The sequence below is a fragment of the Pipistrellus kuhlii genome, unplaced genomic scaffold (genome assembly GCF_014108245.1).
Source record: "Pipistrellus kuhlii isolate mPipKuh1 unplaced genomic scaffold, mPipKuh1.p scaffold_m20_p_115, whole genome shotgun sequence".
Taxonomy (NCBI): Eukaryota; Metazoa; Chordata; class Mammalia; order Chiroptera; family Vespertilionidae; genus Pipistrellus; species Pipistrellus kuhlii.
In genome coordinates, this window is record NW_023425422.1 from 44,704 (window position 1) to 166,599 (window position 121,896).

The 121,896-nt window shown below is 44.0% G+C and overlaps 5 protein-coding genes across 17 annotated transcripts; 2 read left to right on the plus strand and 3 right to left on the minus strand.

The window, feature by feature from the left end:
• Window positions 1-1,800: 1,800 nt before the first annotated feature.
• On the minus strand, window positions 1,801-8,874 carry LOC118716019 (beta-defensin 12-like). Its single transcript, XM_036432693.2, has 3 exons — window positions 8,043-8,874; window positions 5,346-5,387; window positions 1,801-1,985 (listed from the first exon to the last, which is right to left on the minus strand). The coding sequence occupies exons 1-3, from the start codon at window positions 8,110-8,112 to the stop codon at window positions 1,858-1,860; spliced, it is 240 nt and encodes a 79-aa protein (XP_036288586.1). The 5' UTR covers window positions 8,113-8,874; the 3' UTR covers window positions 1,801-1,857.
• Window positions 8,875-21,427: 12,553 nt separating this feature from the next.
• Window positions 21,428-31,024, plus strand: N6AMT1 (N-6 adenine-specific DNA methyltransferase 1). Of its 2 annotated transcripts, XM_036432689.2 has the most exons (7): window positions 21,431-21,623; window positions 23,905-23,991; window positions 25,086-25,176; window positions 26,055-26,138; window positions 28,382-28,523; window positions 29,674-29,806; window positions 30,371-31,024. In XM_036432689.2, exons 1-6 carry the CDS (start codon window positions 21,490-21,492, stop codon window positions 29,802-29,804), a joined length of 669 nt encoding a protein of 222 aa, XP_036288582.1. In that variant the 5' UTR covers window positions 21,431-21,489; the 3' UTR covers window positions 29,805-29,806; window positions 30,371-31,024. The 2 variants fall into 2 exon arrangements, with proteins under 2 accessions (XP_045435752.1, XP_036288582.1); XM_045579796.1 differs by lacking the exon at window positions 23,905-23,991 and having other exon boundaries at window positions 21,428-21,623.
• A 4,185-nt stretch (window positions 31,025-35,209) lies between these two features.
• LTN1 (listerin E3 ubiquitin protein ligase 1) lies at window positions 35,210-83,375 on the minus strand. Of its 2 annotated transcripts, XM_036432660.2 has the most exons (30): window positions 83,226-83,375; window positions 78,575-78,778; window positions 77,774-77,872; window positions 75,961-76,191; window positions 71,758-71,810; window positions 70,208-70,388; window positions 68,581-68,754; window positions 67,873-68,063; window positions 67,151-67,286; window positions 63,793-64,602; window positions 63,453-63,494; window positions 59,902-60,091; window positions 58,996-59,235; window positions 57,391-57,544; window positions 56,277-56,421; window positions 55,710-55,896; window positions 54,010-54,169; window positions 53,179-53,283; window positions 50,169-50,311; window positions 48,279-48,414; window positions 47,920-48,064; window positions 46,678-46,891; window positions 45,315-45,552; window positions 44,918-44,992; window positions 42,835-43,021; window positions 40,547-40,718; window positions 39,293-39,513; window positions 37,569-37,763; window positions 36,597-36,764; window positions 35,210-35,549 (listed from the first exon to the last, which is right to left on the minus strand). In XM_036432660.2, the coding sequence occupies exons 1-30, from the start codon at window positions 83,265-83,267 to the stop codon at window positions 35,487-35,489; spliced, it is 5,301 nt and encodes a 1,766-aa protein (XP_036288553.1). In that variant the 5' UTR covers window positions 83,268-83,375; the 3' UTR covers window positions 35,210-35,486. The 2 variants fall into 2 exon arrangements, 1 of the variants encoding a protein (XP_036288553.1); XR_004987033.1 differs by lacking the exons at window positions 35,210-35,549; window positions 36,597-36,764 and having other exon boundaries at window positions 37,625-37,763; window positions 40,547-40,647.
• Window positions 83,376-88,528: 5,153 nt separating this feature from the next.
• On the minus strand, window positions 88,529-96,445 carry RWDD2B (RWD domain containing 2B). 4 transcript variants are annotated; one of them, XM_036432688.2, is made up of 6 exons: window positions 96,103-96,445; window positions 93,049-93,184; window positions 90,761-90,987; window positions 90,615-90,682; window positions 90,130-90,492; window positions 88,529-89,593 (listed from the first exon to the last, which is right to left on the minus strand). In XM_036432688.2, exons 3-6 carry the CDS (start codon window positions 90,965-90,967, stop codon window positions 89,359-89,361), a joined length of 873 nt encoding a protein of 290 aa, XP_036288581.1. In that variant the 5' UTR covers window positions 90,968-90,987; window positions 93,049-93,184; window positions 96,103-96,445; the 3' UTR covers window positions 88,529-89,358. The 4 variants fall into 4 exon arrangements, with proteins under 4 accessions (XP_036288581.1, XP_036288578.1, XP_036288580.1 ...); XM_036432685.2 differs by lacking the exon at window positions 93,049-93,184 and having other exon boundaries at window positions 90,764-90,987; window positions 96,230-96,445; XM_036432687.2 differs by lacking the exon at window positions 93,049-93,184 and having other exon boundaries at window positions 96,230-96,445.
• On the plus strand, window positions 92,100-121,696 carry USP16 (ubiquitin specific peptidase 16). Of its 8 annotated transcripts, XM_036432665.2 has the most exons (21): window positions 96,547-96,685; window positions 97,274-97,469; window positions 98,209-98,211; window positions 98,700-98,704; window positions 100,590-100,691; window positions 102,320-102,498; window positions 105,482-105,585; window positions 106,459-106,562; window positions 107,688-107,872; window positions 108,341-108,436; window positions 108,979-109,109; window positions 109,416-109,503; window positions 110,646-110,724; window positions 111,988-112,079; window positions 112,356-112,412; window positions 113,242-113,418; window positions 116,035-116,701; window positions 117,595-117,689; window positions 118,289-118,375; window positions 121,055-121,211; window positions 121,313-121,696. In XM_036432665.2, the coding sequence occupies exons 5-21, from the start codon at window positions 100,631-100,633 to the stop codon at window positions 121,432-121,434; spliced, it is 2,481 nt and encodes an 826-aa protein (XP_036288558.1). In that variant the 5' UTR covers window positions 96,547-96,685; window positions 97,274-97,469; window positions 98,209-98,211; window positions 98,700-98,704; window positions 100,590-100,630; the 3' UTR covers window positions 121,435-121,696. The 8 variants fall into 8 exon arrangements, with proteins under 8 accessions (XP_045435747.1, XP_036288558.1, XP_045435746.1 ...); XM_045579790.1 differs by lacking the exons at window positions 98,209-98,211; window positions 98,700-98,704 and having other exon boundaries at window positions 97,274-97,506; XM_045579792.1 differs by lacking the exons at window positions 98,209-98,211; window positions 98,700-98,704 and having other exon boundaries at window positions 97,274-97,506; window positions 107,691-107,872.
• Window positions 121,697-121,896: the final 200 nt, after the last annotated feature.

Sequence of the window (121,896 nt, forward strand, 5' to 3'; positions counted from 1 at the left end):
ACGATTCTCTCTCATTGATGTTTTTAACTCTCTCTCTCTTCCTCTCTGTAAAAAAATCAATAAAAAATATGTTAAAAAATATATTATTTTTTTAAAAAAACTGTTAGTTTTCTCACCCTTGAGGAGCAGAGTGAAGTCACAACCACAGGCACCAGCACATTTTCCAAAGAAACCCTGTGCCCTGCCTTCTTTTGCTTTCTGTTGTGCCCTTAGGTGTGCACAAGATTACATGCTTCTAAGCACAGCTTCTCCACTATTCTTGCATTTGTGGTCTAGCACCTCAGTTGGGCATGTGGGAGTTAGTGATGCCTAATGTTTTATCTGCTGCCTCTTGAGGATTCAGCCCAACCTGCAATCCTGCATCAGAGGCATCTTCCTTCCCTTCCAGTTATGAGAGGGGCTCGGAAATGAAACCCAGAATTAAGAGGGGTTATAGGGATTAGCATAATAAGATCATTGACACAATTTTAACATTCAGGTACATTCTGTGCTGAATATTTTAAATTAATCTCTAATATTTAAATTGGATCACTGGATAGAGCATTGGCCTATCCAATAACATTGTCATTCACTGGCAAGAAGTGAAAAGGCCAAGTTGGGGCATTGTCATTAACTGAGATGGTGTGAGTTGTTTTATAGATACATCGTAAGCAATACAATCAAGAAAGAACAATATGTTGGCCGACCAGGAGCTAATGTGGGTAAAATGCATTTATTGGGTTCTGTAGAACTAGAAGTCCATGGATGTCTTCCTGTTCGTGAGTATCAGTGTGCGTAGGCAGATGAGCAGAACGTGCAGTGGTGTGCGTCCTCTCCTGGGCTGGCTACCACCTGAGAAAGAACCACCTCTCTGGCCCCCACTTCTTCCAGTGTAAATGGAGATGATGAAATACACCTCAGGCAGTGATCGGGAGTCATAGGAGGAAGAGCTTCACCCGTCATTAGACACTCTACTAACATATAGTGATGTTATCTGATTGAAATCTGGAGCCACTTTTGTCTTTAAGCTATTAGTTGAAGACACTTTTTTCAAGATTATCTTTAAAAATGAGTGAAGATGTGGTACATTCACACCATGGAATACTATGCAGCTACAAAAAGGGATCTCTTGCTCTTTGAGATAGCATGTAAGGACCTGGATGGAGAGTATTGTGCTAAGTGAAATAAGCCAGTCAGAGAAAGACAAGTATCACATGATCTCACTCATATGTGGAGTCTAAGGAACAAAATAAACTAATAAACAAGATAGATCCAGATGCCGAAACTGGTTTGGCTTAGTGGATAGAGTGTTGGCCTGCGAACTGAAGGGTTCCGGGTTCGATTCCGGTCAAGGGCATATACATTGATTGTGGGCACATCCCCAGTAGGGGGTGTGCAGGAGGCAGCTGATCAATGATTCTCTCTCATCAATGTTTCTAACTCTCTATCCCTCTCTCTTCCTCTCTGTAAAAAAATCAATAAAATATATATATATTTTTTTTTTTTAAAAAAAGATAGATTCAGAGACAGAAGCATGGAACAGACTGCAGAATCTCAGAGGGAAGGTGGGAGGTGGGGGTGAGATTAAACTAACCAAAGAACTTATATTCACCGATGCACAACCCATGGACACAGACCATGGTGTGGGGAAGGCCTGCGGTGGGATGGATGCAGGGTGGACAAGGGTCAGTGGGGGAAATAAGGACATCTGTAATACTTCCAACAACAAAGATCAATGTAAAACAAAAGCAAAGAAACAAAACAAGGAGGAAATACACGCAAAGGGCCCTGACACTGCATGACTGTTAAGCCATGTCACTTCCTGACCTTCTCTGAGGAGTCAGGGCTGTTACAGAGGCTGGTGAGTGCCGGTCTGACTTACTGGACCCTCCGTCGGCAGCAGAAGAAGTTCAGCTTGCAACTTCCGACCACCTTCTCATCCTCAGTGCACATCCGCCTGCACTTGCCCCGCCCCAGCTTGCATGGCTCACACGCAGAAAACTCACCTGCACAGAGAATGAGCTGCTCACGTCCCTCTCCTGGACCCTAGAGGGAGGAGCAGTCCAAGGCCACAGAAGGGGAGGATTTGTGTTTATAATGATAAAAGTGTTTTCAAGAACCAGTGGAGAGCTCTGCTTTTTTCAAAATGGAGTTTGAGAGAGTTCATTTCTAAGCCACAGGGAGATGCTATCCTGGTCCTCCTTGTATTTCTAACCTGCCTGGTCAAAAGGGAGCACCATTGATGCATGCGTGTTTTAGGACTACCCTCTGCATGCCTGGCACTGCTATGCAGGCTACATGATGATAATGGGAGGGACACCATGGAATTTAAAAGATTCTTGGTGGAGGAGTTAAAAACGTAGGTTCAGTTCTACTTTGAGTCTTGTAATGGTCTGTCCTCAGGAAACTGCTGAACCTCAGCCTTCTCAGTTGTCAAATGGATGCGCTACAAATACTGGTCTACATCTCCATTGTTTTAGTGGTGAAATGTAACAAGTTATGTGAGAATATTTTGCCAGCTCTACTCATTCGATTAGCTTTTTGTTGATACTTTAAACAGAAGGTTTCTTTTCTTTTCTTTTTTTTAATCTTCACCTGAGGATATTGATCTTTAGAGAGAGTTGGAGGGAGGGAGAGAGAAAGAGAGAGAGAGACATGGACTGGTTGCCCCCCCTATGTGCCCCAACCAGGGCTGAAGATTGAACCTGCAACCCAGGTATATGCCCTTGACCAGGAATCAAACCCGAGACCCTTTGGTCCACAGGCTGATGCCTAATCCATGAGCAAAGGGATCAGGGCTAAGCAGAAGATTCCTTACATAACTGTTCAGGTTGCCTTGCGTGTTCCAGGTAAGCAGTGTCTTTGTCACAAAAGGAATCTTCCTGTGCTCATCTGGCTCTCAGGGGGCAGCACTGATGTTGTAGCCCCTTGTTTTCCTTCCTAATCACCACCCTCCTTCCCAGTAACCTCAGAGCATTGAGCCTCACAGGTTGGCGTCACCACTGTGTGCCCCCTCACCCCCCAGCCCCATTCCTACACAGCTCAGTTTTCATCCTCAGGCTCTTCCACCTCCATGCCCCTCGTGACCCTGCCTCATTGCCTGCTCCTTGCTCTCTGATGACTGCTCAGCAGCACACCCAGCTAGAATGGCTCCACGCCTGGGGCTGCATCCTATCCTATTCCTTCCCCTCTGGATCTCCTGAACACTAAGCCAGTGGTGATATTCATGCTATGTGTCCCTTACATGCATTGCAACTCACTCTGCTCGTTGGTGACGACCTCATTTGTCCACTTGTGAGGGACACAGTCAAACCCCAGCCTTTGCTCTGGCAAGCACAGACTCAATCACTCACGCTTCCCCTGGAGGTGCACTCACCACACCAGTGACAAGAACTCCAATCGCCTCTAAAACAAAGTCCCTGTCACTTGGCTTCTAACCTCCTCTGACTGGAAGTGAGGGAAGACAAACACTAAAGTTCCACAGAAGAGGCCATCTGCCATGAACAGGTGCCACTGAAAGCCTCTTGAGAACAAGGATGAAGAAAGGACCAGTGTCTTCCTTCCCAAATGTACCTGCTCTCCAGCCACCTCTGGCTCCAAGGGCCTCTGCTCAACAGCTGGATCTCAGCTCCTCGATTCCTGGCTCACTTCTAGATCCTGATGGTGTTATTTCTCCTCCAAATCTCCTTCCTCACTGGGGTCTCCTGCATTAGCCTCTGGACTCCCCCCCTCTCTCCACCAGGATTAGCTGATGGCTGTGCTTTGGTGCCTCCCCTTGTTCTACTTCCAGAGGCAGGCAGGAAAGAAGCAGTACCTTCAGCCTTGGAATCAGACAAGACAGGAGACAAGGTGCTTTCCTCATCTGACCTGCTCTTTGCTGGGATTCTCTCCAGGAGCCCGTTCGCTGTAGAGGTAGAGGCCCCCTCTGCGCAATCACCCAGGAGCCCTCTCTGGGTGTTTACATGCGGAGTTTAGATGCCATCGGTACCCTAGGCACCAGCACATGATTCTAGACGACAGCATGTGCGCTTCTCAGGCAGCAGGTGGTCTGATTGCCAAATGCCCATGCTGCGGTGCCACCTGTGTACAGTAAGTTGGGTGCTTTCTACCTGGAGAATCACAGTTAAGACTCACTTTGGCGGAAGCTGGTTTGGCTCAGTGGTAGAGCGTCGGCCTGCGGACTGAAAGGTCCCAGGTTCGATTCCGGTTAAGGGCATGTACATTGGTTGCGGGCATATCCCCGGTAGGGGGTGTGCAAGAGGCAGCTGGTCAATGTTTCTCTCTCATCGACATTTCTAGCTCTCTCTCTCTCTCTCTTCCTCTCTGTAAAAAATCAATAAAATATATTTTTTTAAAAAAGACTCACTTTGATGTCCTCCTAGAAGCCTAACTTAACACTTGTGACACCCCCGCCTGCACCCTCCCATCCCTGAGCACAGATGCATAACATCCCATTGCTGCCTCTGCTTTGTTATCTGTAAAAATGATGCTTGTAATAGTACCTACCACCTAGGGATATTTCCATTTAATATATCTTTATTGATTTTTAGAGAGAGAGGAAGGGAGACGGAGAGAGAGAGAAACATTGTCAATCGCTGCCTCCTACACCCTCTCTGCCCCCCAGTGGGGATCATCCCCCTACTGAGCCTGCAACCCAAGCATGTGCCCTGATTGGAAATAGAACCAGTGACCTCTTGGTAGCTGAATTGAAGCTCAACTCCCGTTTTGAAGATGAAATTAGATAATCCACAGAAATTTCTTAATAGATTGCCCAGTGCACAGTAAGTACTCAATTACTAGAATCAACCTTAATTTCCTCACTCTGAAATTTTGTCTAAACACTTTTAAATTCTGTTTGCAATTACCCAAGAATGTTTCTTTCTGCCCTGTGTAATATGCTGTCTTCCTGTAAAGTGCAAACACACACACACACACACACACACACACAGGCTGTTCATTAAGAAGAGCTCTCTGTCATGGGTGTCCACTGAATAATTCTTGTTCCCTTTTGTGACATGCATTTGGGATACGCTTTACTGAATCAGGAAAGAGCCTTGAAGCAATGAATAAGCATGTCCCCAGAGCAATGCTAATTGGAGGATTCCAGCTTAACCCTGTGACCTTGGTTCAGGGTTCACCACGAGTGTAGCCACCAGGTCCAGACCACAAGTACAATCCAGGCACAGAGATTTCTCTGTGAAATAGAAAGTCCAAATGCGGTGCTGGAACCAAGAGAAGAAAGAAAAGCGTGAGTGGGAGTTCAGGCTTTTATTGCTCTCTCCTTCTCCTCCTGTGTCCAGGAGTCAGAGATAGCGGACAGGCCAGTGTTACTCCAAGTAAAACTACACACAAAGGGTTTAACTCACCTCCAGGGAAGGGCTGGGAATACTCGAGTCCTGCCCAGGAACCTAAATTTAAAGCAAAGCACATTTTGGACATTAAAATCAATGCAGGGAACAGGACTGTAGGAAGCAGTACACCAATCCCACAGATCTCCTGTCAGGGACTGAGGTCACAGGGATGCAGATTTATTCTATTTTTGAAGCCTAGCCCTCCTGGTAATCAGAAAGAAGTTAAAATAATAATAATAATAATAATAATAATAATAATAATAATAGAGGAGAATCCAAGATGGCTGCTCGGGTAGGCAACTAGCCGCAGCCGCACACAACAATTTCAATAAAATACAACTAAAATATAAAATGGACATTACCCAGAACTACAGGAAAGTTGACTGACTGGAAATTCTACAACAAGAAGCAAGGAGAAAACCAGAAGGAAGCGCGGAGGAGCTGTAAAAGCCCACGGTACAGAGACACGCGGCGCGCGCGCACGGAGAGGACATAGCCGGAGAGGAGGGAGGCCGAGTGCCTGGCTGGCGGTCCCAAGCGGGAAGGAGAGAAAAGCTCCGACTGTGCTGGGCCCAGCTCCAACTGCTCTGAACCCCAATTCTAGGCCAGACCCCGGGGACCCAGGCTAATCCATAGGGAGCCGGGCTGTAAGGCGGGACTCCGGGGAAGCAGCGAAAGGAGGTCCCGGAGGCGTGCACATTGAGCACAGAGAAGGGACGGCAGGCTGTGCCGCAGGATTGCCCTGGCGGGAAGGAGACAGGGGCTCCAGACTGCTCTGAACACCACCTCCAATCCCACTACCAACTGAACTGAACCCCAATACCGGACTCATTGGGGGAGAGCATAGACAGTTTGGCAGCAGGCGAAAATCGAGGGCACCTTTCTCTTAGAGGCGCTCGCAACAAGTACTGAAGGACCCTGAGTCTCAGGAGTCGCATAGGGCGGGGCTGACGGAAGCCAAGGCTGTAGGCTCCACCCTGAAACCCCGCCCCATCAGGAAAGCTGCCTGCGAAAATGCCTAAACCAAATAGATCACAAACGAAAGAAATGGAGGACAAAAAGTGACTGGATATAGAGTTCAAAACCACACTTATAAGGTTTTTCAAGAGTTTCCTAGAAAAGGCCGATAAAATAAATGAGACCTATGAGGATATGAAAAGGGATCAACAAGAAATAAAGCATACATTGTCTGAAATAAAAAATATTATACAGAGTCCTAAAAACAGAATGGAAGATCACAAGAATCAAGTCAAAGATTTGGAACATAAAGAGCCAGAAGACACTCCTCTGCAGAAGCTAGAAGGCAAAAGAATCCAGAAAATTGAAGATGATGTAAGAAACCTCTGGGACAACTTCAAACGATCCAACATCAGAATTATGGGGGTCCCAGAAGATGAGAGAGAGCAAGATATCGAAAACATACTGAAAGAAATAGTGACAGAAAACTTCCCCCACCTGGTGAAAGAATTGGACTTACAAGTCCAGGAAGCACACAGAACTCCAAATAAAAGGAATCCAAAGAGGACCACACCAAGACAAATCATAATTAAGATTCCAAGAGCAAAAGACAAAGAGAGAATATTAAAAGCAGCAAGAGCAAAGCAGGTAGTTACCTATAAAGGAGCACCTATACGATTGTCAGCTGATTTCTCAACAGAAACCATGCAGGCCAGATGGGAATGGTAAGAAATATTCAAGGTGATGAGTAGCAAGAACCTACAGCCAAAGATAATCTATCCAGCAAAGCTATCACTCAGATTCGAAGGTCAGATAAAGAGCTTCACTAATAAAAAAAAGCTAAAGGAGTTCATCACCACCAAACCAGAATTATATGAATTGCTGAAGGGGGTTCTTTCAGAAGAGAAAGTAAATAAAGATAAAAATTATGAACAACAAATACGTAACTATCAACAAGTGAATCTAAAAACCAAGGAAACTAAAAAAAAAAATCTGAGGAACAATATTAACTGTTGAATATAATAGAATCAGAGGTATGGAAGGGGAGTGAACTGTTTATTCTTGGGGAAAAGAGGAGAGGGGGATGTGGGAAGAGACTGAACATAAACTGTGCACCTATGGATGAGGACAATGGGGGGTGGGGAAAGGGCAGAGGGTGGGGTGAGAAGGGGGGGGGGAGGAACATTTGTAATAATATGAACAATAAAAATTTATTTAAAAAAAATAATAATAATAATAATAATAATAAAATTAAATTTAAAAAAGCCGAAGCGGTTTGGCTCAGCGGTAGAGCGTCAGTCTGCGGACTGAAAGGTCCCAGGTTCGATTCCAGTCGAGGGCATGTACATTGGTTGCGGGCACATCCCCGGTAGGGGGTGTGCAAGAGGCAGCTGGTCGATGTTTCTCTCTCATTGCACTTTCTAGCTCTCTCTCTCCCTCTCTGTAAAAAATCAATAAAATATATTTAAAAAAAAAAAAAAAAAAAAAAAAAAAAAACTAGCTGTTCCCTCTTACACAGTTCCACAGAAAGTTCAAGAAATTTGTAGGGAGCTGGCCATTACTCTCAATTTTAGGGTGGTGCAGAGAAGAATCATCCCCTTTTATGCTCTGCCTTGAAGCAACGAATAAGCAGGTCCCCAGGGCAATGCTAATTGGAGGATTCCAGCTTAACCCTGTGACCTTGGTTCAGGAATCAACACGAGTGTAGTCACCAGGTCCAAAATCACAAGTACAATCCCACCCATTCTCCTTTACCTGATGGACATTGAGCCAAAATGAAGAAAAAGACAAAAACAAAATACAGCATCTTCCTGCTCAAGGCCATTGTGGGCAGAAGACGTGTCTCTGCATCTCTGAGGGAACAGGAGGCTCACTTATATTTGAGAACCATGTGCCCTGCTCTTGGCCAGTGAAGTGAATCAACAAAGAGAGCACACGGACATGCTCCATTTCCCAGGTTCAAGAGCAGACAGGATGGGGACAGCCCTCAGCCTCCGTTAACCTTCCTGGGGTCATGGAAAGAACAGCAGGGGGCGTTGAAGCCCAGGGCCTCACACAGCTGTGCCCAGGAAGGGGGAGTCAGTTCCTCCTCCATCAAATGGAAGAGAGAACATGGGCCTCCCACCGGCCTCTCCAGGTGCTGCGAGGCTCTGTGTGGTGATGTCTGGACACCGGGGTCCTCACTGGAGGCCTGGCCCGAGCTCAGCAAGGTGGGCCAGCACAGCCCTGGCTCCCATGATATTGTCTGTAAATGACTCAGGAGGAAGGGGGGAAGCAGTCAGGCCAGCACACAATCCCTGAGCCAGTAACAATGTCACCCAGCAGGTCCGAGTCATGTGACCAAGTCCTGGGAATTCATGAAGGATGTAGGAGTTAGAAGTCGTCTTCATGTCACTGCAGCCAAGACTGCCTACCCTGTTGCTTCTGACCAAGCGATGCTCTGTCCTCTGTTTCTGGAACAGACAACAGGACCACCCACCAGTGAGTCTTCTGAGGACAGACGGACTGAGTTTTTAAGGAGATGACCTTAAACAGGTCGCTTAATTTTTTTGAACTTCACATTTCTTATTCTTAACATCAGGATGTAGTCGTGGCAGGGCCTCATAGGACATCGGAGGGAGTGGCCTGAAAGAAGGGGTGGAAAGTCTGACCTGAGTACCTAGCTCTGGAGACTGGTACGACCTCACTCTTGGCTCCATCCAGCTTGGAGCCAGCTTCTCCGGAAGTGCTTTTTCAGGGCCACCGTTCTCGAGGGACTGTCCTGGCCGGAGAACATGCCAGCACTGATGGTGGCATGCTTGTCCCCAGGCCTTGGAAGGTCACCTTCAGGAACACAATCTTGTGTGTGTGGGGATAGGGCTTAGTTTTTTAAGGTGATGTTTGGAAGAGAATAGGGAAATTTTGCATTTTTAATCTATCATTCTTAACTGGATTATTAATAATTTATAATGAACATGCACACAAAAAATACCTAAAAATGTCATAGTGACCAAGGCTGAGGATGGATAGGACATCCCCTAATAGTCTTTTTAAGTAAGAATATTCAGTTAATGAAAAATTTTAAAGATAGTACAGTACCCTTCCCACCCACCCCTATTATAATATCCACATTATTAATTACTAATGCTAATAACCATGGCATCTGTTCTTACATAAAATTTTGAAGGCTATTTAAATACATATTTAACACCTAAACTATTACTACTACTACTACTACTACTACACACACACACACACACACACACACGCACACACACATGAAATGTCAATCAAGTACCCCATAAGCTCACAACTATCCAGGGAGCTGTTTGAGAATTTACTCTGATGCATGTGGCACTTAAAGTGTGTGGCATACAGGAAGAGTTGCTTTTTTTAAAAAAATTGATTTCAGAGAGGAAGGAAGAGGGAGATAGAGACAGAATCATTATTAGCTTCCTCCTGCATGCTCCAAACTGAGGATTGGGCCCACAACCCGAGCATGTGTCCTGACAAGAAATCAAACCGTGACCTCCTAGTTCATAGGTTGATGTTCAACCACTGAGCCACCTGACCAGGCAGGAAGAGAGAGTCACATCCTATCTAATAAAAGAGTAATATGCAAATTGACCATCACTCCAACACACAGGTGGCTGCCCACATGTAGTCAAAGATGGCCACCCACAGGTGGACACAAGATGGCCAGCAAGGGAGAGCAGTTGTGGGCAATCAGGCCAGAAGGGGAGGGCAGTTGGGGGGATCAGACTGGCAGGGGAGGGCAGTTACAGGTGACCAGACTGGCAGGGAAGAGCAGTTAGGGGCAATCAGGCTGGCAGGGGATTAGTTAGGCATCAATCAGGCTGGCATGGAAGTGGTTAGAGGTGATCAGGTTGGAAGGCAGAAGCAGTTAGGGGCAATCAGCAGGCAGGCAGTTGAGTGGTTGGGAGCGAGCAGTCCTAGACTGTGAGAGAGATGTCTGACTGCTCATTTAGGTCTAGATCTAAACGGGCAGTCGGATGGAAAGTCCTCGAGGGGTCTCAGATTGAAGAGGGTGCAGGCTGGGTTGAGGAACACACACACCATACACGAATTTCATGCTCTGGGCCTCTAGTTTTAAAATAAATGGTGAGCCTAGGGGTTGAGCACCAACCTATGAATCATGAAGTCACAATTCAATGCCTGGGTTTCGGACTCAATCCCCAGTGTGGGGAGTGAAGGAGGCAGCCAATCAATGATTCGCATCATTGATGTTTCTCTCTCTCTCTCCCTCTCCTTTCCTCTCTGAAATCAATAAAAATGTATTTAAAAAGATAAATGGTGATGGGTATGCCCCATGAAGCAATGTGCCGAGTGTGTGCGGCTCATAGATACTGGCGCGGGAACCCAGTCGCCCCTGGGCTTGGCACCAGCTCTGCCCGACACATTGGGACATCACCCAGGTCCTGCCAGTGTGCGGGGAGCAGACTACGGCTGTCATGGCGCGTTGGTAGGGTTAGAAATCCCAGCTGCGTCTCAATCGCTGACACATACCCATAAGAAAACAATCCTAATGGGATTATTTAGAAACAAAAGTACAGATCCGTTCAGAAAGGTAAGAAGCGGAGAATCCAAGATGGCTGCACAGGTAAATACCTAGCCGCAGCCGCACACAACAATTTCAATAAAATACAACTAAAATATAAAATAGACATTACCCAGAACTACAGGAAAGTCGACTGACTGGAAATTCTACAATGAGAAGCAAGGAGAAAACTAGAAGGAAGAGCTGAGGAGCTGTAAAAGCCTAAGGTACAGAGACACACGGCGCGCGCGGAGAAGACGAAGCCGGAAAGGAGGGCGGCTGAGGCCTGGCTGGCATTCCCTACCAGGAAGGAGATAAAAGCTCCAACTGTGCTGGGCCCCAGACCCGACAGCGCTGAACCCCAGTTCTAGGCCAGACCCTGGGGACCCAGGCTTAAATAGAGGGAGCTGGGGCTGTGAGGTGGAATTTCAGGGGAGCAGCGAAAGGCAGAGCCCCCGGAGGTGTGCACATTGAGTGCAGAGGACGGACTGTTGACTCTGCTGCTGGATTGCCCTAGCGGGAAGAAGACAAAGGCTCCGGACTGTGCTGGGTCTCAGTTTCAACTGCTCTGAACCCCAGTTCTAGGCCAGACCCCAGGGACCCAGGCTCATACAGAGGGAGCTGGGCTGTAAGGCAGAACCCTGGGGGAGCGGCGAAAGGAGGTCCCGGAGGCGCGCACATTACACGCAGAGAAGGGACAGTTGGCTGTGCTGCGGGATTGCCCTGGCGGGAAGGAGACAAAAGCTCCAGACTGCTCTGAATGCCACCTCCAACTCCACTTCCAACTGAACCGAATCCCAGTTCCGGGCTCATTGGGGGAAAGCCTAGACTGTTTGTAGCAGGCAAAACTCGAGGGCACCTTTCTCTCAGAGGTGCTTGCAGGGAGTACTGAAGGACCCTGGGGAATACTGAGACTCAGGAGCCGCATAGGGCGGGGCTGACGGAAGCCAAGGCTGTAGGCTCCACCCTGAAACCCTGCCCCATCCAAGCAGAACACAGAGACTTTTAAGGCTACTAACTCAGGGAAGCTGCGAAAATGCCAAGACAAGAAAATAGATCACAAACGAAAGAAATGGAGGACAAAAAGCGACTGGATATAGAGTTCAAATCTACGCTTATAAGGTTTTTCAAGAATTTCCTAGAAAAGATGGATAAGACCTATGAGGATATGAAAAGGGATCAACTAGGGTTAATAAGAAATCAGCAAGAAATGATAAGGGATCAACAAGAAATGATAAGGGATCAACAAGAAATAAAGAATACATTGTCTGAAATAAAAAAATATTATACAGAGTCCTATAAAAAGAATAGAAGATTGCAAGAATCAAGTCAAAGATTTGGAACACAGAGAGCCAGAAGACACTCCTCCGCAGAAGCAAGAAGGCAAGAGAATCCAGAAAATTGAAGATAATGTAAGAAATCTCTGGGACAACTTCAAGCGAACCAACATCAGAATTATGGGGGTCCCAGAAGATGAGAGAGAGCAAGATATCAAGATATCAAAAACATACTGAAAGAAATAGTGACAGAAAACTTCCCCCACCTGGTGAAAGAATTGGACTTACAAGTCTAGGAAGCGCACAGAACTCCAAACAAAAGGAATCCAAAGAAGACCACACCAAGACAAATACTAATTAAAATTCCAAGAGCAAAAGACAAAGAGAGAATATTAAAAGCAGCAAGGGCAAAGCAGGTAGTTACCTATAAAGGAGCACCTATACGATTGTCAGCTGATTTCTCAACAGAAACCATGCAGGCCAGATGGGAATGGCAAGAAATATTCAAGGTGATGAATAGTAAGAACCTACAGCCAAAAATAATCTATCCAGCAAAGCTATCACTCAGAATGGAAGGCCAGATAAAGAGCTTCACTAATAAAAAAAAAAGCTAAAGGAGTTCATCACTGCCAAACCAGAATTATATGAATTGCTGAAGGGGGTTCTTTCAGAAGAGAAAGTAAATAAAGATAAAAATTATGAACAACAAATACATAACTATCAACAAGTGAATCTAAAAACCAAGGAAGCCGAGACCGGTTTGGCTCAATGGATAGAGCGTCAGCTTGGGGACTGAAGGGACCCGGCTTCGATTCTGGTCAAGGGCATGTACCTTGGTTGCGGGCATATCCCCAGTAGGGGGTGTGCAAGAGGCAGCTGATCGATGACTCTCTCTCATCGATGTTTCTAGCGCTCTCTCTCCCTTCCTCTCTGTACAAAAATCAATAAAATATATTTTTTAAAATAAAATAAAATAAATAAAAACCAAGGAAATTAAAAAAACAAAACGAAACATTGATGAACAATATTAACTGGTGAATGCAATCGAATCAGAGGTATGGAAGGGGAGTGAACTGTTTATTCTTGGGGAAAAGGGGAGAGGGGGATGTGGGAAGAAACTGAACATAAACTGTGCACCTATGGATGAGGAGAATGGGGGGTGGGGAAAGGGCAGAGGGTGGGGTGGGAACCTGGTGGAGGAGAGGAATGGAGGGGGCAGGGGGAGAAAGAGGAACATTTGTAATAATATGAACAATATTTATTTTTTAAAAAAATCCGCAGCTCCTTTGCCCCTGCTGACACGTATGTCTGTGCTGGGTCCTCAGTGCACACCTGCTCTGCCCTGCCCTCCCACGTTCTTTCTTGGGAACTGTCCAGAGTAAAAACACCACCCGGACAAGATGCAGGCTGACACCCACTGAGGTACGTGGGCTCAGTGCAGCGAGTACAGAGACAGTTCTACATGCCTCAGCGATCAAGATGGGATTGGGTCTGGGAAATCACATAAATGGGCTTACTTGCTTCATTTTTCATGGACATCAAGCCAGTCTCTCCAAACCCTGCAAGTCATGAAGACGATCCTCTTTCTCCTCGGTGTTTTCCTTTTGGACTCAGGTAACATGAGCCCCTTTGCAGGATGTCATCGGAGGTGGTGGACCGGAGACCGGGCCGGCCTCAGGGAGGACGTGGCCAAGGCCTGCTCCAGAATCCAAGGGTGCCCTGGGCCCCATGGCCCTCAGGGGACCACTGGCTCCAGGAGTGACACTCCCCTCGTGCCTCTTCTACAACGCTCTGCATTGTCTATTGCTCTGGGTCCAGTGGCAGGATTACAGAAACATAGATAAGCCAAGAGAGGTGACCCCATGCTCACCAGCCAATTTCCAGCATGGGGCGTGCAGGAGGCAGCTGATCTATGATTCTCTCTCATCACTGATATTTCTGTTTCGCTCTCTCCCTCTCCCTCCCTCTCTGAAATCAATAAAAATATATTCTTTAAAAAGTTAAAAAAATAAAAACCAAACCCACAGATTTGATAAGAGAACAATATTGTCTGTTTCCCAAAGCCCCCAGAACACTGGGAGCCACGTCTGTCCTTCCTGTTCTGAGACCCTATAGAAACCATTTCCCCTTCCCTCTCAGGGCGGGAGAGGCACCAGGCCACCTAGGACAGAATATTCCCCACCAGTGCCCTCCCTGGCTGTGCCTGGTAATCAGATGTGGCTGAGAACTAACCCTGATGGCCCTTCCCTTGTGTAGCCAGGAATGCGTTTTTTGATCAGAAATGCTTCAACCTGAAAGGGAGTTGTGTGAAATCTTGTCGGAAAAATGAAGAGCTCGTTGCTCTCTGCCAGCGGGCTCTGAAATGCTGCCTCGTCCTCCAGCCCTGTTCCGACAACGACAAGGAGTTATTCCAGAAGAAGCCTTCCAAAATCACCGGGGTGAACCTGACCAGACCACTTATCCCACCTTTCTCAAATCTCTCACCTGTCAGGTCTTCTCTCCCACCGCCAGGTGGGTCTCCTCTCCCACCTGTCATGTCCAAGCGCCCTTGAGATACTGCAATAAACATGAGTGGCTGGCTTCCAGCAACGTGTCACGTGCTTCGCCTGGATGGGGACTATAAGTTGCCAACCTTGACTGTCCCGGGATCCTTTTTCTGGGTTTTTGTTGCTGTTGCTATTGTTTTGTTTTGGTCAGGGAACTGTCCCAAAGACATCTGATATTTCTTTTAAAGGGGGATTCCTGGAGTCTATAAATCAACAGACCTCTAGATTCCTCTCATGAAGTCAGCCCCAAGCAACCTGCTGAGATAGATAGACTATGATGATAGAGAGACAAAGATGGTTATAGAGACAGAGAAAAATAGAGATAGAGATGTAGATGTAGACATAGTCATAGAGGTAGTTAAAGACAAAGACATAGACATAAATACAGATATAGACAGATGGATAAAGAAATAAATATACACCAGCATGGACAATCATATTAATAATAAATAATGACCTTGCCCGAACTGGTTTGGCCAAGTGGATAGAGCGTCAGTCTGCGGACTGAAGGGTCTCAGGTTCAATTCTGGTCAAGAGCATGTACCTTGGTTGCAGGCACATCCCCAGTGGGGAGTGTGCAGGAGTCAGCTGATCGATGTTTCTCTCTCATCGATGTTTCTAACTCTATCCTTCTCCCTTCCTCTCTGTAAAAAATCAATAAAATATGTATTTTTAAAAAAGCAGAAAGACCTTGGCTAAGATTACCAAAAATAAATATAGATAGAAAGATAGATGATAGATAGATATACCCTGTTTCCCCAAAAATAAGACAGTATCTTATATTAATTTTTGCTCCCAAAGATGCTCTAGGTCTTATTTTCAGGGGATGTCTTATTTTTTTCCATGAAGAAGAATACAGTACACATTTATTGTTAAATGAAAATAAAGGAAATTTATTACCTGTATATGGTACGGTAGTACGGTAGTTGTCAACACAAACCAGACAAACCAGTATCAAGAATTTACTCATTTATTCAATGACAATCATGTCATCATCTTCTGGAACATCATCATAACAATCCAATTCCTGAATTTCCTGGTGAATTTCTTGTGACTCCATTTCTTTCAGAATCAGTGGACCAAATCTCAAATGTTTAGCAATAGCACTGTCTTTAAATGAGTACTTCTTGTCAAGGTAGCCTGCTTGCAGTGCATTTGCAATGCAACTGTCAGTGATTTTCTCCCATGAATTATCCATCCAAGTCACAACTTCTTGCAGTTTAGGTTTCACAAAGTTTCCATGTTGATTTCTCACCATTCTATTTTCAATGTAGTCAGTAATTTCCATGCACAAATTGTCTTTGAATGGCTTGTTTATTGCAATATCAAGAGTCTGGAGATAGGCCGTCATTCCTGCGGGAATCATTATCTGATCTATTTTTCTTTCGTGAAGAAATGTCTTCATGTCTTTAGCGTGGTGAGTGCTGGCTGCATCCCAGACTAGCAGACCTCTTTGGCTTACTCGCATAACAAGTGGCAGCATTAAATCGACCCACTTCCTTATAACTGCTGTGTGGTCCAAGCTTTTTCGGTTTCAAGAATAAAAACGCCCAAAACACGTTCAATCTTTTCCTTCTTGCCCTTAGAAATGATTAAAGGTGGGATTTTAGTGCCATCCAGATGAATTGCCAAAATACAGGAAACACGTGCACTTTCGTAAGCAGTGGAGGAAATGTACACTAAGGAGGCACCCCACTGTTCAATTGTTGTTTGAGATGATTGGCCCATAAACACTACAGTTTCATCCATAGCAATCATGTTGGAAAGATTGTATTTAGAGAAGTCAGCATCATCAATAAAGGACTTGAATGCAAGTGCTTGCTTAATAACTTGAGTATCTTCCAACCTAAACAATGTTGTAGATCTTCTTAAAGACAGTTCATTTCGCTGAAGGAAATTATCCAGCCAGTGTTGTGATGCTTTGAAGTCTTCGGGGGTTATGTCAAACTGTGGTGCCATTGCAAGGGCAAATTCTTGAATCTGAGCCCTATTCACAACCAAAGCCTCTGCTCTCCTGTCAACAACCCATTCACAGATCAGGTCTTCCAGCTTGGAAAATAATGATTGCCGACCTGACTCATACTTGCACTTTTTAGCATTTCCCTTGTCCACTTGTTCAATGAGGTTACCATACTCTGCTCGCCATTTTCGGACCAATCGGATACTCAACATCTTCTCTTTGCAGAAAGCAGTAAGATTTTGGCCCCAAGAGTCTTCCACGATTCCTTTCTTGTACTTCATGGAGTAGCTTTTTCTTTTTGTGCTCATTTCTAGGGGTAAAAAAAAGAAATTGGGGTATCAAGGTGGGGGGAGGGGGATCACTTAAAATGACACAGGGGAGATCAGAGGGGGGAATCAAAATGGCACAGGAGAATCAGAGGGGGGATTACCATTTTAGTAACCCCTTTTGATCCTCCTGTGTCATTTTGATTGCCCCCTCTGATCCTCTTGTGTCATTTTAAGTGATCCCCCTCCTCCCACCCCTGTGCCATTGAACACCTTCACCAGACATCCCCCCTACCCCTTTATCAGACATTTAGCCCCTGGTGCCTGCCTGAGGACCGTCACTGGGCTTGCTGGGGCCTGGATCTGGGCTGGAGCAGGGTCTGCCACTGACTAAGAACCTTCAGTCATCATGAGGGCGGCCGCGAGCATCAGGTAGTGTCACCAGAGACAGACCAGCACTCACCACCTTCACTGCATCCCATCCGCTCTAATCCTCCTGTTCTTCTACATGCATCTGCGAAAGTCTCCTCCTCTCTCCCGCCCTGCGCTCACCGCTCACTCTGACCTCCGCTCCCCCTCCACACAGCAGTGACATCAGGACTCCACGTAACATCACTGGTTGCTAGACACCAGTCAGGGTGGCCCTAGTGACCAGTTTACGGTAAATTAATTTTCATTCTAAGCCTAGGGGGGCCTTATTTTCTGGGGGATGCCTTATATTTCACTCAGAAGGAAACCTGTAAGTAGGTCTTATTTTCGGAGGATGTTTTATTTTCGGGGAAACACGGTAGATAGATGGATTACCTACTTACCAAAAGCTCGCATGTGTCACTCACCCATGGAGGTTAATTTTTGATCCAGGCCTTTAATTGCAGGCATTGCTGCCTAGGCATTTGTCCTGCTTTCTACATCTGGATTCACATTTGTTGATGGGCAAATAGCTAGAACAAAACCCTTTTTTTTCTTCTCCCTGCCTGATGCTTCCAGAACTAGGAAACTATTTTTTATTCTTATTTCTACATAAACATAATTATTTCAGTAATATCAATTAAAATGTTATCCTTGTAACAAGACACAATTGGAAACACTGCTTCTATCATCTCAACTGTGACTGGAATGCCATCTTTGTTCCTAGAATTAGGTGTCTAGAATCCAGCTTAAGGAACAGAGTTGACTTTAGGGAGCCCAGTTCCTGGCTAATAGGCTCCCCAGCCTTATGAGTTCAGCACTTCCTGGCGGGCCAGGCTCCTGGGGGTATCATGGGACCTCAGACATTCTCTATGTCATTTCAGTCTTTCCCCACAAAAACCTGCTGCGAGTGTCTTGCCTCTTATCCTCGGGGGCAATTGATCACACTGACTGACTGTTGTTTCAGTGAGAGGTGACCTTGACACAGACAAGGTCTGTGGCTATGGAACTGCTCGCTGCCGGAGGAATTGTAAGAGACAGGAATTCAAAATTGGATTCTGCCCCAACACTAACCCATGCTGTCTGAAAGGACGGATGGCACCTCATTGAATCCTGTGAAATACCCAAACCCACTGGGGCCTGGTCCCTGGACGCGCCAACGGCCGAACCTCAGAGCCTCCCCTTTATGAGAGCTGACAGCCGGAAAGCCTAGGGGCAGCCCCTGAGCTGGGTGTGAAAGGAGGGTTTGCTGAGACGCAGAGTGGGGCTGGCAGAGTGGGGCAGCAGCACAGCAGACACCAGGGCCTCGGCCTCCGGGCCCCCGACGGCCCTTCTCTCTGTGACAGGAATTGCAGCAATGCAGGTAAGCTGAGTCTCAGCACTGTAAAGCCTAACTAACATCTATCTAATCAACCACAGCCTCAGTGAGCATCGAGTGTTTTTTTTGTGGCTTAGTTATAGCAAATGATCTTAAAACATTGTTGTTTTTCTGATCAGAAGTCCTGCTCTACAATCATGTATGACTTTTGTTCTTTAATTTAGAAAATAAATCAATATTAAAGTTGTTTGGTAAACACTGGAAACACATCAACATCCTGGGAGGAAAACAATGTATGATGAGAAGCGTGCAGACTAAGGGGTTGACCCACGTGGATGTCTGTGAGTGTCACACCCAGCAGGTGGCAGCAGAGAGCACATGCCCTGGGCAGTGTTAGGGGGTTGCTTCCACTCACTGTCCCTAAGGAAAGGGAGTAATAGAACCTTTCTCCTGACTTTCCTGTCTAAACTGTGTCATGGTAACCAACAGATTTAGGACGAAAAGCTTCTCTCTGCAAAAGTAGCACAACTGATGAATGAAGTAAGGATAGAATGAGAATGTCACTATTTTGCAAACACCTAGGGGACTAATGATCTAGCCTGTAATGAGAACGACTGGCTGCGTGCCTCCTAGTAGACGTCACGCTGTCACCTGTTAAGCCCACCTATGCTCTCCCTGGAGCCACCTCACCAACCCAACTCATCCCTAGACAAGCCTCCTCCTGGATTATTTCCAAGAACACTAAAGATGCCTTATCATTTCCTTGGAAAACACTTCGGAATATATAACCCAGAGAAAAATGTAATCACAGTGCTATTTCCACACTTGGAAAAAAACTAGCACTTGCTTCTTAATATAACTCAACAGTCAGCGAGTGTTCAAATGCTCTCAGGTTTCGTAAGCGCTCTCGTCAGTCAGTTTCTGAGAACTAAGTCCCTAAAGGCCCGCATAAAGCCATTGGCCGTGTCTGAAATAGCCCCTCCCCCTCAAGTGTGATTGACATAGCCATGTTCATAATGACCGCTCCCCTCAGCCCAGACAAAGTCACGCTATTTTACAAACTTGCACTCTTTTAATTGTCATGAATTAATAGCAAAAGAACAAAGGCAGATTGTTCTAGTTTATTGTTTCCATAATTAGCCAGACATAGTTGACACGATGCATACACATTTGGAAACTCGCCAGCATTGCTGTGTCTTCATTCTGTTGTGGCCGGCAAGGCCTAGCCGAGGCAGGGCTCCAGATGGCCAGCAAGACCCTGAAAGGGCAGGGCGGGGCGAGGATGAGCTCCCAACTCCGCCCCGTAGGGCGGAGTTATCCCTAGCCCAGTCTGGGCATAACAACCCTATGGAGGCAGGACTCCAGGTCAGGGAAGGAACGAGCAACCAGACCCACAACAAAGAATGTAGCATAACTTTTAGTCATAAAATAGTTCTGATGCAAGGCTCAACCCCCAGGCATGCACGTCCTGTTTTCAGTAGCCGCAAGGCAGGACAAACAGACCAAACCAGGTCAAACAGAGACTGCTTAAGCGGAAAATAAACCCCCACCCCAGGTGTTGTATAAACTTTAAATGTTACTGTACTAGTGGAATTTTTCTATAACTTATAACTGACGTTTCTTTGTTAAAACTTTTAGCCAATCATAATCTGCCAGGCATCTCTAAGACAGGGATAAAAGTAGTATGCTTAGAGTGGGTCAGGGCTCTCGTTGCAGGGAGGTGGGGGGAAGACTGCTGGAGGAATGCATATAGACAATTATAAGAAAAAGGCAAAGTGGAGAAGGAGAAATAAGAATGGGTCTATAGCAGTTGGGTCTATAGCTAAAACCTTAGGAATACCATTCAAGTCTGTGGACAAATTCTACTGCAATTATCACACTAAATATTAATCTTTGGGGATCTTGAGTCACTGAAGAAAAAAGGCTTAGTAAATTCATAATAGATCAGCTCAGGTAAACTAGTGAGGAAGTGTATAGTATATGTTAAAATAATCTTCATCAAGATAATTTTTGAAGTGTTATCATTTAAAGGGGGAAATCAGCTGCTATTGGAAAAATGCCTTTCATAGACAAACTCATTGCTTAACAGTGATGGATAAATTTAGTCTTCTCAAATGTATTGTTTCCTTTTTTAAATGTTATCGTCAGAGAGATCTGCTTGTTTATTACTTGCTTAGCTATTTTTAATTATATGATTTGCTCCTTGTTCAAGTTGTTTATGAAAGTGTCACGATAAAATATAGTGACCTACAGAAAAATGACTTATAGGTCTAATTCCATTCCAAGAATTCAAGGGACTTTCCAAATTAATTTATTTGAATTCTGCTTGGAATTTGCAGTTCAGAAAAGAGAGACACTAATGTTTTTATCATCTATAAAGTTAAGGTTTCTAAGCAGATGACTTACGTTTAACTTCCAGAAAAAAGTATCATCAAGTTTTGTTACAGGTCTCTGTCCACAAACAAATGGTATGTAGTATATGACCTTACCGATCAAGGATTTTATTTGACAACAATCTTGAAATGATTGATTTGTTTTTCAAAGAGTCAGATGCTTTTTCCAACCCTCTGTCATTTCTTAAATGGATCTGGATTAGCGAGGTGTAACCACGTAATTTTAAATTCTTTGCTAACTAGGAATAGGAAATTTGTAAATGTACAATAAACATTCCGCTTAGTCAGAACGATTGAGGATGACTGTCAGGTGCTCAGCTACAAAATGAAATAAATTTACATGTTCAAAAAATAAAGCAAATGTCAGAAACTGCAGAGGAAGCAACTGTTCACTTGGAAGTTCCAAGAGAATTTACTCCATCAGTTATCAGGCCGGCGTCACCGGCCCGCCCTACGCCCGGCGCTTTGCGCCTGCGCGGGGGACGCTCTGGAGCAAGATGGCGGCGCCCAGCCTCCCCACTCCCGAGCACGGGCACGTGGGCCGGGGCGCCTTCCGCGACGTGTACGCGCCCGCGGAGGACACCTTCCTGCTCCTGGACGCTCTGGAGGCGGCGGCGGCCGAGCTCACGCGGTGCGAGTAGGCGAGAGTCCCCGTGGGACCGCGGTCGGGCGTCCTGGAGGCGGCGGCACAGGGCCCAGGAAGTGACCGGAGGCGAGGTCCACCGGGCAGGTTAACACCGGAAGCCGTCACCAGGTTCCCCCCCAGAAACAGTAGCGAGGGCGCCGGGGTTCCCTCGGGTCGGGGTCGGGGTGGGTATCCGGGCTACGAGCGCTCCGGGCGGCCTTCCGCGCCTTCCCAGCCACACCGGCCCCCGCGGCTCATTAACGCGAACGAGGAAGACGGGCCCCCGCGTCGCTGAGTTTACCCGGAAGCCGCCGGCGCCGGGGCACAAACCGGAAGTGAGGTTGAGATCCCAGGATGGAAGTGATTGTGTTAATTCTCCCTGGAAGATATTTTTCTGGTTGATTTTTAGAAAGAGAGAGAGAGGGAGGGAGGGAGGGAGGGAGGACAGAGCGAGAGAGAGAAAGAGAGATTGTAAAAACTTAGTTACCCGCAGCCTCCATGGTAGCACCTTACAAATAATAACACTGACCTGTTTAAATGCTCACTGTAAACTTTAAATTTAATGAGTGAAAAGAACAATGCCTACATTGTCAATTTTTTTTATTTTATTTTTATTTTTATTTATTTTTTATTTTTTTTACAGAGAGGAAGGGACAGGGAGAGAGAGTTAGAAACATCGATGAGAGAGACACATCCATCAGCTGCCTCCTGCACACCTCCTACTGGGGTTGTGCCCGCAACCAAGGCACATGCCCTCGACGGGAATCGAACCTGGGACCTTTCAGTCCGCAGGCTGCATTGTCAATTTTTTAAATGAAAGGAATTTGGGTAGTTAGATGTATTTAAAAATTAAGCCTTGAAGTGGCCTTTCTCAAGATGAACCAGCTAGGTGTTCATCCCTCTTTTTTTAAAAAAAATATATATATTTTATTGATTTTTTACAGAGAGGAAGAGAGAGAGTCTGAAACATCGATGAGAGAGAATCATCGATCTGCTGCCTCTTGTGCACCCCCCACCGGGGATGTGCCCGCCACCAGAGTACATGCCCTTGACTGGAATCGAATCCAGGACCCCCCAGTTCGCAGGCCAACACTCCATCTACTGAGCCAAACCCGTTTTGGAACATTCCTCTTAAACTTGGTTGGATTTTTCCATGTATAAAATGGCCCGACTATTATTACAAACTAGTTTTCATTGTAAACTATGGAACTTTTGGATTTACTGAAATCTAGACTAAAACGTTTTCTAAATCATGGCATGTCAATGATTTACAAGCACAAATTGGGCTCCACAGTATGCTGTACAAGAACCTAATTTTGTTTTAGAGTTTTGGATTTTTCTGGTATTGGAATTTTATTTATGCGGTCATAACAGCTTATTTAAAATATAAACTGCCTGGTAAGAGTCAGTAGACCTTCCTATAGCATAATAAAGGTTTGTCAGCTATGGGACTGGTTCCTAAAGTTAGGAACCCCAAATTCTGTTAGTGGGTAATTGGGGAATTGGGTATTAGTGAGACCCCCTAAATCCCACCAAACCTATTTCTGTAGTAGGGATACTTGGTGCTTTTCACACCAGATATGTATGTAGTTATAGGTAAGGAATTAAATTTAATTGAAGGACAAAATACAGTAGAATGGAGATACTCACTGGCAGCCTTAAGATTATTACTAATACTTTAAGATCAAATACTTCAATGTTTTCCCAATTTAGTATATAGTACAAATATGGAATTTCTTTGCTGCTCTAAATCTGTTATCTGTAGAATGGGGTAACTTTCCTTCCCTAGAATATGCTGATGGGTTTATGAATGTTAAATATGTTTAAGTTATAAAGAAATGTCTTTCATAAATAAATATAATAATCTAACTATCATTTTTGGAAATACTAAACTAGGAACTTCTCCTGGAAAGAATTGTCTTTCATATTAAAATGTCTAACCCTAAATTAACAATATTTCATAGCTTTTATGTAATATGCTGTAGAAATGAATTGAAAGCCAACTATTACTACATAGTAATAGACTACTATATTACTACATACTACATAGACTTAAACTACATACCCAAAATTTTAACAATTTTGAGCTGTGCACTATTAAATGAGGATAAAGCAGTTGTCAGAAAATTAACTCATTTATAAACTTACTTTATATTTGTATATTTTTGTGACATCCTGTACCTCAGGTGGGTGGTAATAGGGGAGAAATGGGTTAAAAGGAGTGTGAGAGTTCTTTTCTGTGATGTGTGTTTGCTGCAGCTGCAGTAATGGACTTTGTTTTGTTTAGAGTGGAGCTATGCCTGGAAGTGGGATCGGGGTCTGGAGTGGTATCCACATTCTTGGCCTCCATGATAGGCCCTCAGGCTCTGTACCTGTAAGTGTATGGAGGTCAAAGGCACTCAGAGATTCATTGTACATACTATTAGGTATTGCATGAATGAAATCATTTCTGTAATTAGATAATATGTACCTGATGGCATCTGTTTTAGTAAGAACTCAGAATGCACATGAACTTCCCTAAAAATTGTAACTGCGTGTTTTATTCCATCAGAATGGATAATTATAGAAGCTGCATAACAATTTTAGGTCATCTCTAAATTTGAATTTTTTGAGGTAAATAGTTTATCACAAATTAATTGGAAGTTACCAGAATTTCTTTTGAAAGTTCAGAATATAGAAATTATAAAGTTAAAAATTACCTATAAATGTTATCACATGTTTGCTTCAGTTTTTTTTCCGGTTTCCTATTTTTCAGTTAATATGGTATCATAAGCATTTTCCTTCCAAAAATTCTTTAACACCTAGTCAGTCACTGGTAACTGACACTATAATTTGCATCGAAACAGGCATGGCGCTTAATGGTTTAAATTTTATTTTTCATGGCTGTATAGTATTCCTTCATTGGATTCATAATTTAATAACTTCCTTCAGATGTGCGTGTGGTTATGTGTATTCTACTTTTGCACATTATCCTAGATAATAAAAGGCTAATATGCAAACCAACCCAACAATGATGTGCACTGACCCCCCTGGGGGCAGACGCTCAATGCAGCAGCTGCCCCCTGGTGGTCAGTGCGCTGGCAGCTGGGGTCACAGCTGACCAGCACAGTGGCTGTGGCGGGAGCCTCTCTTGCCTCCACAGCAGTGCTAAAGCCAGTGGGGAGCGGGCCTAAGCTATCACTTGGACGCTTCCCAAGGGCTCCCAGACTACACTGCAAGAGGGCACAGGCTGGCCTGAGAGACCGCCCTCCCCCCTGTGCATGAATTTTGTGCACTAGGCCTCTAGTATCAATATAATCGCCTTCTTTTTTAATCAATGTAATAAATCTTTATTCTTTTCCTACCATTATGAAAGTATTCATTTTTTAAAAAAATCTGTTTCACGAAAAAGGAATGGAATTCCTTGAATTTTTCAGACACCAATCTGTCCCCTGGGCATAGGATATAGTTCTTCCTTTTCTGTTGTAGGTGCACTGACATCAACCCCAACGCAGCAGCTTGTACCCTGGAGACCGCACGCTGTAATCAAGTCCATGTGCAGCCCGTAATCACTGATCTGGTGAGATGTTACTCCTTGCCCAATAATAATTAATTTCCTTTTCAGACAAGTTAGGGTCAGCAGGATTTAAGTCAAAGATACTTGAGTGATTAATTTTTAATCCACTAAGCAGTATATCTCACAATTTATAAGTTCTTGACTGATATAATAAATACTTTGTCCACAGTTCACGGGGGATTTCTGTTGACTTGTGTACAGCAGGCTCTGTCTGTCACAATGACAGAATCCGCTTCAAACTGGCTTCACTCAAGTGAGTGGTTTCAGGCACAGCTGACTCTAGGAACTCAACTGCCGTTACAGGCGTCCTTTTCTTGGGTCTGAACTTCTCTCTGGTGGCCCTGTTCCTAGGAAGTCCTCCCTGATGGTAGCAGGATACTTTCCTGTCTGCGTCTTATTCTCCTGCAGCCCCCATAGAAAGAAACCCCGTCCTCCAGCAAAAGCCCCAGAAGGACTCCAGCGTGGATCGGTTGGGGTCATGCGTCTTTCTCTCAGTCTAAATCCTCATAAAACAGTTCTCCTGGTTGTAGACAGTAAATACTTAGCTCAGAGCCTATAGCTTTAAAGCTGTGCTGTCTGTACAGGACAAATGTACCAATTAGACCTTCCTCCTCACTTCTAAATGTGCAACCACATGTCACAACGTGGCCTGAAGGGCTGTGTCTCCTGAACACCATCTTCATTCTGATAAATACTCTTATTTCCTTATTTTTAGGGAAATTCATATAATCTTTATCTGAGTAAAAATGTAAAAATATTCCTCTCCACTTCTGTTAATTAGTGTAGCTTGACACATTTTTCTTTCTAAAAATAGACATTTTTTAATATGGTTGATTTAATTTATACTCTGGTTTAAAGTCTGACAGTTGTTGAACATTTAGGTCAAAGGCTTGCTACCAAGACTGAAGGAGAAGGTTGATCTTCTGGTGTTTAATCCCCCATATGTAGTGACTCCGCCTGAGGAGGTAAGACATAACAGAATTTAATCGTTAATGCTGTCTACTGCTTCCTTTCTAAAGGCAAGCGAATTTCATCATTCGATGTCATCTGTGGATTAACACAAACTGCTCTGATTAAACTGACCCATTGCCGCCCTTTAAATTGCATTCGAACCGGGCCATGGCATTTAAATTCATGTGTGTGTAACTGTGTGTGTGCATGCCCTTTAATTCCCCTTAAATTCTCATAGGAATTCTTTTTGAAAGTTTCAGGTTCCCTCCTCTCAAGGGAGTGTGTGTGGGAAAAGGAGGAAGTTATGAAGGTAAAAGATAAACTTAGAGGTTAGATCACAGAGAGAGAGAGAGAGAGAGAGAGAGAGATAATATACTGGTGGTAGAGGTGCATACAGAAAGTTGTGGCTGTACTTACTAGTGTATCTAGACACACACGGGAGCTGTTGGGTGTGTCACTGATCTGAACAGGTAGGTCAAGGTCTGGTCCCGCTCAGAGGTGAACCCAGGCTGCAGGCCTGGCTTGACTCTTCCCTCCTGAGGGACACCTCCCTCCTCTGGGTGTAAGAATGTGGTTGGTGCCAGCTGATCTTCCCAAGGGCCCGTCCAGTGCGAGCACCAACACTGGCTGAGCATTCCTGGGGGGTAGATCAGCAGGGCCAGCCCAGAGGGCCTCTGTCCACCCGGGAACAGAATGGAGAAGGGCCTGGCCAAAGCTGCCTTCCCAGGCACCTGTCCGCAGACGCCGCACTAGGTGCAACATCCGGAAAGGAGTCCCCCGACGGGGAGGAAGGCATGAACCTGGAAAAGGAAGGAGTCCTAGGAATGCCAAAAGGGAAGTCTCTAGGAGGAAAGTTGGGACAGAAACAGGAAGGTGTGGATTTTCTCAGGATTCACTTTGTGGAAAGTTGTACATTGAGGAAGATATGAGAATAACTTAAATACAAATGAAATTAAGCAAGTGGACACATTGAATGTTCATCAATAACTATATATGATTATTTTCCATCATAAAATGTTATCCAGTCATTAAAAGCAAGTTAGAACTCAACTAGATTACATGAAGAGATTTCATAAGGTATTGCATAAGAAAAGAAAAATATACATAAATATACATAAAATTGATGATTGGACTATTGCCTCATTTTTTCCCCCCAACAGTGGGAAAATTAATTTTTTATCATTTTCTAACTTTATAATTGGAAACTACTATTTTCCTAATTTTACAGATAAGGGAGGAAATGAATTCACAAAGACTACAAATTTATACAAGGTCACAAATGCCTTTTGTATGGCAGTAAAATACAAAATACGTACTTGTTTGATGACTGTTACTTGTCAAAAAGATTAAGTTTGAGCATGGCTGGTGTGCATCAGTGGTTGAGCGTCAACCTATGAACCAAGGAGTCATGGTTCGATTCCATGTCAGGGCACATGCATGGGTTTCAGTCTTGATCCCCAGAAGGAAGCATGTAGGTGGCAACCAATCCATGATTCTCTCTCATCATTAAGCTGTTAACCGAGCGGGACTTATAAATACGTCAAACGTAAACAATATCTGGAACAAGGAGGACATATGAATACGTCCTTGAAATATATGTTGCACCCTGAAACAGACAGTATATATTTTTTGTAATCTTTATAATTGTTTGTAAAATTTATAATTTTTTAATTCGATGTTTCCATTTTTTGTTGGTATTCTTTTCTATTCGTTTTTAATTTTATATTTTCCTTTGTGCTTTATATATAAATAAACTAAAAAATATATATTTCATTTATTTTAATTAAAAAATAATAATAATATGAAATTACATCCACCAGGCGTGATGTACTGACACGTCCTAGTGAAAGAATCTGCGCCCGTTATACGTTGCGTAATTAAAAAGGGAACTCCCTGGTTAACAGGTTAATGTTTCTCTCCCTCCCCCCTCTTCTCTGAAATGAAATATATATATATTAAAAAAAGATTAAGTTTGTGCCGAAATCAGTTTGGCTCAATGGATAGAGTGTCGGACTGCGGACTGAAAGATCCTGGGTTCGATTCCGGTCAAGGGCATGTACCTTGGTTGCAGGCACATCCCCAGTAGGGGGTGTGCAAGAGGCAGCTGATAGATGATTCTCTCTCATTGATGTTTCTAACTCTCTATCCCTCTCTCTTCCTTTCTGTAAAAAATCAATAAAATATATAAGAAAAAAAATGATTAAGTTTGTGATTCTGAACGTAAGTTGAGTCAAAACAATCTTTCCACTGGTCACAGGTAGGAAGTCATGGAATAGAAGCAGCGTGGGCTGGTGGCAGAAATGGTCGAGAGGTCATGGACAGGTTCTTCCCGCTGGTTCCAGATCTCCTTTCTCCAAGAGGGATGTTCTATTTAGTCACCATTAAGGAGAACAATCCAGGTATGCAGACCACTATCAGACTGTACTCTATAAAGTCACCTGGGATGGTAGTATAATCACTGACGACCGATAGTGCGGAACTCATGCTGGAAGAGGGATTGTAAGAGGCTGGTTTGGGTTTTTAAAAAGGACCGTCCTGCGGTGGGAATGGCAGTTTCCTCCTAATTCCTAAACTAATTCAAACACAAAACCTTTTTTCTTCAACACTTCACCCTCCATGTTGTGAATTATCTCTCCTCTGGTCTTCATGCCCTTAAAAATTCTGCTGTGCACATTTAGCTCATCTGAAGTTTTATCATGAAAGTGATCTCATGTTATGGATGTTTATGCCTTAGCTTTCAGATTGATTTGTAACTACATTGACCATGTACACCTCAGGGTTTGATTTTTTTATGTTTTACCTATATCCTCAGCCCTTCAAATCACATTATGATTACTAGGTTTTTGTTTTTTGTAACTCCATTTTCTTAGTTCAGTCTTCAGTGTTGTTTGTAAAAGGGAAGGTTTTTTGCTTTTTTTCAATGCACCTAAATGAAATGAGCTATTTTTTTTATTTTTATTTTTTTACAGAGAGGGAGGGAGAGGGATAGAGAGCTATTGATAGAAACATCGATGAGAGAACATCGACCAGCTGCCTCCTGCACACCCCTTTCTGGGGATGTGCCCACAAGCAATGTACATGCCCTTGACCGGAATCGAACCTGGGACCTCTCAGTCCGCAAGCCGACGCTCTTTCCACTGAGCCAAACCAGTTTCGGCGAAATGAGCTATTTTATTTACTATCATTGTCCCATGTTACTGTACACTTGGTCCAAATCTTCATTGTTATTTTTTATCCAAAGGGAAGGATTTGAGCAGAGAATGGAGCTAAACAACTAAAAATCTTATTGCTGTAATAACAAGGGGCTCCACTGCAACACAGGCCATTCAGTCTGGCTAGAATTCTCAGTATCACCTGGAGGGTACGAGTGCTCCCACCTTTGTCAAGTCCAAATTCACCGTAGTAGAGTCCTACTTGGGGTGCATTGTTTTCTCAGATGAATATAATTTATAAATAGTCTGTATATTATTTATTAAACTGTTTAGCTATCATATACACTTCACCAAATGATTTGGTTGAATTTTACCTTTGTTTTAATTTCCATTTTAGAAGACATTTTGGAAACAATGAAGGTGAAAGGTCTTCAGGGGACCACTGCACTTTCCAGGCGAGCAGGCCAAGAAATCCTTTCGGTCCTGAGGTTCACCAAGTCCTCGCACGCTGTCTGCTCCCCATTATAGTGAACTAACAGCCCATCGCCCGGTACCACGCACAGCAGGCTGCCCCCCACTTCCGCAGGAGCTGGGAAGGAGCCGTGCTGCTTCTGTGGGAGACAGGCCCGCCGTCTCCTCTCTGGGCTTGTGTTCGGCTGTGGGCTGGCCCCCCGTTCCTGTCCCTGTCCATGTTCATTCCGGCTCCAGGGGGCCATGAGCCAGGGCTCAGCACAGCCCCTTGTCTCCATCTCCGTTATGGGCCTCACCTGCGTGCACAACATCCTCCTCTCTGGTTGTGACCCATTGTGGTGTCCTTGGCCTAGTTTGCATATTCTCTCTCTCTCTCTCTTTTTTTCCAGCGTATGAGACGACTTTTGAAACGAAAGTCAACCGAAAGTCGGGGCTCGTCTTATACGCCGATTTATCCCGAAAATAGGCGAATATAGGCCTAAACCTATGTTTTATCTGTAAAATTAGGGGGTCGTCTTATACGCCCGGTTGTCTTTTTCGATTGACTTTTTTTCGTTTCAAGAGCCGTCTTATATGCCGGAAAATACGGGGGTGTGTGTGTGTGTGTGTGTGTGTGTGTGAATAAAAATATGTATTACATTGAATATACATATGGATATACTAGTATATACTGTGTGTGTGTGTGTGTATAGATTGGCTGAATGTATTCACCATATTTTGAAACTGAAGTAATTTTTGGTTAACAAGTAAAACTCAGAAATTCGTCAAATAGAGAAAGGTAAGAGGGCTGGGCATCATCTTTCACCTATGAATCAAGCCTGCAGACATACTTACAGGAAGTGCAAGGAAATATGTACACTGGGTATACTTGGTGTTTACATATAAAAGAGAGTTATATGTGAAAGGCCATCATTTCAGCATTGCCTAAAACAGCAAAACAAGGAAGTCAGCCAACGTGCCATCACCAAAGGGGTTGGTAAAGTAAGTTACAATATGCCCAGGATCCTGAATGAGTGACATCTGGCCATCAAACGACTCGGATGTGTATGGCCTGAACCAGAGGGGTTCATGACATACTATTCAGTGAAAGAAATGTTACAGGACAGTATTGTCCCGCATGTTTATTTTTAAAAGACCCACAGAGGGTAGATTGGTGCATATAGAAGTCTCAAAGACATCAGGTGGGAATGGAGGAACTTTTGCTTTTTTGTAGCAGCATTTGTACAAGGATAATGTATTATATAATTTTAAAAAAATTAATTAAAAAAATTTTTAAATATACTTTCACTTGTATTCATTCTATTTATAAATTATAATTTATAGTGGCCCAGTGCATGAAATTCATACACATTAAAAGAGAATTAGAGGAAATATATTGCTATTTGCCCTTTATAATAGAAGTGTTGAAATGAAAGAAAATTAGTAAAATGTATATGAAAATCATCCTCTTGTCAGAGTCTGGGGCCTGCCCCGGGACCCAGAGTCAAGTCCCCAACCACCAGTGCGCGCTTCAAAATCTCGAGACCGAGACCCAGACCCAGCTGGACCCATCCCTATTGGTCAAGATCCAGACCTGGCCAGCCCCACCCCATCAAGCCCCACCAGGGGGAAAGGGGGAGTGGGGGATGGGGGGAATGCAGCCTCAGGTCCCTTGACCTGGCACCAGGCAGGGGGCACAGCCTCAGGGCCTGTCAAGCCCCACCAGGTGGGAGGTGCAGCGGGTTGGGGCGGGAGCGTGTGTGTGTGTGTGTGTGTGTGTGTGTGTGTGTGTGTGTGTAGCCTCAGATCCCCTGGTGCATGTTGGGCAGGGGGCATGGCCTCAGGTGCCCCAGCACACCCTCAGGTCCCCTGGCTCAGCACTGGCGTAGGGGAAGCAGCCTTCAAGTCCTTTGTCAAGCCAAGCAGGGATAGGTGGTGCAGCCTGAGGTCCCTGCTGATCATTTGTTATGGGAACCCCACCTCCGCTGTCGGTGCAAGCCATCTTGTGATAGCATGAGGGTTAATTTGCATATTACAGCTTTATTCTCCTCCTCCTTGGTAATATTTTTTTCCCTATCTTTTATCCTTTACCATATATTTGTTTTCTTCTTGCATAGATATTGCAAATTGCTATACATTTTTTCTTAGACCAAGAATTATATGCAAACAGAGGCCTGATGCACGAAGATTCATACACTGGGCCTTCCTTCCCCTGGCTGCTGGCACCACCTTCGCTCCAGCCGGAGACACCTTTCCATCTTCCCCCGCTGCCAAGGTATGGAGTGATTGGGGTGATGCGGAATGCCTGCTGGGTTAATTAACCCTGTTGGGTTAATTTGCATACTCCTCCTGATTGGCTGGTGGGCTTTGCGAAGGTATGGTCAATTTACATCTTACTCTTTTATTAGTATAGATAAACTGACCACTCAAGTGCAGTGGAGGAGATGCCTATCCAAGAAAAGTCAGAAGAACAAGGGTTGAGGACTCTACTCTTCAAGATTAATTTAAAAAAAAAAAAAGTGTAGAATTAACACAGATAAATAGGTCAGTGGAACAGAACACACCCGGGAATTTGGCAGCACGAGAAGGTGCAGGAACCTGGGACGAGATCCCGCTTCCTGCACCTTGTGATGCTGTGAGAACTAGCTATCCATATGGCTCAGGAGTTCCATGGTCCAGCACTCCAACATTTAATTCCAGGTGAATTAGGCATAGAGTTTTTTTAAGCCCTGGGGAAAGAACAAAACTAAATCTAACTGGGAAATTATATACAATTAAAGAAAGCCACAGACCACATTGTAGCCGAGCCCCGACCAGTGTGGCTCAGTTGGTTGAGGCTTGTCCCATGCACCACCTGTTCAATTCCTAGTCAGAACACACACCCTGGTTGTGGGCTCAATCTCTGGTAGGGGGTGTGCAGGAGGCAGCTGATGGATGTCTCTCTCTCTCTCCCACTCTCCCTTCAATAAAAATATTTTAAAAGTCAAGCCCTGTACTTGAAGAAACCTTGTAATAGATGAACATTATAATCAATAAGATAATAAACTTACAAAATAATGACCAATAAAGAGATGAAATGAAGTCTCTTGGTGGACAGGTAAATAGAAATGAAGATGAAGACCTACCATCTCACAGCTGCCCAGGGGAGGAAGCGTCTTGTGAGACTGAGTGCTGGAGAGAGGAGGGAAAGCAGAGGTCCCTGGTGCACACCCCGGGGAGAGCAGCCTGAGCCCACCGGAAGCCACAGAGCAGGCAGCCCCCAGCTGCAGCCCCTTTGGGGCATTTACCCAGAACATCCAGCACATTTGCACAAGAAAACACATCAAGAATGCACACAGGCAGCTCTGTTAAAAATGGCCACCAATACCAATCGGGATGACCGGTAGTGGGGGAACTGGTGAGTGCACGGATGTAATCTGACCCTAAAAAGTAGTTATATTGAGTTAAAAAGCAAGTTATGAAATATAATATAAAAAAGGATATCACAAATATGAACTTTTAAAAAAAATAACTGTATATTGTTTATGAACACAACACGTGATAAAGTGTAAACTCTCAAATAGGAAGGAGTCCCACCAATTTCAGTTTAGCTCCAGGGAAGGAGAGGCGAGGCCTCAGAGAGGAGTACAAGAGAGTAACATTTTATTTCTTTAAAAATTAGAAGCAAATGTGGCAAAATAGTCTGTGAAGAGCACAAGGGCTTTATATTATTACTCTGTATATTTGACATATTTTGTAATTAAAAAGAATTTTAATGGGCACATATGGCATAACAAAATAATAAATTATTATTCACAGCACAAACTAATTTACTAATAACTTAATTATTTAAACTATGGAAACTTATGTACATACATTAGAGCATGTTCTACAGAGAGTTAAAAATAAATCCTAAAATTTGCAATTTACATTAGGGTTTTAAGTTAATAATTTTGCTAATGGACTTTGAATCTCATGCACGTTAAAATGTCCCTACGCTATAATATAAGGGGTGTTCTCTAGAGTTGCCAAAGCTACAGAAATAAAACTTTATTAGTGTGGTACTCTGAACGCCAGTCTTCTTTGGAAAGCGCTCTCCTCAGCAGGGACCAGGAACAAGCACTATGTACAGGTGCATGTGCAGCTCGCGGAGACGGCGCGTCTGTGTGAGGAGTGGTGCCCACTGGCTACAGGCTGCACAGCACAGGGCCGAGCCAGAAACACTGCTCCCTTCCTCCCTCCCTCCCTCCCTCCACTTCCTGCCTGGGGTTTGGGTCGGAGGCCGAGAAGTACCAATACTGGAAAAGTTTTATAAAACAACCTTTAAAGAAAAAGTGTTCCTTTGAAAGAGAAGTAGAGAGACCTGGGAAGATTGGCCGTTTGAAGAGGGTGAAGAGGTAGTAGGGTTTTGCTATCTGCACTTACTGAATCTCTGAGCCTCGACGTGGTAGGATAACAATACTAAGAAGAAATTCAGGAGACAGACAGAACTGGGTAGAACTCTGCACCTACAAACACAACTCCAGAGATTGAAACTCACGTAATGTCATCCTCGGCTACAATACTCTGATCACATTCATACTATTTCAACAATAACTATTTGGTGGAGAGCGGCTGTTTTATTAACATGAACTGCTTTTGCCAATTAAACATTTGCAAGAGATGATTAGTTGATCTTTCAAGTGACCTGGCTGCTAGATATGCTAAGATTCCCCAGGGATGAAAGACTGCAATGAAATTATTCCAAGTTCCAAACCTCACATGTTCTGTTTTGGGCACATTGTTATGGTGACACTGCTGTGACAAAGGCAGGTTTCACTCTGCTCCATGTCAGCCTGTCCTATTCCATGGTACTTTGTACTGAAATCCTTAACTTGACTGGAAAAGTTAGCTTCCTCAAATCTAATTTAACTTTGGCAGTATGAAAAGCAAAATTCCCTTACAAAATTGAAAGTCTTCTACAGCATTTAATTTTTTTTTAATTTCCTCCATCACCAATCTCAAGTTTCAGAACGACTCATTAATTTTCTTCCTCCCTCTCACAGAAGGCTAAATGCCACTCTGCTTCATGAATAAAGTAATCTGATTCCTGTTCTCTCAAATTCTCACGTAACTGAGTAATAATTCACGGACAAGTCTACAGTTCAAATGTCACTGGCGCACTAGACAAGTCTACAGTTCAAATGTCACTGTGGAACCTCTTCCACAGCAAAGCTCCGTGGCAGGAGTTCATCCTCTGGATTTCAGAGGCCCTAACAATGAAGGCCAGGAAGGCCTGCTGCCTTGCTGAGGGAGGACTGCAGAGCATGCTTCAAGCAGCTCAAGATAAACTATATTGATAGCTTAGTCATTTTTATCATTCATCTACAAATAGCAAAATGCTAATTTTGACATAACTAATAAATAAGTCTTAAAATATCGCTAGGTATAAATCATCCCTCTCAATTCATTTGTCTCACTGGACTGTTCTAGAACATAGATCAATGCAAATTCCAAATCTGTAATTTAGGGGTTTTCCATATTTACTCTTAAATATACAAAGAGATTAACTATTTTATAAATATTTTCTCTCAAAGACGTAATATTCATATATAATATCCGTAAGTAAGAGAAACTGTTACAAACCAACGTAAAGGTAAGTAGACCACAGTGCAGGGCCATTCCATTAACAAGGGCCCTGAGCAGGCTGTTGAAGTTCGCTCACGGCCTCCGCACAGCGCTTCCGGGCGGCCCGCCCACTGCCTGTGCTTTCCTTCAGGGTCGCTTCCAGGGGGAAAGGTCTCAGAAGAAGGTCTCACGACAGAGTGGACAAGTGGATTTGTTGCTCGACGTAAACCATTTGTACTGAAAAAGAAAAGGTTTTAAATGTTCAAAGAACTTCTCAGAGTTGTTACGTTACCTCTACATCTAAAGGTACCTTGAAACGATTCACTGAGAAAGGCGGGCCACTGACAGCTCCTCCCATTCGTCTCCAAACCACCACTCAGTGTCACTTACAAAGCTACAGTGTGGCTCTTCCCAAGGCTCATGCACACACGGCTGAGACCGGCCAGGAGCACCTCCAAGCAGCTAATGTCCATGTGCCCTTTAGGAAGAGCCAAGAGTGCCCTGGCTGGCATGGCTCAGTGGCTGAGCATCAACCTACGAACCAGAAGGTCAGGGTTCAACTCCCGGTCCTGGCCCTGCACATACTCCGGTTCTGGGCTCAATCCCTGGGTGGGGTATGCAGGAGGCAGCCAATGATTCTCTCTCATCATGGATGTCCTGTCTCTCTCTCCTTCTCCCTTCCCCTCTGAAATCAATAAAAATAATTTAAAAAATAAAATAAAAAGAGCCAAGTGCTCTGATGCCAGATGGCCCTCAGTTCCACATTTTTCCGTCCACTTCATGGTCTAGATCTTATAAGACCACCCGTTTGAGCACTGAGACCTGTATTAGAAACACCCAATGATCAAAATGCTTGCATACCATTTTCTTGCTACCATTTTCACTAACTTACTATTTACTTTGTACAGATTTTTAAAAACCAACTTAGTATGGCTCCCATTAACTACAATTAAGAGTTTATTTTTCATTGTTTTCTTTTCCAAAGTTAGATATCATATTTTATACAGAAAGTAATAAATAAGTTAATTTCTTTTCTTTCTTCTTCTTTTTTAATATATTTTATTGATTTTTTACAGAGAGGAAGGGAAAGAGATAGAGAGCTAGAAACGTCGATGAGAGAGAAACATCGACCAGTTGCCTCTTGCACACCCCCTACCGGGGACGTGCCCGCAACCAAGGTACATGCCCTTCACCGGAATCAAACCTGGGACCTTTCAGTGCGCAGACCGACGCTCTACCACTGAGCCAAACCGGTTTCGGCAGTTAATTTCTTTTTAGACTCACCAAACAGGCTGAGTGGAACTTCTTCTTGCATGTTCTACAGGCTTTTTTGGGAAGAGAATAGTTGAACCCATGGATGACTGAAAAGCAGATCATGCAATCTTCAACACCCTCAAAGCGTTTGTCTACATTATTTTTCCATAATGCTAAGCCTTCCATAATACTTCCATTCTGTTAACAAGAAGAAAACAGGAATATACAATGAAAACAATCAATCAGTTATTCAACTTCAAAAATTTTAAAGTTGACTTTTTAACTTGGAGAAAAGAAAGTCTGTGTTGCTGTATTCACTTCTTTTAAGTTTTATGAATATTGGTTTTCAAAATGACCACCGAAATTTTGGGACAGATAAATCTTTCCCCAGTGAAGACAGGATTTAAAAAAGGGTTTTGCATCAATACTTCAAGGTTCAGTCTCAGCTTGTTGCTTTATGAAACTCTTGCTAAGTCAATCATTTAGATTTTTTCCAAATTTTAAACTAAAACAATCATTTTATCTTCCCAGCTGCCGATTGGTTCCAGCTCTAAACATTGATGAATATATTTACTTTTTTAAAAGTTTTCTTTACTGTGCAATGTTCAGAATGTGTAAACAACGTTGGAAAGATTTATAGGTGTTTAAAAGTTAAAGGTCTTTAAAATACTGGGATTTCTATAATCTAGAAGTAGAGTTGAAATGTTAGACTAAGAGTAGCTTGGAGGACATTCATCTGTCTGGAATCTTACAAAAACAATTCCACTCCAGCCCTTTCCTTAATCACAATGTTTGTTCTGTGTCATTTATAACGTCAATGAAGTCAGATGGATTCCTCTCACACACCAGGGATTACCAAGTCACTCAGCACATTATCTGTGCCACCCAAGGGCCCAGGCAACCCATTTCCACCTCAAGCAGGAGACGTGTGTCGATCTCCTCCACGGGCAGGAGCCGCCGAGGGGCCCTCAGTGTGGAGGCCAAGTGTGTGCAGGGACAGACCTGATGGGTGAGGTAGGTGCTCAGCTGCAGCATCCAGTTCCGCCACTGCTGCACGGCCACGCCCACGCGCCGCCCGCTCTCCACGGAGATGGAGCCCAGCGGGTAATTGGAAGGCAGCTGTATTATCAGCTCAATGACGATGTCCTCGATGCTGTAAGTAGCCATCACTTCGCGAGTAGTGGCGCGAGCCTTCACCTGCACCACATGGACGGTGACATTGGTTTTGTCAAATTTCTCCTTTTTTCACTCAAAAAGCATTTCAAAAGGTTGACTATTAGCAGCCAAAGTTTTCATTCAAACAAAACGCAGGTAAACACTTTCACTTATTAGACATCTCTATTTCCTAAGCACCTGACAGTCGTCCCTCGGCACCCACAGGGGACGTAGCAGGACTCCCTGCCCGTGGGTCCACAGCCCTGGAAACCAACTCTGACTCTGACCCGAGGCTGCTGAGCCGTGGACGGAGAACCCACTGGTGAGGAGAGCTGAGTGTCTTTTGTGGTGGTTTAGGACATTCCAAGTGTATTTTACTGGGAATCCACTACCATAGAATGGTTTTTTTATTTTATTTTATTAGCTTTACCATATAACACTACTTTCTGCCTAAACAGACAGGTTAATCGTCACCGCTTGCCTTCCAGGGCATCCGATGCCACGCGTCTGCCAAGTCTCCCTCTGCAGCAGATTCTGAGTTTCACAGTACAACACGTACCCTGGTTCTGGTTTTCGTTCAGCATTGCAAATGCATGAGACACCAATGACCACCCTTCACAACTCTGCTCTTCTGACGCCCGAATTTCCAGCTAACACCTTGCACCGGCTCGAATGTCTCCTCCAGCTCCTCCCAGCTCTTCAAGCTTTAATAAATTTCCACAAAATTCCCCAACACCTGTTACATTCCCATGAGCACTGCCCAACCAGGCCTGCCCCTGCTCACAGCACTCCCCACACGCCTCAACCCCGGGGTCTCCAACAGCCCAGGTTTCTATCACGGTCAGAGCGGCTGCATAGAGGTAAGTCCACTGCCACCGCTTCCACAGGAATGGTCAGCGGCTGCACAGGACCACACACTGCAGATGATCGGGAGGCCTTTGCCAGCGTAACTGACCCTTCGTGGAGCTGCCTGCACTGACAGCCGCCTGCAGGAGCCTCCTCCCCACGAACTCAGTTCCTCGTCCTCCTCGGCAACTACAGAAATCCTCACCCCCAGCCTTGGGCTTCTGCCACTGTTCCCGGCAGCGAATGCCTTTCCACACGTCTCCCCAAACTCCTGCCCTCACAGCACCTTCCTCCATCGTCTCCCCTCCCTCAGCCAGTGGTCCTCCAGTGACCACACCTTCTCCTCCGTGTGCCACTTTCTAGTCTCCCACACAAACCGTGGTCAGTGTCTCCCCTCCCCTGACCAAAGGGCATGTCCCACAGGCCAGGCCCTAGTACTGACCACCTTGCTCGCACCCAAGCCTGGACCCGGATGCGTCCAATATATACTTTACCAGAAATTATGAATGTTCAGAAACTCCTTGGTGGGGCTAATGAGATTTTACCCGTTTCAATCTATGCTTTAGTATGAGAGTCGATGCACAAGAGTCAGAAAACACAGTAGGCAATTTCTGTGAATTCTAAATCAACGATCCCAATTGTGATACTTAACTCACTACAAATGTCAGCCACAATCATTTAAATCACCTTTAAATCACATTTAAAACACGCAAGACCACACTAACCGTCATGCCATTGAACAGCTGTGTGCTCGTCTGCACGGCGGTGATCTCTTGGGAAGACAGCACGCTGCTGACATACTTGCTGGTGAACCTGTCGACGATATTAAAGACGCGCTTCTCGCTGCTGTTCCACCACAGCCGGACCATGGCGGGCAGGTCCTTCAGCGTCATGTGGTAGACGGAGCAAGCCAAGTGCGGGATGTGGTACGGCAGGGTGGTCATTTCTGGGGGAGAAGCAAAGCCTGCTTAGCAACACGGATCTCACACACAGAATAACAGGCTAATTCGAGTACTTTCTCAGAAAACCCCAGTTCCTCACGGGAGGACTAGCGTTCCTACAACAAACAGTAAAGAAGCTGGGACTGTACCACATTAGCTTTTTCTACATATTTAAAATGACCCGTTACCACCGCAAACAGAATAAAAAGAAGATTCCAACTGACCCTGGAAAATCTGCCTGGAAACAGTGTTCTGTATTTCACACGAGGAGTCACAATGACAGGAAGCACAGCTTTAAAGGGGAAAGAGACGACGAAGGAGCCCCGCCTCCTGTGCTCCCAGTCTTCACGCGAGTCCTGGAACACCCACCTCAACCTCAGTCCCGCCGTGCTCTAAGGCAGCGGCCGCCACCCTCTCGGACCTCACGGACACCAGTGGTCCACGGAGGTCTGCTGAGTCTAAGGCATTTCCACATGATTCCAAGGAATCCATTAAGGTAGAACAGCCTGAGCCCCGGCTAAAACCTGAGCTCACAGTGAAGGAAGAACTTGTACTCATCTTTGTTTCCCCAACAGCAGACGCCTGATTACAGGCTACAAACCATCCTCACATGACACACACCTGTTTACAGAATAAAATGTAAGTCTCAACAATCTAGGCTTCAAAATGTGTTAAATTTTTAATGTTATCCATGTGAGCACGTGACAAGTACTGGACCTTGAGGGACAAGGAGTTGTCCAGATGGGTTCACAGGAAAGCCGGCCCAGAATTTAACACATTTTGAATGAATGTCCTACTCAGAGAAACATGGAAGGCTTTGCACTCAGGCCCCATCTGGGGCTCAGCTGTACCCTCAGGTCTGAACCTGTCTCCAGGAGAGTTCATTTGTGTGTGCGCACACATACCACGAACACACACACACACGTGCACGCACACCACTCACATACACATGCCAAGTACACACCACCATGCATGCACACACCCCCACCCATCTCCACACACACATACTGCACATACCACACACACACCACCACTGACCTCTGATGCTCAGCTGGACCTCCTCCGTGAAGAAGGTCTTGGGCTCCTTGCTCGAGAGCTCGGCGGCTGCCTCGGGGCAGGTGGGGTTTTCGGGCATGAGCCTGAACAGGTGATAGAGCAGTTTGTTTAAACTCTTGGTTTTCCGGAGGTACATTGAATACAGAGCCCGAAGCTGGTGGAAAGCAAAAATGTGTTAGTAAACCCCGTTTAGCCAAGATCAGTCGGTAAGAACAAATCGAAGTAAAACAAACTGCATGAGAACAGTAAGAAAATGTTTAGGGGACATATGTAATACTTTCAACAATACATTTTTTAAAAACCATTAAACTGAGTTCTCAGAGGAGTCCTGCAGAATAGATGCCACATCCCTCCTTCCCCGATGGGCCATGCGATCGATGGCCCTGCCTCCTTTCCGTGTCGACCTGCAGAAGGAGCTGTCGCTCCTTCACCACGTGACACGTGCTCTGAGGCCTCACCCCAGCAGGCTCCAGGAGGCACACCTGCGCTTGGAGCCCCGAGCGTGGGAATCCACTTGCCCTCCCCAGACGATTCACTCGCTCTCCCACGCCTTCCACCCCACAGGCCCTCGTCTCTGGAAACCTTGCTAGAACCAATTCCGTTTCCTGGCGGACCCGCCCCACCAAGACCCTGCAGCGTCCCTGCAGGACAGCACCGCCAGCAGCCCGCCTGTCGCTTTAGGATCGGGAGCTTCAGGGAAAACCAGGGACGGCCCAGGAGGGACGGCCCAGGAGAGCCTGCCCACGGGCACTGCGGGCACCTGTGAACCCATCTGGAGAACTCCTTGTCCCTCAAGGTCCAGTACCTGTCACGTGCTCACATGGCTTTAACGTGATTTCCTCCGTGCATCCGCAGAGCTCCTCCCAGTATAGATGCTGAGGGCTCAAATGCGGGGATCAAGCCATAGGGTTTCAAACCGATTCTTAAAATACGTTGATCCAAGTACCTTTACCATGAAGTATTCTGGGGGCACTACTCTGACCAAGTACCATGCTCAATGTTACCAACAGGAGGCCCGGCCATGCCGAGCCTCTCGGGACATGGTGAGGCACATTACCCTGGGCAGAAGCCCTCCTACTGAAAACCAACCAGCATCTCACCACCAGCGAAGTCAGAGCCGAAAAGTCTACAAAGTAACTGACCTGGTGAGCTCCCAGAGAGAGAGGAAAGGTGGGGCTCAGGTCACAAGGAGGCTCGGCCACGGGGAGGCACGGGCCACGGGGAGGCTCGGGCCATGGGGAGGCTCGGGCCACGAGGAGGCTCAGGTCACAAGGAGGCTCGGGCCACGGGGAGGCTCAGGCCACGGGGAGGCTCGGGCCACGGGGAGGCTCAGGTCACAAGGAGGCTCGGCCACGGGGAGGCTCGGGCCACGGGGAGGCTCGGGCCACGGGGAGGCTCAGGCCACGGGGAGGCTCAGGTCACAAGGAGGCTCGGGCCACGGGGAGGCTCAGGCCACGGGGAGGCACGGGCCACGGGGAGGCTCGGGCCACGGGGAGGCTCGGGCCACAGGGAGGCTCGGGCCACGGGGAGGCTCAGGCCACGGGGAGGCACGGGCCACGGGGAGGCTCAGGTCACAAGGAGGCTCGGCCACGGGGAGCGCAGGCCACGGGGAGGCTCAGGTCACAGGGAGGCTCAGGCCACGGGGAGGCTCGGGCCACGGGGAGGCATGGGCCACGGGGAGGCTCAGGCCACGGGGAGGCACGGGCCACGGGCTCAGGTCACAGAGAGGCTCGGGCCACGGGGAGGCACGGGCCACGGGGAGGCTCGGGCCACGGGGAGGCTCAGGCCACGGAGAGCGAGGCCTGAAGAGAAACCAAGTGATTCTGACACCAAAGTCAATGGTGCCCTGTAACCTGATTCCCAAGATACAAAGGTAAAGAGGCCACTCATGACCCACTGCACCAAGAGGTGGGTCCTGCCAACAGAAAACCCATAACTGAAAACGTGCATCGGCAAGGAGTGCCCACACGCTCTCTCTGAAGAGGACGTGCCCAGGAAGCCATCCTCCACCAGACTGACTCAGTCTACAGGAATTCTCCAAGTTGGTATCTGCCTTAAAGATGTTAAAACAAATAGATAAACTGGAGTGCATTTTCCAAGTGGACCTGAGGCTGCAGAATAACTTGGGCACAATTACTACTCTAGGACATTTCCCCACTTAGCGAGAACGGCAGGGTAACGTGGGTCGTATGCACACGCCTTCCTCTGAACGCGGCTTTAAATTGGCAGATTGGCCGAGGACAGTTGTCCAAGCTTCCCAGGGTGCTGACCTGAGAGGGAGAGGCTTTGAAGAAGGTGAGGATCAGCTTCCAGGTGAGGAGGTATCCCAGCACCGAGCAGAACTCCTCGCTCAGCGGCCGGATCGCCACAATCTGCCCCACGGGCACACTGCCAAGGATGCTCTCCAGCTGGTCCTCTTGCGTGTGGAGAAGGGACATCAGTGCTGCCGGCGGGGACCTGGGAAGCGGAGACACCCCACTTTCTGCACAATGCACCCTCAACGGCTGTCAGCATGCTTACTCTTCAGACGTTTCAGAAAAACCACTGAACAATCTCCTTTCATAGATTCACTTTGAACTCCGAATTTCACATAATGGCAATTATAGAAAATGAAAGACCCAAAATATATATCATTTATAGATGAAAACATATGTATTGTACATTATATATTTCATATTCATAAAAATGTAAATATAACATATATCACATGTAAAATATTTTTAAATATGTAAACTTTTAAAGTATATATCTAAAAGTTACTGGCTATAAAAATATGGACTCTAGAAGTTACCACTTAGTATTTAAACATCTGTTTCATCCTTCTGCTTTATAGATGGAAAAATCACACCCTTCACAAAGCTGAAATGCCTCAAGTCCCCTCAGCGACTGAAGAACAGGCTACCAGGTCCTGCCAGGTCGTGTCCGTCCTGTGTGTGTCCCCCCCCAGCAATGGGCGCCGAGACAGGCTCAGGAAGCTTAACAGTCACAGTCACGGCAACGCAGGCCCATGTGCTCCTCTCTGAACCTCCAGGTCACCTGGGAGGCTCTCTGCAGGAGAACCTGAGAGACCCTGGACCCTGCCCTTCACCTGTGTCCTCTGTGGCTCCCGCCCCTGCCCACCCCCACGGGTCTTCCAGCTTCTGCATGTTTTCCTCCACCACCACCACCTCCCACACTGGCCTTTCTCTACTTCAGGCTCAGTGGAGAGTGTTGGCCTGCAGACTGAAGGGTCCCGGGTTTGATTCCAGTCAAGGACACATGCCTGGGTTGCGGGCTCAATCCTCAGAAGGGGGTGTGCAGGAGGCAGCCACTCCATGACTCTCTCTTATCACTGATGTTTCTATCTCTTTCTCCCTCCCCCCTCCTCTCTGAGATCAATAAAAATATATTTAAAAAAAGAACATTTATTCAACACTGTATCCTCTCCTCAGCATTTTAAAAATATATATTTTATTGATTTTTCACAGAGAGGAAGAGAGGGATAGTGAGTTAGTATCATTGATGATAATTTTTTTAATATATATTTTATTGATTTTTCACAGAGAGGAAGAGAGGGATAGTGAGTTAGAATCATTGATGATAATTTTTTTTAATATATATTTTATTGATTTTTTACAGAGAGGAAGGGAGAGAGAGAGAGAGCTAGAAACATCAATGAGAGAGAAACATTGACCAGCTGCCTCTTGCACACCCCCTACTGGGAATGTGCCTGCAACCAAGGTACATGCCCTTGACCAGAATCGAACCCGGGACCTTTCAGTCCGCAGACCGATGCTCTACCACTGAGCCAAACCGGTTGCAGCATCCCCTCAGCATTTAATCAACACTTTGCACTAAATGAGTGTTCAAGTGATATTTGGCCACAAAAACTACCATGTGGCCTAGGAAATTTTACTAAACATTAGCAAACTAAAATATAATTAAGAAGCCGAAACCGGTTTGGCTCAGTGGTAGAGCGTCGGTCTGCGGGCTGAAAGGTCCCAGGTTCGATTCCGGTTAAGGGCATGTACATTGGTTCGGGCACAGCCCCAGGGGTGTGCAAGAGGCAGCTGGTCGATGTTTCTAGCTCTCTATCTCTCTCCCTTCCTCTCTGTAAAAAAATCAATAAAATATATTTTTTAAATTAAAAATAAAAAAATAAAGTAAAATAATAACAAATTAAAAATATATATATATATATAATTAAGGAGCAATTAAGATGAGAAACAATCCTTTTGGGTGAATTCCAGATTTCATGCACACCTTATAGACAGCTAAGAACTCCTGCTGAATGATCACACGCTCCACCGGGCAAGTCACTCAGGGCAGTTATGACACTACAACAAGCAATAAGCACATCATTAAAAACCTTACAAGGCTGGTTCTTCCTCTTCGTCTCCGTAGAACTTCAGATTATCCTGATCATACTGTGGCAATTCTGGCATCAACCTGCAAATCAGAACATTACTTTAAATTACTTTATTTTGAATTGTTTTAAAAATCATGTTTAAGAGCAGAAAGACCAATGTAATGAATGTATTTTTTAAATGTTCCCTGAAATAACTACCTACGGCCACGATTATCTAAATGTAAACTCCATGGAGAACACAGCGAAAGATCAAAAACCTGGCTTTCCTTAAAAAATGCATAGTCAAGTTTACTTCATTTTTCTGTTTTGTTTTGTTTTTTACTTTAAATGACTTTAAAAGTGTTAAAACTGAACATATATTCTATTATTTTAGAGCGCCATGACATCTATTCAGACTCTTACTTGTACAGCATGTGATAAACAGCAATTTGCACGGGCCGAGCTCTGAAGAGGAGTAACGGGGCCAGTGTGTTCAGTAAAGTCTGGAGATGTTCCGGCAAGTTTGTTTTCTGGCCGGCAATCAATCTTGCAGGGAGCTTGTGACCCAAAAGCTGATCCTTTGGGATGTATGTTAGTGTTTCACACATGGGCTTTAGCACAGCATTCTGAAAGGACGTTTCAGAGGTATCTCTGCTTTCTCCTGATGACAAAAAGAAACACACACATGCATAGCCCAACACAAAACGGGAAGCACAGCCTGACTGATTCACAGGTGATCAACTTCATTACAGAAAATGCACCTGGAAAACAAAAGAGCCCTGGCCAGTGTGGCTCAGTGGGCTGGGCATTCTCCCGGGCACCAAGAGGTCACTGGTTAGATTCCCAGGCAAGGCACATGCCCAGTTGTGGGTTCGATCCCCACGAGATTTGTGCAGGAGACAGCCGATCAGGATTTCTCTCTCATCAATGTTTCCCTCTCTCTCTTTAAAATCAATTAAGAAAACTATATTAAAACTTAACATTAGCCGAGACTGGTTTGGCTCAGTGGACAGAGCATCGGCCAGCGGACTGAAAGGTCCCAGGTTCGATTCCAGTCAAGGGCATGTACCGTGGTTGTGGGCACATCCCCAGTTGGAGATGTGCAGGAGGCAGCTGGTCGATGTCTCTCTCTCATCTATGTTTCTAACTCTCTATCCCTCTCCTTTCTTCACTGTAAAAAATCAATACAATATATTTTTTTAAAAACTTAACATTAAACCAACTATAACTCTAGAATCATGAACTGAATACATTAACATTAAATAATCTCAACTGTTCCATGACTTCTATTTTCCTCTTAAAAAAGGCAGGCTTGAGTTGTAAATCTATCTGTGCCATCTGGTTACTCCCACTTTATTTTTTATTATTATTATTTTTTAATATATATTTTATTGATTTTACACAGAGAGGAATTGAGAGGGACAGAGAGTTAGAAATGTCGATGAGAGAGAAACATCGACCAACTGCCTCTTGCACACCCCCCACTGGGGATGTGCCCGCAACCAAGGTACATGCCCTTGACCAGAATCGAACCCGGGACCTTTCAGTCCGCAGGCTGACGCTCTATCCACTGAGCCAAACCGGTCCCGGCTGGTTACTCCCACTTTAATCTGCAATGGCTTTCGATGCCATTTTCACCTTCCCATCGTGACTGAGCATAGGCTGATTCTCTGGCTCTGGTCTTCTCTTCTACTGGACTGTGTGACTTACAAACCCACAGATGCTGCTTGGAATTTTCTGACAAGTCGTTCTTACTGAATCTCACGATTACACCCTTTTTACTTGCCTGTAACCGTCACCAAGAGAGGTAAAAGCAAACTGTGGATGCCTAGGGAAAAAAACTCTCTCCATTCACTGACGAGGTTTGCAGGAAGCTGGCCGGCAGGGTCCGGTGTGGTGGAGGCGAAGAAAGCACTGAGCTCACAGGCCAGAGCACAGCTGACGCAGGCCAGCAGCTGCACCAGGGGCACCGAGCGCAGGGCGTAGTTCTCACGCGTCGTCTGGGAAACAGAACGAGCTGGTCAGCGGGCCTCTCCCAGAACAGCCACAGGGCCACACAGCAAAGTCCCTTCCCGTTCCCAGGGACCCTTGGAGAGTTTACATCCAAACAATGTTTAAATTAAAATACTAGAAACTGCAATCAACCCATTTATTCCGAAATGGTCTATTTTATTTTTAAAACTACAAAACAAAATAGCATCAATGACCACTTAGCAAGTGGGATGCATTAAAGACACATTTATAATCTTCCCGGGAGCCCTGCTGACTGGGCATTATTAAATTAAAATAAGGACACCGATGCTCAATGAGGTCACGTTTAAAGCCCCGGCCACAGCACACAGCCAACAGCGGGTGAGGTAGACACTCCAACCAGGGCCCCTGCCCCCTGCACGCTGGCACCCACGAGGATCTCAGGAAGACGCCGATCCCCTGGGTCGGAGACCTGAGGCCTCAGTTACTCTGGCAATACTGAGTGCGTTTGAAGAATAACGCAACTAGAACCCAAAGTCCAACCATCTTGTCGTGGACAGAGAGAACCAGGAAGGCTGGGCAGCAGATACTACATCAAAATGAGGAATGAGAAAAATAAAATAAAATAAAATAAATAAAATAAAATAAAATAAAATAATAAAATAAATAAAATAAAATAAATAAAAAATAAAAAATAAAATAAATAAATAAATAAATAAATAAAATAAAATAAAATAAATAAATAAAATAAATAAATAAATAAAATAAATAAAATAATAAAATAAATAAAATAAAATAAAAAAATAAAAAAATAAAAATAAAATAAAATAATAAAATAAAATAAATAAAATAAAATAAAATAAAATAAAAAAATGAGGGAACGAGGAGGCAGCTCAACAGCCTTGGGAGGTGGTCATGGAATGACAATGAACCTGTCCTTGAACCGTCGGCCCCTGAAACGGGAGGCGGCAGGAGTCCGTCCCCAAAGGCACTGGTCGCCATCATTACGTGAACGACACGACGGGCGGGGTTCGGTCTGCAGACCCCCGGCGCTCACCTCCAGCCAGGCCAGCATGGCGCACATGATGAAGTCCCACCCCCTCTCGGCCAGCGGAGGGGAGCAGCACCTCAGAAACAGGGAAAGGAACCGCACGATCTCTACGTTCAGTCCCAGGACCGCTGGGCTCGCTCCTGACAGGTCACTGTGACGAGGACAAAGCAGAGAGCAGAACAGAAAGCATTAAAGCATTCTACAGACCACATCCCTTTAACCTTACATCTTATGAACAAGCGACTGAAATGACCACCGTTCTACACTCTGCAGACTCATCCTGTTACTCTGCAGAGTTGACTATAAAATACACGCCCTGGTCCAGACTGTATACACGGAGGGAAATGGTATAAAGAATCACCCACCAACTGAAAAGAAAAATATCTTCATGGTCTTTCTTCCAGCACATTAGGATGTCCAGTATGCCATGCAATAGCTCTCCATCGTCTATGCTTCTGGTTTGCAGACAAGAATTTACAATGGCAAGATGTCCAAAACCTCCTAAAAAAAATTCAAAATGAATATTAACAAAATGTAAGTTATACTGCTACTATAATAAAGACTACTTTGAGCTAGATCAAAACTTTCTTGGAGCTGAAACTGGTTTGGCTCAGTGGATGGAGCGTCGGTCTGCGGACTGGACGGTGCCAGGTTTGATTCCAGACAAGGGCATGTGCATTGGTTGCGGGCACATCCCCCATGGGGTGTACAAGGGAGGCAGCTGGTGGATGTTTTTCTCTCATCGATGTTTCTGGCTCTCTGTCCCTCTCTCTTCCTCTCTGTGAAGGATCAATAATTTTTTTTTTTTTTTTTTAAGAGAAAGCTTCAAGAAAAAAACCTTTCTTGGACAGAGCGGGTGTTAGAGGCACCAACCTCTATGCAGTTGAAAATCTGCACATAACTTTCGACTCCCCCCACACTTCCTCCGCCCCATACCTGTAAAGAATTGGTTCCAGGACCAGCCCCCGCCTCACAGACCCTAAATCCTTGGGTGCTCAGATCCCCTGTATAAATCTGCCGGGAACACGCACTGCTGGCCTCTGCACCACAGGTAGCAAATACCCGGGCCACGCAGGGGAGCTGCACACTTATTGAGAAATGTGTGTATGAGTGGACCACCCACTTCACCCATGCATTTCCAGGGTCAACTGTGAATGCATCTCCTCTTCCTTCAAAGGCAGAGTTTTTGTTTTGTTTTTTTAAAATTTTCCTGGCAAAATAGAAGAGACTCAGGTACTGGGTTAACAAAAGTAGGTTTACAGTTGTTCATATAAAAAACAACAATGAATTAAAATAACACAAGAATAAACTCTGTTTAGCGTACACACAACTGAAAACCTACTTCTGTATAACCAGAAATAACTGATTTTCTAAGAACTAAATGTCTTTGTCTCATCAATTTGGCTGAAAGAACAAAACCGGTTGTCAAATACCAACACATCACTCTAACCGGTTTGGCTCAGTGGATGGAGTGTGGGCCTGCAAACTGAAGGGTCCCAGGTTTGATTCTGGCCAAAGGCACATGCCTGGGTTGCAGGCTCAATGGCCAGTGGGGGGCATGCAGGAGGCAGCCGATCCATAATTCTCTCTCATCATTGATGCTTCTCTCTCTCTCCTTCTCCCTTTCTCTCTGAAATCAATAAAGAAATATATTTTAAAAATATAGCAAAATAAAATAAAAAGTCTCCTTTTATAAATTCATTGGGACTTTCAAGAACAACCCAGCCAGTGTGGCTCAGTGGTTGAGCCTTCACCTATGAACCAGGAGATTGTGGTTCAATTCCCAGTTAGGTCACATGCCCAGGTTGCCGGCTCCAACCATGGTGCTGGAGGCAGCCAATCAATGATTCTCTCATCATTGATCTTTCTCTCTCCCTGTCTCCCTTCCTCTCTGAAAATCAATAAATGTGTATTAAAAAAAAAGAACTTTAAAAAAATACAACAAAAGCTGTTCCCTCTTTTGCCTTTCTGTGCTCACTCCCTGGCTGACAGTGATACAAGGCACTGCTCACAGAGCTAGAAGCAACCAGAGGGTCTTGTGGTTGTCGGTCTTCCCTGAAGTCCTAGCACTTCTGTCCCACACACGGTGACAGACACTCTCCACAGACACTACTCCCACTGCCCATCGCCTTGTCCTGTAGCAGAAACATAAACTAGGAGTCAATCAGCTAGACTTGGGTTCAGATATTAAGAGACACTTGTTTCAACTCAAGCAATAATTAAAATAACAGAATATTTACTATCAGGAAACTAACCATTCGTTTTGCAAAGGTCTTCCCTGGCCCAGGCCCGAAGGGCAGACACACACAGAGCAATGAATTCTTTCTTGTCGTCCTCGGGCAGAAACGGACAGAGGCTTTGGATGGTGTGCATCTTGCCTTCCGTTAGGGGGAAAAACCTGTGTTCAGAAAAGGTGTGAATTATATTTGCCCCAAGTATGAGTTATTTCAGAAATGCTTACTCAGACTCTTCTGGATGATGACAACACACACAAACGCAACGTGCTGCTGCTTTCTCCTTTAACGTGCTTCTAATTTTTAGAACGAGCACGTGTCCCCCCCCTCCCCCAATGTGGCTGCTCTGAACTGCACACACAGTGCGTGGGTAAGCTCTCTGTGGGAGCCCCCGAGGCCATTCACAAGGGAGCTGAGATTTGCGCATGTGTGCATAGCGGGGCTCACCTATATAACAAGGTCACCCTAAACATATGATTAGCTGCCACTTCCATTCTTGAATACAAAGTATATAAGTTGTTACCTGTCACTTACATACTTTGTAGATTTTTCTGTCAGTACACAGAGGTACAAACTGTTTTATTTTAAAACAACATGACTTTAACAATTAGAAACAAAAACATCCCATGCTATGCACGTCATAACCTAACTGTGTCTCTGTTAGTGGACACTGAGGTATTCTCCCCGCACTTTTGCTCTTATTTAAATAGTAGATGTTCTGAGCACACGTGCAAACACCTGTTCTGGCAAGATTCCTGGAATTAGAATGAGATCAAAGGACCGAAATGTATTGCACTCTAGTCATTTCAAATTGCTTTGCAGCGCGCGCATGCGTGCGCACACACGTGCACACACACACACACACACACACACACATTGTGCTTTCACCAGAATGTACACATGAGCATCTTGCTAGGCTCTCAATGAACCTTTTACATTCCTGGTAACATGGTAGATAACATAGGCTTCTCTAAATCTGACTTCCATCATTGCTAATAAGGCAAATCCTTTATACTTTACATTTCACCTGTGAATTACCTTCTCAAGTCCTTTACATATTTTTCAACTTGGATTGTTTGACTAATTAATTGAAACTATTATATATTATGGACATTAATTCTTTACTGATTGCAAATGTTTTCTCCCATTTTGTCACTTGGCCTTTAATTTTGCTGTATTTTTGTCATACAGAAGTTGTTTCTTTTAATATATTTTATTGATTTTTTTACAGAGAGGAAGGGAGAGGGAGAGAGAACCAGAAACATCGATGAGACAGAAACATCCATCAGCTGCCTCCTACACATCCTACTAGGGATGTGCCTGCAACCAAGGTACATGCTCTAGACCGGAATAGAACCTGGGACCCATGAGTCCGCAGGCCAATTCTCTATCCACTAAGCCAAACCGATTATGGCAGAAGTTTTGTTTTTTTAAAAAAATTTAATTCTGGAGTGTGAATACAGGGTATATGCAATGCAATCAAACTATACACTTAAGAATGCATGTCAGTACTAATTAGTTCTAATAGTTTACTAGTTAATTCCCTACACTTTTATAAGCAGAAAAAATATTAAATTATGCTGAATAAAACAGCCAGTATCAAAAGACCATAAAGTGCATTCCCTTACATCACAGTCCTGAGTGATGTAATTAGAGGGAGGACAATGGACTGGTGAGGGATGAGGAAATGGGACCAGGGGAGGTGGCTGTGGCTAGCAAAGGTAACACAGGATCCTTATGATCAAAACTGTCCTATATCTCATCCTGAGACTTTGGTGGTTGGTGGTCACACATGTGATCTACACAGAACACACATGAAGCAAACAACCATATGTAGCCTGGTCAACAGATCGCATCAATGCCATTTTCTTTATTGTGAAATTGCACTGAGGGGGAAGCTGAACTATGGAATCTCTTTGTAATATGTTTATTATTTGCATGTGAATCCTGAATTATCTCAAATAATAAATCTATAATTATCTCAAAGTACTAAGGTTTAACAATTTTTAAATAAGAATTACAACACTGACATTCAGTTCACAATCCTGTTTTGCCAGGACACATACACGTCAACCTCGAATACTTTTCGGAGGCCAGTCGATTCCAAGCCCTTGGGGAGCCTCAGCCAGGGCTGCCTCGGGTGCCCGGCCCCTCTCTAGCAGATCGGGCTACATCCCTCGCACGTCCGACCACAGTGTAGTTCTTTGTCTTGAGGACGTACTTACTGAATTTCTAGAATATGCCTCCACAGGATGACCCTACAGAGAAGAGTAAGGAACTTTCCATAGAGCAAATGATGTCATGGAAAAGGATGCAGGAGACAGAAAAAGGAAAGACATCAACAGAGATTTTGGGGGAAAGAGAACAAGTTTATGAAATGCTACTTGTGTAAAACAAGTATGAAATTCTACAACAAAGTGTTATAAAGCCGAAACGGTTTGGCTTAGTGGATAGAGCATCAGTCTGTGGACTGAAAGGTCCCCGGTTCGATTCCAGTCAAGGGCATGTACCTTGGCTGCGGGCACATCCCCGGTGGGGGGGGGGTGCAGGAGGCAGCTGGTTGATGTTTCTCTCTCATCGATGTTTCTAGCTCTCTATCCTTCTCCCTTCCTCTCTGTAAAAAATCAAAAAAATATTTTTTAAAAAGTGTTATAAAGTTAAAACTGCTTATTATAAAAGTGTGTTCCAAGCCTTAAACCAGGCATCTTCAAACTACGGCCACATGCGGCCCGCAGAGGAGTCTGATCCGGCCCGCCAGGTTTTTTGGACAGTGAGCGCAGCTGAGGTGTTACAGTAGGAATTAGTAGTTCATATAGTCCGGCCCTCCAGCTCTCTGAGGGACCGTGATCTGGCCCCCACTTTAAAAAGTTTGAGGACCCCTGCGAAACGATCGAAATTGCTTTGTCTTTCTCGTTTCCTTTAACTTAATTTCTGCATCTCCTACACCTTGTTTTCCTGATTCCTTAGCGACTAGTAGTTGGAGGGAGCCACGGTGGTCACATTACAAAGATTACTGAGTAAACAGGCATACCCTTCTTTCCTCCTGTAAAGCTGTTTTACGTCCTCAGGTGAAACACTTCTTGAAAGGATCAACTTAGCAATTATGAGAGACCACAGTGTGCCATGTTCCATGGATCTAAAAAAGGAAGGGAAAACCTATTTAGAAAGGGTACTTATACAGATTTTTAAACTGTTACAGAATTCAATCAATTCTGGATTTCTGTTACAGAAACTCCCCAGGACTCCTGCACCAAACAACTGCCATGACGGGAAGGGTGGGAGCAGCGCTCTCGTGACAGAACTTCCCAACACAGGGCAGCCCAGCCCCCGGTGTCCTCATGTGGGCGCCCTTACAGCAGGCCTGCGCGACGCCAGGCTGAACTGGGAAAGGACACATCCGGGGACACGGAGGCTGGCGTCCTGGCGGGCAGTGTGCAGGGGGACTGCGGAAAAGCCCTGTCCAGCGGTCAGCCAGCAATTTCAGCCACAAGACACCTGCCTGCTGCGACCTCTGCGACGACGTATTCCCACCCAGCTCCTCATCCCGGGGAGGACCCAGGTTCTAAGATCAGATGCAACCGCGAGCCCCCAGCAGCAGAAGGGGCACAGGAGGCAAGCTGAAGCCATGCCCACAGGCTGCTCCTTCATCGCCTGCCCCTTGAACACATTTTTACATTTAATAACCAGCCAAGTTCAAACATCTCCCCAGAAAAACAAAGAGTACCTAGTACCCATAAGTTTTTATAAAAAATGTGGATTAATTTAGATCATCCTCTGACTGAAAAACTGGTATGAAGAGGGCTTAAAGCCATAAAGTAGTAAAATGGTCGTTTAAAAAATGGAAATAGAAAGTGAGTTTTACCTGTTGAACAGCAGGTGCAAAAGGCCAGATGTATTGCCGAGCCCACACAAGTTATCGTAGGTAATGTCCATCTTCTCCAGCACTTCACGGAACCCGGCGAGGGACGCAGGGGGGCTGTCCAGCTCCGCACACCACTGCAGTGCGTAGAGCAGCTCTGCGGCTGAGAAGGGCACCCGTCAGCATCTGCGCTCGCCCACAACCTCCATCCTGTCACTCCGCCCCTTTCCCAACACTGGTTTCTGTCCACTGGTCTCAGATCTGCGAAATGACTCAAATCTGCTTTGGGATTTTCGAGATAATGAGCACTGAGAACATGTGTTTGATACAACATACCACTCCTCTCCCAAATCTTATTTCGTCCCTCCTGTAGTAGTTAGAAATGTGACAGGAGCCTTAGTTACCAGATAAACACTCAGGTCCAGGCCTGAGTGAGACGTTCCGACCAATGTGTTAAGAATGGGACAGCAGGATACAGCATGGGGCGGGGCCTCGGTGACTGGCACAGCTGCCTTCCAATGGGCTGTCCACAAAGTTATCAATTAGAAACTACAACCTCCCTCACGGGACTGTTGAGAGAATTAAATGACCAAGTATCTTTCACAAAACCTGCCATGTCAGAGATTTTTATTATAAATTTAGTCACAACTCTCCTTTATAAATCCATGTGTGATTTGGATTTTGAAGTCAGAAGGCTAGAGACCTGGCTAATATCTAATCCTCTCCTTTTCAAGCTAAGTAATTCTAAGCAAGTCAAGATAAGAAAAACAGCCCGGCCAGTGTGGCTCAGTGGTTGGGTATCAACCTATGAACCAGGAGGTCACAGTTCTATTTCAGGTCAGGGCACAGGCCCGGGTTGTGGGCTCCACCCCCAGTGGGGGAACATGCAGGAGGCAGCTAATCAATGATTCTCTCCCATCATTGATGTTTCTCTCTCTCTTCTCTTCTCAAATCCATAAAAGTATTTTTAAAAATGAGGAAAGGAAAGATCAGAAGAGCAGTAGCATCTAACTGGTAGGGTTGACAAGATTGAATACATGATGCTGTCCGTTTGGAATCAGGGATCCAGTGAACAAAAAACACGATGCTCTCCTTCCCTGTTCAGCTTTGGGACAGATTCCCTCTGAGCACCATCCTGTGTGCGCAGCTCCTACCCTTCACAGCACGTGGAGCTGGCCAGGCCGTGCTCCCTGCCTCCTCGGCACAGCCTCCGCCCAGCGAGGTCCCGGCTAAGGGCGTGCCCCTGAGCCGACACAGGAACTGGAAAGGCCCTCCACCCCTAGGGCCACCCTGTACGGTTACATGGACCGGGAGTGTGCACCATCTGAGCCCACTCGCGAGGAAGAAGGTTCAGCCGACGGAGACCAAGATACAGTGGTCCACACGTCACATTAGGTCGGGCCCTCGAGGAGCCACCAGACTCGCTAGATGCTCTCCTGGCTCAGGACACAGGGTCGCTGATGCTGATGTCCTGCTGGTCTGAAAAGTGTTCTGACACCAAATTCTGCTCAACACCTGACGAGAGCCAAGATTTCGCTGTTTCCACCCGACTTGCAACTGAACATTCATCACTTAACTGAGCTCAAATTTCCCATTCCTAAAAGAGTTAATTAGGAACTGAAGATTCTGGATTCTTTAAAGACTTAAATCGCAGTATAATCAAAAATATTTCAAAATTTGTATTTATGCTCATATATACTTACTTATTTTCTCGAGCTCATTATTTTCTAGGACTATTTCCTTTTTCAGTGCAACTAATATCATTTTGCTCAATAATGCCGAAGTACACAAATGGCTAGGGAGTTTCTTTGTATCTTGTTCTTTACAATCTGCTTTGAAACACTCATAATTCAAACTCAGTCGTCCTTCTAAAAGAGGTCTATGCAACCACTGCAAAAATATAAATTATATGCACAATCATTACATATTCTATTTACCATCTAGTGTACAAATATGACAGGAAAAATAGTTATCAGAACATTCACATCGTCACTAAAATGACTTCAGAAATGAAGCTGCATCTGCTCACTATTAGTCTGTTAGCACCTTAGTTTGTTAGAAGCCTAGGCTTTGGTTTCTGCTGCTGGAGCCTCCCACATGCATGTTCCTGCAGACCCACGGACATCACACACGATACAGAGCATTGAGGCATCAGAGCAAAGAGAGCTCTATTCTCACTCACTTGCTTTTCTTCACCAGAAATGAATACATCTACACTCACACAAAATCCAAACCTCAGAGTGAGAAATGCTCTCCGGCCTCAAACATACCTGCTTCGGCAGCAACCGTCTCATCTTCTCCCACTCCCGGTGGTCTGGCATCACACTCGCAATGTAGATGCCCAGAAGGGACGTGTCTTCACTCTCTAAGAGCTTCTTCAGCAAATCATCAGCAGCAGACAAGAGTCCCTGGAGACTGAAAATAATGCAGAGGACTCAGTCGCTGCTGTTAGGCTGAATGACCTCACGCCCTGGCACATGGTCAATGCCACGGCAGGCGACAGCTGACCTGAACAAAACGCCAGAGCAGCACAGGCAGCAGCCTTTCCATGCCACTCCTCCCACACACAGGCCCACTGGGGACGCAGTCCCATGATTGTGATTTTATTTTTTTTATTTATTTATTTTTTAAATATATTTTATTGATTTTTTACAGATAGGAAGAGAGGGATAGAGAGTTAGAAACATCGATGAGAGAGAATCATCGATCAGCTGCCTCTTGCACACCCCCTACTGGGGATGTGCCCGCAACCAAGGTACATGCCCTTGACCGGAATCGAACCTGGGACCTTTCAGTCCGCAGACCAATGCTCTACCACTGAGCCAAACCAGTTTCGGCTCCCATGATTGTGATTTTAAATTGAGTGATACTTCCACCTCAGCACGAAGGGGACCTGACCTATTTCAGACCCGATCTTTCTGAAACACAGCTCCCTTCTTCCATAAAAGAGCACGGTGACCAGAAAGTGTTTGTCTCAACCCCAAAGGCCTCTGGGTGCATCTGACTAGTTTTCAATGTAATACGTGGACTTAGTAAGAGCTGTGACGTACACTGCAATTCAAATGCCTTAAGACAGTGGCTGTCAGACGCCAGGGAACTGGGCGAGAACGGCCACATGACCCTCCAGGAGGCTGTGGTCACACCGCCCAGGGGAGACGGAGGACACCAGCGCCCGCCACGGCAGCCAGGAGTGGGCAGGCCTGTCACGCCGGGATTCTTCTTCCAGGAGCTTATGACCCACGTGGAGAAATCCTCTCGGGAGTCCTAGCACTTTCTTACCTAACAAGTCATTTTCCACAGGCACCCCACACTAGTATGAAGCCTGACTAAGGACAATGATCAAGTAATAAGAGATGGTGTGCAAATGAGCACAGAAATGGTCACCTCATAATGTCCAGAGACGGAGACTGAGCCTGGTTCTTCAGCCACAGCGCCGACGCCCGCAGGAAGGCACTCGGCTGAACTGGATGGCCAGGATGGTGGACCAACAAATTCACGCCAGAGAGCCATGTATTCTTCAGTTTACAGACAAGAAAGTCTAAAATCAAAATGTCAACAGTAATTTGTAAACCCGCTGAAGTAAATATAATCATTATAAAACATCTGAAAGAACTCACTGCAGATCTCAGATTTCTCTTTTTTTTTTTTTTTATATTTTATTTATCTTTCACAGAGAGGAAGAGAGAGGGATAGAGAGTTAGAAACATCGATGAGAGAGAATCATTGATCAGCTGCCTCCCGCACACCCCCCACCGGGGACGTGCCCGCAACCAAGGCACATGCCCTTGCCCGGAACTGAACCCGGGACCCTTCAGTCCGCTGGCCGACGCTCCATCCACTGAGCCAAACCGGTCCCGGCCAGATCTCAGATTTCTAAGGTGCCATTTAAAAAAGAAAACAGCCCTGGCTGGCTTGGATAGAGCGCTGGCCTGCGGACTAAAGGGTCCCAGGTTCGATTCTGGTCAAGGGCACGTGCCCGGGTTTCAGCCTTGATCCCCAGTGGGGGGGCATGTAGGAGGCAGCTGATCAATGATTCTCTCTTATCCTTGATGTTTCTATCTTTCTCTCCCTCTCCCTTCTACTCTGAAATCAATAAAAATAAAAATATTTTAAAATAATAATAAAGAAAACCAAATTGCTATTCAATGTCAAACAAAATGTGTTATAAATATGCAATAATAAAGCTAGCTCATGCCACGTCAGGTAAAAAATGGTAAGATTTTTAAAGTTAGATTTTTTTTCTGCCCTGAAATCCTTTAGGTGTGAAAAACAGTATTCCTTTTCCAAATATAGAAGTTAGCACTGAAGAAGGGTTGGACAGGAGGGCTTCCTATCAGTAGTATTTTTTAAATGTTCCTTTTATAAATAAGTCTAAATTAACACAAGGCAGAATATAATCCTTAAAAAAGGCAATCTAAATTTCATTTTGACATACATCAAGACTGAAAGTTTATTAACATTGCGGACGGATCACGAGAATTCTTGCTTCATATTACATAGTGTTTTACAAAGTATCATACTTTCAAAAGTTATTTGTTTGTAAGAACATGTAATAAATAACTTCAAAATGTAATGGGTATTTAATTTTAAAGCGTGCCTTTAACATTTACATAAAACATTTTTGGTTCTCATTCAATAGAAACTTATCTGGCCACTGGTAAAGCTAGCAATAAAACTACTGGTCTGCATATGTTAAGAGAAGGAAAGAGATATTAATAAATGTGGAAAATAAGGCATGAAGAAATTAAGCAAACTACCAGAGCTCCTGAGTAAAGGGGCTAACATTCTAACCATGGCCCCTTGCAAAATGCTATCACAGAAGAACTTGAAACATCACATCCATATACATCCTTAACCTGGTTTCAAAGCTGAAAGTGTTTATGATTTGTAGCCCTTTACTCAAAAGCATGACTCCGTTAACCAAGCCTCGCACTGACATGCGAAGGTCCGGGCCAGAGTCCAGCAGAACCGGTGAGCAGGGGCTGTTACCTGGCAGGCGGGCGTTGGCTCTGCTCTGAGCACACAACTGAAAGAGAGTGAGCAGCAAGTCTTCTGAGGACGGCACCAGTAGGTGCCCCGTCGCTGAGCTGAAATAGGCATAGGCCACATCGCAGGTGAAAGACACTGAAGAGTCAATACTGTCAGCTTCTGACCGTTTCTTTATGTTGGATAGGGTTTCATGAAGTTTAACAATAATTCTTTCAACATATACCTCTCCAATCAAGTAATCTAGAGAAAAATAATCACAAACAATAGAAAATATTAGCAGTATAATTTTGAATAACTTCCACTTGAGTCTATGTGTTAAAGAAGGAAAAAACAAACAAACAAAAAAAAGGTGCTAGTGTATTTGACAAAAGAAAATCCCATTAGCCAAACTGTTCTCACACAGAAAAGCCCTCACATGGAAAAGCAGTTCTAGCCCAGCCGGCGTGGCTCAGTGGTTGAGCATCAACCTATGAGCCAGGAGGTCACGATTCGATTCCTGGTCAGGGCACATGTCCTAGTTGTGGACTCGATCTCCAGTGTGGGGCGTGCAGGAGGCAGCCAATCAATAATTCTCACTCACAATGGATGTCTCTAACTCTCTCCCTCTCCCTTCCTCTCTGAAATCAATAAAAATAACACTTTAAAAAAAAAGCATTTTTACATTAGATTTAAAAACAATGCTCTACAAAATTAGAGCGAAGAACTTTGCTAAATTCAAAACCCTTTAGAAATAATACACTAAAGATATTAAATGTCATCCAAGTCATGCTACAAAGATTAGCAAACATTTAGGGTACTTATACAATTAAGATATTTCAATGAAGTAAGTCTTGTTATTCTCAACCAATAATATGCAAACTTAGGAGCATGAAACCCACGGAAAGAGGAAGCCGCAATGTTGCCTACCGTTGTTAACATGCTGGGATAACACCAAGCTTAAGAGCGCCCATCTTTCTGAGAAGTAAGGTTCAGACGTCACTGTGGATTCCAAGTCCTTGTTGCAAAGATGACTTGCCAAGGTTACCAACTTCTCTCCAAGGATATCTCCTTTCAGCCAAGAAATTACTAAAGCATGTTTATCTGAACGAGAACATGCCTAAAACCACAATTAGAGCCATGGTTAGGAATACAGTCAGCACTTTACCTGCCTGAGGGAGTCCTCGTCCCAGACCGCATGCCTCCCTTTGTCACGGGGCCCGGCACACGCCCCCTCCTCCTCACGTCTAAGGTTGGGCCACTAGGCCTTGCTCACTGCACTCTATGCTCTTCTCATCCATCTTCCCCACCATGAGTACCCCCTCTTACCCACTCATCACAATCCCGCCTGCTTTATGAACCCCATCTTCTCCAGCCCATGCTCATCGCTAACTGTCTCAGACTGTCTAAGGCACTTACTGGACTGTATTATTATTTACACTGTTTCATCTGCGTGTGTCTTGTTTCCAATGAGACTGTCAGTTCCTTGAAAGCAGAGACTGTCTTAAACTTCTTTGACACCTATCAACACTGCAGACATGCTCAACAACAGAGGGCTCGACTTTGAGGACACTTTTTTAAAATGCTCTATAGGTATGCAATTTTGTTCATTAATTTTTTAAAGAACAATTAATATGTAATAATGGAAAATTAGTTCAATAGGAGTAATGGGACTTATTGTTTCCACAAATTCTTTGAAATAATTACCAGGGCCTGATATCTGACAGCAACTGGTTTATTTTCATGGGGTGGGGAAGCAAGGGAAAAAGGTGTAAATCCACCCCAAGAGCATGCTGATCCATGTTCCCCGAGCTTCTTTTGCTTTAAGGGCTGAGAAGAAAGGAATTTGCAACTTGGTTCATTTCAAAGCAATCTATGGAGAAAAAAAAAATTCCAAGTGTGGATTGGGTAGTGCCTGAAAAACTGTTTATCCTTTTACTTAAAAAATTGTAGGTAAAGGGGGACATCTGTGATATTCTCAATAAAAATGAAAAAAAAAATGTAGATAACCAGTGCTTTTATTTTAGCCCAAGCTTTACCACTATCCTGGCTTTATGACTTTGGACAAATCTTTTAAAAAAATCCTCACCTGAATAAATGTTTTCATTAATTTTCAGAGAGAGGGAGGAAAGGGATAGTGGGAAAGAAGGGGGTAAGGGAGGGAAGGAGAGAGGGAAGGAGGGAGGGGAGGAGGGAGGGAAGGAGGGAGGGAGGGAAAAAGGCAGGGAGGGAGCCTCCCATATAGGCCTGGACCAGGGATCCAACTAGCACCTTATGTGCGCTGATGGGAAATCAAACCTGAAACCTTTTGATATGGAATGACATTCCAACCAACTGAACAACCTACTGGACTAGGGCATTGGATAAATCTCCTTCTCTTTTTTTAATATTTTTATTGGTTTCAGAGAGGAAGGGAGAGAAAGAGAAACAATGAGAATCATGGATTGGCTGCCTTCTGCAAGCCCCACACTGAGGATTGAGCCTGCAACCCAGCCAGATGCCCTTGACCAAAATCAAGCACAGGACCCTTCAGTCCACAGGCCAATGCTCTATCCCTGAAGCCAGGGCTGGCAAATCTCTTAAATCAACCTGCACCTATTTCCTAATGTGAAAAATGAAGATTAAACTAGAAAATCTCTAAGGTCCCCTTCTAGATACAAAATTCAGGTTGTTTTTAAAAAGGGTGACTATAGGACTCTTCTCAGAGTATGAGGTTGCATTAAAAAACAAGGGAAACTAGAGTTTAGACAGCTACAAAATAGGCTTTCTTACTACAGTTTACCAAATAAACCAATCTATTTTACAGAATCCAGAAAATAGCCTTCTGAATAAAATGTGTCTCAGGTTAGCAAGATGTGAAGTTCAACTTCTGTTTTAACCAAGCTACAGAAAGAATGAGACCAGCTCTAAGGAGAGGGAGTGCCTCCTACATGCACGTGAGGGAGGCAAACCCTGCCCAGGAGGATGACCTCCCAGCACGTGTCTGGACTGCGTGCAGGTCCTTTCCAAGCTGGCAGTGCGCACACTGCTCTCATCAGTCCCAGCTCCCTGGCTCTGACTCTAGACCCGCAGGCAGCGCTGTTATTGTTGCTCCACGCCGCCCGGCTATGGGGAGAGAAGGCACTGGATAAGCGAATGCAAAGATGTGCCTGGTAAGTCACATTTCTCGTTAAAAAACGGTAACGTTCTGTTTTTCTTTTGTAAAAACAAACTATTGGGGGAAATGGGAAGTGACTGTTAAACTGGCAGAGCTTCAGTTTTGCAAGATGAAAAAGCTCTGGAAACCAGCTGCACAGTAACTTGAGAGCACATAGCACTACTGCACTGCACACTGAGAAACGGTGAGGTGATAAATTTTACTTATGTTACACCATCACTTCACTTTATTTTTAGTTATTTTTTACTGATGGGAGAGGGAGAGGGAGGGAAGGAGGGAGAGAGGGAAGCGGAAAGAGAGGGAGAGAGACGGGGGGGGGGGGGGGGAGAAACATTGATTTGTTGCTCCACTTATTTATGCATTCATAGGTTGATTCTTGTATATGTCCTGAACAGGTAACAAAACCACAACCTTGGTCTATTAGGAAAACGCTCTAACTGAGCTATGTGGTCAGAGCTGTAACATAATTTTAAAAGAGAGAAAAGCCCTAATCGGTTTGGCTCAGTCGATAGTGCCTCAGCCTGAGAACTGAAGGGTCCCAGGTTCAATTCTGGTCAAGGGCACATGCCTGAGTTTCGGGCTCAATCCTCAGTGTGGGGCCTTCCCGAGGCAGCCAATCAATGATTCTCTCTCATCACTAATGCTTCTCTTTCTCTCTCTCTTCCTCTCTTAAAAACAAAAAACAAAATCTTCTTTAAACAGATAGAAAAACACTTGTAAATTAAAGAGTTATCTGTGTAAAACTTAAAAATAACCTAAAAATGCTTTAAAAATATAGGTACCTAGTCCTAAAATTTCTAGGGGTAGAAATGTGTTAAGTTACATCTGTACCTTCATTAGGAAATACTGAAACTATTTTAACTTTCAAAATTGTTTATGTTCCTTGATTTATTTTCATTATTCTCATCACCAATTTCTTATTTAGTCCAGAGGCCATCAAATGTTGGAAGCTGAGCCAACAATTGCCCTATGTGTTCTAGTCAAAGCTAGAGCCACTCAGTCCCTTTATGTAGAAGGAAAAGTAACGAGGGTAAGAGTAGAAATTTCAGCCTTTGTTTAAAAAATAGCTTTTAACCCTGCGTTTGTTTCCTGCTAAGAAGAAACCCTGGATATTCCAGAGCCTGTTTATCCGCCCCTGGTACGCCTAACCAGAAAAACACTACAGAAAGGCAAGCACCACATCTTCCCAGCTACAGGAAGTTACAAGGACGAGGAAGTCCTCCAACAGACACCTGACCACATTCCAGGGAGTGATTGTGACTGCGGCGTTAATGTTTCCACACTCATAAACACAAAAAGAAAAAGGAAATCATCCCTGTGATACCTTTTCAATGATCTGAAGAACCGAATTCCATTTCAGATCCACCTAAAAGAAGAAAGAGTCAGGAACAATCTCTGAACAAACAGTACACATATAGAAGTACATTAAGTAACCTTGTGATCACTGAAAAATAAAACCTTTCTAGCTCGTCCAACTGTAACGCATGGAGTGAAAGCACTAACCCTTTTACTTCCAAGCTCTTGTCTCACCGCTTCCCAAGTCACAGTCACCACACTGCTTGTCCTCAGAAACCACCCCCTCACCACCCGGCAGGACCCACTTTACTTGTCTGTGATCACAGGTGGGTACACCATTCCTCTGAAAAAATACCCAGCGGTAATACCTCAGTGAGATCATCCAGGATGTCTTTCCTCTCCTTCTCATCCTTGCAGCAACAAAGGGCACTGTACAGAATGTCCACCACGAAGTCGGCCTCCGTCCTCGTGTCTTCGTTTAGCCAACCCACCACTTTCTGGTATAAGAACTGCACTGCCGGGTTTCTCTGTATAAGTTTGGCTATTTCCAGAGGTTTGGATTTGGCGATACTCGGCTTTTCATCACCTAGTAGCATCTTGAATACTTGGGTTGAAGAGAAGGAACTGAGCAGAGTGGAAAGAAACCTCAGGTGTTGCTCTGACTTCTGTTCATTGACATAATTAATACTCATCTCTGCTAGTCTGCAGACTAAGTCTTCCAGCGGTTTCTTCCGCCGCGGAGACATCAAGTCTGAGTCGGGAGGCGGGGGGAGAGGCTTAGCCACTAATGCACAGATCTCACTGTGCTCCCCTTCGGAGGAGACACGCTTCTCATTCTGGTCGTCACCTTCAGGGACCTCATCAGCAAACCTAACCTTACCCGCTCTTTTGGCACTTGACTTCAGTGAGCTCTTCGGCTTCTGAAGGACCTGCAGAAGGCTCGATACACCTGAAACACACTTCACATCAGCTTCTGGCACGTTGATCTTTTTGTAACAGACCTCGGAGAGTCTTTCCCAGAAATTCAGCAGCACTTTCTCCAAGTTCTGAGCCGCTTTATCATTTTTCTCCATGTCTGCTTTGGCTTCCCAAGAACTTAAAGTTTCTGCTAAATAGTCAAAGAGTTGCCCATCATGCAATCTTGGGTCTTTAAGAACTGTGTCAATAACAGGAATCAGCTGAAAAGTAAGGTGAAACAGAAAAGTTCAGTTTTCAGGAGAAATATGTAACATTTAAACAAGGTATTTGCAAAATATTAGGTCTAGTAATAATTAATGTCGTTTTCTAATACTTTTTAAAATCGAATTTATTTAAACAATACAACAAAATTTAATCAACAATATAGTTGCCGTTGTTTTCTACTACTTGTGCCCAACGCTCAGGAAGCATTTTAATCCCTCTGTTGTAAAATTCTTGTGATTTTGATGCAAAAAATTCGGTCAATGCATTTTTGAGGCATTCTTCATTATTAAATTTTTTTCCAAGAAAGTTTTGCAAAGAACGAAACAAATGGTAATCGAAAGGGGCAATATCAGGAGAATATGTAGGTTGAGGGAGAACTTCCCATTCCAACTGGCGCAGTTTTTCAGCAGTGATTCTTGCAGTATGCGGTCGTGCGTTATCGTGGTGAAGAATTACGCCCTTCCGATTAATCAGCGCGGGTTCTTTTTCTCTTAAAGCTTGGGCTAACCTTTCCAATTGGGCACTATACACTGCACTTGTAATGGTTTGGTTAGATGGTAAAAGTTCATAATGAACAATTCCTTTAAAATTCCACCAAACACACATCACTTTTTTCGCATGCAAGTCAGGTTTTGGCGTGGGCTGCAGAGCCTCATTTTTGTCCAACCATTGAGGCCGCCTTTTCAAATTAACATATAGCACCCATTTTTCATCTCCGGTAACAATTTGCTCTAAAAACGGCAAATGGTTTTGACGAGAGAGGAGCGAACTGCAAATTGTGACTCTTTGATTACGGTTGATGTCGGTCAACTCATGAGGAACCCATTTTCCAAACTTTTGGACTTTGCCAAGTGCACGCAATTGATTGGAAATTTAAAGTTGTCGCAAGCTCTTGTTGGGTAATTTGAGGATTTTGCACCAAAAGAGCTTGAAGAGCTTCTTGATCAAAACTGGACACACAGCCTCGACCACTCTTGTCATCTAACGAAAAATTTCCCTCGCGTAATTTCTCATACCAACGCTGGCATTTTCTGACGCTAACTGCATCTTGACCAAGAGCACTACAGATGTTTTTTGCAGCCTCACTTGCTTTTCTTCCTAATTGGAACTCGTAAAGCATGCAGTGCCAAATATGCTCTTCATCCGCCATCTTCTTAGCCCTAGTTTTGCAACAAAAACCAAACCAAACACAAACTTTTTCAAGCAAAACTTGTTAATTGCACTTCACACGTTCTGTAGATACCACGTTTGAAGGTTATGTCAATACAAGTCAACACCAAGCAAGATTTTAAACGAATGTTTAAAAATGACATTAATTATTACTAGACCCGATATTATAAATGTTCATAATTAATGAACAAAAAACATGGATTCCCACCCCCGAACTCTGAAAAGAGTTAACCTGAAAATAATTTTCATATCATAGAAAGAGCATAATGATTTCACACTATTCCCCCTGCATTACTTTGTTTTTATATGATTAACCAAGATTAATGTCATTAACAGATAATATAGTTTTCTCTTCATCTTCTGAAGTTATTCAAGTTTTCTTATTTTCTAAGCCATTATGAAAGACACAGAAGACCTACAGAAATCAGAACCCTTTTTATTAAATTACAAAAATAAGAGAAGTTGACTATCTGTGAAAGCAAGGAGGATCTGGGCTTTTATTATATCAATATTCCACCGTAAGAGCCATTATTCCAAAACCTGCTTGTATCCCTGGTTCTAAAAGCCAAGCACAGCTGTTCACAAAAGGATACAAGGCCCCGCTGGGCGTGGTTCAGAGGCTGAGTGTCAATCCAGGAACCAAGAGGTCACAGTTCAATTCCCGGTCAGGGCACATGCCCAGGTTTCAGGCTCAATACCCAAGAGGGGCATGCAGGAGGCAGACAATAAATGATTGTCTCATCACTGATGTTTCTCTCTCTCTCCCCTCTCCCTTCCTCTCTGGAATCAGTAAAAATATGTACATATTAAAAAGCATACAGGTATGTAAATATCCTATATAATAAAAAGGTAATTGCAGGCAAGGGAGCAATTAGGCATCAATCAGGCTGGCAGGGGAGTGGTTAGGGGGTGATCAGACTGGCAGGCAGAAGCGATTAGGGGCAATCAGGCAGGCAGGCAGGCAGGCGAGCGATTGGGAACCAGCAGTACTGGGATCGGGCCTAAATGGCAGTTGGACATCCCTCGAGAGGTTCCAGATTGGAGAGGGTGCAGGCTGGGCTGAGGAACACCACCCCCATGCACAAATTTCATGCACCAGGCCTCTAGTTTTTAAATAACTGTTTGCATCATTTAAACTTAATACAAAAGGTCACAAATAGCAATTTCTAAATTCCATTTTGCATTTCAACTCTTAAAACAGGCAGGGCTTGTACATCCAGAGACTAGTCCCCAGACATAATAGCATGAGACTATTCTACTACCAGCTGTGACACCCTTAGGAGGAAGGCTAATCAACAGAAATGGCAACAAGACTCAAAGAGCTGTTCTCTTCATGGTCAGGGTGAGGTCCGGGTGGTTTCACACTATGCATACCTGGTCGTTGACGAGCATCTCCTCCATCTCCTCCTCACCTAAGCTTTGCTGCATTATAAAACGCAGGCATTCAAAAAAAGCAGACATCACTGCTGAGCACTCTGAGAAGCTGGCTTTGATTCTCTCTGTTGACAGCCTGAAATAACAAAAACTGTGGCTTACTCTTTCATAGAAAAGAATATAAGCAATGCAGAAACACCAAAACAAAGCCATGGAAAAGGCATCCACCAAAAGAAGATGAATTTTTACAAATAAAATTCTTAAACTGAAAACTGAGAATACAGTCTGATAAAATGTAAACTTGAAGAACTGTGAAAAAAGTCTCAAGTACCCAAGAACATTTTCAATTTAATTCTCTAAAAATTTGAAAAGTGTTAAATGAACAGTAAAGCAATTTTGGGAAAATTTAAATAAGACACTAATGTATATGTGTTCTACCCATCTGAGAAAATAACAGAAAACTCCTTCACGTTATAGAGCAAGACTAGCCTGGCCGGTGTGACTCAATGGCTGAGCTTCAATCTATGAACCAGGAGGTCAGTCTGATTCCGAATTAAGACACATGCATGGGTTGCAGGCTTGATCCTGAGAAGGGGGCATGCAGGAGGCAGCCGATCGATGAGTCTCTCTTATCATTCATGTTTCTCTCTCTTTCATCCTCTCTCTTCCTCTCTGATAACAATAACAAATATTTTTAAAGATCAAGACTTTAAATTCCTTACCCTGCAACTAGAGAGGTGAGGAAGTTTCTGAAGAAGTCCAGCCTTGGGTCTGTGATGGACTGAGGGAGTTTGCTGATGAACGGCAGAAGATAAGGATATATAACAGTGGCAAGACCCCGACCACCTTCACGAACCACAGCTGACAGTTTGGGGAAAACACTTTTTTTTGCATTTACATGAAGCCAACAGTCCTAACCAAAGAAAGATTATAATAATAAAGATTATAAACATAATTTTCCCAACTAACAGAGAAGACACATAGGTCTTAAAAATAAAAATCAAGTATTCTACCTAAAAAAGCTAGCATCTCCCACTGTCTTTATAAACTAAAACTCTGAAATTATAAGAAATTTATTACATATAGTATCATGTATCCTACATGCTTCCAAAAAATATTCACCAGAAATAACTACTTACAATTAAAATATTTCTATAAAAGCTGCATTCTCAAAATAACAGCAATAGTTAGTCTTAAATATAAGATTCAGATATGCTTGCTTCAATGAGCCACATAAGAATGAGTGATGGCTAAACGAAAGTAAATAAAACTCTTTGCCATTTTATAATCAGTTTATGATTTACACAAGATTTGGATTAAATATTTTATTTCCAAGAAGCTTTTTTCCAATAACTTTCAGATATTATAACCTAGAAGCTCTCTCCAAGACAAGTGTTCCTGGGTGTACTAAATGTGCTTCTCCTACGTACCTCGATAGTTGTAAGTGTATAAAGTACAGCTTCCCAGAGAGCACGGCAGACAATGGGGTCACTGTCATCAATGCTAAGTAGAACAGACGAGCTCACTTTTGATGCTTCCTTTTGCATCAACTGTGGAATACGCTGGCACAAAGCAGAAACTAACTCAAAGTAAGCTGAGCGGATCTAAAAGAAAACACAGAAGTTGAATTAAATTCAAGCAAAATAAAACTAGGATAGGCTTTTATTCATTGTTAAGGACAGATAGGTTACTCATAACCTTCCCATTAATAAAATGAAAACTAGAAAAATATGTCAAATAATATTTTTAAGAGTATGGAATGAATGAGAAGCCACTAGGAATAAGCAAGCCAAAAATGTAGGTAGAAAGAATTCAACTTCCTGTTTCTGTGGCTGAAGCAAATCAGAGCTAAGTGCAGAACCCTTCACTGGGGCCATGGATTATTCCTACAGACTTGCTAGCAGCACAATGTTACACAGAATCAGACAAAAACAAGATACCTAGAGCCACTATCACTAGAAACCAAAGTTAACACAGAGATCTGAGACTTTAAATCTTAAAATTATCAGTTACAAACTCCATACCAACAATCCTTATTACAGTTAACAAAAGTTTAAGAAATTTGAGAGGAAGGACTATTAGAAAAGGCACAGATCTGAAAAATAAGCAAATACAATTCCTAATCTAAAAATAAATACATAATTATTTAAAGCTCAGTTCAAAAAAAAATTATCCAAGTAGCTTGAAAAGACAAAAAGAAAAACACCAACAAGAGTGTAAGACACACAAAGAGGATGAAAACAGCACATCCTAAGCAAGAAAAGATGTCAACAAGCAGATTAGAACCACACACACAGCACCATCAACAGAGCGTCACATAGCGGAGTAACTCAAGTTAGAGTCACTGAACTGCTATTGCTCAGGTGACAACGAGGAAGCTGCGAGTCTAGACCAGAGATGAGCAGGACTCTGCATGCACTGATGGTCCAGTCCAGCATAACAGCCGTTCAAGTGAGCACTCCAGCCCGAGTCCATATGCATTTTCTCTCGACTCAGCAAATGAGGTTTTCGGAAAAATAAATGCTCACAGATCTGAGGATACAGGCATGAAGAGCTGTGAGGGGTGGGAAGATAAATGGAGTGGAGGCCCCTTCTGAAAACTACTCAGCCTTCAGAAGCCATGGCCACATACACATCTAGGAACATGATGAGTGTAAAGCATTTTAATACTTTTTAAAGTACTAAGTAAAAAGCAGTAAATGGAAAGGAATGTAACACGACGCCATGTGAGCACATTTAGAAGGTCAGCGGGCGGAGGCGGAGACAAAGGAAAGGGAAGAATGAACATGTGCCACCAGAAGAGCTTTGTGCCCCACAATGGTAAGGTGCCAGGAGTGAGGAGGACGACAGTTCACTTTGACGCTGACGCCCAAATAGGAAATAACAAAAAGAAAATATAGTGACATCTGGTAAGAGAGGTGACTCAGTGCCACCACAGAGACGCATTTGTAGAGTTTTAAACATAAACAATACACATAAAGCATAAACATAAACTAGCAAGTTCAGAGGGAAAAAATAAATCAGAGAAATGTCTTAAGATAAAAAAGATTAAGATACCTGAGGTATATTGTGTTTTCCATACTTCCAAAATTTATTTTGTGATAGAAGAGACTTAAATTTCTCCTCCAGGGAGTCAAGTTCATTATCAGGTAAGAGGCAAAGCAATTTCTTTAATGCCAATAAGGAACAGGTTATAACCCGATAGAATTTAGCTTCTCTCTCTTCCTCTGGAACAGTTCTTATTGTAAAAAGAAAATAAATATGATTAATGATTAAATATAAGCCAAACTACATACTTTAAATATCTTCTATTTTAAATGCCTACCACAGTTGCTTTATTTCTATATTCTATTCTTCCTATGCCAACCCCTCCTCAAAATACAAACATCCACGAATTCCAATCAGCTTTCACAGAACAGGTGGCAGTGATGAGAGCCACAGCTGGGGACGTGCACAAGTCCACTGCTCTCGGCAGCAGGCAATGGGATGAGCCTCGGGGGCGGGTGTCACTGCGTCTAAGATTCCCTTCCTGACAGACTCAAACAGTGTGATTAAAACGTAAGAAAAGTAAAGGGAACATTTTACTACTATTTCAGTAAAACTATTCACAGTCTCTAACGATTTTCAGCCAGACCACAGAATGGTTCCTGCTAGGACTGTCAGAAGGTGAATGTGGCCTGGCCAGTGTGGCTCAGTGGCTGAGCATTAGGCCATGAACCAGGGGGTCTTGGTTCGATTCCCAGCCAGGGCGCATGCCTGGGTTTTGGACTAGATCCCCAGGAGGGAGTGTGCAGGAGGCAGCCGATTGATCAATTGATGACTCTCTCTCATCCCTCTCCCTTCCTCTCTCTAAAATCAATAATATATATTTTTTCACCCTAGTCAGTTTGGCTCAGTGTATAGAGCATCGGCTTGCAGACTGAAGAGTCCCAGGTTCAATTCCGGTCAGGGGTACATGCCCACACTGCAGGCAAGATTATTAAGTGGGGATGTGCAGGAGACAGCCGATCAATGATTCTCTCTCACCATTGATGTTTCTCTCCCCCTCCCTCCCTCCCTCCCTCCCTCTCTCCCTCTCTCTCTCTCTCTCTCCCTTTCTCTCTGAAATAAAAGATATACTTAAAAAAAAAATCTATTTTTAAAAAGAAGTGAATGTGGGAAAAACCTAAAAGCATCTCTTTGTAAACAAACCAAATATGTGGCTCCCAGATCATGCACCTCACCCAGCAGGATGGACCACAGGGAGCAGCACCGAGGACAGTACCTGCCACAGCACTCCAATCCATTTTCTTTTTTTTAAGATATATTTTATTGATTTTTTACAGAGAGGAAGGGAGATAGAGAGCTAGAAACGTCAATGAGAGAGAAACATCGACCAGCTGCCTCTTGCACACCCCCTACTGGAGATGTGCCCGCAACCAATGTACATGCCCTTGACCGGAATCGAACCTGGAACCTTTCAGTCCGCAGACCAACGCTCTACCACTGAGCCAAACCGGTTTCGGCTCCAGTCCATTTTCATCTCTGCATGCAGCACCCCTTTACACATGTCACCTTATAACCCAGGAGTGAGACAGTCCTTAACGTGAGTTACACGTACAACTTACTGTGGGTCACTGAGGGAGTCGGGAGTTTCCTTTAGCAGGTGGTCCTGCAGCACCTGCAGGGGGACAAGCGGAGCCTTGAGATGCCACTGAATTGAAAGTAACAGGGAGAGCCTAACCTCACCCTACCTCAACAGGTCTCCCCGCCCCACAAAGAAGCTACATTAAGCAGCAAAGCTAAAGGTTTAAATTTACTTATTTTCTTTCCCCATCATCCCCAAGACTGGCTGCTGCTGGGGTTACTTTTCCAAACACCTGCCGATTCCATCAGGAGAAAGTGTCCCCGAGACACTCCTGCCCTGGCTTCTCGGTCCGGCGTGCCGAGTGGTGCAGGGCGTGGACTCCCTGTCAGTACTTAGGAGAATCAGGCCCTGCTCCCCTTCCCCTCTGAGCGCTTCCCTGCTCAGAGAAGAACACGGCTGTGCTCTGCCCCGTCACAGGCAAGTCTAGCTCCTGTCGGAAATGCTGGGTGCGTCTGCCTCCTTCTGGGCCCAGCACAAGCGAGGAACAGGCTTCCGTGTCAGTTTCACCAGCACCAACAGACGCGACACTAGCTGAGCATTCCCACATGCCAGGCAATGCTCGGAGCACACTTCCTGCCTCACCTCCCTCCGTCCTCACAACTTCTTAATGGAGGACAATCCCCATGGTGACAGACTGGGAAACGGAGGGATAGCAAGTCGCCTGGGGTCACACACCTTACTGATGGGAGAGGGGCCCTGAACAAATGGTGTCCCCAGGCCCTCCCTTTTACAGGCAGCACAACACACGATCTGCAGACAGAATCTCCGAGACCTGAACTGGGGAACTAGAATGCACATCATGTACCGTCTAAGTCTGGCATTTTGACTTTCATTTGTCTAACTCCCCTCTAATAAGTTGGCTTTGTCTTTGGAACAAAGTGCAAACCTGTACCTGCAATGAACTGTGACAGAAGCTGAGGGGAAAGTAACATGGAGGAAATCACTCACAGGTTCCACAAAAAGCCAGCACACACACACACACACACACACACACACACACACACACAAACACACACACCACCATGAACAGCCAATCAGTTATCTCAAAATCCATTTTCTAAAACTCTTATTCTTAAACTTTTTTTACATTTTTAAACTTATTTTTATTGTATATATTTTTAGTGAATTCAGAGAGAAGGGAAAGGAAAAGAGAGATAGAAACATCAATGATAAGAAAAAGTCCTCCCCATTTTGGCTCAGTGGATAGAGCATCGGCCTGAGGACTGAAGGGTCCAAGGTTCGATTCCCTGTCTGGGCATATGCCGGGGTTGCGGGCTCAATCCCCAGTGTGAGGTGTGCAGGAGGCAGCCAATTAGTAATTTTCTCTCATCATTGATGTTTCTATCTCTTTCTCCCTCTCTCTTCCTCTCTAAAATTGAAAAAACATATATATTTTAAAAATTATGAGAGAGGTCGAAACCGGTTTGGCTCAATGGATAGAGTGTCAGCCTGCAGACTGAAAGGTCCCGGGTTCGATTCCGGTCAAGGGCATACACTTGGTTGCAGCACATCACCGGTGGGAGGTATGCAGGAGGCAGCTGATCGATGATTCTCTCTCATCGATGTTTCTAACTCTCTATCCCTCTCTCTTCCTCTCTGTAAAAAATCAATAAAATATAAAATAAAATAAAAATAAATAAATCTTAAAAAAAAAAAATTATGAGAATCATTGATTGACTGCCTCCTGCACGCCTCTCACTGGGAATCAAGCCCAGTGGGGATGCATGTCCCCTTGACCGGAATCAAACCCGGGACCCTTCAGTCCACAGACCGATACTCTATCCACTGAGCAAACCAGCAAGGGTGCATTTTCTAAAACTCATAGTGTCCAGACTCATGACACTTCACTTTCATAACAGGCACCACTTGATATTTACATAAACAAGCGACTCTTGCCTTGTGGTTGGCTTAGAGAACTCCCTGAGATGATTGAAGGTACAAATCCTCTCCCCTAGAAAGACAAGCGTGGCACAAACTGAGAAATGGAGCCTGGCAGGATTGAGACCCTCCTGGGGAAGGAGGCTGCAGAAGTGTGCCTGTGGGAGAGGAGTTGGGAGAGGACCAGCCAGGAAGAGCCCTGGAGTCCATGTTGTAGCAAGGAGGGGAGACAACAGGAAGGCTGGCTGATTGATGGGAGCAGGGAGGGAAGGAGGACAGACATGGGCTCTGAAGACCCAGGAGCACTGCATAAGGGAATGAACAGAAGTACACATTTTTTAGATCCTCAACTCCCTCTCACTCACAGTCCATCTACTTCTATTTCATGTAATATTGAGAAGGCTGATCATCTGTTTTTCTAATCCGTATTTCAGGAATAGAAGGGGGGACAAAGGAAAACAGTACTAGATGCAGACTAACTGAAAGCCACAGAAATTATGGCTGATACCAGTTGGCAAAGTGTGGGCCGGGAGATGAAGAAACTTTCAGGAGTCTAGATGCGTATAGCAATTTGAAGGGTAATTTGCCAATACTTATAGAAATTTTACATGTTCAGCCGAAACCGGTTTGGCTCAGTGGTAGAGCGTCGGTCTGCGGACTGAAAGGTCCCAGGTTCGATTCCGGTCAAGGGCATGTACATTGGTTGCGGGCACATCCCCGGTAGGGGGTGTGCAAGAGGCAGCTGGTCGATGTTTCTAACTCTCTCTCCCTCTCCCTTCCTCTCTGTAAAAAATCAATAAAATATATTTAAAAAAAAAAAAAAGAAAGAAAGAAATTTTACATGTTCATATCTTTTGACCCAACAAATGATGACTCAAAGTCCTGACAGTTATCACCCCCACAAGTGGGAAGAGATCTACTCATGAATGTCCACTAAAGCAGTGTTTGTTATATTGAAAATATTGCAGTAAAACTACACATGTATATTTTAAAAGTTACCTGGACTGCCATATATCCATACAGAGGAATAGCAGAGAGCCAGAAAAAAGAATGAAGTAGATATGTAAACATGTGTTAACATGGAAATACGGGGGAAGGAAGTTTAGATTGAATTTTTAGATGCACTCTTTTTTTATATTAGAGTCACGAATACGTGCATGGGTGGGGTCCCTCAGCCTGGCCGGTGATTGGGCTGATCAGGGCCATCTCGCCCAGTCCCAACAGGGGTCGATTGGGCCAGTCAGCCAGGGTTTGGGACCGCAGGAGGTTGGTCGGCCGTGAAGGTTGGCTGTGGGAGTGTACTGACCACTGGGAGCAGCTCCTGCATTAAACATCTAACCCCTGGTAGTCAGTGTGCGTCATAGCAACCAGCCATTAGGTTGACCAGTTGTAATGGTTGCTTATAAAAGGCTAATATGCAAATTGTCCCCTCGGGAATTTGACCGTGCGACCTGGAGTTCGATCGCTTGCTGTGACGTGCACTGACCGTGTGAAGCAAAGGCAGGCCCCGGCTGGCAGCTGGGAGGCCCCAATGGGCCCTGAATGCCAGCCAGGCCTAAGGACCCTGTCTGTGCACAAATTTCATGTTCCGGGTCTCCAGTGTTAATCACATTTATTTTATTTTCTTTTTTAAAATATATTTTATTGATATTTTACAGAGAGGAAAGGAGAGGGATAGAGAGTTAGAAACATCGATGAGAGAGAATCATCAATCAGCTGCCTCTTGCACACCCCCCACCAGGGATGTGCCCACAACCCAGGTACATGCCCTTGACCGGAATCGAACCCGGGACCTTTCAGTCCACAGGCTGATGCTCTATCCACTGAGCCAAACTGGTTTTGACCAGTGTTAATCACATTTAAAATGCAACATGAATAGTTGTGTTAAACAATCTTCTGCCCAGCCGCTGTGGCCCAGTGGGTGAACCAAGAGGTTCCCAGTTTGATCCTGGGCAGGATACAAGCACGGGTATTTCAGGCTGGATTCCCAGCAGGGAGCATGCAGGAGGCAGCGATGGATGTTTCTCTCTCATCAATGTTTCTGTCTCCTATCCCTCTTCCTTCCTGTGTCTAAAAAAAAAAAATCAATAAGAACATATACCTATGTGTGTATACACACACACACACACACACACACAAATACATACACACACATATATATTTTTAATGATAATTTTCTGTTGGAAAGATTCCACACACATACTCCCTCATAAAGCTAGGTAAGAAAGCTGTCACTGGGGGGGAAAAAAAAAAGCTGTCACCTTAAATACTTTAATACATAAAAAACAGAGTGGCAAGAACTTACACTTGTGATCTCATCCTTACAGAATGCTATGGCTTCAGGCTGTTTGCTGGGAGGGAAGGCTGCTTCGAAGGCATCTTTTGCTGCGGACGCGGCTGGTGCATAAGTATCACACTGTGCTATGAGCCAATAGCCCATTAAACTTTTTAAATAAGGAGCCAAGTGTTTCTTAACTTTGAGGATAAGTTTTTCAAAAGCTTGCTGTGTGGCTTCTCGAACCCGTCGGTCATGGTCCTATTGAAAACATAAGATGGTTTAAAATAGATCTAACTCATTAAAATAAATATACATAATTCTGTACATGCTATGACGACCCCTTAATAAGAATTCAACTATTTACAGAACTAAACAATAGCAACTATGTGAAGTAATTAATTTATTTCCCTTCTCCCAAAGACATAAGAACTATATTCAAGACTGAGCCAAGGCTAGGCCTTAACCCAAGTGTGGGGAACTTTTTTCCTGACAAGGGCCATTTGGATATTTATGACATCATTGGAGGGTCATACAAAATTATCAACTTAAAAATTAGCCGGGCCGAAACCGGTTTGGCTCAATGCATAGAGCGTCGGCTTGGGGACTGAAAGGTCCCGGGTTCGATTCCGGTCAAGGGCATGTACCTTGGTTGCGAGCATATCCCCAGTAGGGGGTGTGCAGGAGGCAGCTGATCGATGACTCTCTCTCATCGATGTTTCTAATTCTCTATCTCTCTCCCTTCCTCTCTGTGTAAAATCAATAAAATATATTAAAAAAAAAAAAAAAAAAAGTAGCCGGGACCGGTTTGGCTCAGTGGATAAAGCGTCGGTCTGCGGACTGAAAGGTCCTGGGTTCAATTCCGGTCAAGGGCATGTACCTTGGTTGCGGGCACATCCTCAGTGGTGTGCAAGAGGCAGTTGGTCGATGTTTCTCTCTCATCGATGTTTCTAACTCTCTGTCCCTCTCAATTCCTCTCTGTGTAAAATCAATAAAATATATATTTTTAAAAATTAGCCTGCTATATTTGGTCAAACATTTAATTAACTCACCACTAATGCTTTGGCAGGGCCAGACCAAATGATTTTGTGGGCCTTACTGATTCTCATTCTTCTGCATCAAATATACACAGAAATTAAACTACCCAAATTTATTGTGACTGGAAAGCATTTGAGTAATTCTAACCTAACTTTTGAAAACACAGACTCCCTATACACGTCATACAACGTGTAATTAAGATCCAATTAGTGTAACATTTCATAATCCTTACCAAAAATGTACTATAAACATTACAGACTCTATAATTTAGATTTAAAAAATATGCAACTGCTCTGGCAGGATAGTTCAGTTGGTTAGAGTGTTGTCCTGAAAGACCGAAGTTGTGGGTTCAATCCCCAGTCAGGGCACATGTATGAGTCAAACAATCTATCTACATGTATAAAACCTAAGCAACTGTTATGACCAGTCGACCAAATGACCAGTCCTACGATGCACACTGACCAACAGGGGGCAGGCGCTCAATGCAGGAGCTGGCCCCTGGTGGTCAGTGCACTCCCACACCCAACCTTTTGTGGCCGACCAACCTCCTGCAGTCTTTCCCCCCAGCTGGCCAACCCTGATTGCCCCAATTGCCAGCCAGGCTGAGGGACCCCACCTGTGCATGAATTTGTGCACCAGTTCTCTAGTAAACACATAAATAAATGGAACAACAAACTGATCTATCTCTATTTCTTCCTCCTTCCCTCTGGACCTCCCTCCTTCCCTTCAAGGCCTTCCTCTCTCTAAAAGTCAATTAAAAAAAAAAAATACAACAGAAGTAAGCCAGTAAAGTCTGGATACTTACAAGTGAAATTTTGCAAAAAATTCTTGGCCAGTATGGAAGAACTCCTTTTACAATTTCTGTGTCTCTCTCTGTACACATAGTTCCAAATTCTTGCATAGCCTGAAGTAAATTATTAGCATTGTTAAGGATCAATAGCCATAATATTGGCTTTTTATTACATTCATTCTGTTCTAGAAGCTTCATCTGTTTTATTTAATGGGAGAATACATTGTTTCTATTTGTGCTGGTACATAGGACTAATATAAAGAGTTCCTTTACAAGCTAGTATGATAAAAAACTTTAAGTTGTTTTAAAAAAGATAAATACACAGGATTAAATTACATTCTCTAATGGGATAAAAAGAATACAGCAAGAAAGCCAAAGTGGCTCCAAAAAGTGCAGAGCAGCACACTGATTTATAACTAAAAGGCAAGTGCAAACTACGCTTAAGTCTGTGTGTCAGAAAAAAGTGCAACAGAGAAAAAAATTACTAGCGATGATTCATTTCTCTCTACATGAAACATGCCAATGATATCTTAATAAAAGGATTATTGCCAAAACCGGTTTGGCTCAGTGGATAGAGCGTCGGTCTGCGGACTGAAAGGTTCCAGGTTCGATTCCGGTCAAGGGCATATACATTGGTTGCGGACAAATCTCTGGTGTGGGATGTGCAAGAGGCAGCTGGTGGATGTCTCTCTCTCATTGATGTTTCCAGCTCTCTCTCCCTTCCTCTCTGTAAAAAATCAATAAAATGTATTTTAAAAAAATAATAAAAAATAAAAGGATTATCTTCATCATTTTCATGGAAACAAGAAATCTCACTTTTAATTTCGTGGTGACATCTTTCTTAGAAAGTTTCCGCAGCACCATTCGGAAATCAGAATCCACAAGGTTGTCTATTTCCTCAGCTCCTTGAACGGCAGGAACGTAGCCCAGGTCACTCTGAAATGTTCCAAAACCAATGAATCCAGGCACAGTTCCCTGTTCTTTAGCTAGAAGTTCTGCAGCTCGGCCACTGTTTGAAGGCTGATAAGAAAAGAGAGAAAAAATGTCAGAGTCCAGGAAGAGGTCAAATGTAACTTTGAGTTCTTGAGTCATCCTTGGTAATTGCCATGGAAAAACAAGCTTTTATTTGAGAACTACTACATTTTAGCAATGTCCCCAAGGGTGAATGTTTCCATCACCAAGAGGGTCTTAGTAATGATCTCAGCGCATTGCGGACGGATCATGAGATTTCTCATGTTTTCATATTATACAGTGCTTTACAAAGTATCATATTTTAAAAAGATATTAGCTTGGAAGAACATTTATGTAAAATGTCTTTTGTACTCATTCAATAGAAACTTATCTGGCCACTGTGTAGCTCTAGCGATAAAACTACTGGTCCACAATGTGTTAGGAGCTATTTCCTGGTTTCCTAAACATCAGAAAAACGTTCTTTAAACTGGGTACATAATATCAAAGTTAATGAGTCATGACATTATTTTAAAGACATAGATTAAAATATTTAAAATCGGCGGAAACCGGTTTGGCTCAATGGATAGAGCATCAGCCTGCGGACTGAAAGGTCCCAGGTTCGATTCCGGTCAAGGGCATGTACCTTGGTTGCGGGCACATCCCCAGTAGGGGGTGTGCAAGAGGCAGCTGATCGATGATTCTCTCATCGATGTTTCTAACTCTCTGTCCCTCTCTCTTCTTCTCTGTGAAAAATCAATAAAATATATATATAAAAAAAATTTAAAAAAAATCAGAGAATGCATCACGAATGGTAAGCCCAAGTATTGTTTTATCGAATGTTTTACTTCCAATGTTTTTATAAATAATATGTATATACACTTGTATACTGTGTAATGTAAAATTAACTCAAAATGGTTACAAATTACATTATTATGGACATAAAAATCAATACGATTATCATAAGATACATTATTTTGTTTTGAACCATAATCAGTGGTCTGCTTGACTGTCACACAAAGTGGTAGTCTCTCAGCACTAAATGTTAAGGGATTAGTTGTGACAGAAAGAAAATATCTGAACTGTTGAAAGAAATTCATATGGTGTCATCAAATAGGAAAATGCCTCAGTTCAAAGCCCAGGATGACATTACAATCCCTCTAAACTTATCTGCTTCTTATTTCTCTAAAAGAATGTTCAAACAGGGCTATCAAATGTGATTCAGTTTGCCCGTACTTAACAAAAGTGTGCAGGGAGAACTTATTTGTCAAGGAATAATCTGGATTACTTTCTAAACTAAAGTGAGTGACCAGAAATGGAAATGATGGCCTGAATTAAATTTTTTCAAAATAGCAGCATTTAAGACTAATTGCAACAAAGGTTCTCTACTTTAAAACCTTATTAAAATGAACGCTATTCAATTTGTCTTTCTCAATATTGACACATGAACAAAAAGCTACAAAGAAAGTTAGTGAACTAAAATACAATTCTGGGACATCAGAATTTTACAATATCTATAACCCCATTTGTAAACAGCTTTATTATAAAACAGAATGAAGTACTAGTATAAAAAACTAATTATTGCTAAAAGCTAAAGGAGTCAAGGCTGAATTCTGAACTGACCTCAATTATCGGAGCTGGACAGTGATAACTGGGCGTGGGAGAAAAGGTATCCCATTTCTAGTTTCCAATTTAAAAGTAACAAATTAGTTCAATGCTCTGATTGTATTTTTTACTCAATGTCTACTTTGAGTTTGAAATACAGTTACTGTATCTTTTTAATTATTCTATTGTATGTCAGATGTTTATACCCACAGCTCAAAAAACAAGAACCTGATTTTATTTCCAGCAGTTAACTTTCTCATATACCTACTTCACTCTTTTGTGCTTGTCTTCCAGTTTTTAGACCACCATAGCAGTAACTGATTCTAGCAATTATCATCAAAGAATGCTAAAACTAGGAGATGGAAGTTTGTGGGAGAGAACAAAGTATTTGAAGTGGTGAACTTGCGTCTACAGTTTAAACACCAAACTCAGAACATACCTTTCCCCGGCTGGTCTCACCAGTTCAGAAATGATCTGCCCTCTTTCCTCCCTTTGCCTCAACTGATCGCCACAATGTATGTTCCAGTCACAAAATGAAGGTAAGGGTCCCTGAATAAACTATGCCCTTTCACAAATTACACTTGCGTCTTTGCATGATCTTTTTTCTCCACCTGAAAACCTATACATTTTAATTGTCTGACAAACTCCCACTCCTCCTTCAAAACACACTCAGGTTTTCAACATTTGCCTCCCTCAAGTCAATCCCCATTCTTTTCTATTCCCCCACTTCCTCTCTACTCATATCTCTATCGTAATTCTCTAATATATTACCATTATTTATATACTTATTGGTGTCTATCACCAAGAAAATGGGCCCTAGACAGTTTCCCCAATGGGTAGAGCATTGGCCCACAGACTAAAGGATCTCAGATTCAATTCCAATGAATGACATGTACCTGGGTTGCAGGCTCGGTCCCCAGCCCTGGTTGGGGCGCATGCAGAAGGCAACCAATCACATCCATGTTTCTCTCTTGATCTCCCCCCTCTCCTTTCCACTCTCTAAAAATCAACGGGAAAAATATCCTCAGGTGAGGATTAACTAGAGCAAAGGGGGCATTTGTCTATCACTTTTGAATACCTGGCATTCAGGATTCAAGGTCTTCTGCTGCATCAATGACTGCCACTCAAATCCCAATTCCACAACTCCTGGTTACATGACCTTAGGTAAATTCATCTCTTAAGCCTCAGTGCCATCATTCTTAAAATGAGATAACTGTAGCTAACTTGTTATGTGGGTTTTTGTCAAGATTAAACCTAAGTTTTTAGATCAACAGAGCAGTAACTGATTCCAGCAATTACTAACAAAGAATGCTAAAACTATTAGATGGAAGTCTGTGGGAGAGAACAAGATATTCCCAGTCTCAAACTACCACTTAATATGTTTTTAACTAGAGGCCCAACGCATGAAATCTGTGCATGGGGAGGGGGGTGTCACTCAGCCTGGCTTGTGTCATCTTGCAATCTGGAACCCCTCGGGGGATGTCCAACTGCAGGTTTAGGCCCCATCAGATATCCCTCTCGCAATCCGGGACCCCTCACTCCTAACCGCCTGCCTGTTCGCTCTTTACTGCTTGGCTCGCCACTCCTTAGCATTACTGCGGAGGCAGGAGAAGCAACCGCCGCCACCACTGCACTCAGCAGCCATGAGCCCAGCTCCTGACTGAGCAGCATTCCCACTGTGGGAGTACACTGACCACCAGGGGGCAACTCCTGCATTGAAGGTCTGCCCGGTTGGTCAGAGCGGTCATAGCGATCAGTCGTTCTGGTTCCACCATTAACCGTCACTGGGCTTTGATAGATAGATAAGATAGATAGATAGATAGATAGATAGATAATCAATGGAAAAAACTCACTTCATCAAGTGAAGAAACAAATACCACCAGTGATGAGACAAACAGGCTATGACACAGGGAGAAAGTCAGAGCTTCATCTAGGAAGCATTCCTGTTAAAATAGTTTAACTTGAATCAAATCATAAGGAACGAGGAGACAACTCTAAGTTAAGCAAAACAATTGGCCTAGACTCTTCCAAACTGTCCATGCCATAAAAGAACACCCCTCCCACCATGGGGAAAAAGCCAGGAGACTGTCAAGATCTAAATAATAAATGGAAATGAGTGGTCTCCAGCTGGATCTTGACTTTTTAAATTTTTTATTTCTTAAATTCTTTAAAATATGTTTTTACTGATTTGAGAGAGAGAGAGAGAGAGAGAGAGAGAGAGAGAGAGAGAGGGAACACATTGAGATGACTAGAGAAATCTGAATACAATGCTGTATTCTATTAGCTAACAGTATTATACCGAAGTTACATTTTTCTGTGTTAGAATTGTTTGCCGTTATGTAGAATGGCATTATTCTTATAATTCACACTAAGTACTCAGGAGCTGAATTTCTGCAAGTATCGATACTTCTCATATGGTTCAACAAAACACACATATTTAGACCGAGGAAGCAAAGATGACCAATTATTGACACCTGTCTAGATGACCAATATATTGGTTGTCGTTATAATAATCTTGCACATTACTCCCTAGTACTCTTTTCTTTATATTTAGAGTATTTAAAAAACAAAACATTGAGGACATCTTCAAAATAAAAACAAAACGTTGAGGACATCTGGGCTCCGTGCGGCTGCAGAAGGGATGGGGAGGCGGGAGGGCGAGAGCCTGTCCTGGACCCCGGCCCTCAGGCTCCGTCCGGCAGCCTCCCACCCCCGGAGTCCGTGGCCCCAGCGCGCCCGCAGGTGCCTCCCGGTCGTCCGCCGCCGCATTCAGGAAGGCGCGCGGGAGGCAGCCGGCGTGGACCCCTCCGCCCTCCGCCCGGCTCACCGCGCGCCGTGGGGACGCCCGCCCGCGGGAGGTCACGCTCCCGCCCCCGCCGCGCCGCCGCCCGCTCGGCCGGCCGCCCGCTCTCACCCGCAGGTTCCCTTTGGTCCGCTGCTTGTTCTTCCCGCCCATGGTCGCGATCTCCGCCACCCTCAGCCGCAGCCCCCGGGTTGACACAGCCGGGCCACAACTTCCGGCCCTGCCTCCGGAAGCGGTCACACAACAACTTCCGGGCCCTCCCCTTCCGCCACCCACCCGGTCTTCCTGCCGCCCCTCTTCCGCTCCCGCCCTCCGCCCCCCGCCTCCCGCCGCGGCCCTGGCTGCCTCCCGCGTCACCTCACAATTAGAGCCACGTCTCTGAGTGACGTCACCGCTGCCCAATAGGAAGCCGCTCCTGGGACCGCCGCGCTGATTCCCCTTCCCGGGCTGCAGGAGGCGAGATTGGTTCCGGTGGAGGGGAGGCTGCAGGATGGTTGCAATGGGGCGGCTGGCCAGGGCAGTGTGAGACCTTTGGAAATGCAGTCGTCAACATCATCTGAGTGTTCGTTAGAAACGCAGGCTAATAAATCAGATTCTGCATTTTAAGCAAGATTCTCAGGCCATGTTAAATTTGAGAAGTAGTGCTATAGGCCAGTGGTCGGCAAACTGCGGCTCCCAAGCCACATACGGCTCTTTGGCCCCTTGAGTGTGGCTCTTCCACAAAGGGCCACGTGCGGGCGCCCACATACAGTGTGATTGAAACTAAGTGACCCAAGCACAGAAGTTGGTTTTCGGGTCTCTAAAGAAATTTCAATAGTTGCACTGTTGATATTTGGCTCTGTTGACTAATGAGTTTGCCGATCACTGCTCTCTGCTCTCAGCAATATTCCCTCTAAATTCCCACCTCTTCGTATAACTGTAACGTGCAGTTTTAGAAAAGGGGGTGACTGTAGAAGTATGTTATATTTGAAATGTACAGATCTTGTAGTTCGTGATTTTGCATCTGAAAATGAGAAAAAGCACCTGTTGCTGGTTATGGCCTCATGTCCACATTCCCCCTTTTGACACTGAGCTGGGCAAACTCTCCTTTATTTGACTGGCTCCTCAGCTGGCACTGGGAGACTGGACCAGAACACATCAGGGACAGCTCCACTGGGTTAGCCTCTTGGGTCAGACTCCTGCCCTGTAAACTATCAGACCAGCCTTATTGCACCCTTGGGAGCCAGATGCAGCCAGGCACCACCCTATCTTCAGGGTTTTAAACTAAGCCCTGTCAGGGCCTCCTCCAAACTACTCTGATCGCCAGCTTTCCTTCTTCCTTTCCTTCCTTCTTTCCTTTCTTTCCTTCCTCCCTCTCCCCTCCCCTTCCTCCCTCCCTCCCTCCTTTCTCCCCTCCCTTCTCTTGCTCTGATACAGTGTATGAGAGGGGTTCATTTCCCCCAGTTGCTCGTGGAAGTGGGGTTCTTGGGGTACTTCTAGAATAGGCATTTCCAGAGACCCCCATGAGAGGATGAGGTATAGTAGAAAACTTTATTTTCACAGAATTACACCTCTGGATTTCCAAAGTCCCATTTCCCTTAGTCCAGTCATGGAAAACGGGCAGGTTGGGCTTCACTAGGTCTAAATCAGAGCCAGCGTCCAGAGTTTCCTTTCCATGTTGGAGCAGACGAGGTGCAGTCCATGAGTTTATATGGCTATAGAGGAAACATGGGCCAGAGCCAAACCGATGGCGAGGAGCAAGTCTGAAGAGTGCCTGTTTAGGGGGTTATACATTTCCAAATGTCCACACGCTTGCAGTGGCCATGCTCTCTGGCCAACCATCTGTCTCCAGGTGTGAGTGGCAAATAAGTCCCTTCCCTGGGCCACCACAACCTTATCGGACTGTGTCCGTTTCCCTTCGTTGGATCCCTTCCCTGTGTCTTCCAGGAATGGGCAGGTGCTCCCTGGGCAGTGTGATTGCAGCGTCCTGGTGAAGCTGCCCAAACAACATGCCTGTAAGTCTGCCTTCCCTTTCTCCTCTCCTGTTATCAATAACTGGCTAATACCAATGGTATCACAGGGATTGTAGCTGCTGCTTCAGTGCTGACCTTTGTTACCTCTTTTGGCTTTTAAAATCCCTTTAACCAATCTCCCACATTAATTTTTTAACATATCCTTATTGCTTTCTGAGTGGGAGGGAGAGAATCACTGATTGCCCCCCTGCACGCCCCACACCAGGGACCAAGCCCAACCCAGGCATATTTATTTACTGTTAAATAGGTAGTGGTTTGTTTTCTGAACCAGATGGCATCTGGTTTGCTAGGTTGTGCTTCAGTGGGAGGCTCGTGGTGCCCCTGGACAGAGTTTCTACGGGCTCAGTTTATCCTAGGTTGTGTAATCAATGTGTGTGTGTGTGTGGGGGGGGGGGAGGTGTTAACTCCCAGCATCTGTCCTTAACTCTAAGCTGCCTTCCAGTTTTACAGAAACTGTTGGATTCTTCGATAACCTGAAACATGATTTCTTAAACAGATAAAGCTCTGTAACAGCCGTTTTTATACAAATACTGAAAGTAGTAAGTTTTTATCAAATTAATGTGCAGATGATAAGATTGGCTTCCACTTTTCAAGTTCAATGGATCTGGATTTGTGGGATTGTTATAATTTTTGAATTTTGTTTTGCTTAAAAATACTATTGCCCTAGCTGGTTTGGCTCAGTGGATAGAGCTTGGCCTGTGGACTGAAGGATTCCAGGTTGAATTTTAGTCGATGTCATATGTCAAGTTTCAGACTCGATCCCCAGTAGGGGGCTTGCAGGAAATAGCTGATCAATGATTCTCTCATTGATGTTTCTAACTCTCTCTCCCCCTCCCTCTTTCTCTCTGAAGTCAATTTAAAGATATGAGTAAAAAAATAAAATTAAAAACTAATAATATTGTTGCCCAGCCAGTGTGGCTCAGTGGTTGAATGTTGACCTCGGAACCAGTTCAATTCCTGGTCAGGGCACATGCCCATGTTTTGCCCTGGATCTCTGGTTGGGGAGTGTTAGAGGCAGCCAATCCAATCAATGATGTTTCTCTATCACTTTCCCTTCCTCTCTCTCTAAAAATCAATGAAGCATACTTAAAAAATAGTTCTATTGTTTGTATAGGAATTACTTTTATAAATAAAAGTGGACATGTAGCCAATGTTTTCTGCACGCACTGTTTTCTATAGATTTTAAAAAATATATATTTTATTGATTTTGTACAGAGAGTAAGAGAGAGGGATAGAGTTAGAAACATCGATGAGAGAGAGTCATCGATCAGCTGCCTCTTGCACACCACCTACTGGGGATATGCCCGCAACCAAGGTACATGCCTTTGACTGGAATCGAACCCGGGACCTTTCAGTCCCCTAGCCGATGTTCTATCCATTGAGGCAAACCGGTTTCGGCTGTTTTCTATACATTTTTAACTTTTAATCATAAGTTGATTTGGCATTAAAAGAAAGGATAACACTTTCTTCATGATGATTCCAGTTCAAGACATATTATCGGGATAATACATAGAAAAATTGTCATTATGGAATGAATATACATATTGAAGTTTTACATTTAAGGATCTTTATATTAAATATATATTCATTTTTAAAGTCTAAGGAAGCTATTGTATATTGCTCTAACATTTAACTAGTTTCTTACAGCTTTTATTGTGTCTCTTACCTTAATGTATGTAGGACCATCTAACTTGCTGTTTTTTTGCTGACTAGTACTCTCACCCATTTTCAAAGGAATTTACTAATCACGAGGTTGGAACATCTATATTCTCTTTGTCATTCTGTCAATAATCCAATGTCTAAATTTGACAGGTTTGTCTCAAGGAAGAAAACTAATAATACAATATTATATTCTATGTGGTTTTTGTTACACTTGAGATCTGTATATTTGTACATAGCAGTGTACTTTTTTTTTCATTTTGAAGGAGTCTTTATTAACACAAAGTTGAAGAAACAATATTAGCCTTAAAAATTAATGATTAGTATTTTGAACCCAAGTCATTACCCAACACAGACACCAAAACTGATGCAAGGCATGGTGAAATAAACAAAACAGACCAAAAAAAGTTTAGAGCATTAGAGATTATTTACAAACTTCAAAGTCAGTGAACTAATATGAAATGTCTAAGGAAGAACTTCAAAGAGAAGATAGAGTGTAGATCTTATAGAGTTTTATAATTGTAAAAGAATATGGCCCATATCTTCATTTCCTAGATTTGTTGGAATGTTCAAGGGGGAAAAAAGCACAGAGCTATGGTTCAAAGAATATTGTGCCTGGAAAAGTTAAACTGTGAGACAAATTATGAGGTCCTGGACAACCCGTTGACTCTTTGTGGCTGTCCAGGTCATCTTCCATGAAAAGGAATTTGTGCCCTGTGTATGATACAAAAATTAATAGTTAATGTGTTTTTATTAAATATTTATAACCCATTCTTTTTTTTCTTTTTTTAAAATATATTTTATTGATTTTTTTTTGCCCCCCTCTCCCTCCCAAAAATCCCCTCCCTCCCCAGAGTTTTGTGTCCATTGGTTGTACTTATATGCATGTATAAAAGTCCTTCAGTTGATCTATTATCTCCCCCAGATCTTCCTCCCCTCCCCGCTGTAATTTGACAGTCTGCTTGTTGATATACTGTCTCTATATCTATCTTTTGGTTCATCAGTTTATAATGCTCTTTATTATCCACAAATGAGTGAGGTCATGTGGTGTTTCTATTTCATTGATTGGCTTATTTCACTCAGCATGATGTTCTCCAATTCCATCCAGGTTGCATAGCAGTGTATTTTTAATTAAAATAATGTACAGCCTGGCTGGTGCGGCTCAGTGGTTAAGCATCAACCTATGATCCAGGAGGTCATGGTTCAATTCTGGTCAGGGCACATGCCTGGGTTTCTGGCTCGATCCCCAGTGTGTGGCATGCAGGAGGCAGTCAATAAAATATACTCTCTCATTACTAATGTTTCTATTTCTCTCTCCCAAATCAATAAAAACATTTTAAAAAAGAGATTGAGCTCAGTTCATGCCTTACATTTCTGTAAAGTGAATTCAGGAACAGAGCATTAAGTATACAAAAATATAGATGAAACCAGTTTGGCTCAGTGGATAGAGCGTTGGCCTGCAGACTGAAAGGTCCCAGGTTCGATTCCGGTCAAGGGCATGTACTTTGGTTGCAGGCACATCCCCAGTGGGGGGTGTGCAAGAGGCAGCTGATCGATGATTCTCTCTCATCGATGTTTCTAACTCTCTATCCCTCTCTCTTCCTCTCTGTGAAAAATCAGTAATATATATATATATATATATATATATATATATATATGAAGGAAAAAATATATATATGAGCTGCAAACTCTAAGAAATACTTCATGTATTGGTATATCAAATGGTTGGGACAGAATAGAAACTAAAGCTCTGGAAATATTTATTTGGCAAACAGCTTTCCACTGCTCATAAGTGGCCCAGAAATATAAATAAGTTGGTTTTTATTTCATAAGGAGAGGCCCGTGTAGGGTCTAGGTTCCCTAGGCCTGGCCGGTGATCAGGGCCATCCAGGGCCTGCCTTCATTCCATGCCTCCCCCTGGTGGTCAGCCACATCACAGTGAGTGATCCAACTCCTGGTGGAACTCCAAGGGGGCACTATGCATATTAGCCTTTTATATAGATAGATAAGCTGTCTACAGCAAGGCTGGTGCTGGGTCAGCAGCTCACCACAGGCGCTGGCATCTCTGTGGTCTCCTGGCCCCTGCCCTCGAGCTAGAGGGGCTATGCAGCTCCAACCATCGGCCTTGGTGTTGCAGCAAAAAGAGGGGGAAGTGCTCTTGCTGTGTCAATCATGTTTACTAGGAGAGCAAAAGTTTTACCAGGCAACCCATAGCCAAAGCCCTATCCACAGGCCACCTAAGCTTTAAGAGAGGCTTGGAGAGCTGATGGAGGCAGATTAAAGGGCAAGGGTTAGAGAATGGGTGGCAAGTTGAACGACCAATATTATCTAACTCAAGTCAAATTCATTTCTCTTTCAAAATGGGTAGATATGTCAAGGTATTTCTGTCAATAATTTTAAGATTATAAACTAAGACTCGGTTCTGTTTTCAATCAGGACATATTTTTAACAGATGCACTTTAGCTATGCTACTTTTTCTTTTTTTTTTAACCCCTAACATTCTAGAATGTACTAAAGGAAAATTACTTAATGGCCAACAGTGACAATATACTTTCAATGACTCCTCTACTCAGCTACTGTCCTTCCACGCCAAAGAACATCTGAAAAACATCCCCACATCCACTGGCATTTAAAAATTGATACAGTTGACCAAAGTCCATATGGTTTCCTCTGGCTCCACTAACAGTGAACACTTTTTCTTCAAAAACTGAAAATTTTCTCCATCTTTCCATTTCATCATTTGTACCATCCAAAGGAATGTCTTCTCGATGGCGAATCAAAATTCTCTTCCAGTTTAATTTTTTGAGTCTGAAAAAAATTTTTCGAAGTAGAAAATTTGAAACTGTACTGTGCATTCTAGAACACTGAAAACATTATTTTCCCCGGAAGGAAGAAACCTAGTTTATCTCAGGGATTTATTTTAATCAAATGTGATTCTGGTCATAATCCTGACCCCAAAGTTATTTGTTGCATTATCACTGACACAGAAAGTGCTGATTCTCAAACTCCCGAAAGGGACTCCTCAGAAACTCATTTAGGGTATCGTTAGAGAAGTAAGAGGATTAGAAATTCCCAAGCTTCACAGGGAATACACAGCTTACGATGAGGAAGTATCATATCCATGGGAATGGAGGGCCTTGACTCAACATCTCTTTACAGAATCCTCCCATGTGCACTGTCTGATGAGGGAAGTGATGTGATCACATGTAAGTTCTACTTTGTCCACTGACTTGAGACTGAATTCCCCTGACACCACCCAGGGGAATGCTTATTTTTACATCCCTAGGATCTAGCTGAGAACTGCGATTATTGGCACAGCACACAGTTTGTGAGAGTGCACCCACCTTGACCAGAATTCTTCGCAAGCACCATGGGGGCCTTCCACACAGACCACACCTGGCTTCCCAGGCATGCTAAACCCTGACAGGGCGAGCTCCTTCGCCCACTGCAGAATGTCCTTCCGTTTGCACTTGTTGTAGATGTGATGGCTATAGATCCAGAGTCTCGTGAGAATGACATGGACAGGCTGGACTGTACTTCCTGGAATCGGGGGAGGGATGGGGTCTCTGCTGACATAACCAGAGGCATGTTCTCTAACCCAGTCGGTGGCATTCAGTATACAGACATCTCCTAGGCAATTCCTCTGTAGGTATGTGGTCAGATCTGTGTTCAGCTGAGTCTGCTGGGATCTACTTAATAATACTGACCTGGTTTATATGGAATAAAACATTAAATCAATTTTCTTGTAACAGAAAATAAACTCAACAATTGCTATTAGTATTCTCCAATTAATTTTGACCTTAAAAGCTAGCCAGTTCCTGTAACACACCTGACAGTGATTTCAGGCAGAACTGCAGGGTATTCAAAAGGAAGAATACAGGCCAGAGAAAACACCACCTGATCAAAAGAGAAGAAAATGCCCTCAGCGTTATGTCTTGACTTGTTTCAATTCTCCCAAAAGCAAAGCTGAATTACCACTGTGTCCGCAGACATGTCCAGGTTCATGTTGATAGTAAAGTAAACTTTTGAAGATCGGCCCTCCATCGTCCTCTTTTCAATGCAGTCTTTCAGTTCTGCTACAGCAAGCTGGTCATTCACTATGAGCTCATTCTCACCAGGGAACATGCTGGCCAGCAGGTCTAACTCAGAAAGCTGGGCCTCAGCCTGCTCAATCTCAACCATTTTTGGATATCTGTAAGTTTCTAAGGAGGTAAGAATAACTGACAATTAACACGTACAATCTTAGGATGAAGGGCATTTATTAGATTAGTGTCCTTTACTTATTTAAAAAGTATTTGATTTCTTCAGAAAATGTGAAATTTAATCAGAGTATCATTCCCATTATTCTACTTTGTAATATGTGTGTAATAGATGTAATATGTTAATATGGGACAATCCAGTGCAAACAACAAACTCTAATAACTACACACCAATTCCCACGTTTTGAGGTAGTTGATCCGGCATCTTGATCTACTTCATAAAAGTAACTGAAAAATGTAATCAAAACCCACATCAATGACAGAGCCAGGAAAGAGGCTAAGACTTGTCACCTTGGAAACCTAGAATGAACAGAGTAAGTAGAGCTAATTGTATGATGTTTTTTTTCTTAATATTAAGTATATTAGTTTTAAAGGCAGGAGACTGGGAAAAGTAACCCCTGTCAACATTAAAAAAGTACAAGGTTGGAAAATTCAAGTAGTAGAGAAAAAAATTAAGATATAGAGTCCTGCTGCTAGTCTCTTCCCCTACCTACCTAAGTCCCCCATCCAAGACAAAGAGTTTTTGATGTTTCACATCCAAAAAATTTTAAGCATTATACATAAACATAAATGGAAGATATATGCTGATATAATCCTATCTAATAAAGAGGGAATATGCTAATTGATCCTCACACTGTAGCAATGATGGCGGCACCCACAGCTACAAAACGAGGGAATATGCTAATTGACTGCCCCACCATCAAAGATAGTGGCATCCACAGCCAATGAGGGAAAATGCTAATTGACTGCCCCACCCTAAATATGGCAGCGGCCAGGGCCAGCCTGAGTTGTGATGGGGCATTGCCTTCCCGATTGCCAGGTCGCCTCCCACCCCTGAGGGACTATGAAAGGGGGCAGGCCAGGCTGAGGGACTCCCCCTCCAGTGCATGAATTTTCATGCATCGGGCCTCTAGTATGTAAATATATGTAGAGTGAGATATCTAAACATAATTATACATCTCCCTGCACCCACTTCCTATCCCTTTTACCCCTCTTTGGAGATCTAGTCACTGTCATCACATGGCAATCTAGCTCATTCTCTCTAGGGGTTGTCATCCTGAATCAGGTAGGCATAATTTATTGCATTCTTTACCTTGGACATTTGGGTTGCTCCCACACTTTTGCTATTATGAACAATTCTGTAAAGAAGTTCATTTCATATATACAGTTTGATGAGTCATACACACACACACACACACACACACTAGTATATATAATTTGGTGACTACATATTCAAGGGTAAGTTTGCTGAGATGGCTTGTTGGAACAATAAGTTCAACATTTAAAAACTGGGTAAAAATTACCAAGTTGCCTTCCAGAAAACTGTTTGAATTTTTTACATAGTTCCCTCCTTTTAAAAAATAATTTTTAATACTTTGTGTTGTGTGTGTGTGTATGTGTGTGGCATTCAAACAGAGTTTGAGGGACATATAGGACTATAACAAAAAACCTAACAACATTCATGTCATCCAAGTTCCAGAAGGAGAGAAGAAGGCAGAGCTGAAAAAGTACTTGAAGACATAATGGCTGAAAATTTTCCAAATATGTCAAAAGGCATAAAGGATTTCAAGAAGCTGAACATATTTCAAGCAAGATGAACCCACAGAAATCCATATTAAGACACATCATAGTCAAACTAAAGACAAAGAAGAAAACCTTGAAAACAGCAAGAGATAAATGAGGAAAAATAATTCATGTAAGAAAGTATTTCTCATCAGAAACTATAAAGGCCAGAAGGAAGAGTCATAATATTTTCCAAGTGCTGAAAGTAAAGAAAAATTATCCCACAGTTTACATCCAGTGAAAACATCCTCAGGAATGAAAGGAAAATCAAGACATTCTAAGAGGAATGAAGCAACTATCAATAGTTGACTAAACATGGTACAAGGAAGGAGGAAAAGGCTTTTACTTTCCAATTCGGATGCTTCAATATAATTTGAAGTTTCGTGATTAGCCTGCAGCACTTTTAAATTTCACAGAAAAAAGGAGGCAAATATTGCTTACCTTCTCAAAGAGAATCTACTCAGTGAAGTCAAACACCATCATTTCTGTTAGCGGTATCCTGGGGGAATTCTTTCTCCTCTTTGGTGAAGTTTTATCGAGCAGCTACCATATGTAGAGCTTCTCCCATTCCTCCTTCCTGGAGCATTATTTATTTATTTACTTACTTATTTAATATATTTTTATTGATTTCAGAGAGGACGGGAGAGGTAGAGATAGGAACATCAATGATGAGAATCATTGATTGGCTGCTTCTTGCACGCCCCCTACTGGGGATGGAGCGGAAACCTGGGCTTGTGCTCTTGACTGGAATCAAACCCAGGACCCTTAAGTCCATAGGCCAAGGCTCTATCCACTGAGCGAAACCAGTGAGGGAGAGCCTTCTGTTTAGTTTGAGGATCAGGACATTAATAAGATCTAGAACAATGAAGATGAAAAGACTTAGTGTTAAATGATCAGTATAAATATTATTACAGGCATGGGAGTAAGATGGGGGCACCATCAATGAAATGGGCCACCAGAAACTTCGGCAAAGGCCACAGGAGCTGAGCTGAGCCTTGAAAGAAGGGCAAGACTTGGACAAGCTGAGTGGGAGGCATAATGGGGAGAGGAGAGGTCTGTGAGGCAGGAGAGCACAGAAAAATCACATAGCCCTAAACCTGCCCCTGCCTCACAACCCCAGCGCCCAAGGCCTACTCCAGAGGCTTATGATTTGGACTATTTTCCCTGGTGCTACTGACTTTGTGACCTAACCTATTTTGGCCTTCTTTCCTCTCTGGACAGCTGACTTCCACAGCCCACAGCACCCAACTCCTGAGCCTTTCTTGTGGCCAGGTTCAGCCAATGGGCTGGCAGGAAGTGGATGGGAGGAGAGAGTCCATGGTACTTTGCCACAGTTCTCTGCTTTGGTGGGATTCTGACAATGGCTGGGACGGGCTAAAGACCACCCTTCTGCAGGCAGCCCTTGTTCCTCATCTCTAGCAGACCTTTCAGGCCTAGTCAGTTCCTTTAAACTTGGCCACTCCTCTATGAATAATTGAGTGTGTGTTATTTCCTTCCAGACCCTTTGGTCCTCCTACCCAGAGTCTGGATCTAATGTCTCAGTCAACTTTCACTCAACACTGTCATCACATTGACTGTATGCAGTGTCTAATACATGTATATTGAGACAAGCAAGAGAGTACCAGCAGCCCTTTCATCCCAGCTTAGAAAAACCTATTGGAACTGGTGACTGGGCAACAGTTTTGCCACTGAGAGGAAGGAGATCCTAGAGTTCCACAGGGGAAGGCAATTGGCTGACCCCGGACAGCTCCCCATGGAGTGAACTGACCGGTTCACCATCTGGCTGTTGGTTTCAGACTCGGAAGCAGGAAACGCCCTCATATTGAGTGGACCCACTCCCCACAGGCTGCCTTGGATAATCCATTATTAAGTGCTTTAGGACATTAGCTGTGATGGATCCTGTCAAAAACAGACCACAGATTATGGGGATGTCTGAGCTATGAGGGGTGTTGAGTTCATTAGGATGAACTGGATGCAAATCTGGAAAACATGAAGAGCTCTCTGTCTGTACCCGTGTGAGCCGATGACAACACTACATCATTCCTGATGCCAGTGTGGTTCCAACCCAAGTCCAGGTGCCAGTGCCACGCTGGGGAAATTTTACACAAAAGCGTTTCTGCTTAAATAAGTTCTTGAGGTGCAGAATGACAGAGTTCAACCAGTTTCTTTAGGGTGCCCAGGGTCTAGACTGATCTAGTGTTTATCTTAGACAAATGTGATTGCATTTGGACAATACATTATATGGGCACTTTTTTTTTTTGTATGTGGCTTTTCAGCCTTTTTTGTTAGATCACAGTATGCACTATGAGTTTCTAAGAGGAAGGTTTAGTATGTGTTGTACCCCAAACCTATCTGACCCTGGAACACTTTTCTCCAGACCTAATGACATTAGCGTTTCTTGACACACGCGTTATTCCTGGCTGGTCATCTAGCGGCCCCAACTTAGTGAAATACCAAGGCTACAACCCATCTTCATCGAGTCCTTTTCAAATAATGTTTAAAATTCCAGGACTTAGCCGAAGCTGGTTTGGCTCAGTGGTAGAGTGTCGGTCTGCAGACTGAAAGGTCCCAGGTTTGATTCTGGTCAAGGGCATGTACATTGGTTGCGGGCACATCCCCGGTAGGGGGTGTGCAAGAGGCAGCTGGTCGATGTTTCTCTCTCATCGACGTTTCTAGCTCTCTATCTCTCTCCCTTCCTCCTCTCCGTGAAATATCAATAAAATATATCTAAATAAAATTCCAGGACTTAGAATTCCAAAAATACCCTTCCTAGTCTGCTTTGGAGCTGAGGACTCCAGGAAACAGCTTATTGGTGTTATTAGAGGAAAGGAGGTCACGACTGTCCTTGACTAGTGGTTTAAGTATGCACTCTTGCCAGTATGCCCAAGTGCTACCTGCAACCCATGACCTTGACCTTAGGCCAGTGGCTTGGTTTCTTGTGCCTCAGCCTCCCAATCTCCAAAGCGGGGAGGACAGGGCTGCTGTGAGGACCGAGTGAGGGTGTGGAAACTGCACAAAACAATGCTTGGCACTAGAGTAAGTGCCCTACAAGCGCCTGCTAGGACCGCGATGGGCTCCTCACTCAAGTGTTTCTTGAGCACCTACTGTGTCCAGTGCGGTCCTTGGCACTAAATGACAACAATGAACAACAGGACAAAGAAATCTCTGCCTCCACGGAGATGCCCTCTGGTGGGAGGAGCCAGGACGCGGCTAGCTGTTAGGATGAAAAGGCAGGAAGGGGTCAGGAGCCAGGGAGAGGTCTGGGCCGAGTTCCCGGCCAAGGGCACAGCACCCTCGGGCCCGAGGCAGGAGGATGAGGACCGGTGGCGGGAGCAGGGAGGGGCTTCAGTAGTCAGGGCTGGAGGGGAGACGCTGGCAGTGCTTGCGGGGCTCACACGGGCCAGAACTTTCCATCCTGACTACGGAGGCCCACGCGGGGTCAGGCTCGGTCACGCAGAGGCCTCACTGCTGGCCGCGCGGGTGAGGGGAACGCACCTGCTGGCAGGGCCTGCGGCTGGGAAGGATGCCCGTGGCTCGTTTAGTCCCCGGCCCGCATTTCTGTGGATACCAGCGACTTCCTCGCCTCGGCGTTTCTGGGTCAGACCAGGCCCGGGGCGCCCACCTGTTTAATCCCCCCACGGGGCTCGGCGCCCATATGGGTCCGGAACCAAAGGACGGAGCCGCAGGTTGTCCACACGGGCCGCGCTGGGGCTCAGAGGGTACGGAGCAGAACCAGAGGGCCCACCGAAGCTCAGGAGCGCTTCCGACGCCCCGCGTTGGCCCGAGGAGCCGCGAGGGCCCCGCGCCTCTGGCAGCAGCCGCTCCCGCCGACCAGCAGGTGAACAACCCGCAGCCACGCCCCGCGGGGGAACTCTCTCAGGACCGGACCTTCAGGACCGCGCGATTGAACTTCCGGCTCGAGGCGCGCGCACGCGCACAGCAGAGCAGCGCACCGGAAGTGGCTGCTGCCGGGCTGCTCTGGCTTCCGCTCCGTCGCCTCTCGTTCGCGGTGGTGAGGAGGACGGAGCCGGCCGTGCGGAGCCCGCGAGGAGCGCAGGGATGGGCGCCGTCGCCGCGGGTAAGTCGTGGATTGGCCGCGCGGCCGCCTGCGCCCGGGACCCGAGTCTCCTGCCGGCCTCGCTCCCTGCGCCGCGGCCTCGCTCGGAGCGCGGGTCCCGGCCTCGCCCGGCGCCTTGGCCTCGCCGGCCTGGACCTGTCACTTCCAGGAGCTGCCCAGTGAGCTGTGGGTGCTGGCGCCCCTCGCCCCGGGAGCCCGCGGTTCCCGAGGATGGCGGCCGTTGCGGGGAGAGGGCTGGGGCGCGGGGGAAGCGGGCCGTCACCTCGGCGACCCTGTGCTCCAGGGTCCGACCCCAAACTCGGCGCCGAGGACCAGACCTGCTGACAGCAGTCCAGACGCTTCCATGCTTTTCAAAGAAATATATTTTCCTTGATTTCAGAGAAGAAGGAAGTGGGAGAGAGAGAAGCATCCATGATGAGAGGGAGTCATGGATCGGCTGCCTCCTGCACACCCTACACTGGCGATCCAGCCCGCAACCTGGGCTTGTGCCCTCACCAGGAATTGAACCCTGACCTCCTGGTTCAAAGGTCGGCGCTCAACCACGGGCCACACCAGCCGGGCCTAATAAGAGTTCTTGATGTTTTACAGCTGACGGTGCCCACGGTACACCCTTCCCATGACTCACTAGATGCCCTGTACAGCTGTCAAAACTTTACTGCGGCTGTTTCCGCAGCACTGAAGTCACCGCCACTCCAGTCACAGCTCATCCTTCCGGTTTCCCTCAAAGCAGTTCTGAGAGCTCCGCCTGCACGCCAGACGCCAGCATTCTCCACGTGGTTGCTTCGTACCTCCGCACCCCGTGATCGTCCTTAGTCCATCAGGTATTTCCATGCGCGAAGTGTTTCTTGAGGACCTACTAACACCGTTTTAGTAATGCAGAGGCAATGCCTAAAACCGCTCCTTTTCTGGACCTTTAGATCCCAGTGGAGAAATTGCACATGTCCAGGTTGAAGATGCCCCGCTCGGGGTCAGAGGCAGGTGTTTGGAGGGCACCCAGGATTGACTGGGTGAGAGAGAACGGTCTGCCCTTGTTTCCATCTCTGACGCCCTGTGGTTCACCGTCTTGTTGAGTTTCCTCCTCTAGTGAAACACTCAGTGTACAGAGTTGTGGTGAAACACCAATGGGATGGTGATCATGAAAGGGCATGTGATTACTCTTCACTGGTTCTTTTTGATAAGTAATGAGGGTCAGGATTGCAGACCATTGGGACAACTTGTGAAGGACCCTGAGTGCAGGCTCGGGAATGTGGACTGGAGCCTGTTAATGCTTTCAGTCAGGAGTGATGTGATGGAAATGGCATCATGGAAAGATGTTTCTGGTGCCAGAATACAGCACAGGTTAGAGGGAGTTTGACTGTAGGCAAGAACTTGAGTGGTATTTTCCCCCCTAAAATCTACAATTCTAGATAAGTTATGTTAAATGTTACCTTTAGGGCAAGAAAACATAACATAAAATATACCTTGTATTATATATACCTGTATACTTTGTATTCTTTTGTTAGTTTATTTATTTACTTTGTAAGCTTGTTACATTTTAGATTATCTTTGTAAAGGTTAACCGTTACTTGATGTGGTACTAATTTTTCATACAGGCCTTTTGAATTACTTTAATTACACTAAACCAGCTGTCGGCAAAGTCATTAGTCCACAGAGCCAAATATCAACAGTACAATGATTGAAATTTATTTTGAGAGCCAATTTTTTTAAACATAAATTTCCTCTAATGCCACTTCTTTAAAATAGACTTTCCCAGGTCGTGATATTTTGTGGAAGAGCCACACTCAAGGAGCCAATGAGCCGCATGTGGCTCCCGAGCTGCAGTTGGCCGACCACTGCATTAACCCATTAAGAGCTAAAAGAGGTATACTTGTAAGACAAGACTTGGTGACAGCTAAGTAGCAGAATTAATTGGGAAGTGTTTTCAAAACATATGTTCCAAGTCTAACTTTACACTAATGTAACCAGAATTTTAGTAAGTATGCCAGGTCAGATATTCAGTGATTAAGACACTAAGCTATTGTAATGTATGTTAAGTACAACTTTTCAAAATCATTACTATTATTTAAAGTTATGTAAATACTTTCAGTACTTTTTCATATATACAAATTTTGCATTGTTGCGTAAGGAGGTGCTAGATTTGTCATAGTATTCCAAACCAACTTTATAATACAAATATTTGACAATGTGATTATAATAAACTAGTGGCCCATTGTAGGAAGATTCCTTCAATGGGGCTGCCTGCTGGGTCTCTGCCCTACCCGCTTTCCTCCCTTCTCCCCACCCCGCTTGCTTCTCTGCAGCTTCACCCCCTTCTGCAGGCTTGGCTTCTTTCTATGCTGCCTTGATATGCAAATTAACCACCATCTTGGTTGGGATAATTTGCATGATCTCCCCAATTGGCTGGTGGGTGTGGCTTGTGTAGCAGAGTGATGATTAATTTGCATATTACTTCGTTATTAGGTTAGATTATTGTATAATATCCATATATGGTAGAATTCATATAGGAAATCCTAGTGTGGAAAATGCAGAACAATTTATCTTTGTTTTCTTTTTTTGCCTGGTAATTATTTTGCAAACTTTCTAACTCACTTTAATAGTTTGTTTTCAGAATTATTTATAATTTTTCTTAGAGAAATTATTGATTTAATTTACATAGACCTCAGAGCTAAGAAAGGAAGCTTAGCCTGGCCAGCATGGCTCAGTGGTTGAGCATCAACCTATGGACCAGGAAGTCACAGTTTAATTCCCTGTCAGGGTACATGCCTCGGTTATGGGTTCCATTCCCATTGTGGGCCATGCAATAGACAGCCACTTAATGATTCTCTCTCATCATTGATATTTCTATCTCTCCCTCTCCCTTCGTCTCTGAAATCAATAAATATATATTTTTAAAAAAGAAGAAAGAAAGGCAACTTAGAAGGGAAGGACATTGTCTGTGTGCCACGCATTCCACGTGTGCTTAGTGAGAGGTTGAATCCAAATGGTGTTACGTGCTGAGACTTCAGGTCTGTGTAAGAAGACCTGGGTTCTCTCCTAACCTTCACATTTATTAAAAACCTGTTTTTTGCTCTGACGTGTTGGCTCAGTACCTTGGGCATGTACCTTGGTTGCGGGCACATCCCCAGTGGGAGTGTGCAGGAAGCAGCTGACTGATGTTTCTCTCTCATTGATATTTCTCTCTATCCCTCTCCTTCTCTGTAAAAAAATCAATAAAATATATTTTAAAAAAATAAAACTTTAAAAAAATTTTTTTTATTGATTTCAGAGAGGAAAGGAGAGGGAGAGAGAGAAACATCAGCTACAAGAGAGAATCTGTTTCCTACACGCCTCTAATGGGGATTGGGCCCACAATCCAGTCATGTGCCCTTGACTGGAATTGAACCTGGGACCCTTCAGTTCTCAGGCCAACGCTCCATCCACTGAGCCAAACCAGCCAGAGCTATTGAAGACCTCTTAAACCTGACTAAGAGTCTGTTTTGTAAGCTAGGAAACCAGTGTATTACCTTTTAGTCCCTCTACTTTAGAGTTTTTATTGAAAAGTACATGATATATGTGAATGGTCTTTATAAATGACTAGAGGCCTGATGCACAAAATTCATGCAAGAGTAGGCCTTCCTTCCCCCGGCTGCTGGCACCAGCTTCCCTCTGGCGCCCAGAACCTGGGCTGGCTTCCTTCCAGCTGCCTACAAGCATCAGACCCTGGCTGGCTTCCCCTGTCCTGTCCCAGCTTTGTCAGGAAGGATGTCCAGAAGATGTCTGGTCTAATTAGCATATTACCTTTTTATTATTATAGATAGTATGTGATAAATATGTAAAATGTTATCTATGGCTGAGTTCTATTACTGTCTCAGAAAAGTATAAATGACTTTTTTTTTTATCAAGTTAACTTTATCTTGTTTTCTAGATTGTTATTTTGTGTCAGGAAGTAATCCATGAAGTGCCAACATGGGAAAGAAACGGATAAAGGAGAAAATTGTTCCAGTTGATGATTCTTCTGAATCTTCAGGTATATTTTACCAATTGAACCTTTAAAGTGATATAAATGGCCATTTTTTTAATGTGTAAAAATGGTATCGCCCTAACTCAGTGGATAGAGCTTTGGCCTGCAGACTGAGGTCCCAGGTTGGATTCAGGTCAAGGGCACATGCCCAGGATGTGGGCTTGATCATCCCCAGTAGGGGTGAGCAGGAGGCAGCCAATCAATGATTCTCATCATTGATGTTTCTCTCTCTTTCCCTCTCATTTCCTCTCTGAAATCAATAAAAGATATATTTTAAAAAATTATTAAAAAGGGATCACATTATTGTTCTGTAATTTGCATTTTTTTTTTTTTTAAATTGTTTTCAGAGAAATTGATTTCAGGTTGGGGATCGAGCCCACAACACGGGCATGTGCCCTGACTAGGAATCCAACCTGGGACCCTTCAGTCCACAGTTGACACTATTCACTGAACCACACCAGCGAGGGCTGTAATTTGCATTTCAACTTAATGTTTTTATTTAGTACACTAGGGGTCCAGTGCACAAATTCGTGTACCTTGAAAGGAACTGTGGGCTGTGAGGCTGCGTAGACATAGGAGCAAGTCCTGGCCCATCTTCTGCACCCCCGCCCGGTCCCTTCTGCTGTGGCACCCTCCCCTTCCTCCCCTCCCCCGTCCCATCTTTCCGGCAGCCCTACTCCTGCTGCCTCTGCTCCCACATGCTGCAGCACCAGCTCTGCTAGCACCCATTGATGGCACGGAGCGATTGGGGCCAGCGCTAGGCGCTGGCACTGGGTGTGAGCTGGGCCAGTGTCAGCAGCAGAGGCCAGCTCTGGGCAGGACCATGATGCGGAGCAAAGAATTTTCAGTAACCAGAGCCCCAAAGACAGCGACCAGCACTCCACCTTGGTCTGGTGCCCCTGCTCACCTCCACCATCCCACCACGGCCAATACCTGCCATGTTCTGTGCATGCCCCTGGTGGTCAGCACGTCATAGTGACCAGTTGTTTGGTTGTTCAAGTTGTTCAGCCATTTGCTGTATTTGCATACTAGCCTTTTATTATAAATGAAACATCCTATATGTCGTTTAACAGTTTTCAACATTTTAATGGCATGATTAGTCCATTGATAAGAAGACCATGAGTTCATAGCTCATGTCTACTATCTACAGTTTGAAACTTTCAGTGGCTGCCGTCTCCTCTCCTTGTGCTACTGTAACATACTTTGGGATTCCTGTACATGTACTTGTTTTCCCGCCTCTCCTACCAGAGTGTGAACTCCTTAGTGAGAAGAGCTGAGCTTGGTTCTTCTGGTTCCCTGGCACCTGCCTCAGCACAAGGCCTGCTGACTGAGCAAGCACCTCTCTGCAGATGTGTAAAATACAGAGGATAATCAGTAGCTAAATGGCCTAAATGAAAGGAAGTAGTTAAATTCATCAAAGTGAAAGTATGTAGGACTATAGAAATAGCAAAATTCCAGATTTCTCACATAATCAACTAATATTCAGATGCCAAACAAAATGTTACTTTTTCAGATTATCTAACAATTTGTACCTAGGATAAATTCATATTTGAAGTTCAAATGCAAGGTAAGCTTTGAGATTCTCTGAAGAAAGTTGTATTTTATCTCATCACTTGTGTTATTTGTTTTAATAGAACCCATGTGCAGACACATTAGAAAAGGATTGGAACAAGGTATTCTGAAAAAGGCTTTAGTGAATGTGGAATGGAACATTTGCCAAGATTGTAAGACAGACAATAAAGTGAAAGATAAATCTGAAGAAGAAGCAGAAGAAAACCCTTCAGTTTGGCTGTGTCTTAAATGTGGCCATCAGGTATGCTTAGATGTTGATCATTGTGGGATTTTACAAACTGAGCTTGTTTTGGAAGGTGTTACCTAAGTACAGGGTGGCGAGGAGGATGCTAGCTCACAAAGGCCATGTTCCCTAGGGAGCACATTTGTGAGATTTAGGTGGTTTCCTGGGGTGTGTTTGCAGTGTGTCTTCACCAGGAAAACTGTGAGGGAGGCAGGATTAGGCTGAGGGAGAGCAAAGAGGCAGACCTTCAGGGCCTCAGCTAGTCTCAGGATGAGCCGTGGTCTTGGTACCTGTGCATAGACCAGTCCTTGGACGTGGGCTGCCCTTGGTGTTGGGACAGGTGGGGTGGGGAGGCCACCCTTGGCCAAGCCAGTTTCCTTTCTCAGATAATTCCTGAGGATGGACAGACCGAGCTGTGAGCTGTCAGCAGGCAGCTGGGAGAAGAGAGTACCTTGATCTTGTGGGTGGGGGTATTGGGTGGCAGAACAGCTCCCAGGTATGCACACACTAGAGGTCAGGGTCTCATAGGCACCTGTATTGGTTAGGCCCAGTGTTGCTGAGTGGTTGAGGAGGTCACAGGGCACATGCCCAGGTTTCGGGTTTTATTCCAAGTGGGCATGCAGGAGGCAGCTGATCAATGATTCTCTCTCATCCTTGATGTTTCTATCTCTCTATCCCTCACCCTTCCTCTGAAATCAGTCGAAATATATATATTTTTTTTTCATTTTTTTTTCTTTCTCTTAAATGTAAACAAACAAACAAACAAACAAACGCTGAATGATTCCAATATCACCTGGACCTCTTCTTTGCCCTTTTATAACTACACTCTTTCCTCCTCCTGTCCTCCCCTCAGGCAGCTACTAGTCTGTTATCCATTTCTAAAATTTTATCACTTAAGGAATACTATACACCCCTGGCCGGTTTGGCTCAGTGGATAGAATGTCTGCCTGTGGACCAAAGGGTCTGAGTTCAGTTTTGGTCAAGGGAATGTGCTTTGGTTGCAGGCTCCTTGGCCCAGCAGTGGTCAGGGCTCATGCAGGAAGCAAACAATCGATGTGTTTCTTTCCCATCGATGTTTCTGTCTTTCACTCTCTCTCCCACTCTCCCCAAAAACCAATGGAAAAGTATCCTCGTGTAAGGATTAACAACAACAAGATAAGTAAATGTAATAAAAGTTACTCTGTTGTCAGTATTTAAAAAAAATTGCTATACAGTCTGGCTGCCGTGGCTCAGTGGTTGAGCTTCAACCCATGAACCAAGAACTCACTGGTTTGATTCCTGGTCAGGGCACATGCCGGAGTTGTGGGCTCCATCCCCAGTTGGGGGCATGCAGGAGGCAGCTGATCAATGATGTTTCTCATCGATGTTTCTGTCTCTCTCTGTCCCTTCCTCTCTCACTAAAAAAATCAATAAAAATATTAAAAATAAAAAATGTTATATAAATGGGACCATATCGTATACAACATTTTTGGATTGGTTTTTCACTTACATAATCACCAAAGAGGATAGAAAGCTAGAAACATCGATGAGAGAGAGACATCGATCAGCTGCCTCCTGCACACCCCCTACTGGGGATGTGCCCGCAACCAATGTACATGCCCTTGACTGGAATCGAACCTGGGACCTTTCAGTCGGAAGATGATGCTCTATCCACTGAGCCACACCAGTTTCGGCTCAGCTGCTGTCTTAAGACAACTCTTTCGTTCTTAATGTTTCAGTTGATTTGCAATGGTGATATTAAATCTCAAAAATTAATGTCAAATTTAATTCATTTTAGAATTAAATGTTGAGTGGGATGAACTAATCAGTAGTGTTTTATATCATAGTTAGAGGATTAGAAGCCACTGACAAATAGTCCCCCTCCAAAGTGTACTTTTAGCTGCACTGGAAAAGACCCATCACTGTAGTGCTGTCCATGGGAGCTGGCCTGGTGCAGGCAGACGCACAGTCCAGGTGTATTTCTTAGCAGGGACTCAACCAGCTGCAGGCAGGAAATGCATGATCTTTTACAAATCAGACTTTAGATCTTGTGGGTAAAAACCTCTCATTTACTTGCATACATGCATAGCCCATGGGCATAGAGGACAGTGTGGTAGGCCTGGAGGGTGTAGGGTGGAGGGGGTCAGTGAGAGGAAAAAGAGGGACATCTGTAATACTTCCAACAATAAAGAAGAAAAAGAAAAAGTTACTATGAGTTTGGAGCTATTAAAAAAATCTCATTTACTTGTTCAATTAATGCTATTGACTTCCCTTTTTCTAGATAATTTTGATAATAGAAAGACTAACTCATTATTTGTGCCTTCAGGATTTACGGTTCAGGGGAGGATGGACGTAAACATTAGCAACTTTAATATAAGGTAGAAAGTAAGGAATACCACCAGGAATTTACACCAGTTTGATAGGAGAGTATTCACTGGGAGAACATAAGTTTTTCCTCTGGAGTACAAGCATAATAATTCCTCTGAGGGAGGTAGCCTTGGAGTGTGTGATCAGAAGACTGGGTGGGATTTGAGCAGAGGCAGTGGCGGTAAAGGGTTCCGTGAAGGGAATCACGGGAATAAGATGCTGTTGGTTGGGAACATGCCGAGTGTGTCAGCTGGTAGATGTACGCGGACAGGAGGAGGATGGACCGTAGCCTGGAGAGCTGGTTCGGTCAGGGTGTCAGGTTTGTTGACTAGGACTTTAAGAGCAATTTATAATCTTTGAGTTAAACATATAAACAGAGCTTTGTTTTATGAACATTAAACTGAAGAAATATGTATGTGAACAAAGAGGTTGAAGTTAGGAAAATACTATTTCTGAAGCCGATACAAAGTCCAAACTAGACCCAATAAACAACTGCATTGGCATGGCGGAGGGGACTGGAAGGGCAGGCTAACATTGTGTTGTCAAAATGTGAACAAGGCAGAATTTCTCGAGCCACTTCTTGTTATAGAACATGAATTCCCTCCTCTTTGGGTGAACTTCTGTGGCCCTGACACTGGCGATGCTGGTTCCCTAGGGCTGCGGCAGGAACTCCCAGGAGCAGCACGCTCTGAAGCACTACCTGACGCCAAGGTCCGAGCCCCACTGTCTGGTGCTCAACTTGGACAACTGGAGTGTATGGTGAGTTTCAGCTTCCTGGCTGGAAATCATTGGAGAAGGGAGGTATTGGGCATGCTAAAGGAGCAAGAAAGTTAACATTTTGTGTTTGTTTAAATCACCACTTGCAGAAGGCTGGCGACTGATGTTATGAGAAGTGTCTGCTTAGTGTTGCACTAGTCCAAAACTTGTAGCATGTAGGAGACTAGGAGCCCTCATCCTTGTCTCTTATGATACTGTGAAGCAAGCGTATGATTGGTTGCTTTTAGTTTAACAATTGGAACACCAAGAACAAATTCCAGACTAATAGGGTAGAGCAAAACTTTGGCAGTGAAATTACATGGCAATTTTCACATCTTTAAAACCACTTACACAGCAATGTTCACGAACATTATCTGACAAATAGAGGCCTGATGCACAAAATTCGTGCAGCATTAGGCCTTCGCTGCCTGGGCCCTCATAGCCCTGGCTTCATCCAGAAGGTCATCTGGATGGACATTCCACTGTTCTGCCATTCGGTTGATTTGCATATTAGGCTTTTATTATTATAGATAGATTATAAAATTTGTTAATTTTGATGATGTAGGCTTGTATTTTGAACTATGCATAGAGAAAACTTTTGACTTTAATGTTATAAGTAGCCATTTCGAGTACTACTAGTATATTTGTTTGGGGTATTTTTCACAGTTTATATGTAGCCATAATTTGGGCTAATGTTATTAATAGTAAACCAGAATTAATATGGACAGTCTTCTTTAAGAAAACATATAAGTTTTATTTTTATTTTCTCTAATAAAACAATTTGATAGTTATACACTTTGGATTCCAAGAATCATAATTTGTGCCCTTTTTGGTTGATAGTTTGTCACTTTTTTCTCTGTGGTCTTTGGGACACAGGTGTTACCTATGTGATGATGAGGTCCAGTACTGTAGTTCAAACCGATTGGGTCAGGTGGTTGATTATGTCAGGAAACAAGCCCATATTACAGCTCCAGAATCAGGTAAAAAAAAATCATTTGTTTCTTAATAGATACTGTAATGTTGACTTACATAACTTTTGATATTTGAATAATTTACTGGACTACCCAGTATTGCATTTAGTTGAGTAATATTAATTATGGTTGACTTTAAACTATGAGACTATTTTTGGTTTAAGGATGTAAAACTGAAAATATAGATAATTCTAAAGTGTTAGAATTAGAAGGGAATCAGAAATAACCTAGTACCCTGTGATGAAGAGTCTGGTCTCATTGATGAGCAGTCATGCCCTCCCTGCACAGGGGCTTACGGTCTACCTGCTTTATTTTAAGACTTAAATTACTTTTACATATATATATTTTTATTGATTTCAGAGAGGAAGGGAGAGAGATAGAAACATCAGTAATGAGAGAGAATCATTGATCCCCCTTCTGAGGATTGAGCCCACAACCCAGGCATGTTGCCCTTGACTGGAATGGAACCTGAGACCCTTCAGTCCACAGGCTAATGCTCTGTGCACTGAGCCAAACCAGCTAGGGCAAAATCGACCTGCTTTAGACTGAACTTCTCTTGTTTGGATGATATAAAAGTAAAGTACTTGTAAGTCCTTCACAAGACCAGATACTTTTCAGCTATTTTTCACACATAATTAAGTTAATTGGGTGCTGTGCATCCTTAGCTTTAGGTCTGTGCAGGTTTTTACAATCACAGAAGTGTCTTTGGCAGAGCCACAATTGTTTGTTCCTAACTTCAGGGTGCGTTTTTGAATTCATTACAAAATTTATTTCATGTCTACATTCTTTACTTGATTGCTCTGTATTCCAGTTGCACAAGTTAAGATATACTCATTTGTAGAAAACTTTGTGCATTAACAAAGGGGTTTTTGCTAAAAAGCATAGCCTGTTTGGCTTTATTTGTCAGACTAATGCTCACCTCAGTTTTGAGTATTTTTTATTTACTGGTTTTTCTCTCTCGATGGCAATTTACTTATATTTATTAGAAAACATTTAAAATCAAGCAGGTGGCAAATAATGATAGTGGGTAAAATTCACAAACTCTAGTACTCCGTCCTCAGTGTAACTTTGCATTTGATATGGCTATATTATACATTTTGCTAAGTCATTTTTTCTTTCTTTTGTTTCCTAAAGCAGCAAAAGATAATGGTAACATTGAACTTGAAAATAAAAAATTAGAAAAGGAGAATAAAAATGAACAAGAGAGAGAGAAAAAGGAAAACATGACTAAAGAAACTTCCATGAATTGTACTTCTCAAATATCTGTGAAAGGACTCAGTAATTTGGGGAACACTTGTTTCTTCAATGCAGTTATGCAGGTGCCAGTGTTAATTTTCCTCCTGTAAAAATCTAGGATCTCCCTCTTTGTTACTTCCAGTATTGAGTTTTTTTGCCTTAAGTAATTTATTCTCATGTTTTCAAAGAAAACTCAAGGTAGTACTTACTTTGCATGTCAGTAAAACACTGCTGAAGGGTTCAAAACAAACATGACCCCTGCCCTCAGGACTTGCCGTTGTTGAGGGAGTGAGGGCACGGGCTGACCCTGGACAGAGCAGTGGATGCATGGGCGGAGAGAACCGGGGTGGAGGCGGGTGGTGGAGAACGCCTTCCCAGGGGCTGCTTGTGCCCAAAATGGAAGTGCTGATGAGCATGGAGAGTCGGGGGAAGAGCATCCATTGCCTGTTTCCTGGATTGAGTCGAGAGTGCAGTTTTGGAATGACTTTATGTTTGGATCAAATGGGTTAATTTGTCTTGAGATAACTTTCCTTTTCCATCCTACATTCCAGAATTTGTCACAAACACCAGTGCTTAGAGAACTACTGAAAGAAGTAAAAATGTCTGGAACCATTGTAAAAATTGAACCGCCTGACTTGGCACTGACAGTATGTACTTTAACATTTTCTTTATAATCACGAATTTTCCTCTGTGAATGTCCATATTTTAAGTTACTTTAAAGCATTGATGCTCATTTTCATCATTTTTGTTTGTTGTCTTAGGCTACCAAGTTAATGACTTTCAGACTAACAGAAAGGATAAGGAGCCTCCCATCCCCCATTTCTTTGTTGCTGCTTTCCTGTGTCCTGCTGTGCTCTCTTGTATGGCTTCCTTCTTGGGAATGCTGGGGACGTTTGTGAGGCCTTGGGCATACAAAATTGTAGCCACATGAACTCTACCTTAGCTTTTGCATTAGGTCTTTTGCTTCTTAAGTATTCTAAGTCCCTGATCATATAAAACTAAACCAGTAGAACTGAATTCTTCATAAAATAGTCTGTGGCAGAACCTTTCTACATCTGTTGATGTATATTTTGAACTTTTCAATAGCTCAATCAGGCACATTGACAATATAGGTTAACTAGTTACATTTCCCTAAAATAAATGATTTCTAAATTGGAATGATGAGAGTATTTTTTGTTCCCATCTTCAGGAGTCCTTGGAAATTCACCTTGAGCCTCCGGGCCCTCTTACGTTAGCCATGAGCCAGTTTCTCAGTGAGATGCAGGAGACCCCCAAGGGAGTCGTGACCCCGAAGGAGCTCTTCTCCCAGGTCTGTAGGAAGTGAGTATCTGCGCTGTGGGTGCCTTCAGTGCCTGAGTCAGGTGCTGAGAAATTCTATGAACCTTTGTAGCACGAGAGCCAACCCAGTGCACACATGAAAGCATTGACTATTGCATCTGGATTAAATAACGTGTGCTCTCTGTGACAGTGACATCTGCCACCGGTGGTGTTGGACCACACAGAAGTTTTAAGAAACCAGAGCACATGGAGATTTGGAATATGATCCTAAGATTTTGTGGAAAGAGTTTCCCATTGTAGTGGACTCATCATCACTTTTCTCTTTCTCTGTTTTCCTTTCTTCTGTAGAGCAGTGCGCTTCAAAGGCTATCAGCAGCAGGACAGCCAGGAGCTGCTCCGGTACTTACTGGATGGGATGAGAGCAGAAGAACACCAAGTCAGCATGTTTTATAACCTCCTCTCACTCACTCTCCTGTCCTTTAGTATCTTAAGGGGCATTAAAGCAGTGAAAGTAGTCACTGAGGCCATTGGATCGGCAAGACTTTTTCTGCACCAGCCTTTTTGGTCTGGCTGTCATTAGAGTGATGACGAGCATTAGAGATGATGCTCCTCTTCATGATGCTCTGTGTTGTGTGACATTCCAGCATCATGTCATTCGGGGTTCTGTGGTCTGGGCCGCACCCGTGAGCTCCAGTTCCCACACAGCACCTCACTCTGATTCTGAGTAGGACTCTGCACAGCCTTCCGAGTCTGGGAAGCACAGTGGCCTCGAGTAACGAGTAACGTCGGGTTGTCCATGTTGTGTTGCTATCACGTTGATGAGCCTTAGGGCTTAACTCTTTATGTCAATTAGCGGGTGGTAACATTGGTTTTCTTGTATGTCGTTTTGCTTAAAGTCACAGAATCTATTGACGACGTTAGTAAAGATTTACTATACATTAACTCACTTTGTATGAGTTGGGACATTTGTCTCATTTTAAAGTTTTTGTTACTTACCAGGATGGAAAGTAATGTACTTGGGGATGTGAATATAATTAGTAATAATATAGTGATATCAGCTAATATTTATTTTGCTCTTACTTTATGTCAAGCACTGTGCTTAGTATTTTATATGAATAGCTTAGTCTTCACAGTCATTCTGCAAGGCAGACGTGGTTACCCTCCCCTCGCTCCTAGATTCTGGAGCTAGACTGTAGGAAGCCTCAAGCCCCTAGTGATTGGTGGGCTGTCTGGCTGGAGTCTGTCCCTGTGGCTCTCAAACCGTCCTGCCTCTAGGACGAAGCTTGGTGGTCTCTGCAGAGGAGAGGGGCCTGTTCTGAAAGCTTTGGTTTGATAGGTTAAAATTTTGAAATGATAAGATAGTGCCTTTTCCATGGGTTAGTGGTTTTATAAGTATAATTCTTTTTAGCTCCTTGAATTAATTTTAAAAATGTGACTTTAGAAATATTAATTTTTATTCAGTAAGTTTGGAGAGCTAATTCTTGATTACTTTCTTGACTTGATCACCTATTTTCTAAGGAAAATAATTATAAAAATTTAAATTTAATAGTATGCATATATTCATTTTATTACTTTTAGAGAGTGAGTAAAGGAATTCTTAAAGCATTTGGTAATTCTACTGAAAAATTGGATGAAGAACTAAAAAATAAAGTTAAAGGTAATGTTTGACTTTTTGAACTAAACCACTATAGTTGAGTTCCTCTGCCCCTAGATGCAGATGCCTGCACATGTACTTTGCATCCAGTTATTAACATACTTTCTCTTTATCACCATTGGCCTTTAAAGATTGTTCAGTACTTCAGAGATGGATATTTTACAAAAATTAAACTTCTGATGTATTCTTTTTATGCAATGTTATAGTGACATTTACAAAGATGGAGCTAAGATGACATCACTATTTGATTTTCAGAAGGTTAAACTTCTAGTTAGCAGTGGTCAGTGAAGTACACTTGTCTGTGTGAGTTGGCAGGAGCTGGGTTATTATTGTGGAGCCAGCCTCGCTCTGACTGTTGTGTGACAGGTAGCAACCTGGCCTCGGTCTGTCTTGGAGCTTGTGAGGTTGCGACTCTGCTCTGCCTCCTGTCGCCACAGTTGCCCCCGCTGGGTGCTGAGCCCTGAAAATGGGGTTGGAGCAACTGATGGGCTACATCTTTATTTTTACTTACTTTGAATTAATTTGATTTAAATGCCCCCAGGACCAGTGGCTACTGTATTGTAAACCACAATTTAGAATCAACAGATAGCAGCTCTTTGCCTCTGTGGTGCCCCTAAGGGGCCTGGTGGTGACAGAAGGACCTTCATGCTGTCACTGTCCATCACAACATGTGTTTCTGTATACATTGGCAGCTGCTATTTGTACAAAGTATGTAAATTTCATCTATTTAGAAAAAAGGGTGGCCAGGTAGTAAAATTACGTCCCCTTATACCAAATTTATCAAGATTATTTCTGGAACATAGGAAAATAAAAGGAGGAATTTGTCTGAGACATTTTCCTTAAGGTTTTTCCTTGTTTGTTTTGCTCTGGGTGTAAGGAACTCAGTCTGAGCCGCCTCAAAGCAGGTCCCGTGCATTGTTGCCAGCTTGCTGCCCAGTGTGGAAGGGAGCGGGTGTCGTCCAGCTCGCTTGTCTGCCCGCTTCTCTGTGGAGACAGATAAACACAACGTCTCCCTGCCCTGCACAGTTGTTTTTCACTAATTAGGTCTCGGACGAGAACTTTTTCTTTTCCCCTGAGATGTGACTGTGAAATTTGTTGTGCTCAAAAGTGCAGTATGTGCTGCTGATTATAGCATAAATAAAACCATGGTAATTTTGTGGATAGAGAAAGACAAGCCTGACACAGGAAATTAAAAAGTAAAATTTTAGGGCTAGAGAGGCGAAGAAGTAGATTTTGTAAGTGTAATGGCACATTTCCTACGTGCAGATTACGAGAAGAGGAAATCAGTGCCGAGTTTTGTGGACCGCATCTTCGGTGGGGAGCTCACGAGCACAATCATGTGTGACGAGTGCAGAACGGTGAGTGGCGGTCGTGCTGGGGACTCACTGCCAAGACTCCGCCTGCCAGCTGTGCGTTCACAGAGGCTGCGCCACAGCCGTCCTCGGGGCCACCAGGCGCCGTTCGCTGCTGGCCGGGCCTCTTGATATCGGAAGTTGTTCCCATGTTCTGCTTCCCTAATCCACAGTTCTCAGTGCTGTGTTTTTCAAAGATTAGACCCCGCCACCAATCTTACTATTTGATGTTTACAGTGAATCTTTTCCTTCCTTTTACATTTTCTTTTTTGGTTGGTTAAGGTCTCCTTGGTTCATGAGTCTTTCCTTGACTTGTCTCTACCAGTTTTAGATGATCAGGTAAGACCGTTGAGTTCATTTTATTTAAGTAGATCGTTTTCCTGTGTAGATTTAATGGGGGAGCCTTGTCACCTTTTCCAAGTGTGTACATCACTAGCCTGTGGATAATTTTTCTTAAATAGTTGGATAAAGAATGGGGTACTTTATTTACAAAAAAAAGAGAAGACTGTGTTTAGAATTCTTTATAGTTAAATTGATTAGTTTATATGTAAAGATGTATTTTCTTCATATTAAAAGTTACTATTTATTTTCATTATTTAAGACTAACCACAAATGCCTTACAGTCCTAAGTTCTTAGATGTTAATAGAGACTATCTCAGTTTTAAGCCATGTGAATTTGGTTTCTAGTAGTAGGAAAAAATGTTATGAATTTTGGATAAATCATTATTCAATTAAATATGAATCAGGGGTCCTTTTAATTAAAGTCTTACAAATTTATTTTCTTTCCCCAAAACTGTCATTTCCATGCAAGAAAAAAATGAGTAAAAAGAAACACCTACATTGGGACATGGAGATGATGGGACAGAAAGTGCAGTTGGAAGTGGACAGGCTCCATCGGGCTGCGGCCTGTGTCGAAGGCCATGTGCTGCCCGCCTGCTGTTGCCCTTCCAAGTGGACTTACTTTCTTACTGTGGGCTTGCTTGTTTTATTGGGATATGAAGAGTGCTGTTTAGTATTTGAGATAAACAAATTTTGTCCTGGGTATATTTTTAAACATTGTGGGTAATCAATTACTGTAAAATAGGAGTAGAAAAATATTTATGTAGCATGAAGTTTCTTCACCAAATGTAAAATTTTATTTTTGGCCCATTTTTCCCCATATTTTAAGAGTGGTAAGAAAAGTACTAATGATAAAAATCTGAAAAAGACAATGGAGAATGACGATAAAGACAGTGAGGAAGAAAAAGATAATGACACTTACATGAAAGAGAGAAATGATATTCCGTCAGGAATAAGCAAGCACTTGCAGAAAAAAGCAAAGAAGCAAGCCAAAAAGCAGGCCAAGGTGAGTCATTGGGAGACGGCCACCCTCCTCTCATTTCCATTTCCCGTTTTGAACGACTGCATGAGTTAGATTGACGTCTTGAACAGGCCTCGTGAACAGCAGCTTTTGCACTCAGGAGTCCAAGAGTAGTTCCCTGCGTGTTCTCTGCTTAAAAAAAATTTTAGTTCATTTTTAACATTTTTGAGTTACTTATTCATTGACATCCAAACTTTAAAAATACATTCATGTGTACAAGTCCTCTTGACCGTCCTTTTATGACCTTATAACCACTTTACAAGCTCATGTGTCCTCTGGAGTTTCTTTTGGAAAATATAATCAAATACAAATATGTTTTTATCTCCTTTTAGAAATTATGCACATGGTTTGTTTTTTGTTTGTTTCTACTTTATTACGATTATCTTTCCATTTTAGGACACAAACATTTGTTTTTGTTTTTTAAATATTTTTATTGATTTAAGAAAGAGGAAGGGAGAGGGAGAGAGAGCAAAACATCAATAATGAGAAAGAATTATTGATCTGCTCCCTCCTGCACTCCCCATAATGGGGATTGAGCCTGCAAACTGGGCATGTACCCTGACCAGGAATTAAACACTGACCTCCTGGTTCATAGGTCAATGCTCAGCCTGAGCTACACCAACCAGGCAGGTTGTACCAATTTATATTCCCACCAGCAACATCTGAGACTGCTTTTTCTCCTTGTCCTCATGACAGTGTGTTCTCAGACGTCTAGATTTCTGCTCGTCTGATGGTGGCATATAGTAACTTAGTGCACCTTATTTTCTACTTAAAAAAAAAAAAAAAAAAAATATATATATATATATATATATATATATATATATATATATATCTTTATTAATTTTAGAGAGGAAGGGCGAGGTAGGAAGATTGAAATATCAGTGATGAGAGAATCACTGATCCACTGCCTCCCACACACTTCCCCCCTTTCCCCCCCACTGGGGATCAAGCCCAAAACTTGGGCATGTTCCCTTGACCGGAGTCGAACCTGGGACCTTTCAGGCTGCAGGCCGAAGCTCTGTCCTCTGAGCCAAACCAGCCAGGGCTATTTTCCACTTATTTTAATATAAGTTCAGCACATTTTTATGTTTAAGAGTCATTTGTGTTTCATTAAAGTATTCACTTATGTTCTTTCCCAATTTTTATTTTTTTTAATTGAACTTATTGAGGTGACATTGTTTAATGAAATTATATAGGTCTCGGGTACAGTTCTATGATACATCATGTGTGTCGCACCTTTCTTTAAGGTGTGACTTTTACTGAAGCACCTAGGAGACCGTTTGTGTCCTGTGCTCCCTTCCACCCCTCTGTTCACGTTAGCCTCACGGCCTGTCCTCAGTTACAGCCAGATGGTGACCCTCTTCAGGCAGGACTCTTGATGAAATGCCTTTGTCCCTCAGCACAGAAATAGGCTGCAAATGCGTCCCCTGTACACAAGGCTTCCTTGCTTCTTCCCTGACTTGGGAACATTTGTTTCCTGAATGTTTCCCTCTGTCTCTGTTCACAGTAGCCCTTTCTCATCAGGGAAACCGCCTGAGTTGTGTGTGTAAAGCAAGCATGTCAAACTCAAAGGCTAACAACGGGCCAAACAAGGTTTAAGTTTACGTGGGCCGAAAAATAACAAAAGCTTCAGTTTTCAAAGAAACGTAGGTTTATTTCACTAGAGACATGCTGAATGCAAAGGGCTGAAATAAATGAGTCATTGTTACCATGAAATAATAGAACATTTTAATAAAAACTAATATTTTTCTTGAACATTAACTTACCAGAGACTGAATAACTGCACAATAAGTGTAAAGCAAATAAACCTATTTTTCTTCTCCAAAAGCGAATTATTTCCTGTTGTGCACACCAATGATGTGGCCATCAGCTGCTAAATATTCGCTGCTAGTATTAGTGGAGAGAAATGGTGTTTCTGCACATAAGGGAAATGATGCAACACGATTATAGTCATCAGTCATTATCGAACATTGTAGTTCATCATTAATAATTATGTATAATAGGACATTGTAAAAATTAAGTTGTGAAATATTTATTAAAACGTTTCTTACATACTATTACCTTGGCTGGGCCGTGAGTTTGACATGTTTTGTGTAACAGTCTACTCTGTCGAGAGCACTCCTCTTAGAACAATATCCTGCACATTTTTATTTGTTCTAGGGCAATGGTCAGCAAACTCATTAGTCAACAGAGCCAAATATCAATAGTACAACAATTGAAATTTCTTTTGAGAGCCAAATTTCTTAAACTTCTTCTAATGCCACTTCTTCATCATAGACTCGCCCAGGCAATGGTATTTTGTGGAAGAGCCGCACTCGAGGGGCCAGAGAGCCGCATGTGGCTTGCAAGCCACAGTTTGCCGACCATTGCCCTAGTGTGACAGTTGTTTGTTGATTGATAGTTTATTCCTACTTTCAATCAAAGACATTTTCTTCAAAACTTACTTGATCCCTGATAGTAAAGGAACTCTTAGGATCAGTTTTAGGGATAAATTCTTCCTTATCAACTTCATTTTTGATGAACAAGCAAGAGAACCTGATGTGGTACATGTATGCTCTTCCTCTCAATTAAAAAAAAAAATGTTTTATACTTTTTACATAGAACCAGCGAAGGCAACAAAAAATTCAAGGAAAAGTTCTTCATTTAAATGATGATGTCTGTGCCTTGGACCATCTTGAAGATAATGAGTGTGAGGCTGAAATATCAGTTCAGGGAGAAGTGGATATTAAGTCCAACCATGTCTCACAAGAGGAAGTTATAAGTAAAGAATATTGTGTTAATCCGAACGACTTGAATGGCCAAGAGAAAATGATAGAAAATGTAACTGACAATCAAAAATTCACAGAGGACGTAGATGTGAAAAGTGTCAGTGTGGATAACGACCTGGAGGTTTTGTCATCTTCTCCCACTGACTGTCCTGGGAGTTTGAACGGTGCTTTCCTGGATGCGGGGGGCGGTGGGGAAGTGGACATTTCTAGGGGTTTCCGGAACCTGCACTTGGATGCTGCTCTTCACCCTGACGACATCCATCTGGAGATTCTGAACGGCGGCCCTGCTCCCGGGACCACGCTGTACGAGTGTGTGGGCCAAGACCCAGAGACTGCTTTCTGCACCCTTGCAAACAGGGATGCGCTCAGTGCTGACGAGTGCTCCATCCAGCACTGCTTGTACCAGTTCACCCAGAACGAGAAGCTCCGAGATGCCAACAAGCTGCTGTGTGACGTGTGCACCCGGAGACAGTGTGGTGCAGCAAAGGCAAACCTCAAAGGTACTGGCCCCTCACAGAAAGCACCCTCATGTGGGGCATGCTCTGCCATCGGAAGGGCACTGCTGCACTAGTGGTGTTAGGACTTGGTGGCACCAGAAAATCCCCCTCCTTCTAAATATTCGAATGGAAGGTCGGATCGCCCCAACTGGATTATAGGGCTTCCCAACACTGTGCCCCTGGACACGTCTCCCGAAGGGTCATGGCGGCCGCCTTGCTTCCTCATTTCCCACCAGCACTGGGATGGCCCTCCCCTCCTTGCCCCAGGAAGCCACACTTGAATACCCTCCGGCACTCAAGGGACACGCCCAGCGCGATCCTGGGAACAAGGCTTCCTTAGTCTCCCTCGAGGACGAGGAGGGGCTTGGGAGAGTGGGACAGGGAATGTGGGTGCTAAAGGGTGCTTGCTAGATAGAATCTTTGAAACTAATTCAAGTCTAGTTTCTCATGTATTTACAAGTCCACACAGAATAAACTGTTGTTTCCACCATTCTGTTTAGAGCAGGTGTTGACAAACTAGTCCTAGGTTCAATGTGGCCTGTGCCTATTGTTGTATGGTCTCTGGGGAATGCTTTTCGTACATAGATATTTGAAAGTTATTTTAAGGTAGAAAACACTAACTTTGAACCTCAGTTAACTAAATGTTCTCTCTCCAAAAGTAATTGCATTATTTTCTTCAGTAAACTCTTACCATACTTTATTACATTTTGAATTCCATCAGTAAAAATTTGTTGAGGTTTTTATCTGATGTATAAAATCCTTGATTGGTCCTTAGTCCATAAAGCCTAAAATATTTACCTGGTCCTTTCCAGAAAGTGTACAATTCTGGCTTTTTCATCACAAACTGAATGCCTTAGAGTTCTAAAATGTTCACACTGCTGTATTTTTCCCCTTAGGTGAAAAGAAACATGTTTACACCAATGCCAAAAAGCAGATGTTAATTTCTCTCGCTCCTCCTGTTCTCACCCTTCATTTGAAGCGATTTCAGCAGGTACCCGTTTGTTACCTGAAATGAATTTTAAACATGTAACACCTGCTTTATTTATGTGTCAATGTAATAATTTTTCTTTGGTTTTCTGTTACTTCTTAATTCTACGTCAAAGAAATTTGAAAGTAAATATATATGTGTTTGTAAGACAAAAATTTTGATTAAGGTGCAAGTCAAGGAGTTGGAGGGTTTAGGCACAGTTCTTCCCGTTTACTAGAGTTCACATTGCTCTTCTTAGTGATGTGAGCATTGCTGCAGCTTTAGTTACGTGCCCCCCTTAGAGCTGGCCCACGTGGAGGCCGAGTGCCTCTCAGAAGAGCATTCTGCTCAGTTTTCAGCACCAGACCTCAGGTCTAACGCGCGCTCCTCACTGCCGAAGCAGAAACGTCGTTTCCTCACAGGAGCAGCTCTCGTGTGTGTGTGTGTGTGTGTGTGTGTGTGTGTGTGTGTGTGTGTGTCTGTGTGTGTCTGTGTGTGTGTGTGTGTAGCCACGTAGCCACACCTTCAGCTCAGTGAGAGACTGAAGTCGGGCGGCAGGGCTGGTGTCCGTAGCATGCACAGCTTGTGCAGGGCAAGAACCTAAACCCACTCCTCTTTTTCAGGCTGGTTTTAACCTACGCAAAATTAACAAGCACATAAAATTTCCGGAGATCTTAGATTTGGCTCCTTTTTGTACTGCTAAATGTAAGGTAGGTACAATTTTCTTTTTGTGAAAATTCTTTAAAGGGAAATCATCCTTTCACAAATAGAGCCTCAGCTCACCACGTGTGAAGTTGAGGAGTATTTCGGAGCAGAGTGGACCTTTGGCTCCTGTGCCTTCAGACTTTCAAGGTCTGTGATGAATTGTTTTGAACGTCAGCTTTCAGTTCAGCATTTTTTGAACTCCCATTATTGTGGCAGACGTTATCTGGGGAACTGAGGGCACAAAACTTAACGGTGAGCAGACAGTGACGGGCACAGTCTGTTCAGTGAGGCTCAGGGTAAGATTGGTGCACACGGAGCAGGGTGGCTCCAGGAGGTTCTGTCGAGTGGACACGTCTCAGCCAGCACTGGCCTGGGACTGGTGCGTGAGTGGAGTGGCCATGTGAGGTGGCATGGGGCAGGGGTGCAAGCAGTCCTGGAGCTCACAGGGCGAGGTCTGGGGAGTGTGGGGACCTGAGCTAGGAAGCTGGCATTATTAGGCGAGCAGTGTGGAGCCACAGAAGCAGGTCCCTGAAGATCTGTGAATTACGTGGGCTCTGCCTGAAGCCTGGAGGCTGGGCTTTGAGGAGGAAACTAGAGGCAGGGGAACTAGTTGGAAGGCTGTTGAGTTCCATCTGTGGATGCTGGGCTTAAACTAGGGCAGGAGAAAAATTAACCAGATTTGTGATCCAGTGCCCTGCAAGATAAGACGGAGGCCTTTTCATAAATGCTGAGGGTGACCAGAAAGAGGTGGAGCGTAGATCCCAGGGCCTGGCTGAATGACTGGGAGTGTAGGCAGAGGGAATGCCATACATTGATATGGGAAACCCACAAAGAGTGAGTGGAGAAAGTTGATAGTGTTCTGTTTGGGGCACAGAGTTTCAGACTTAGCCATCAGAGCTAGGTGGTGGTTCAAGCTGGGAGGTGAACGCAGAACCCTGGCTGTCAGTGATCTGGAGGTGGAAGTCTGTGCCCAGTTTGAATACACTAGTCTAAGTACATGAGTCTTACTTTATCCACGAAACTTGAAATGACAGGAATTCCTCTTCCCTATCTAAACTGCCTGCAGCGGGTTTCAGAGCTGGCAGGTAGTGAATTGCAGTTAGTGTGTCCGTAGGCCCCTGCCACTTTTGCTGTAGTTTTGAATACAGAGTATCGGGAATCCAGCTTTTGCTTAAAATGCCATTGCCCTTTGTTCAGATTCAAGGGAAGGGCCACATGTCATTGACATTAGAATATCAGAGAACAAGAGTGGCAAGTAGTACTGACTGAACAGTGTTGGGATCATGGCAAACTTCATGTGCTGTTAACTTACAAGGATTGAGACAGGAGATCCTGGGGATAAAGCAGGTAATCCATGAAGAGGTTTGGTTGGAAAGGAAAAATGGCAGATCCTTGAACATTTTTTTTTTAAATCTGAAAGACTTAGGTAGGCTTGGAGTCAAGAGGAAAATGTAGACCTTGAAGATACAAAAGGTACAGATCCTTGATATGGGAAGGCCCTGAGGACGACATGGCATGGCAAGGAGAACAGGCCCTGTGTAGTGTAGGTGAGGCTGTGCGTTTCCTGCAGTGTAGGTGAGGCCAGTTTCTGTGAAGGACATCCAAGGAAAAGTGACAGGGTTGTACAGTCACACTGAGGACCTGCTAAGGGAGGAATTCATGAATGTACTGCCTACATGTACAATAGTTTCCTAGCAACAGCAGCTGTGTGGCTGGTTTGTGATGAACTGATGTGGCCATGCTAAGTGCGTGCAGGAGGTTGTGATGCTCAAGGTCTCAGATCTCCAACGCTAACGGGCATTGGAACCACCAAGGAATCATTAGGCCAGGGGTCTGAGCTTCTGCATTTCTAAGCTCTCAGGCCGTCCCATTGCTACTGTTCAGTTACACTGAGTCTTGGACAGGTTGTTTTTATTTATTTTTTTTAAAGGATTTTTATATTTATTTACAGAGAGAAAAAGGGGAGAGTTTTTGGACACGTTTTGTCTGGGACCAAAGGAGGCAGGAGAAAGTGGGACTGGAGGGTCCTGTTAGGTTAGTCTGGTGAAGCGAGGTTGGAAGAGCTGTGCACCGAGGTTAGACTTAGTCAGAATCTTGAACAGCCTTGAGCGGTGAGGCTAAACTATTATAGAACAGCAGGGACAGTACTGAGGGTCTGGACAGTTCCCAAGGAGGGTGGCTGTATTTGGGGTAAAGCAGCATTAAGTGAAGAGGGGTATTGATTAGAGCTGGATGTACACACAGCACCACTGGAGGGCAGGTGCTGGTCGAGTGGTTGATAGTGGCCCCAGCTGGAGACACCTGTCCAAGTCCATCCAGCCCGTAACGGGCGGGACTGAGGCTCCAGAGGCAGAGCCAGCCCCTCATTGAAGTCTGGGGCGAGGAGGGGAAGGGGACGGGAAAGGGGAAATGTTTTGAAATGTGGTATTTTTTAGCAGGATGAGAGTGGTTGAAGCTTTTGGGATTATTTGATGCCAACTCTCCTGAACGAACTTGGGCAGAAGCGATGCCATGGGATGGCCTCTGGGAAAGGGCCGTGGCTACTTTGTAGGCAGAGTGGACTTGGCTCAGTGGGCAATCAGAGTCAGCCTCACTGATGACCTCTGTGTAAGACACATGGTCATGCGCACATTTCCTGTGTAGAAGGTACAAGAACTAACACGCGAGTCCTGTTGGTTCTACAGAATGTTGCTGAAGAAAGCACCAGGGTGCTGTACTCCCTGTATGGAGTCGTGGAGCACAGCGGTACCATGAGGTCCGGGCACTACACTGCCTACGCCAAGGCGAGAACGGCAAACAGTCGCCTGTCTGACCTTGTTCTCCGCGGGGATGTCCCCCAAGGTAAGCTCTTCAGTCCTGGGAATGTGGCATACACACGGCAAACCGAACAGTGAAGAACCAGAATCATCCCATTTACACTTAATTTTCCATCTCCTTGGCAGATTTTGAAATGGAGTCAACCAAAGGGCAGTGGTTTCACATCAGCGACAGCCACGTGCAAGCTGTGCCTACAGCGAAAGTCCTGAACTCACAAGCATACCTTCTGTTTTACGAGAGAATTTAAGTTTTTATAACAGCTGTAATAATAAGTGAAGACAGACTAAATCATGTTCCCGGTCAATTACATCCACATCAGGAGAAATTTCGTGTTGAAATATCGAAGGAACACCTGCAGGTTGACCACAGTTTTGTCCTGTCACCTGTCGTCATGGTGTTCCTTCCTGCTTCCAGGTTCTGGACGGATTCTGGATCAAGTCCTCTGGTTAATATGTCTGGTGGTTATAGCACATCAATAAACTGACTTACTCCAACACTTGTTTTATTACTTACAAATAAGATTGTACACTGTGTTGACTGACCCTACCAGGTAACATCTGACTAAGGGAACTTCACTCTGTTAACTTTTTGAACATACGGTAGGAATTTGATATTGGCAGTGATGTGATGGGCAGAAGCAGGTCTTTAACACTGATGCCACGGTGGGCATGCAAACTGCCCAGTTTACCAGCTGTCAACAGTCCTGGGA

Coding starts and splice junctions, on each gene's coding strand:
- LOC118716019 (XM_036432693.2), bottom strand. CDS start 8,112: ATGGCCTTGAGCAGGAAGATGCTGTATTTTGTTTTTGTCTTTTTCTTC. Junction 5,388..8,042: donor TTTGGCTCAATGTCCATCAG/GTAAAGGAGAAT, acceptor CTTTAAATTTAG/GTTCCTGGGCAGGACTCGAG. Junction 1,986..5,345: donor TTCCCAGCCCTTCCCTGGAG/GTGAGTTAAACC, acceptor TTCTCTGTGCAG/GTGAGTTTTCTGCGTGTGAG.
- N6AMT1 (XM_036432689.2), top strand. CDS start 21,490: ATGGCGGCGCCCAGCCTCCCCACTCCCGAGCACGGGCACGTGGGCCGG. Junction 21,624..23,904: donor GCGGCGGCCGAGCTCACGCG/GTGCGAGTAGGC, acceptor TGTTTTGTTTAG/AGTGGAGCTATGCCTGGAAG. Junction 28,524..29,673: donor CATTAAGGAGAACAATCCAG/GTATGCAGACCA, acceptor TTTCCATTTTAG/AAGACATTTTGGAAACAATG.
- LTN1 (XM_036432660.2), bottom strand. CDS start 83,267: ATGGGCGGGAAGAACAAGCAGCGGACCAAAGGGAACCTGCGG. Junction 76,192..77,773: donor TTTTTTGCAAAATTTCACTT/GTAAGTATCCAG, acceptor TGTTTTCAATAG/GACCATGACCGACGGGTTCG. Junction 50,312..53,178: donor CTTTACAGGAGGAAAGAAGG/GTATGCCTGTTT, acceptor TTCTGAACACAG/GTTTTTCCCCCTAACGGAAG.
- RWDD2B (XM_036432687.2), bottom strand. CDS start 90,967: ATGGTTGAGATTGAGCAGGCTGAGGCCCAGCTTTCTGAGTTAGACCTG. Junction 90,683..90,760: donor ACATGTCTGCGGACACAGTG/GTAATTCAGCTT, acceptor TCTTTTGATCAG/GTGGTGTTTTCTCTGGCCTG. Junction 89,594..90,129: donor TGCGAAGAATTCTGGTCAAG/GTGGGTGCACTC, acceptor AATTTTTTTCAG/ACTCAAAAAATTAAACTGGA.
- USP16 (XM_045579791.1), top strand. CDS start 100,631: ATGGGAAAGAAACGGATAAAGGAGAAAATTGTTCCAGTTGATGATTCT. Junction 100,692..102,319: donor TGATTCTTCTGAATCTTCAG/GTATATTTTACC, acceptor TTGTTTTAATAG/AACCCATGTGCAGACACATT. Junction 113,419..116,034: donor AAGCCAAAAAGCAGGCCAAG/GTGAGTCATTGG, acceptor CTTTTTACATAG/AACCAGCGAAGGCAACAAAA.